Source organism: Crassostrea angulata, chromosome 3 (genome assembly GCF_025612915.1).
Source record: "Crassostrea angulata isolate pt1a10 chromosome 3, ASM2561291v2, whole genome shotgun sequence".
Lineage (NCBI taxonomy): Eukaryota > Metazoa > Mollusca > Bivalvia > Ostreida > Ostreidae > Magallana > Magallana angulata.
This window is the reverse complement of record NC_069113.1, coordinates 13,465,613-13,600,870: the sequence shown is the minus strand read 5'-3', so window position 1 is coordinate 13,600,870 and position 135,258 is coordinate 13,465,613. Positions and strand designations below refer to the sequence as shown.

Below are 135,258 nucleotides of genomic sequence, written 5' to 3'. Positions count from 1 at the left end.
GTATTAAGAACCGTACAAAAACAGTAAGTCTCCAAATTTCATTCGGGAGACTTAATAATAAAGATTAAATAGAGATAGGATCATCAAACATCAATAATTTAAAGATAATTGACAATTTCTGATTCTAAGGGGGTCAGGATGACCCCTTAGGGTCATGACTTACATGCCATAATGATCTGATTCACCTGCATGACCTAAGGAGGAATAATATCTTTGGATTAAGGTGGGGATCTCAATGGTTTTTATGATATTTGATAATTTCAGGAAGAGCACTTGGGATCATGACCTACATACCATCTTAAATGCCTTGAACAAAGAAACAATAATATAATATGTACATGATATATGATTCAATTTGAGAACCCAGATATAGATCAATCATCTGTTTTGTAATACTTCCTATGTATATATACATGTACATGTATTAGTTTGTGTTATGTTCTATACTATTCATGTTCATGACTGTAGTATGGCTTAGTCTTATTTTAAATTACATTAAAAAATTGTCAAATATATGACTTGGAACCCCCACTCCCAAACAAACTCAAATATAAACTGTTCTCTCTCCCCCCCCCCCCCCTTCCTTGTCGAATAATCTATTAAAATCAAAATATAATTTGGGTGTCTAAAAACTTTTATAAACTGGTAAAAAATGTTATTCTTATTAAAAAAAAAATACATTACACCTTGCATAATTGACAAATGATCTATTGAGATACGATCAGAGGTCATATTTCTACCTTGGGATCAATAAGTAGTATTCATTGACAAGTTAAAATTAATTAATAACAATAAATGATTCAAATTATAAATGTTTATACTCCACATTCATTCCCCCCCCCCCAAATCTAACCTGCTTATAAAGATTCAGTCTTCTTAATACATTCTTACATGTGTACAGTAGCAAATTTTAAATCATTTCTTGATTGCTTTTTCTCTCGTGATTCACATTAACATTTTGGAAATTGCTTAATTCAATTTTTAAGATTTATAAACAAAATGTTATATGCATCACTGCCATGTGTATTCACCTATTTGGGGCAATTGTAAAGTCTCCTAAACAAAGCAGTGACATCATTAGGCTAGGAATTACCCACATGGATCAAACACTACTGTATAACATATGAATAAGATAAAATACATTATTATTTCTAGTTCTAAAATGTCAGGGTGTCTCCAAGGGGGCATAATCTTACAATACAATTTTACGCGCAATGACACAAAGAGCAAAAATAAATTAAACGGTTTAGGGATGAGGATCTCAGATCTCAGAAGTTAACAAAATATACAGTGTATCATATCATTTCCTATTTCATAAAGGCGGGGGGGGGGGGGGGGGGGGGGGGGGGGGGGGGGATGGGTTTAAAGACAACACCTGGGGGTCATTAATGTACTTTACACCAGTTGATGCATCATAATGACTTTAGAAGATATTTTGTATTTTCCTGTTTCGTGGGGTCAGAACAGTCCCATAAAGGTCATGACCTACATTGTATTTGATGCATTATAATATATTAAGAAAGAAATACTCCTTCCTTCCTATTATTACTCATATAAAAAATATAAGTGTCTACACTTACTTACATATGTAATACACAAATTTAATAAGAAATTGTTTATACAGGGTCAATATGGGGTCAACTCAACAGTGCATGCAGTCTGACAAATGAAAAAAAATAACTTTTGCAACTAAAATGACAGAAACTTTACAAATGCGATAGGATAGGTAACGATGATAAGCTTATTTAAATATTAAAAGATGATGATACAGTATGCTGTCAAAGGGAGATTACATTTAGAAAGTGAAAGTAGAACTTATATACATGTGTATGTATGCTGGCAGGAATCCCATGCTGGCATCTTATTATATTGTGCTACTGCTACTACATGTATTATGCTTACCTAAATTGGTCAACATCATAATGATAATCCAATTAAAACACAATAATGAATTCCTTTAGCTGATCTTAACTACCGTAATCCTTTTCTGCATACGGAAAACACAGACATGTACATGTATGTATGGGTGTTGCTAAAACGCGGAACGGAAAACGGAACGGAATGGAAAATATCATCACGTTTATCGCTTAAAAAGGGTATAGACTGGCCAGAAACGATTTACTTTGTATCTTTTATTTATATCTAATGAATGATTATCAACATGTTGCTATTTTATTAATATTCATATGAATGTCTATCAATTATAGCATTGTATTCATTCGGCTTTAGTTGAGTACGAAACGGAAAAATCAAATGTATACGAATTGTGAAACATTAACATGATTAAACGAGCAAATTAGCTATAACTTTTTACTTATTTCTCTTATATGGTATTGCTGGCATATTAGCGTAACGTACTCAGTTAGTGAAAGCGTTTTATGCGTGTTTTGAGTATTTTTATATTATTTTCAAATATGATGTACATGTATATACTTACATCAAAATTGAATTTTCGGTGTTCTAGACGATCTTTTCTCATACAGACGCTACAGTATCATTGAGATGGAAGAAAAAAACTGTAGGACTGACGACATTTAAAAAATTAAAATAGTAAAAATACAGTAAACATTAAAATACCCGGTAATTTGTGAAACTAGTAATTTGTGAAACTAGTATTTTTAGCAATGCAATTTTGTTTACGTTTGCATTACAAAGCATGCAGTTGTTTATTCCAGCAGCTATATACATATGATCCGAATAGAGAGCTCTAGACGTGGCCTGGTTTGATTTTCCGATTATATATTGGGACTATAGTCTGTCGATCCCAAAATATTCATGCAGCACATTTGGACGATTTATAATGGAAAATGTTGACATCTTTTCTCCATTTGGAAGTCACTCAGAAGACCTTGCACAATTTTTCAACACTATCATCCGGGTCTGTTAAAATGCAAAACCCCGTAGACTTCTTTATTTTTAGCCGTGTATTTATACCAGCTGATAAGCTAGAGAGGACGTTTTAAAGAAAGAATTGTGAGAATGTTTAATGCTTCTAAAAGAGAATCTCTTGAACCCTGAGGTATATATAAATATACAGCAAAAAGTGAATCGAGGATATTTTGGGACAGAATATAGTGGTCAATGCATGTACTGTTAATTTTGAGGAAATAAATATTCTTGAATAAATAATCTAATATTGCTAATCTTTCAAAAAAAATTAAAAAGGTACATAAAGTATATCGTTTTAGCATACTTAACAAATCTATGAGGTAAATAACATTAAATAAGATTTTCCGTTTTTCTTCCGTTCCGTTTTCCGTTCCGCGTTTGAGCAACACCCATGTATGTATACACGTGAACCCATCTAATCGAGGAGCTGGGTAAAACTAGTACCCGCTAATGAGACATGCAGACCTGTGTTGTGTACGTAACTTCAGACAAAGATCAGTCATTTGTAACATGCATGTATTTTTATGACCTATTCTTCAAATCCACTTGCACTATTTTATTAGGTAAATAACAGCTTTAAGGTGGTGCAGGACACCTGCATATTGTGATGTACATGTATACTTACTATTGAGATTGTTACCTAACATTGAAGTGCAATTGGTTAGAGCGTTTACATGTCTGTAAGAGCATTGGGGTCCAAGGTGTATTTTTGGTAATTTACGAATTTTCATGGGGAGGGGGGGGGGGGTCTGGACCCCTCACTCCCACCCCTTCTCTAAATCTGTGCACACGATGATGTTCATGTAGGCACACAGAAGCAAATCTAAAACCGGCAACCGCCACGGGGAGGGGGCATAATTTAATTTTTAATTTTGTTTGTAATAATTATATAGACCATTATACTTCCTATAACATAAAATGTTAAGATTATTGATTAACTGAAAATTCACTGCAAACAGTTCTACCCCAAATTGCACATAAAGTGCTGCTCATGTCACGATGTGTATTATCATATGGGCAGGGATCTCATCCTTCAGTTATGAAAATTATAATTTTTAAATGTATTACCGGAGTTTGCATGTAGCCTTCATTTTTAATTAAACTGGTACAAAACAGTGTTATTTAGGGGCAAACACATGGTGCGGGTATTACTGTCTAATGACAGCATCTAGTTTTATTCTGTAATCTAAAGAAAGTTGGCAATGTTAATAAACTGTACTATTCTATATTCGAGATTGATAACAACTCATGTACTATTTTCCCTGTCGAAATGTTTTACGATTTATTCCCTGTACAAGTCTCTGAAATTTACCTATATGAATTAAAAAGAAATATGAATGATTTTGATACGTTAGAATATCTTAATTTAGGATGTTCCGAAGTTACCATCGAGCTATATCTTAAGATGTGTTCTCAGCTGATCTTAGGATGCATTAAGCTTTTTTCTTAAGTTTTATCCTAGGAACACACTTAAGTCATATCGAAGGAAAGTTTCATGAACTTTCCTGCTGGTGCTTATTGTTGCTGTATAATATATGATTTTTGGAGGTTTTTTTACCAGCCCAATTGTACTGGTTTGACGCATTGATTATATACAAAATTTACAAAACAGAATTACGCTCCGTATTTAATGTGTCTGCACAAGTAAGTGTTATAGACAATGAGACAAGAAATAAAAGTAAAGCTAATAAGTTTTCAATTTTTTTTAATTGAATTTTTCACTTTCAAAAATAAATTATGTACATACATGACATATCTTGAGCATATGTTTATATAATCATCTTGAAAAGCTTCTAAGTATATGATCATTCTATATTATACAGTTCTTATGTAGTGAAAGAAAATTTTGGGAGAGAGAGAGAGAGAGAGAGAAAGAGAGAGAGAGAGAAAATAAAGGGGAGAGGGCGAGGGAAAGGATTGGGGCAATGTTCACATATGGACATAAAATGTAAACCATAATCATATGATTGATCCCTGTTCTACAGGGATACCTGAGTGAGGAAAAAAGGGACATCACAGTTCAAAACAAGATTGAGATGAGACACAATAGAGAGACTATATATAATGCAGTGCTACAGCTTATCACATATTTTTTGCCAATGGCTTTCATACTCCTTATATCTACAATTTTTCATTAGCATATATTTTTCAGTGAAAAGCCTTTTTATTATAACATTTTTTAATCCATGTATATTTGGATTTGTATTACTTTTGTATTTACAAGAAAAAATATATTGCTTCACAATAAGAACTAGCAAGTTAAAAAAATCTATAAATATATCTATTTTTATATTTTCCAAAGAGAACTGATTGTTTATCAAATGTTGTTAACAAATCAAACTGTCGCAAGATACAGTCTTCAACAGCATACCAAAATTCTTTTACAGTAGTACATTCATAGAATAAATGCCCAATATTCTCTTCATCTTTTTTACAGAAAGTACACACAGGAGACTCTGTTGTTTTTTTTGAAAAGATATTTATTTGTCGGAACAATCCTATGAAGAATTTGAAACTGTAACCAATGTAGTGTTGACTCTTTTGTAGATTTAAATGGGAGTTCAAAAATTTTGTGCCAGGTTTCTTGTGCATAGTTGTCACCCTTTTCTCTCAATTTTGGTATAGATGTACATGTTTCACGTTTGTAATTTTTAATGGGCGTTTTAACTTTTATCGTAAGTTGTTAAAACTTGACAGCTGGTTTTTATAATGTGTTAACGATCTATATTTGTTTTTGTAATTCGCGCACTATCTTGAAATCTTGCCGAACTTTAAGATTAAATTTTGGAAGTACAAAATACTAAGTATAAAAAGATAGATGTGGTTAATTAAATTGTTCCTCCAAGCTTATGTATCATTCTATCTCGTGCAGGCAGATAGGTAACCACGCACAGCAAAAGTCACACTGTTTCAATTTTTATTGTGGTAGAAACGTCGTGCAAAATTTTGATAAAAACTAGAACAAATATAGAAAACAATTCACGGAAACGGAAAATATGGAACCATTATTTCAAACCTTAGAACAAAATGTAAATTAGTTTAAAGACCATAATGGCGTGAAATACTAATAAAAATGGATTATCTAAACAATAACATTTCATCTCCTAAGTATACTTAAAAAATACGACTATGGTATGGCAAAATAAGTAGTTATTGGTATAAAAGGACACATATGATGGTTTGAGGCACTAATAAAACAAGGAGGCAAGTTTGTCGTCAAATGTATCACCGTACTATCAGCAAGGCATACGGGGAGGGATTACTTTACCAGAATGAAATACGTTACTTGAACCAAAGCTATTTATATTGAAGTGAAAATAGTTACATTGTAGCTTGTAGATAGAATACTTGTCATAAATTTTAACATTGAACTATAGACAACACATATCACAGGAAACTTTGAAGAAAAATATATTAATTTTATAACCTAATCATGACCATGCATTCATATTGTATCACCAGTAGCTGGATTCGTGTTCAATTCACGACAAAGGTTTGCTATTGCTAGCAAGCAGGCGATATCTTTCTGATACAAAAACAAAGAAATTTTACAAATTAAGAAAATGAAATTCTTCCATTTCGCAACTCATTTTTGCCTGTGAAACTAAAACAACCAGAATATGTGAATATATCATTAATTATCATATAAACAAATGGCGTAATCTATATTCAAACATATAGACATTACAATTACTTTATCAAAATATAATACCTGTATATAACCATAATTCAAATGTCAAACTTAAACACATTGACTTTAGTTTCAGCAATTCATCCCAGCCAAAAACTAAACTTAAACACTTTCACCTGGTAAGATTTTAAAACATATTATTTTAACCGCTCAATATGATATGTTTAATTTCCTCATTTTATAGAAACGAATTATATTGTCTATTACTCAAAAATGTTTACTTCGTAAAAATACAAGCATAAAATACAAAACGACAATCAAGTTAACATATAATTAACAAATCATTTCCCAAGCACTAAATGCCTGGCAAACAGCACATTTATATGCAGCTATTCTTGATCAGGTTTAAAATATGTATTCAATTAGAAACCAAGCTAAAACATGATATTATTTTAAAAGAGTTATTTTGAATAAGCTTAATATCTAATGTTGAATACATGTACACCATTCCCACAGTCACAAACCAATAACATTACAAACACACGATATTGAGATTTGTAAACATGAAAATAGTGTATTCAATCACAAATCATGGCAAATTATGTTTGGTTTTCAATGTTATGGAATTAATTATTATATATTTAACACAGAAAGATATAAGGCTTTAGTACATGTTTCTTAAACACGTTACGAAAATGGATTTGTTCATATAAAGAATATTAGCTAAACAAACATTTCTCGAAATTTTATTTGCATAGTATCCATTCATTAATTTTCAATTAAAGGCTTTTGTCAATTTTCTTTTCATAATACTCTTATCACGAAGGAAATCAATTAAATGAAAATTTATGTGATGTCTCAGATTTAAAAAAAAAAATATTCCGATTTTCGTCAGGAAACTACATAGAAGACGTCACTATAATAGGAGCCGGTATAGGCGGTTCATATACAGGATGGAGACTCCGGGACAAAGGGTGGAAGATTGGGATATACGAATACTCAGACCGAGTAGGAGGGAAGATGTATTCAAAATCCTTCCCTGATGCACCGGATCTTCCTGTGGATTTTGGAGCAATGAGACTAAGACCTGAAGACCATGTTAGGATGATCAAGGCAGGGCGAGAGCTTGGGCTAACCTTTGTTCCTTTTCCTGAAGGTGGAGGTAGAATTCCTGAGCGAACGCTTCTATACCTGCGTAATACCCGTCTAAGAACATACGAGTTAGGAGGACCCCGAACTCCGTACAGACTAAGACCAGAGGAGCTCATGAACCCTCGAGATTTGTCAAGGTTTTTGCTCAAAATCATCATTCGAATGAGTAACATGGCTGTTTGTTAAATTATTTCATCTTATCAAATAATTTCTTCACTAATTGAGGTAAATTGTTTATTCAAACTTCAAAACCGAATGATATTTCATTCATTTTGTTTCAGATTACTTTCTGAAACTTACACTAACTATAATGGTACGAACCCAAGGGCTGAACATTTTAACGCTACCACTATCGATGGAGTTCCTGTATATCTTCAGAGGTTGTCTATCTATTGGTCAAATGTATCGATATTGTTTGTAATTATTCATACTTTGATATAATCTTCCATTAAATATTTGTATTTATATAAATCCCCTTTATTGAGAATGGTGTTGTAACTAAACAAAGCAATTAAACCGCATGTCAATTAGCATAAAAAACAAAGTTAATGACAAATGTTAGCTCGTCTTACAATCCTGTTTTGTGTTTAAAAAATCCAAACACCAGACAGTTACTTTTCGTCGATTTATCACAGGGTTTTTTTTACCAAACAATATATTGTATTTTTCATCAACAGCTATGAAAACGTTATACAAAAAACAGGTATCAGTTTGGAAGCTCGAACATATATCAGAGACAGCAGTGCTTTTCACGCTGGATTGGGCCCTACACAGAGCAATTCACGTTTTTTAAAAACTCGACAAGGATTCGAGGAGGAAAACACTAGACCTTCAGACCTTCCTTCGTATGTGACAGTTCCGACGGGGATGAATTCCTTCCCTGTGGAATTCATGAGGACGTTTCTTGTATCTAATCCAAAGAGGTAATAATTTTAACTGATTTAATTTTGTAACAATTATGACTACGACTTCTATAATAGTATTTTCATAATGTAATTAAAAACCAAATTGGCTTATCATCTATAGTAATTTCGTTGCATCTCAGTTAGCAACTTTCCATCGATATTTTATGCTTTGCACTTATTTCAGCCACGCCCTCCATATGAATAGCCAGCTTGTGAAAATATTAAGAAAGAAGAAAGGAATATATCAATTGAAGTTCAGAAGAACAGTTTCAATCAATGGAAGTATTATGCCTACTAAAAATAACTTTTTTGTTTATTCTCGAAATGTTATACTTGCAATACCAAAAGTTCCTATCCTAGAAATACAGATGCCACAGTTTAGTAATCCTCAATTCCTGTCTGCACTGAATTCAGTGGTAGACGTGCAATCCTCAAAGATATTCCTGATTTACAACTATCCATGGTGGCTAGGAGGATCACATAATTTCACCTATACCCAATCCGATCTTCCGTACAGACAGTCATATAACTGGGGTATATCACGGACTGGGAAGGCAGTTCTCCTCATATCATATGCAGATACTGATGCTGTACCATTTTGGAGCCGACTTCAGAACATGGGAAACATAATCAGTAAGAGATATGACGATACAAGAGTCACGGACGAAGTAGTAAAACAGGCTCACTTACAGTTATCCAGAGTATACAACAGACATGTCAATAGTATTCCTGCTCCAATCGATGGGATGATGTTTATCTGGAACAAATATCCTTATAATGGCGGGTGGGTCGTGTGGAAGCCTGGATCAAGGTGGTACGATATCAAAAGATATCTCACTCGGCCGTTTCCTCGAGAAAATATTTACATAAATCACGGTTACTGGGGAGCTGATCTTAACGGATGGGGAGAGGGTTCCTTGGAGGGTGCAGATGACGTTTTGTCTTATTTCGATGTACCATCCTATTTAAAAACTACTTAACGTCAAAAAGTTTATATCTAAAGTTAATTAATATTTTCTGCATTACATGTTTAAAAAAGAAGTTAGCTACTGGTAGCAACCTTTTTAAATGTGGCACATAGATCAAAAGATATCGAAGAGACAAAACTATTTTTGAAAATCACTATTCAAAGAATGGATTTACTACGATATTGTCTTTGAAAGTCCTGCAGATATTAAAAGTAAAAATATTTTCGTAAAACGTCTTAAAATTCTCATGAATTTGAATTATTTATTAAATGATTATGGCTGTATTGTAAGTTAACACTTGATAAATTAACCTTTGTCTGGGATTAAGATGATTCAATATAAAGAGAACTTTCGCACCTTGTCAATTGGTTTTCTAAGACCATTGTCACAAATCAATTGAGTTTCATTTGTTTAGTATTGCGGGATGCAATCGACTTGGAAAATAAATTTGTCTGATACAAAGTGGTTATACTTTTATAAACAAAAAAACACCAATTTCAAGTACAGTGGAGTCTCATCTATCCGCTTTTGTATCCAAATTCAAACGGCCTGACAAGTAAATCGTATTAATACCTGGCAATTGTGTATTGTCGTCATATATAGATAAAATATTTATCTATAATTAGTGTCAATAATGTTTTCTATGTCTTTCATACTTCATAGCAACAATAAAGAGTTGTCAGATGATATTAACCTTCTATTGATTTAATTTTTGTTAAAAAGGAACGATGCATTATGTTGCTATTTTGTCAGGACATATTAACCGGATTATAACTATAATTGAATGTAGCTTCATTTATTGTGTCCAATTGGTATATTTGATTTTTTTACGGTTATGTATTTTTAAAATTATTTCTAGACACTTCTTTTTTTTTTACAGTAATTGATGATTTATTTTAAAAAGTTTAATTTTTATTCTTAAAAAATATTTGGTTTTAAGGCATTCATGAGATCTATTGTTGTACATAACAGTTATATCAACAAAATTTTAGTTTTCTTTAATTCATTTAACACACTCTTCCTTTGAAATAAAAGAATGTTGTAAAATGACATGGTACTTGACAGATTCTCAAGACACGTGCAGTGAAGCGTGACATATGCTCTCTGGACAAAACTGTTCGTAATTTAAAAGTGATTTGGGAACTCGGAGTATACAGTGCGTTTTGTGACAAGTTGATCTCGTAATAAATTGACGACGTCAGCGTTTAAGGCGACGCAGCGGTTACTGATGAAATTTTGCAAAGACATTGAAATATCCTATGCGGCTTATGAAGTAAATAAAACTAACAAAATTGCTTAGAATTGCATTTTTGAATTAGTTGTCTAACAACATTGAAAATATTCGGACGATTATTATCACAAAAAAAGAAACCCGACCGATAGAAATGGACGCCAAACGATCGGACGGCTGAACGACACAGTAAAACGAACGTTAGACAACACGTAATACAGGGCAAGATTAGAGTCAACAGATCGTTGTACAGAGAAAATTAAAAAAAACCCAAAACAAAACCAGAAATTAATATTAAATGTTAACTCATAGTAGATGTTCAAAGATTTTTTCCCAAGACAATTTCTGAAATAAAATATGTAAAAGCAATCGTAAACGATGTGGAGGGATTAGCAACAACGTTAAGACAAAACATTGTGCTACTTATCATTTTTATTTTTTTGTGTTTCGTTTTCCAATGGGTCATTGAACAAAATATAGAAGTCTAATAAAATTGCAGTGTACAGATTTTATATTATGTGTTCTGTCTACGATATTTTGGGACAACCCTCGTAAAAGCTACCCATAGGGGTCTAGCACGAGAAAAAGGTCTGAAACTCTATTGACGGGTATCTTTCTATTGTATTAAGAAGGGTATCATTAAATTTTACCCTCCGCTTGAATGAATCGGTTTTGCGGTAAAAGCAGACCGTCTGGTATTCTGGATAAATGAAACAAAATGATTTATTAAAAAAACAATCATGTTCCCAAATAAAATCGTCCGAATATTTGGCGCCTGGATATCTGAAACCGATTTCAAATGCATAAATTGACGTTCATAAGGTAACAGCCAAAAGCAATAACATTTTGACGTGTATTGATTAATTTATGTAATATGATGCCAACATACTTTTATATGTATTTGTAACATCGATTACTGTAATTCTGTCTTAGAGTTGGTATCCAAAACGATACCACCCTTTTGCCACATTGGACCTAATGCGCATATTTATCCATGGGCGCTGCCATTTAAACAATAAATGCATTCTTAAGTGATTATTGTCAATATTCAGGTAGTTAGCATAGCAATAAGTGAACATAGCCGATGTTAGTTTAAATTATATTTCTTAAAATAACATACATCGCTGTTGCGCTGTTGCATCATAACTATGAAATTTCTTCTGTTGGTTCACTGGATAATCAAATTTAAAGCAATTGTAATTTTGGATGATCTTATTTGAAACAAACCAGCTTCATATTAAAACACTCACAATTTCCAAGTGATATTATATCACCAAATCAAGCACATTGCTTTATGAAGCGTAAAACATATATCAGAATGATACATTAGTAGATAATGTATGGGTAAACGGCCTTCACTACGGGTGATATGCTCTTCTCGTTAAAACCTTTTAGACTATTTATTGTTTTAAACAAAAATATTACATAATCACTGGGTAAAATTTGACGGTTTTGTTAAGTTTTTGTCACATAAAACACCATGAAAGTTCGGTTAAAAAAAACACCAGAAATTGAGCTTGTTTTATTCTGATTTGAAAAGTATAATTCTGTGTAACTGAATAACATCATGGGACTAAAAATCATTCTTGTTTCCGAATTGAATACTTCAATTCAACAGCACATAAAAATCTTAAATTCAACATCACCTTGTGAATGCTATCTTTAATATACAACAAACTGATCAAGATCATATTGAGGTCCTATTTCAATGCCTCATCTATAACCATTATATTTAATCACATGGTTTAAAAAGCGTTTTGAATTTAATGTTATATTTGTATACGTTTTGTCAGATGTATTTTATAAAGCTGTATCTTTTATTATAATGTATTTTTTTAATTAAAGACTGTAAGCTTCACGTTTACTTATATACATATACCGCATTGTTTTTGTAACTTATCTTTAATAAGATTCCTGACGTAAAGAAATTATCTTTGTGGTCCGAGGCAGTGTCTTGACATTTTTATCTAAGCGACAAGGAATATTCATTTATTTAAGTTTTTTTTAAACGATTGTGAAAGTAAATGTACCTTTCACAAAAACTGAAAAGAATGCATTGCAAAATTTTTAAGAAAAACCTGTGATGAGTATGTATACGGAACACTTCTAGAACCATTCTGTTGTCTACACAATGGCCGACTTCAAACACATGGTCTCGATCGTCATATTGAAATTTGAATAATTTATTGTTTTAGGGGTGTAATAAATACTTGTTTTAAATACTTTTGTATTAAAGTATAAGATATAATTTCTTTGTTAAGAAAATTTATATTTATATATTAGGGACGTATTCTTTTGATATAATAGTACTGGAAACACATTCTATGAACTCAAATCACCCTATCAACTTTCCGCGGAGTTTCGTCTTTTGAGGAAACCAACTAATTTTACGAGTTTTCAAGTAGGGTACAGGGTAAATCGTGATTTTTGCATTGTTGTCGAAACCTATATAGTTTGACCTTATTTCATTGAATTTTAATGCTACTACTAAATACTACATCATTTTATAGCTGCATTTACTATTACATAACATCAAACGGCAATCGTAACACGGGTAGGTCTTTAATTCAAGGTGAAACATGCATTTTATGTGATGTAGCTCCATTAACGACTTGACGCTAGCGGATATGCACCCTTTTGCGTTTTAAATTGAGAATTTGAATTCTTCTGCTTGATGCAAAAATGTCAAGATGTTACTGCAAACATATTATATTTTGTTTGTACGATATTTGGCGGAAATTCGTTTATGAACAAGTTGGCGTGGATTTGAATTTGCGTATTCCTGAATGTGACTTTTCTTAAACATATATGCATGGCATATAGCGATGTACCTGATTTCGTGGAAGCGACATTCCACCAAAAGAGCTAAATTGAATATACAGCGAAATGTAGTTCGTTTATAGTATTTATATTAAAGCTGATTTGAGTGCATAAATACGCATTTTTTTCCTTTTTACTCTGACTACTACTACATATATATTAGTTGTAAATTTCCAACGTTCTTCTCATCTTTACTTAACCCCTAATATATAAGACCGGTAGCATTGTTCATGGTCACCGCATTCAGGTATTTCATTTACCCGAACACCTTATTATACATGTAGGGCGAAAAGACTTGTACGACGCGTTTTGAACAAATAATATGACAACCACTGCACTGGTAAGGAATATCCAATAAAAGACCTAGCAAGACAGACTGAAATTCAAGCACACACATATATAAACAATCGTCAATAGTTGAAGAACGGTTTCCTATGTATGTTGTCATATTGTGTCATATTGCACATGCGCAAACCACACACTTTAACAGATCCAGCAATATCAATGACCGCATGGATTTAAGAAACTGGGTGTTTTTGTACAAGCCGATGGAAACGATGTTACGTTATTACTTTCTTGGGGTTACCATCTTGTATCTATTGTGTTGGATGTAGTGCCGCCGGGTCTTCAAAAAGTTTCAGACGTTATATATGCACTCTGTTTGAATAACACGCATGTTCGATGTGCATGCAAACTAATGCAGCACTAACTGTGCAAAATAATACGAATAAATTGGAAATTCTTTCAAAGAATAAATATATTTCGTGTTTTATTTATTGCAGTTTCCTTAATCTTCTTTTACAAACAATTTACTACAGTGTGTAGTTCATGCATTTAGAAGTCCGTGCAACCTGAGTACCTCGATCGGAAAGCAACCGACCATAACATTTTCGGCCGGTATATATACCCAAGTGGCAGTTGAGGAGCGATCGAAACTAATCTGGCGACCAAATGCTTTTATGAATTCATGTTAGTTTTAACTGTTTATTTTCAAACGCATATGAAATAATTTACTAGTAAGAAAACAAATGCCATCATTTTCATATTTGTTACGATACACAACCGTATTTCGAAATCATAGTAACATGTTTTGTAGCATATTATTTGCATTTTAAGTTTTGTTTCATTTTAATTCCACTGAAATAATCTTTTGCCTCTCCTAGTTTCAGATTAAGCATTTCATTAACATAGCTGCTACAGGTTTCTCGGAATATCCCTCTAACTATTTTTAGAATAGGTAGGGTAACAAATAAGTGTGTAATAAAAAAAAGTTCCCTTAACCTGCATATATATATGCATTTATTGTGCCATTTAATATCGCAATGCTTAACGTATGTCAGAACAGAGGATTCGCGCTGTTTTAAAAGCAAGCGTCAATCATCATTTCAAAGAAAGAATTCACATTCCCTATAAAAACTAGGGCCGAAGCTATAATTACTTATTGTTAACATTACCACCTCTGAAAAATCTAGCCTAATGCTGGACTATATCCATCTTATGGCACTTATATAAATAACGCAGTTGGTATCATACAATTAACAAGACAAACAAACAAAAGGTAGGGCTGGTTTGGTCCAGCATTCAAACTTTTTGTATAGAAATATCAAATAATACTGCACAAATAGATGTAGAACGTAAAGAGAAGAATATGGGTACTGACGTCATATAATCTATCTTATATTATATCGTCTTAATTTTGGGGAGAGAGATGTATTAGATGGTTAGATAACTTTTCTTTCAATTTAAAAAGTTGTTTCTTTAAACAGGGAATGAAATTACTGATTTTCAAATTTAAAAACACATCAAAGTATGAAATCACATGGATGATCATTTCAACTAATTTATATAACAAAAGTTGTTTAAAGCAAATATAAATGTTTTCACCTACCAGCGGAATAGTTTGCAAGTACTGTCTATTTTATCTCAGAAGTAATAATTAGATTCATTTCCGGAGCATAATTGTAAAGTCATTGATAAATTTTAAATATGTATTTTGGTATGATGTAAAAAAGTGATTTGTCTAGATTCCATGATTCCTTGTAATGATTCCTTGAGGGGTTTTTTTCATACGTTTAAAAGGCAGTACTCATCTTGATAATAGAATCTAACACTTGTAAAAAATCGTATATCAAAGACAAAATATATGATACAGAAAGTTATAAGTGACATAAAAATAAAGGAAAAACTAGATTTTAAAGGTTCACACATTTATTAGCGATAATGGCCACAATGCTTGCTACTATGCCAAGCACAGATAACAGGATGAACCCGTGGAACAGATTAAGTCTAAACACATCCATAAATAAGGTAGAAGTCCAGGTGAACACTACTGGTTAGCTGCAATATCCGCTGGTAAGCTCAACACATTTTTCTTTTCAAAGATCAGGCACTCGTGACGGATATGGTTTACTTTTATGGTGTCCACTTGATCCTGAAAAATAGTAATCACAGAGCCAGAAACACAAAAACAGTCAATTATAAAAAGCAAATTATAATGAACCGCTTTAAAACTTGCGCCAAAGAAAACAAATTACACAAAGCCACCTTAAGTTATAAGGGAAGACTGGTGGATGAAATTCCATTTGGCGACAGCTGACATTTTTGCAGGGAATCCATGACGTCATAATTTGAGCTTAAATACTCCAAAATGTATGTTAGTTAAATTCAGCTGATTTTGAAACATTAAAACACAAAATGTTTGTCAAATTATCCAAGCACATGCCATGTCAAATGTGATTAAGTCGATTATTTGTCAGGGGGCGAAAAACAAGTTCTTATGTCTTATTTAATTACGTACGTGCAGATACATATTTAAAGTTAATAACGGTTTTCTCCCTCAATTTTAATCATTATTATTGAAATGAATACCATAAAATGTCTTTGTTCTAGACTATGGGATGAAAAATCATCGAAAGTGTTTATAATAAAAAAATCGTTAATGATTTCCTAGTTTGAAGGGGAAAAAGTTGTTTTAATTTAACCAAATTATTCAAGTCCGGTTTTCATAAGAATATTTCCTGTTATTATTACGCACAACGCACATAAAATAATTTTCATTTGACATTTAAGTGAATAGTGAACAGGATTTCTCGCCCAAAAACATGTCTAAATGCAAGGCAAATATGCATGTTGTGTTTTTAACAGAATTGATTGTCTTTATGTGTGAGGGTAAGATGTAGGATAAAAATGGCAGCAGTTAAGCAGTAGAGGTCGACAATGTGAACTACTATTGCATAAATTGCCACGTTTTATTATTATTTTTATCGTTAAGCGCTGCTGTATCATAATCTGTTGCTTCATAGCGATTCTCTAAAACAGTTATTGCATTTTCATTTTTTGGTTTTAAAGGATCACAATCAGTAAATCTGCCTCCATGGATAACATCAGTGTTTGAGCAAGAGTATTACGTTCCAGCAAAACATCCTACCCCTTTTAATCTCCAGTGCAAGGCAAAGAATGGGATTATAAGGCGAGGAACGCATTTCTCTGTTCAATTATTACATTACTATGATTTTCGGTATTATCAAAAAAAAAAAAATAATAACATTTGTTATATATTTTGTATGATTATACACTTTACAGCTATCAGTGGTTTAAGAATAACGTCAAATTTCAAAGTAATGATCGAGTGGTTGTCAATGAGCAGAGTGGGGATATTACCTTTCATAACCTAACAAAAGAAGATTTCGGAATATATTATTGTGTAGCCGAAAATAAGCATGGTTCTTCAGTATCCTCGTTCGTTAAAATTCTTGAGGCAGGTAAAAATTAATTTTGAAATAGATCATAGCTCTTTGCAAAGCAATGAATATGTTTTAGTTTTATGTTAAATAACGCTTGATGTGTTTTGTATACTAAATATATCAAATTTTCTTTAAAGCTCTAAATGTCTTTAGTGGGAACGCACATGGAAATATTACATGTAAGATATTTCATCACTGCAAGATTCCCTGTTCCAACCAGCCAAATTGTCAACCAATCAATGAGTGTACATTTTTATGGAAAAGTGGGAAAGGAACAGGAAATACCATTAAAACAAATGAAAACGTAATAATTGATAGTAAGGGTAAGAATAACATTTCTTTTTTTTTTATACCTGCACTTTCTAAAGAAAGTTCGGGTATATTGTTGTTACCCTGTTCCGTCTGTCACGTTTTACTTTCTCAAACTGCTCTTACTTCTTATAAACCAGCAAACTGAACTCTTGGAGTTTGATTTGGGGTGTCATGTTGTTTTGTAAAAAGGTTTCAAAAATTCTCTGGTAGTCCTGGGGGTCGAATAATTTGTAAAAAAAAAATGACGTTTTTTCACAAAAAACCTTCTATTTGGAATTCCTTCTACATTTTCAACAGTAGACAAATCATCTCTTGTTATATGTTTAAGGGTATCCTAAAGATGCGCAATAAGGTTTCGGAATTTTCAATTTTGTCCTGGGGGTCAGTTAATGGCTGAAAAATGACGCATTTTACAAAAAAAACTGGTTTCAAAAACGTCATTTTTTTGCAGTAGCCAAATGATCCTCTAGAATATGATTGGGGGTGTCATATTGAAGTGTGATCAGGTTCCAGAGTTTTTATTTTATTTAGGGAATCAGTGGGTAACAAAAAATGACGTTTTTTTGCAAAAAAGTATGGTTCCCAGAACACCTCTTACAACTTTTGGAGAAGCTACGTCATCTCTTGGGATATGATTGGGGCTGTCCTATAGATGTGCAATAAGGTTTTACAAATTTAAATTTCATCCAGGGAGTCAAATAGTAGCAGAAAATTGACGTTTATCACTAAAAAAAATAGATCCTAGAACTCCTCTTATGATTTAATGGATAGACACATCATATCTTGGGATATAATAGGAACTGTTCTATAGATGTGCATTACGGTTTTGAAAAATTAAATTTAACCCTGAGGCCTTTTACCTACATGCCGTTTAATGCCCTTTAAGGATCTAGAATATATATGGTTAAGGGGTGGGGATCTCAACCTTTTTCGAAATATTAATGCACTTCCTGTTCGAGGGGGGTCAGGACCGTACCCGGGGTCCATGACCTATATACGGTTTGATGCCCCTTGACACAAGGAACAAGAATATATATGGTTTAAGGGTGGGGTTCTCAACTGTTTTGAAGATATTAAGGGACTTGCTGTTCGAAGGGGGTCAGGACCACACACAGGGCCCATAACCTACATAACATTTGATGTCCCTTATCATAAGGAACAATTGCAAGAATATATATGGTTTAAGGATGGGGATCTCAACTGTTTTGAAAAAAATAAGGGACTTGCTGTCTGAAGGGCGTCAGGACCACCCACAGGGCCCATAACCTACATTGCATTTGATGCCCCTTGATATAAGGAACAAGAATATATATGGAGTCATGATTATAACAGTTTCTGAGATATATGGTAATTTCCAATTCCTTGGGGGTGGGGATGACCCCAGGGGTCAGATCTAATAAACCCTATATATTGCCAGTAACAGTCAATATACGATTATGAAAACTCTATATTATTATCTTTGTCCGTTTTCAAGTTACCATTTACAATAGAGTCTACGATTCTTCCCATATGGTTCAATGTTAGACCCCACACCCTTTTGACCCCCCCCCCCAACCCCAAATGAGAAAAATCAAACTAGGATGCACAACTAAATATGTAGGCCTATTGTATCCTAGAGTTTGTACAATTCTGTTTAGCCATCTCTGAGAAAGAAGTTCAGAGAAGAAAAAAGAAGAATAACTAGAGCAAAGCTCGTTGCAAAGCAACGAGTGGGTCTTCCGTTAATGTCGGAAGTAAAGCTTGAAGTTCCTGTAAGAAGCAGAGCTCTTAAACCAATAACAAGAGTAACTTAAATAAAAAGATGAAAAAATCGAATTATTCCTGGTACGACTTAACAAAATCCGAATGATTTTAAGTACGAATTAACAAAAACCTTTCAGATTTCCAGAACGACTTAACAAAAAAATCCGAATGTGTTCAAGTACGACTTAACAATTATTTTCTGGTACGTGTTAATTTTACTTTGAACATTACGCTATTTTTTAAACCAAGGACGCGGAATCAAAATTTCCGGAAAAATCAATTTTTAAACCCCGATATCTCTGTAATGCATCGTCCGATTTTCCAAGGGATTTCAGATTTGAATTTACCATGGCATGTTCTTTAAGACTGTAGTATTGTATTATTTTGTTCAAAAAAATGAAAATTTCCAAAAATTGGAACTGCTTCCGGTTTTGAGCAAATTTGATGAACAAAATTTTAAACCCCCCAGTACATTATAAAATTGATACATCTATCATCAGTAAAAATTTCAAAGCCATATCTTTAAAGTTTACGGAGATTTCTTTCGGACAAAATCACTTTTTTTAAATCTAAAAATGGCCGCCAAATTTGAACGGAAGTGACGTAAATGCTGAAACTTAAACATCATTTAGGCACGGTCACTATACAAAAGCTCTGAAATAAAAAATAAAAAATGAAATAATAATAAAAAGAAACCGAAGAAAAACAAGAGGGTCTTCCGTTGGAAACGGAAGACCCTAATTAATACATGTAATAAGACCCGTAGAAAAACAAAAAGTCTCCAAATTTCATTTGGGAGACTTACTAATAAAGATTGAATAGAGACAGGATCATTAAACATCAATAATTTAAAGATAATTGACAATTTCTGATTTTAAGAGGGTCAGGATGACCCCTTGGGGTCATGACTTACATACCATAATAATCTGATGCACCATGACCAAAGGAGGAATAATATCTTTGGATTCAGGTGGGAATCTCAATGGTTTATTTGATATTTGATAATTTCAGGAAGAGCACTTGGGATCATGGCCTACATACCATCTGAAATGCCTTGAACAATGAAACAATAATAAATGTACATGATATATTATTCAATTTAAGAACCCAGATATAGATTTATCATCAATGTTTTGTAATACTTCCTATGTACTCGTATATATATATATATATATATATATATATATATATATATATATATATATATATATATATATATATATATATATATATATATATATATTCACTAATTTAAACCAACATATTTTTTTAGCTGTTCAAAGATTTATAAGAGATTGTGGCAGATTCGTGTAACTTCAATTTTACTGCCTAAACCAAATTCAACAGATTTTTTTATACATGTACGTTTGTTCAATAACTTAACTATATTAGTAATATCCATTTCTATGTACTTTCCATTGTAAACTACTATACAGTTGTAAATTGTTATACTTGGTAAGAACCTCGTAAGTTGTAAGAACTTGTGTTCGAACCATTTGTATATGTTTATACAATAAAATATGTTCAAACCATTCACTATATATCATCTTCATGACTGTAGTATGACTTAGTCTTATTTTAAATTACATCAACAAATTGTCAAATATATGACTTGGAACCCCCTCTCCTCTACCAAAACAAACTCAAATATAAATTTTCTGGATCCAAGCATGTATTCCTCCTCAAATTATAGATAAAATGAAATAAAAAAACCTTGGATTTATTTATGCTTACAATGAAAATAACCTTACATTTACACTTTTCTTCATTGTCGAATGGTCTATTAAAATCAAAATAAAATTTTGGGTCTCAAAGTTTTATAAACTGGTAAAAAATGTTCTTCTTAAACAAAAATCACATTACACCTTGCATAATTGACACATGATCTATTGAAATATGATCAGAAGTGATATTTCTACCTTGGGGTCAATAACTAATAGTCATCGACAAGTTAAAATTAATAACAATAAATGATTCAAATTATAAATGTTTATAATCCACATCCACCCCCCCCCGTCAATCCTGGTTCTAAAGATTCAGTCTTCTTACATTCTTACACGTGTTCAGTAGCAAATTTTAAATCATTTCTTGATTGCTTTCCCAATGCACATTAACATTTTTAAAATTGCTTAATTTAATTTTTGAGACTTTAAACAAAATGTTATATGTGTGTGTATTCACCTATTTGGGGCAACTGTAAAATCTCCTAAACAAAGCAGTGTCATCATTAGGCTAGGAATTACCCACATGTATCAAACACTACAGATGAATATAATGATAAAATACTTTATTATTTCTAGTTCTAAAACGCCAGGGTGTCTCCAAGGTGGCATAACCTATATACAATTTGATGCGCAATGACACAAAGAGCAAGAATAAATTATATAGTTTAGGGATGAGAATCACAGATTTTTTTCCCTATAAAACATGCACATGTTTCATACACCGGTATATTAAAGGAATAAGGAATCATTCTTTGAGTATTATGAGGTGGTAATTTAGGTCGGGGCGTGATCAAATCCAATAAAGCCCGACGGGTATATATTATATGATATCTTATTACTTATATTCATATAATTTTCAGATATTGTACGATTAATTACATTGTATTTGAATATAAATAATCAAACCTCACTTGCGCCCCAATTATACGTCATTTGAATTTATTGGACTGTACAGTACAAAATCGATACGTAGTGTTATCACAGGCAAAGACACTGAAAAATGTACGTATTCATTTTTTTAGCGCGCAGAATTAGTGAATCAGTAGATAAAGTGTCTTTCGTGATTTTGTCTAAAATTTTAGACTTCATCTTTATCAAACCACTTAGAAACCTTTTGTTTATAGGCTACATCACTTGTTCCAAGAAACGAGAGAGAGAGAGAGAGAGAGGGAGAGAGAGAGAGAGAGGGGAGAGGGAGAGAGAGAGAAAAGAGAGAATGTGTGATAGACTATACTTTACGTACATTTAATTTTAAATTACTAATATAAGCTATTTATTTAATCTAGATGTCATATATTAAATCCTTTAATCGATAAAATAATGCACAATAGCATATTATGAAGAAATTCAACCAAGCAGTTTCAGAGTCCACGTGCTATATATATACTCAGCCCGTTAGCTGCATCCTTCCGCGAGTCGACAACAAAAACGTGTCGTTCCTTTGTTTTTCAAGTCCGAATATAATAGAAGTATGATCAGCAATAACTTAGTCTTACATTGTTTGTTATGTTTGATATGATTCTTACACTGCGAGTGTGAAGTTTAATTTGTATATATTATATACGCTGAACAGAAATAAACTCTCTCTCTCTCTCTCTCTCTCTCTCTCTCTCTCTCTCTCTCTCTCTCTCTGTGAATATATGTTTGTGCATACTAACAGTGACTGAACTACTAAAGTCTTATTTGAATAAATTTTATTTATTCTAGACTCACGGTTTAAACAACGATCTCCACACATTGATTAAAAGTTTGTAGACGATTTATGACCAGGTTTATAAGTTTTATCTATACAAAGCACACGTAATTATATTGAAAAGAAAGTGCATTGACCTGTGTTCGTTCTTAATACTTGCTATACTCTGTCCCGATTTTTTGCTTCCACCACTTTTTGCTTGATATTTCATTAATAGTAAATACCTTTGTGCTCAAACTACGTTCATCCACTAATATGAAAAATGTCCAGATTATCTGTTTTGAAACGCCCCCTCTACCGCTTCAGGTTTCAATACACATCCAAAAATTGAAAGTCTACGGAGATTTTGCATTGCATCAGCCATTAAATAGCCCGGATGATAATGTTAAAAAATTGCGCGATGTATTCCGAGTGTATTCCGAAGAGAATGGAGAAAAGATGTAAACATTTCCCATTACAAATCTCCGTTAGAAATTGTTTTCGTTCCTGTGAAATTTTATGAGTGAAAAGGGATAATTGTGCAATGAAGATATCTTGGATATATTCCCTTTCATCGATTTCAATTGTATTTCTTTCACATGTATGTGTATTGTTATTAAAAATCATCAAAAATTGATGGAAACAATAACTTGGGACAGACTATAGAAGTAAAAATATATCATTCATCTGTTTAATTAATCAGTTTTCTTGTATATTATTGTACCGGTTGGTAAATGATTTCCTTTGTGAAATTCCCGCATTTATAAAGTTGCTTAATTGTTCTATCCACGCGCGTCGATTGTCTTAAATTACATGTATAGTTGTTTGTGTATTAAAAAAAATCAAGAAACTAACCAAGTATAAGTAAGATATTAAACAATAAAATGCTTTCTATGGTGATTCATGCAGTAAATGAAGGTGGCGACATTGCAGAAAAAATTACATTATCCGCGTTCTTTTTCTCTGCATTGACCGCTAATTTATTGTTTATATTTAAATCTTTCTATCAACAAATTAATAAATTGGTTGAAAAAAGTCAGAAAAATTAACAAAATTATTGTTACGTACATCAGTACGTTAGGTATAAGAAACAGCCAAATCGTCTCCTATTGGAATTTGATTCTGACATCACCATGATTATTTCGTGTAGTCCGGGATTTTGTATATATTCTGATTCTTCAAAACCCCTTGCACTATTTTATTAGGTAAATAACAGCTTTAAGGTGGTGCAGAACACCTGCATATTGTGATGTTTACTTCCTATTGAAATAAACAATAAAGTATAAATATAATATTTTCCCCCAAAATGATGTTACCTTACATTGAAGCGCAATGGGTTAGAGCAATTACACGTCTGTAAGGGCATTGGAATCCGAGGTGTAATTTTGGTAATTTTACTATTGATATAAATGTTCAGGGGGGGGGGGGAGGGTCTGGACCCCTCACTCCCACTCCCACCCAGTGCATACGATTATGTACATATAGGTACACAGAAGCAAATCTAAAGGCGGCAACCACCGCGGAGATGGGGGCATAATTTAATTTTGTTTGTAATAATCATATAGACCATTATACTTTCTATGACATGAAATGTTAAGATTATTGATTAACTTAAAATTCACATGCAAACAGTTCAACCCCAAATTGCACAAAAAGTGCTGCTCATGTGTATTATCATGTGTTTTACTTGTAACTTGTTTTGCATTTGAATTTTGCATATCCAATTGATTTTTCTTATTTCTTTTAAACTTTCAAATGTGCTGGGTTTTTGTATTATTATTATTAATTATGTATATTTTCAGCAATTCCTTTTAAAGCGTTTTTACACTGTAGGTGATCTTCATTTTCTGAGTATCAACAGATCCTACAACAGAATTAATTTAAGCTGTGGAGTATGGAATAGAATCCTATGGAGATTTGTGAAGGGTACAGCATATACAGTTAGAATTGATGGTAACTAAATAAGTTTTACTGAAATAGATATGTGAGCTTGAACTTATTCAAACGATATAAGATGTACGTAATAGGACCATTGTCAACGATTAAATGTATTAAATACACTTAAAACATTAACGAATAATAATGCCCTCAAATATAAATGAAACAACTTTTTGAGCTGAAGTGTGAGTGCCTTATACAGACCATTTTAGATTATAAAATTACTCTAGATTGGCAATTAATCACGATAGTTTTAATGTTCATGATTTATTTTTCTGAGAAGTTAAAACATTCGTGAATACTATTATAATTTCAAAAAAAATATTTCAATGCTTCTACATAAATCGTTGCGACATTTCGTGCAGCGTGAAATTAAAACCATTGCAATTGCTACATGTTTAGATATCGTGAAATTTTAAGAGCATGTCTACAAGAAAACCATGCAAAAGGTGGTGGGAGCAAGGTTCTCTGATCAACTTCATATTTTGTGTGTAACAGTGTGCATCAATGTGAATAATATGCCACAAAATTGTTTTTGATGTGGTCAGTCTAAACTTGGTTCTGCAGCGCTGTTACTAAAAATAGCATTTTGACCCTTTTAAGAATAAAATTTTGCATAATTCAACAAATTATTGTTAAGAATTCTGAGTTTAGTTTAAATATAAATTCAAAAAGTCATTTAGAGCCAAGCCAACACTAACAAGATACACTTGTGTAAATCATTTTGTGAGAATTCCCAAATATTCTTTCTGTTAAATGCAGATAGGTCACGAATTTGGCATTTTTCCAACTTTTTGTAAAATTATAAAAATATACATTTTTTAAATGCTTAAAAGTCAGAAAATGGCACTTTAAATTCACTAAATCTGTTTCTAGTTATAAAAGGACATTTATTTTTACAATATATTAAAAATCTGTCTTTAGACTCTCAATTATATTGTCTTAAAGTTGGACATTTTTCTACTTTTAAAACTCTCCAGAATCTGTAGTTTAGCGTTAGTTTTACATTGTCACAAGTATATTATGGGAAAAACCCGATATAGTATCGAGCCAAAGAATATTTTATTGAACAGAAGGGTTGCTTCAACACATTTCAGGGTTTTTTTCCAAATCAATTCCATTAATTAAAACATGAGAAATTATGGGAAAATGGGAATTTGAATATACATGTTAGCTGAAGTGAACTTAACTATATTTTTAAAAAATCTTATATATCTCACTATTAATGAAAGAAAAAGTAAGCAAGCTTACATACTCCCCACACCCCATTATTTGCAAGTGCTACACATTAAGACAGACAGAGTACCAATTAGATACAGGAATGAATAATTACAGGAGCAAAACTACAAAACTCAAAGTACTGAAGTACTTAAAGCCGGGCTCTTTTGGTGTGTAATTTTACATATTGTTTAATACAGATTGGCAATCTCTCTCTTTTTTCTCTCTCTCTCTCTCTCTCTCTCTCTCTCTCTAATTCGATAAACATAGTGATACATGTATTGATCTTTTCATTTTTTCATACTTGAACTAGTGATCTTTTAATTTAGGAAGTAGGACCAAATTTCAAAGCCCACCCCCCCCCAACAAAAAAAAACAAAGCAAAAAAAATCCCAAAACAAGCAAACAAACAAAAACAAAAACCAAAATGATCACCTCAATGGAAAAAAATGATTAAACATATATTTGTTGAAATTAATAGACGATTTTTTTAAAATGTGGAAGTGGTGTGGAACCCATTGCCAATGAATGTCTAGCACATTAAATAATTATAGAATAAGGTAGATTTGGTAATTATGTTGGTCCGACAGTATAAAGGATTGAACTTATTGTTTGAGGGGTGGAGGGACCCAATATCAAACCTGAAAGATCGTTAATAAAAATATAATACATCATAAATTATGCTTAAAATTTGTAAATATCAGCATAATATAATATAGAGACACATTTTATTAGCATTCCATTTTTTCAATTTTTTTAATCACAAGACAATCAGTGTGTGTAAAAATTTTGACTTTTTTCTAAGAATGCTTCATAATTCTGGGACCAGGTCCTCTTATAAAATACGATTTCGAGTATCTGTTGAACTGAGACTTCAAATATTTTTCTGTTAATTAGTTATATTCTTTTAAATTATAGGGGCAACTTGTTGCGAAGGGGATATATTATTGCTGCTGTGCGCGTGTGTGTATGTATGTATGTATGTATGTATGTATGTATGTATGTATGTATGTATGTGTGTGTGTATGTATGTATGTATGCATGTGTGTGTGTGTGTGTGTGTGTGTGTGTGCGTGCGTGCGTGCGTGCGTGCGTGCGTGTCCATGTTCTAGCTCTAGCAAACTCAGAATTCATAAAAGCATTTGGTCGCCATATTAGTTTCGATCGCTCCTCTACTGCCACTGGGGTATATATACCGGTTGAGAAAGTTACGGTCGGTTGCTTTCCGATCGAGGCATTCGCGGTGCACGGACTTCTAAATGCATGAACTACATATTGTAGTAATAAAGAATAAAGAAAACAACAATCAATGAAATACAAAATATATTTATTCTTTGAAAGGATGTCCAAGGTATCCGTATTATTTTGCACAGACAGTGCTGCCTTACTTCGCATGCACATCAAACACGTGTGTCGTCCATACAGAGTGCATAACGTCTGCATCTTTTTGAAAACCCTGGCGACACTACATCCAACACAGTAGCTAAATGATAGTAAATCCAAGAAACTAACAACGTTTCCATCCGTTCCTACAAAACGCCCCATTTCTAAAATCCATGCGATAATTGACAATGCTCGATCTGCCACAGTGTGTGGTTCGCGCATGTGCGATGTTATAACATACACAGGAAAACGGTCTACAATTATCGAGGAATTTTCGAAGTATCTGCGCCTGGATTTCAGTCTGGCTTGTTTCGTCGTTTATTGGATATATCTTGCCAGTGCAGTGATTGTCATATTATTTTTGTTCAAAACGCGTTTTTACAAGTCTTTTCGTCCAAGATAACGTGTTCGGGTGTATGAAATTCCTGAATGCGGTGAAGCTTGAATAGTGCTCTCGGCCTTATAAAGGGGGTGTGTAGGGATGAGCAGAACAATAGAAATCAAAAACTAATATGGCGGTAGTCGGAGATAAAAGGGAAATAATGCGTATTTCTGAATTCATGTCAGCTTTAATCAAAACAAGATGCCATCTGAGCCGAATTTCGGGCAATATCTAACGAATTACTTTAAAAGGAACAGGTTCATAATTCAGAAGAGACTTTGACAAATGCCGTCATCCGGGAATCCATTTCTTATAATCGCTAAAGATATGTTACTTTTAAAAAATGTTAGGGTTAAAAATACGACATGTTGACTCGAACTTTCTCATACAGCAGACTATAAATCGGCAGATCGCAGCTACGTTTCATTTTTGATATGAAACTTATTTGCATACACAAATTGTCCAAATGTGTAATGTATGTCACTGGATAGAGAGAATTTATTAGACTATCTTACTAAATTTCGACACGTTTGTGGTGTGTTTTCGCTAGTAATGGGAGGGATTGTACAACTACGTAAATGCACCCATCTCCCATGAATACACCCCATAGCGTGCATGGGGATAGGATCAAACGAAATCTTTCGAAATTCAAAGTGGTTTTTAACATGTTAAACATTTGGTCTCTTCAATTACATGTTAATCCTATATGATGCATTTTCCACAAAATATTTTCATTTCGCGAGGGGATGCTCCGCTTTGCGGTGCCCTTGTTGTGTCTCCGATTAAGTATAATAGCTTATGAAGTTAAATACATTCACTCTCCATTATTGTATTTTGGTTTCTTTATAATAATAATATTATTAAAATTGTGAAGCTTCTCCTTTCATTAGCAGGGCTACATGACTTTTTGATTAACCGAGAGATAAAGTTATAGAATTATATTAAGATTTTTTTTGTTCTATAGCAGCTTGTAGGATTATTTTGTCACATTACACAGGTAAATAAAAGGAACTCGATATATTGTAATAAAAGGACTGCTGGGATCTCCACTGCATCAATTTAAGGAAGCATGCTTGTATAAAAATACTTCATAGTCTCAAAAAGGCATTTTACTTTCGTTTTTCTTTTTGTAGAGAATAATGATACAGTTACTTCCAAAGCTATTTGGAAAAACAACCCGAAGGCTAGAATTGGAGAAAATGCAACGTTGCAATGCATTTTTTCTGGAAGGTGAGAAGAGCTCAATTTTAATGAAATAACGAGCATAACGATCACATTTACAACTTTTGACTTAAAATGTTTCATACTTAACTTTTTGCAAATTTGTTGTTCTTGTAACAATTTTATTTTAAAAAAAATTCATAGTCCTGTTCCGAACATTGACTGGTTACTAAAAAATGGATCTGTTGTAAAACCTAATTCAAAATACCAAAGTAAAAACAACGGAAGACATCTCTTTATACGGAATGTAACATTTGATGATAATGGTGTCTATACATGTGTTGCCGACAAAAGCAACTTGACCATGAATTCATATCTAAACGTTACAAGTAAGTAAATGGATTACACGTATTCGCAGTGAAAATAATTACAAACTTAATCTTATTTTATGGCATGCCCACGTTTTAACAAAAACAAAATCTGACCCAGTTCTACTTTTACGTTTAATAACTTCATAGGGGGCCATTGGGGAGTCCCTGCTATAACAACAACATTTAATTTCGTCTTATTGATATTTTTAGCTCCGCCAATTTTTGTTGATGTTGGTAATCGTTTCATGATGAAGTTAATACAGCTCTCACACATGGAAGATACAGAAATTCGATGCAATGCAATTTCGGCGCCAAATGAATCTGAACCTGTCGTTATTCTATGGATGAGGAATGGAAGAAACATAAACAAAGGCAATCACAAAATACTAGTTTATGTTTATACTTATTATCGTTGTAAAAATATTAATATAATGTTTCAGGATTTCATAATTAACTTATCTGAATTGAAATTTAAATATACTTAACACAATATTTTAAGTTTGTTATTAAAACGTTGATATTTTTTTCTGCACCCTATTGGTTTCAAAATATTGTCATTTTATAAAAAGTAACTTAACAAATTAAATAATTGTAATATACTTTTACTTAAATAATAAATTTAAAATTTTTCATTGACCTTTTATTAATAAACTTTGAGGATTTTGTAATTAAATTAAAGCTTTTGTATTGAACTTGCAGATCCGTTATATAGGTTTTCAGAAGAAAAGAAGAATATACATATAGGAACCAATGTTCCAATTTCAGAGAATGGAGACTGTTTCACATGTATTACAGAAAACAGCGAAGGAATTGGAGTTGCAAATTTTATCTTAACTTTTAAAGACAGAGGTATTTCGGGTTTATATTTATCGTTTACAATATTGTGAGTCTTTAGGAAAAGAAATATAAAATATTATGAATTAATGAAGTGAAATGAGTCATTATCGTGAAACTTTACTTTTAAAATGGTACAGGGAGTTTTAGGTACTTTTTGGTATAAATTGCACTAGTATATTCAAGAATATTAATGATAAAGAAGAAGGTACAGTTTCTATCAATATTGGCCGTAAAACTCAAATGTTGTTTAACGAGGCCGAGTACAGATCAAGTACGCACGCTTTCGCGCAGCGTTTCATTTGTATTGTGACGTCATCTTTTTGCTTGGTTGACGCCTTGTCATGACGGATATGGTTTACTGTTTTGGTGTCCTGTCGATCCTGAAAGGATAGTAATCACAGAGCCAGAAACACAAAAACAGTCAATTTTAAAAAAGCAAAATATAGTGAACCGCCTTAAAACCTGCGCCAAAGAAAACAAATTACACAAAGCCACCTTAAGTTATAGGGAAGACTGGTGGATCAAATTCCATGTGGCGACAGCTGAGAATGTTTACAGGGAATCCAAGACGTCATAATTTGAGCTTAAATACTCCAAAATGTATGTAAGTTTAATTCAACTTATCTTAAAACATTCAGGTAGTCCATCCATAACTTTCATATTTCATATCTTATAGATTTTAAGTTTGATCACTAAAATCTTAGTGAGAGTTTAAGGGGTTTATTAAATAATAAGGATTCACCTTTGAAATTTAAAAAAAATAAAATTGACAAATTTATCGTATGTTGAAGTTAACATTGAAGTCTATGGGAAAAATGCATTTTAAAATATATTTCTTTAGTACTAGTAATTTTCTTTCATATCTCTTTGTAAATAATGACTACCATAAAATGTCTTTGTTCTAGACTATGGGATGAAAAATCATCGAAAGTGTTTATAATAAAAACAATCGTTAATGATTTCCTAGTTTAAAGGGGAAAAAGTTGTTTTAATTTAACCAAATTATTCAAGTCCGGTTTTCATAAGAATATTTCCTGTTTTTATTACGCACAACGCACACAAAATAGTTTTCATTTGACATTTAAGTGAATAGTGAACAGGATTTCTCGCCCAAAAACATGTCTAAATGCAAGGTAAATATGCATGTTGTGTTTTTAACAGAATTGAATGTCTTTATATTTGAGGGTAAGATGTAGGATAAATATGGCATCAGTTAAGCAGTAGAGGTCGACAATGTGAACTACTTTTGCATAAATTGCCACGTTTTATTATTATTTTTATCATTAAACACTGATGTATCATAATTCGTTGCTTCATAGCGATTCTCTAAATCACTTATTGCATTTTCATTTTTTGGTTTTAAAGGATCACAATCAGTAAATCTGCCTCCATGGATAACATCAGTGTTTGAGCATGAGTATTACGACCACTTTTAATCTCCAGTGCAAGGCAAAGAATGGGATTATAAAGCGAGGAACGCATTTCTCTGTTCAGTCATTATATTACAATGATTTGTAGTATTATAAAAAAAATCATTAATATTTGTTACTTTGTATGATTATTCGCTTTACAGCTATCACTGGTTTAAGAATAACGTCAAATTTCAAACTAATGATCAAGTGGTTGTCAATGAGCAGAGTGGGGATATTACCTTTCATAACCTAACAAAAGAAGATTTTGGAGTGTATTATTGTGTAGCCGAAAATAAACATGGTTCTTCAGTATCCTCGTTCGTTAAAATTCTTGAGGCAGGTAAAAATTAATTTTGAAATAGATCATAGCTCCTTGCAAAGCAATGAATATGTGTTAGCCTCACGTCAATTAACGCTTGATGTGTATTGTTTTCTACATATATCAAATTTTCTTTAAAGCTCTTAATGACTTTAGTAGGAACAAACACGGAAAAATTACATGTAAGATATTTCATCACTGCAAGATTCCCTGTTCCAACCAACCAAATTGTCAACCAATCAATGAGTGTATATTTGACTGAAAAATTGGGGAAGGAACAGAAAATACCATTAAAACAAATGAAAACGTAATAATTGATAGTAAGGGTAAGAATAACATTTCTTTTTCTTTTTAATTTTGTCTATACAGTTTTTTTTAAATTTTAAATTACTTGTTTTATATTTGAATTTTGTATATTTGTATATGCAATTGATTTTTCTTCTTTCTTTTAAACTTTCAAATGTGTTGGGTTTTTCCACTAAGAAAGTATTAAGTATGTACATTTTCAGCAATTCCTTTTAAAGCGTTTTAACATTGAAGGTGATCTACATTTTCTGAGTATCAACAGATCCTACGACAGCTAAAATTTAACCTGTGGCATCTGGAATGTAATCGTAAGGAGGTGGTAGTTTTTTGCTAGTAATTGGAGGCATTGTACAACTACGTAAATGCACCCATCCAAATGAATACACCCCATATCGTGCATGGGGATAGGATCAAACGAAATATTTTAAAGTTCAAAGTGGTTTTTAAGATGTTAAACATTTGGTCTCTTCAATTACATGTTGTCACGACAGCCGTCGTGACTGTTCAGTCAAACACAACAGAATTCGTTTTATATTTACAATTTTTATATAAAATAAAACCAAACAAATATACATATTATAAACAATAAGATATTTAAGTTTTCTGATGTCCATAGTCTTCGTCACAGGCATGTAGAAGAGTAGTGGGTAGATATCGCATGGCGTGAGACAGTGGCGGACAGGTATTACCACGGCGATGGACTGCCAGAAACTGGATAGGGACCTTATTAAATTAAACAAATAAACATATTTTGTGTTACATGATTAATATACCTTACATAAACATAGGCTAAGTCGCACGGACTTAAATATAACATTATGGCAACAACAGCACGCCATACAATAGCACGAAACCACAGCGAATACGATCACTGCATAACGTTAAGAGTATCACACTACTTAACACAGAAAAACCACGTCAAAACGATATACAAATACTCCGTACTACACGGACAATATACAAGTACACCGAACTACACGGCAAAATACAAGTACATCATGCATTTATATCCCAATATAAAGCACACACACTCGACACGTGACCACACAGGAACACGCACGAGCAAGCACTTATGTTTAACAGTTCTACCTCGTAAAACCAGTATATCAAAAGTAACAAAAAATACTTAATATAAACTCCACAGTAATATAAAAAGACTGAGCCGTAGTTAAATTACAAAAGTATAAAATAGTTTAACTTACCCCTAATAGGAGAAAGGGTTACTCAAAACCTTAGCTGCTCATACCTGTCATGGGGAAATCGTGGCCACTGTCTGCCAGGTCTGCAATGCGGCAGTTTAAATAAAGTAAACAAACAATAGAAAAGAACTGACCAATACGTACTATAGCTGACACCGTGTCCAGAGAGGTACACTACGGGTAAAAAAACTAGTTACACAGGAACGTTAAAGAGGGTCCCTACAGGATACTAATATGTAAAGAAAACAAATACAATACCAGTAGATACTGATTTGTGACAACATCTCCCCAAACAAAAAAAAGTTCGAAGAACTTTTAAAACAAAAATAAAATTCAAAAATACTTATGCAAAAATCTACAAAAATATATTTACAAACGACTTAGACAGTCGGCTCCAACATTATCTGAGCCCTTAATAGATATAATTCGAAATCTATAAGGTTGTAATAATAATGCCCATCGCATCAATCGAGCATTGGATACTTTAGCTTGTGTCAAGTATACTAACGGTTGATGATCTGTTTCTAAAAGAAACTCCCTTCCGTATAGATATTGCAGGAACTTTTGCACTGACCATACTATCGCCAAGCACTCTTTCTCTATCGTGGAGTAGTTGACTTGCCCTTTAGTAAGTTTCTTGCTGGCATACGCGACCGGCTTCTTTACACCATCCTCGTACTGAAGTAACACTGCGCCAACTCCCAAATCAGAAGCGTCTGTCTGTAAAATAAACGTTTCATTCAAATTTGGCAATTTCAAAACAGGCGTTACCATAAGCGCCGATTTGAGGGCTGTAAAGGCATTCTCCTGTGCTTCACCCCACACCACCTTGTTTGATAGGCCCTTCTTGGTAAGATCTGTCAGTGGTGCTGCCACAGCAGAAAAGTTTGGTATGAACTTGCGATAGAATACTACCAGACCGAGAAAAGAACGTACTTGCTTCTTTGTAGAAGGTCTTGCGAAATTCGAAATCGCTGACACTTTGTCCGGAAGTGGTCGAAGTTCCTCGTTTCCTGCAATATGCCCAAGACACTCAAGACTTTTATATCCTATGAAACATTTGCTAGGTTTAACAGTAAGGTTCGCAGCACGAAGTCTCTGTAAAAAGTCTTTCATAACACAAACATGCTCTCGAAACGTACGAGTAAAAACAATGACATCGTCAATAAAGTTATCAACACATTGCATCCCTTCAAGAAGTTTTCTCATAAGGCGACTAAAACTAGCAGACGCATTGACTAACCCGAACGGCATCACTGAAAATTGGTACAAACCCATCGGAGTCTGGAACGCTGTGATCTCCTTCGAAGATTGCCCCAATGGTAACTGCCAGTAGCCCTTAGAAAGATCGAATTTAGATACATATCTACAACCTGACAATTGAACAAAAATGTCATCAGCGTTAGGGATTGTTTCAGCATCAAAAACAGTGATTTTATTGATTGCACGAAAGTCAATACAGAATCTATTAGTCCCGTCCTTCTTCTTCACAATAACTATGGGTGAACAATATGGACTTGACGACGGTTCAATTACGCCTGCTTCTATCATCTTCCGCACTTCTTCACACACGGTATCCCGGGAAACGAAAGGAAGAGGATATGGCTTCGTACGAACTGGTTCATTTGTCGTCAACTTGATGTCGTGGACTCCCAAAGTCGTCACACCAGGAACATCTGATAAAACATCTTCAAAATCGTCAAGTAATGTTCGTATTTCAGTCTTTTTTTTTCTTCAGAGAGTTCATCACTTACTGTAACTTCCCTAGCACCTTCTGTTCTTTCCTGTCCCGGAGAATCACACAGCTCATCTTCACCATCGTCTTCGTCGTCAGCAAGATCTACGACTGCAACTCCTGCAATTCCTAAACACCTGCATCATTCTCATTGTCTCTGTCAATGTATAATTTCAACATGTTTGCATGAAATGTTTTAGTTTTACCGTCCATGTTAATTCTGTAATCTACATTACCAACCTTTTCAAGTATTTCATACGGACCTCTCCATTGCAATAAAAGTTTATTGTTTGATGTCGGCAACAAGACTAGTACCTTTTCACCCACTTTCATATCTCTCTTCTTCGCACGTTTGTTGTAGTTGACGCGGTACCGTTGTGTTGCCTTTTCCAGGTTCTCCTTGGCCATCGTGCATGTTGACTCGAGCCGCTCTTTGAGATCTACAATGTATTGATAAGTAGTACGAACTTCAGGATCATTTACCTCTTTAGTCCAGAGTTCACGCAAAATTCTCATCGGTCCTCTCACTGTTCGTCCATACACCAGTTCAAAAGGCGAGAAACCTAAACTTTCTTGAGTAGCGTCACGGTATGCAAATAAAGCTGCTGATAAATACTTGTCCCAATCCTTCGGTCGTTCTGCACATAAACGCCGTAGAATCTGTTTCAGCGTCCCATTGAAGCGTTCAACAAGACCATTGCACATCGGGTGGTAAGGTGTAGTCGTAAGCTGCCTAAAAGAAAGAAGGCGACTCGTCTCTGCCATCAGCTCTGACGTAAATTGCGTACCCTGGTCCGTAAGCATTTCTTTCGGAACTCCAATTCTACAAAATATATCAATCAAAGCTTCAGCAACTTTCTCTGTCTCTATACCTTTAAGTGCTACAGCTTCCGGATAACGAGTAGCAAAGTCCACCAGCGTCAAAATGTAGCGATTGCCCCGGTCCGTAGCTGGTTGTATCGGTCCTATCAAGTCCACTGCTACACGTTGAAAAGGGACGTCGATAATCGGCATTTCACCTAGAGGAACCTTTGTTGTCCTTCCTTTGGGAGTCGTTCTCTGACAAATGTCACACGATCTGCAATAACGACGCACATCTGCCTGCACCCCAGGCCAATAGAATTCAGACATAACTTTATAAGCTGTCCTACTTGAACCTAAATGTCCAGTCATTAATGAATCGTGTGCAAGAGACATTACTTTGTTTCTCAAAGGTTTTGGCACAATAAGTTGAGAAATTTTCTTATTATTTTCAACTGTAGGTGATTGAAAAGATCGATAAAGAATACCGTTTTTCCGGAAGAATCGGACTTTGCTGCTTTCGTCTGCAGGTTGTTCAGCTAGCTGCCTTATCTTGTGCAACGATTCATCTTCACCTTGAGCTCTGATGACGTCATCTGGACTAAACGCAAGTTCTGGACCAATTATGTCAGGTACATGAAGAGGTTTGTCCTTCTTACCTTCCCGCTTCGCCTGCTGACGCGTCATCACCGCATTCACCTGACTCGACTTCCAGTTTCGATCTGGATCAGATGGGTCTCTGGCTTTTGGGATGTTTCCTATTATAAGCTCAAATAGAGGATTTTTCAAACACCAAGCATCAACTTCACCCACAAAATATGGCGTATCAATACTCACACGAGCTATAGGTGCCTCAATCTGCGATCCATCTGCAAGGATGCAAAGCCGCTTGTTCCCTGTCAGTTGCTCCTCTGGAACTAACGCTTGACGAACAACAACCCCATTACACCCCGTGTCCCTCAACACTTTCACAAAATGTTCATTAAGTATACCATCACTTGTAGGCAAGCTACCTACTGATGCACTAGCGTTACAAGAAGTGTTCAGTATACTAAAATTGTTTGCTGCGGATACGGATGAGGTAGTAGTTACTGTAGTAAATGCAGCGCACTTGCCTGGATTACTGTAATCCGAAGATCCTTTCCCGTCGACTGCCATCCCAACAGAATTCCGTCCCTTTGAACACTGATATGAGAAGTGGCCTGGTTTTTTACACTTGTAGCACGTAATATCCATCCTTGCTTTGGGTGGTTGATCTTTGGGGTTCCCTGCAGTTTCCTTCTGATCCCGCTGAAGCTGAGGTCTGGATTGGCTAGAATTCTGAGAATCAACTGATGTGTCCTTTCTGCTAGAATTGACTAAGGTTTGAATGTTAGCACATCTTGCCTCCTTATATTGATCAGCCAAAGCACACATATCTTGTATATTATTGGGAATGTGTTCTTTAAGAAACAAAATCAAGTCTTTGTTACATACTGATAGAAATTGATCACGAAGAACTAAGTCATATAGTCCTTGAAAAGTCTTGTTCACTTTCCCAATTTCTATCCATCTGTCGAGATAGCTCGCTAATCTAACAGAAAACTGGGTAAACGTCTCACCTCTCTCTGGGCGACATCTGCGAAAATGCTGTCTAAACCCATCCTCGGTTTTCTCGAAACGTTTCAACAGAGCTGCCTTCAGGGTTGCATAGTCTAGGGCCCTCTCTTGTGGCAGAAGAGAGTATACGTCCAACGCTCTTCCCCGTAGCAACGCACTAAGGTTTACCGCCCACGTTTCGCCGCTCCACTTCTGTGCTGTAGCATAACGCTCAAAACGACGTAAATATGAATCAATATCATCTTTTGTTTCTTCAAAGAAAGGCATTTTAGGCACTTTAGCAGAAGCATTACTAGAAATATCAGCTTTAGTTTCTTGTAACTGTTGTTCAAGCTTAAGTAACGTCTCTTTGTACTTACTTTCAGCTTCAGCAATACCTTTAGCTTCCGCTAACTTCATCCTCTCCAAATCCAGTTCTTCTCTCTTCAGCTGATACTCTCTCTCCTCTTTCTCCTTAGATCTCTCTGCTGCTCTCAACTCCCGATAATGAGTCTGCTGATCTATGATGAATTTCTGAAGGTCTGTCCCCTTCAACTCCATCTTTCTCCCGTGTTCTGTTAGCTCCTGTAGTGTTGGCGACTCCATCTTAACTACGCTAATTAACACAACGATCAACAAAATAATCTTACAAAAGAAAAAGCTTAAATAAAAACAATGCTTCTAGTATCAATATACCTGACCTCTCAACACTCGAGAGTTATTTCATATACACAACCTGAGCAACCTTTCTCCGTTCGGGGCCCTTCCATATATCAACGCCACAAAAAAAAAATCTGCCATTCCACTGAAAAATATAACAAAAGTATAAGTTCTTAAGAACAATATTCAAAATAAACTACAAAAAAAAAATGTGTTGACTGAACAGCTATCCCACTTCTGACACCATTTGTCACGACAGCCGTCGTGACTGTTCAGTCAAACACAACAGAATTCGTTTTATATTTACAATTTTTATATAAAATAAAACCAAACAAATATACATATTATAAACAATAAGATATTTAAGTTTTCTGATGTCCATAGTCTTCGTCACAGGCATGTAGAAGAGTAGTGGGTAGATATCGCATGGCGTGAGACAGTGGCGGACAGGTATTACCACGGCGATGGACTGCCAGAAACTGGATAGGGACCTTATTAAATTAAACAAATAAACATATTTTGTGTTACATGATTAATATACCTTACATAAACATAGGCTAAGTCGCACGGACTTAAATATAACATTATGGCAACAACAGCACGCCATACAATAGCACGAAACCACAGCGAATACGATCACTGCATAACGTTAAGAGTATCACACTACTTAACACAGAAAAACCACGTCAAAACGATATACAAATACTCCGTACTACACGGACAATATACAAGTACACCGAACTACACGGCAAAATACAAGTACATCATGCATTTATATCCCAATATAAAGCACACACACTCGACACGTGACCACACAGGAACACGCACGAGCAAGCACTTATGTTTAACAGTTCTACCTCGTAAAACCAGTATATCAAAAGTAACAAAAAATACTTAATATAAACTCCACAGTAATATAAAAAGACTGAGCCGTAGTTAAATTACAAAAGTATAAAATAGTTTAACTTACCCCTAATAGGAGAAAGGGTTACTCAAAACCTTAGCTGCTCATACCTGTCATGGGGAAATCGTGGCCACTGTCTGCCAGGTCTGCAATGCGGCAGTTTAAATAAAGTAAACAAACAATAGAAAAGAACTGACCAATACGTACTATAGCTGACACCGTGTCCAGAGAGGTACACTACGGGTAAAAAAACTAGTTACACAGGAACGTTAAAGAGGGTCCCTACAGGATACTAATATGTAAAGAAAACAAATACAATACCAGTAGATACTGATTTGTGACACATGTTAATCCTAAATGATGCATTTTCCACAAAATATTTTCATTTCCCGAGGGAATGCTTCGCTTTGCGGTGCCCTTGTTGTATCTCCGATTAAGTATCCTAGCTTATAAAGTTAAATACATTCACTCTCCACTATTGTATTTTGGTTGCTATATAATAATATTATTAAACTAGAGACGAGCTCGTTGCAAGCAACGATTAGGTCTTCCGTCGTAGCTGCGTCATACTTGTGACGTATTACAAAAAATTGATAGCTGACCATAGTACAATATTAGATGTATAAACACTGAAAAACAGAGTATTAATTTAATACTACTGTGACCGCGTAGATTTTACGGTGCTAGAGAATTCGTCTGGATGTGTATCGGTCGTGTTCAGTACGAACCGGGTGAGGGAATGTTGGCGTAAAGTGTATAAGGTATAAGGTTGTGGCGCGCTGTGGGCCGTAAGCTAAAACGAAGGTTAGGTTTGCCGTATTCCCGAAGGTCCACCAGTATACAGTTCCAGAGAAATAAACAGGCAATTGATGCAGGATTCCACATTTATTGGACGAGACTCAATAATGGCAACATTATTACAATTTAACAGACAGACATGTTACAAACAAGTCGGATTTGGCCAGTAGTGGCCTCTGGACGCAAGACTCTGGGTGCATGAGTCGGACGTGGCCGGGGCTGGCCGCCGTATTCCATACTGCGCATTGACAATTGTACATAACTATATATAAGAATCTTAACAATGAGTATAAATTGACAGGTAATGATATAAGTAAGCTGAGTGAAAGGTTAACAGATATAAAATAATTAAATAAACTCAATGAGTCTTTGATGTCCAAGAAATGAAAATCTGATAATTCCACAATGTTGTTTTAAGAGATTAACAGTCCTTGAGACATGACACTCTGTCTCTTTGAAATCACATATAGAGTTTGAAAAGTGTCAATCACTTAATAAAAAAGTGTCTTTGTAAGAAATAAACTGTGAGAAAATATTACGAAACAGATGTTGAATTTTACAAGTAAAGTAAAAAAAAAAATTATAATTAAACAGTGAATTTTGCATGGTGATACTACATGTTTATAAGCAAATACGGATCTTAACACGTTGTCTCTAGTTTGATTCGCCGCATTTCATTCACAGAGTGGGACTGTGGTTATGCCCGGTACGAAGGTAAAACGACCATTGGCAAACGTTTTACACGCATTTTTATCGAACGCAAGCGCCAATGAATCTTTTAGTACATGTATATATGCGGAGATCCTGGAAATTTTACAGGGGGTTTTGAAGAATAATTTTGTATTTCGAGGAGGGGGAACATGCGCAGATCGGAAAATTTTTTCGGGGTGGGGGTTGAAAAGTTTGACGGTTATTTGAGTTTGCCAAGGGATGTCCGAGACATATTTGGTAAGTTAATAATGTACATGTAATTGAAAGAAATTTCGAGGGGGGGTGGGGGTCTGGAACCCTTCCCCTTCTACATCCGCGCATGGAGAAGACCGATGCCGGTAATTTTACTGTAATTTTAAACAATTTTTTTAAATTATTCATATTCATAATTATCAGAAAACCAATATTATCTTTTAAAGCAGTTAAAACTTAAGATACGAACTATTTAGTCTCAGTGAGTATTGCGTCCGCGTACGACAGAAATGGCAATTTTCAAGAAATTCGGATGGACGATCTGGGTCATAGGTCGTCAATCCGATTCTTTTTCAGACTAAAAGCTACAGACCTGCAGTTAGAGATTGCCAAACTCTTACTGATTATATCAATTTGTTTGTCTCAAAGAATCATTTTTTAAATCAATAAAGTTTCACCTTAAAAAAAGAAAGAAATCGGGCACAATTTTCAATGTTAGCATTTTAAAATTTTATGGTCTAATAAAATTTCAAGAAACAACTCTTCATTGCTTTATCCGAAATATTGCATGAAAAAAGTCTTTACATCGCATTTTTTAAATTACAAAAGGATATTCAAAATGAACTTGGACTAACCGCTAACAAACAGGCATAAAGAGAGACTGAGAACCAATTTCTTCTCTTTCTTTTTTTTACATCAAAAGAAATTCAAAAATAAATCAAAATATATTTTTTCATTGTATGCGTGAATGAAAATGTAGATCAGCAAGGGGTTCTTTGTCGTTCAAGCACCTACTTAACAGATTGTTACACGGGTCTACAACGATGACAAATATCGAAAAAGCAATATTGTGGGTGAAGGATGAATGTGTAGTTTGTTTTTGAAGTTTATTTTTGATACACGTAATTATATTTATCTGGATCGGTTTTGTTTGTTGGTTTGTTTTGTTTATTAAAGAGGGGTTATAGAAATGAGTGATTTCCAGGCACGTAGCATCGTTTTTGAAAGTGGGGGGGGGGGGGAGGGGCAAACTCATCTAACAAATCTTGACAAGCAAAACTTTTGAATTTTACAAAATTTTCAAAATTTCACACCTAATTTCATGATTTTCATATCATTTTTTTTACTCGCTACCAAAATGGGGGGGGGGGGGGCAACTCCATGATAATTCAATTTTTTTTTGTAAATTTAAAAAAAAAAGTTGCTGCGAGAAAAAGTGGGGAGGGGAGATCTTTATGTCATATAACATGTGAAACTGATTTCATTCCACCCACAAGCTTGAAATATTGAAATAATTTTAATGAAAGCAATATAACTAGACGTCATAAATCTCATATCAAACGACATATTACCACTTGATTCTGCACGTCTTTTTAATGAATTTATAAACAGCGGCAAATTCTAAAATGTATTTTTGAAGGTAATGTTAGCTGCAAGTCTGTAGCCCTTGTATGAAAAATTTCGGATCGTAGTCAATTTTTCCGGGATACAGACCGAGCAGTACATATATGCAGCTAAGGTAACTAAGAATGCTTCCAATGAAATACTTTGTTGAGTAATGCGAGCTTTTAAGAAAGCAATACTTATATTTGTTTAAAATATAACACCCCAATACTTCGTCTTACATTCGCTATTTGTAGAACAAGCAGAACCAGTATCAGTCCGACCGGCCTCACCATATACATTGTTCGAATTTAATTACCCTAGCATTGCATTGCTCTGCATGTACACAATTTCTTTTAAAAATTAAACACTCAAAGTGTTCAATTATATGGCTACTAATCTATTTGTACACATAACGTTCACACGTGATTCAAAATAACCCAGACGGAAAACGGTAAAGAATTCAGTCATTGAGTCTACATTTTATAGAACTTGTAAAAAAAACACATTGCGGGTCTGAATGTTTGTTGATATGTCAATCGATCAATATACAGTTTGTTAATTATTTTCGATTGCTAAGGCTACAGCGTATTTGATGAACATTGAACAACTTTTTTTCCATGCCACTTTTTCCCATGGAAGATGGCGAGTACAAATATAAAGCATTTATAAAATTTATTTAATTACCTCTTTGGAATTGTGTATGGAATAAATAATTTATAAGTTGCTGCTGAAGGTTGTTTGGTATTTTTGTTTGTAGATGTTTTGCAAGTAAAAAACGTGAAACGCGGGGCAAGTCATAGTTAATATCCCTAATAACTGTAACTTAAAACTAGCGGCTTTGGATTCAAATATTATCGTATACGAATATTAAGTTCACTTTTTAAAATCATCTCCATGGTAATAATATTATATCCATCGCAAATCAGTATTTTGTAATGTTCTATCGGGAGCAATCCCGCATTCGTTTAAATTGCCAGGGTACATTTGTCATGTCATTAATACACATTGTGCTTTATAAGACGGTGTAATGAAGAATAATGACCCCCGTAGAATAATGACCGGGGGTCATTTTTCTACGTAGAATAATGACCCCCCTAGCTGAAGAATTATTGGATTTTTCTGAAGAAAAAAGACCCAGGGGTTATTTTTCTTCATGTTAAACATGAAGAAAAATGACCCCCATAAAAAATGACCCCCTCCCCGTAAACATGAATAGAAATTGGTTACCCCGTATCCAAGATATGACTTTGAAATTACTTAATTTTTCACTCTGTTTAACTGATTTTGAAGTTATAAACACCGAACTTGTAAATAAATCGCTGTATATAGTTTTTCATATCCGTAGCAAGTACGCACAAAACAATCTGACATTGCCACAAATTGATTGTTAACAGTTACGTTACTTCTCTCGTCGACATACGGCGGGAAATGACGCAAATAAAGAAAAATTCATACACAATGTGGATATTGTGTGATAATTAACAATAATCATGAAAGAATAATTGTTGTAATGATATAAGCAATATTCATTGGTGAATGAATTGTCAATCGAAGAATGATACATGTATATATCTTTATGGAAAAAGACTAAGGGGGCAGGTAACGTAGGAATATGAATATATACTTCTTATTTACATTTCTTGGGGAAAGTGATTTTTAAAAAAAATCATTCTGCGTTAGTTTTGTTTTCTTCTACCTAATACATGAACATCAATATTCTAAACATTTGTTGTAATGTTGTTTTGTGATCATGAATAGACTTAATTCTTTTAGAGCAAATTTGTGAAGAGTACCTGACCATAGTAAATCTTAATAGATAATAAACACTGATCGATTATAATAAGAAAATATTGTTTCTAAAAGCGGTTAGGGCCCATGTTAGGGATTTATATCCCGCTTGATTTTGATCACACGATCTTTATTGTATCCAAAGTTACCAATGCTCATAAAAACTATTGAAGCATTAATCATCTTGATATTAACTAAACTTACTAAAGTATGCCGAGGATAAAGTACAATATATTTTCTGTACGAGTACTCTCAGTACTTTGACGATTTTCCTTATTGACCATTAACCTCTACCGGCGTAATGGCTGCTGTCAGTGCCTACTAACTTCAGCTTGGTTATAATGCCTAATAGTGGAGTAAACTTTTCATAATTTTGGTTTCATCATTAATTCTGCTTAGTAAAAGGTAACTGACGACGAGCAAGAATTGGCACTTCCTTCCTGCTGAATCTCTGAACTAATATACCCAGCAGTTTGTATTGTGGAAATCCTCAATGCAAGTATAATTCATGAACAATATGAAGAATATAGAAGATGCGACGGCGAAGCGCGAAGATGCGAAGACGAAAGTGCTAAGTTGCGAAAGTGAAGAAGTGATACTACTATCACTTCTTCGCCTTAGCAATTTCGCACTCTCGCCTTCGAATCTTCACGCTTTCGCCTTTTTAGCTCACCGAGACGAAGTCAATGGGAGCATATGCTGTATCCCCGGTGTCGGCGTCCGGAGCTGGTTAAAGTTTTAGTTGCAGCTCCTGTATCTAAGCTATTAAATACTTGTCCTCTCTTCACCAAAATTACATGGATGATGCATCTGGACCTACTGAATCTGGTTCCTAACTTTCAGATGCTGGAGGAGGTTAAGATTTTTAGAGCAGGTTAAAGTTTTTGTTGCAGGTGCCCTCTAATGATTATATCTTAGTTACTACTGGTCCTAAATTCATTAAACTTGTATGGATGGTGCGTCTTATGATACTGATGCACTTGACAGGCTTGAATGCTGAATCAGAGCCATAGGTTTATGATTCTTGATGAGGTTTAGTTTTTTGGAACAGATCACATGTTTTATAGATGATAGCTTGCATAGTTGATTTAACTATATTATAAATGAAACGCAGAGGTTGCTTTAGATGCAGAGCCTGATCTCCATTATCAAGGATGCTAGAGAAATATCCTACCTCACTCAAACCTGCTTGAAAGATAGATGTGGTTGTTGTTAAATGACGTAACATGATTCCTATGATATAGTATTGTATGATTTGAAACACTATTGTTTAATAAGATACAATATAATACCATATGTTATATTGTAAAACGTTATATGATAATTAATTTTTTTGATATTTTATGATATGATGTTGTATCATGATATTGTTATGCATAGTATCGATTATTATGATACAATATTGTATAATATTAAATTGTATTATTTATTAATTATTTAATCACATGATACTATTACATATGATATTGCAATATATAATATTGCATCCTATATTATATTGTATATTCTATGATATTCTATCATACAGTATTGTATAATATGATATTGGTTTCTGTAATATAGATTTATATGACATGAAATTGTATATATGATATTGAAATATTATAAAATATCGTATTCTACGATATTGTATAATATGATATTGGTTTATATGATATATTATCATATCACATGAAATTGTATTTTATGATATTCAAATATATATTATTGTATGATAAAATATGTATAATATGATTGTATCATATAATATTTTACTTTATCCCATGATATTGTATCATTTATATGACACAATGTTGTATCAAATTATATTGTATTATATAATACAATTTCATATAATGTATCAAATATGAAACAGTATCATACAATACTATATTATACAATATAATATCATATGTTTCAATGTTATGATGTATTGTTGTAGTATGGTATTGTTTCAAATAAAACTATACTGTATTATGGTTTATGATATTCTATTATTTGATCAAATACAATTATAATGTATAACACATTACAAATGCCATATCATACATTACAATATCATATCACAATTTTTTACGGTATTCTATGGTAATATATAATATATATTGTAAGTTTGATAGGATGCAATTTTAATTTTATATTATTGTATTGATTAACATATGAACATATGTACGATATTGTTTCAAAACAGAATCCATGAATATCCAAGATCATAAAGGATGGTTTTCATATAATATGATAAAGGTGGTCTCATAAAGGTGATGCCTCATAAAAGTGATGCTTCGTCTCGGTGAGCTTTGTAATCTGTGATTACCTATGTTTTATAATTGCGGAGCTCTCCATCGTTTAAAGGGTTCCGAGGCATATTTTGGATTTTTTTTTATAGAATTAATTAAAATAAATTATCAAGGGGGATAGGGTCACAACTCCCTCTCCCGTTTTACTGCGTAAAATTAATAATATTGAATTTTCCGGGGGCTGGACCCCCTCTCTCCCTCTAGATCCATGCATGAGCAAGGGGTGTCGCATAATTAAATTAGAATGTTACTGTGTTGGTCCACGGCTGGTAAGTGACAGGAGTCTAGAAGTGCATATGTACACATTGTGGCGGACATTAAATTTTGTGTGGAGTAGATAATGATTAGGCATAGCCAGCGCTGGTAAACATATATGTTACATGTACACATTAAAATATTTATAAACATTCATAGTAAGCGCGATGGCCTAGCGCATGCGTACCATTAATAGCATGGATTAATCGAAAAACCTTGGCAAGTACGGTGCCTGTATTAAAATCTATGTAATCGACCGAGACTTGCTGAATGCAATCAAAAAAGGCGAAGGCGAAAGTGCGAAGATGCAAGGCCAGAGTGCAAGTTGGGAAGGAGCGATAGTAGTATCGCTCCTACGCCTTCGCACATTCGCACTTTAGGCATCACATCTTCGCGCTTCATCGTCGCATCTTCGCACTTTTGCTCCTTCGCCTTCGCACTATCGCCTTTGCAACTTAGGTCGAAGTGGCCCTATCGGAACACCATAGATATATGTAAATGTAATTGTTAAGATAACAACCATACCCCGATGCAATACGTCAATATCTTGTTATAACGGAAGGATTTTTATTTTCTAAGATATACCCCTTCTTTCACTTTAAGTTTATTTGAATATGAATTATAATTTCTGTTACTTTCTGTAAACTGCAGCAGTAAAAATAGTGTAAAAACTATTTCACAAATAATAAAAAAATATGAAAAACTTTAATCTATAAGGGGGTCATTATTCTACAGGGGTCACTTTTCTTCATGTGGAGTGTGCTCATTTTTATGAAAATGACACTTATTCTTCAGGCAAAGGGGTCATTTTTCTACGTAGAATAATGACCGGGGGGTCATTTTTCGGCGTAGAATAATGACCGGGGGGTCATTATTCTACGTAGAAAAATGACCCCCGGTCATTATTCTACAGGGGTCATTATTCTTCATTTCAACGGCCGTGTATACGTATTGTAGAAAAGTTGAGTTTAATTACCATGCATTGGAACCATTTTAATAACACATCTCCCAGTACTGAAACTATTCAAAATGTCTCTGTTACAGTAACACTGTGGGGCTTTAAACGTGTACGTCCAGCTCTACAAGCACATGCACTGTCGTCTAGGCGACGGCCTGAATCTCGTAATGCATCTAAATATAGACAGGGGCACAGTAATGAAACAAACAACAAAAATAAGGTCAAAAAAGTTCATCTTTATGAAATGAAAATGTACATATGAATAAAAACATTTGGGAATTTTATGTGGAATTATTTTTGCGCGCTGCATGTATCAGTTAGTGCATTACAAGAAGACCTTTCATAACCTCCTAAAAGTGCACACCCCCACAAAAATGGACCGAACTGACAAAAATTGTTTCTGCAAATACTGACTATAAATTACGAAAACATTAAATTGAATACTATGGAAGGATTCAAAATTAATTTCTTTACAACTTTGCCTCAATAATGCATTATAATTTTTATTCTTTTACAAGTTATTGACAAGAAACTTTTGACGCCTCTAACTCCCTAATTATAGGGGCCAGCCCCTTTTTCTGTATACCGAATGAAAGGTCTTGGTAAGACCAAGAACTTTTAAATACATGTTATAACAAATTTTTATCAGATAGAAAACTAACACGGAAAATACGCGAATTTTTTTGAATTGTTTTCTTACTTTTGTTTCAACATCTATACCACCCCTTTTATTTGCATTTAAATAATTAATAAAATATGTGTCGCACAAATTCAATGTATTAGCTTCCAAACAAGCCCATCTTTGAGACACTGCCAGTCATTGTTAAAGCTAAACCCCCCTGGACAAAAGAAGTCGTTCAATTTTACTAAAAGGGGAATAACTCAAAACCGGATAGGGATTTTCCTCAACTAAAATATGCAACGACAACATCTCGCGGCATGTTTTCAGTCCTAAAAATTTCAAAACAATCAGTGAACAAACGAGCGAGATATTAAGGATCAAAGTTGGCGTCTAAAAGAAAAAAATAATAATAAGAAATTTGAACTTTTTTCAGAATAATAGTAAGGTCTTCCGCTCCCAGCGGAAGACCTTAACTAGTGAAGCTTCTCCTTTCATTAGCAGGGCTACATAACTTTTTGATTAACCGAAAGATAAACTTATAGAATTATATTTAGAATTTTTTTGTTCTATAGCAGCTTGTAGGATTACTTTGTCACATTACATAGGTTAATAAAAGGAACTCGATATATTGTGAAAAAGGACTGCTGGGATCTCCACTTCATCAATTTTTGTAAGCATGCTTGTATAAAAATACTTCATAGTCTCAAAATGGAAAAACAATCCGAAGGCTAGAATTAGAGAAAATGCAATGTTGCAATGCGTTTTTTCTGGAAGGTGAGAAGCGTTCAATCACATTTTAAACTTTTGACTAAAAATGTTTCATTCTTAACTTTTTGCAATTTTTTTTGTTCTTGTAACAATTTTATTTTTAAAAAAAATTCATAGTCCTGTTCCGAACATAGACTGGTTACTAAAAAATGGATCTGTTGTAAAACCTAATTCAAAATTCCAAAGTGTAAAAACCGGAAGACATATATTTATATGGAATGTAACATTTGATGATGATGGTGTCTATACATGTGTTGCCGACAAAAGCAACTTGACCATGAATTCATATCTAAATGTTACAAGTAAGTAAATGGATTACACGTATTCGCAGTGAAAATAATTACAAACTTAAGCTTATTTTATGGCATGCCCACGTTTCAACAAAAACAAAATCTGACCCAGTTCTACTTTTACGTTTAATAACTTTATAGGGGGCCATTGGGGAGTCCCTGCTACAACAACAAAATATAATTTCGTCTTATTGATATTTTTAGCTCCGCCAATTTTTGTTGATGTTGGTAATCGTTTTATGATGAAGTTAATACTGCTCTCACACGCGGGTAGGTTAAGGCAACTCCGAGTTTAATGACCGTCAACATTATGATCAATTTAAAAACTGTTTATTTTTATGAAAACAGTGCTGAATATGAATACCAAGTGAATGTGTTCACCAAGATTTTATTTTTCTACTTCGGAATCGACTCGATCTTTGAAGCTGCCGTACCATGGTATCACGTGACAGTTAAAAAATAGATTTCTTTTTTACCTTAAAGTGTAACACTACCCCGAAGTTCATTTGTATGTTTGCTACAATAATTCAATCGGCAATTAGTTCATGTTTATAAGTATTATATATAATTACTGCTAGAATCCTATTGTTAATCGCATAAAATAAATATTGTAAATATTTATCGGAAACCCTCTCAACTTCTATAATTTCATTATAAATATTACGTATTTTTCATTTCAAACAACAAAGCACGGGATTCTAGCAGCACTTTTCAAGTAGTTTAGGTCATATACCGTTAATATATACCAAAGTCATCCTTCATAATATCCGGGGTAGTGTTACACTTTTGCCTTTTTTTGTACACACTGACAGAGGAAAGGCTGGTCAAGCCATATAAATGTCGATCTGCTTACCTTATAAAACTAGCTGATTAAACAAAATATCAATGCCTGTATTATCCTGATTATATCCTAACTGACACTCATCTAAATCTTAGGTATCTGTATTGAATAAGTCTTATTTCGGCATTGTTTACACTGCATTCCGATGATTTTTTTCTCCCGACATGATCTTCTCTATTAAACATGCTTGTGACGAAATCAATGATACTTATACGTAATAGAGAGAAATCGAAGATATATTCAGTTATAAGAGTTTCTAGTGATATTTATTGATATAAATAAAACAATAATATTTTTTCCTACACCCTATTGATTTCAAAATATTGTCATTTTATAAAAAGTAATTAAGCAAATTAAATAATTTTAATATACCTTTACTTAAATCATCAATTTAAATTTTTCATTGACCTTTTCATTAATAAACGTTGAGGAATTTGTAATTAAATTGAAGCTTTTATATTGAACTTGCAGATCCGTTATATAGGTTTTCAGAAGAAAAGAAGAATCTACATATTGGAACCAATGTTCCAATTTCAGAGAATGGAGACTGTTGCACATGTGTTATAGAAAACAGCAAAGGAATTGGAGTTGCAAATTTTATCGTAACTGTTAAAGACAGAGGTATTTCGGGTTTAAAATTTTTCGTATACAATATTGTGAGTCTTTAGGAAAAGAAATATAAAATATTATGAATTAATTAATGAAGTAAAATGAGTCAGTCATTATCTTGAAACTTTACTTTTAAAATGGTACAGGGAATTTTAGGTACTTTTTGGTATAAATTGCACTAGTATATTCAAGAATATTAATTATAAAGAAGGTACAGTTTCTATCAACATTTGCCGTAAAACTCAAAGGTTGTTAAACGAGGCCGAGTACAGATCGAGTACGCACGCTTTTGCGTAGCGTTTCATTTGTATTGTGACGTCATCTTTTTGCTTGGTTGGCACCTTGTCGTGACGGATATGGTTTACTGTTTTGGTGTCCTGTCGATCCTGAAAAGATAGTAATCACAGAGCCAGAAACACAAAAACAGTCAATTTTAAAAAAGCAAATTATAATGAATCGCCTTAAAACCTGCGCCAAAGAAAACAAATTACACAAAGCCACCTTAAGTTATAGGGAAGACTGGTGGATCAAATTCCATGTGGCGACAGCTGAGAATGTTTACAGGGAATCCAAGACGTCATAATTTGAGCTTAAATACTCCAAAATGTATGTAAGTTTAATTCAACTGATTGTAAAACATTTAGGTAGTCCATCCATAACTTTCATATTTCATATCTTAAAGAGTTTAAGTTTGATCTTTAAAATCTTAGTGAGAGTTTAAGGGGTTTATTAAATAACAAGGATTCACCTTTGAAATTTAAAAAAAATAAAATTGACAAATTTATCATATGTTGAAGTTAACATTGAAGTCTATGGGAAAAATGCTTTTTTAAATATATTTCTTTAGTATTAGTAATTTCCTTTCATATCTCTTAATAAGTTAATAACGGTTTTCTCCCTCAATTTTAATCATTATTATTGAAATGAATACCATAAAATGTCTTTGTTCTAGACTATGGGATGAAAAATCATCGAAAGTGTTTATAATAAAAAAAATCGTTAATGATTTCCTAGTTTAAAGGGGAAAAAGTTGTTTTAATTTATCCAAATTATTCATGTCCGGTTTTCTTAAGAATATTTCCTGTTTTTATTACGCACAACGCACATAAAATAGTTTTCATTTGACATTTAAGTGAATAGTGACCAGGATTTTAATTTCTCGCCCAAAAACATGTCTAAATGCAAGGGAAATTTGCATGTTGTGTTTTTAACAGAATTGATTGTCATTATTTGTGAGGGTAAGATGTAGGATAAAAAGGCAGAAGTTAAGCAGTAGAGGTCGATAATGTGAACTACATTGCATAAATTGCCACGTTTTATTATTATTTTTATCGTTAAGCACTGCTGTATCATAATTTGTTGCTTCATAGCGATTCTCTAAAACAGTTATTGCATTTTCATTTTGTGGTTTTAAAGGATCACAATCAGTAAATCTGCCTCCATGGATAATATCAGTGTTTGAGCATGAGTATTACGTTCCAGCAAAACATCCGACCCATTTAAATCTCCAGTGCAAGGCAAAGAATGGGATTATAAGGCGAGGAACGCATTTCTCTGTTCAGTCATTATATTACTATGATTTTTGATATTATCCAAAAAAAATTATCATTTATTATTTTGTATGATTATACGCTTTACAGCTATCACTGGTTTAAGAATAACGTCAAATTTCAAACTAATGATCAAGTGGTTGTCAATGAGCAGAGTGGGGATATTACCTTTCATAACCTAACAAAAGAAGATTTTGGAGTGTATTATTGTGTAGCCGAAAATAAGCATGGCTCCTCAGTATCCTCGTTTGTTAAAATTCTTGAGGCAGGTAAAAATTAATTTTGAAATAGATCATAGCTCCTTGCAAAGCAATGGATATTTTTTAGCCTCATGTTAATTAACGCTTGATGTGTTTTGTTTACTACATATATCAAATTTTCTTTAAAGCTCTTAGTGACTTTAGTGGAAACGCACATGGAAAAATTACATGTAAGATATTTCATCACTGCAAGATTCCCTGTTCCAACCAGCCGAATTGTCAACCAATTAATGCGTGTATATTTGAATGGAAAAGTGGGAAAGGAACAGAAAATACCATTAAAACAAATGAAAACGTAATAATTGATAGTAAGGGTAAGAATAACATTTCTTGTCTTTTTTTTATTTTGTCGATACAATTTTTTTTTTAAATTTTAAGTTACTTGTTTTGAATTTGAATTTTGCATATCCAATTGATTTTCTAGTTTCTTTTAAACTTTCAAATGTGCTGGGTTTTTCTTTTAAGAAAGTATTAAGTATGTACATTTTCAGCAATTCCTTTTAAAGCGTTTTAATATTGTAGGAGATCTACATTTTCTGAGTATCAACAGATCCTACGAGAACAATAATTTAAGCTGTGGCGTATGGAATGAAATCTTAAAGAGATTTGTGAAGGGTACAGCATATACAGTTAAAATAGATGGTAACTAAATAAGTTTTACTGAAATAGATATATGGGCTTGAACTTATTCAAACGATATAAGATGTACGTAATAGGACCATTGTCAACGATTAAGTGTATAAAACCGTAGACTTTAATACATCAACGAATAATAAAGCCCTCAAATATTAATGAAACATATTTTTGAGCTGAAGTGTATTCAGTGTAATACAGACCATTTTACATCATAAAATTACTGTAGATTGGCAATTAACCATGATTGTTTTAATATCACCATGTTCATGATCTATTTTTCTGAGAAGTTAAAACATTCCTGAATACTATCTTCATTTCAAAAATGTTTCAATGCTTCTACATAAATCGTTGCGACATTTCGTGCAGCGTGAAATTAAAACCATTGCGATTGCTACTTGTTTAGATATCGTGAAGTTTTAATACGACTTCGAGTATCTGTTGAACTCAGACTTCAAACATGTTTCTAATAATTAATTATATCCTTTTTAATTATAGTGGCAACTTGTTGCAAAGGGGATATAGTGTGTGTGTGTGTGTCCATGTCAGCCATTTTAGCAAGATTCAAAGAAAGCCCTCGCGTACATGTTTATAAAACTTCGTACACTTAATAAGCATGTTTAAAAGACAAACACTATTTTTTTTTCAAAGAATTCTGGTACATACTTTTTAAAATATCGTTAGAATTACAACACTTCGAAATTTAATGTACGACTTCCGGTTCTTGAAAGTTTTTTAAATCAACAACTTGATATTTTGTTGGATGTAGGCGCTGTAAAGGTAAGAAGCAAACGATTTTTAGAAATGGGGAGTCGGAAGGAAGTCCAAAGAGAAAAACTGAACTGAAGCAAGTAGGGATTAAGTTCACCCTAATTTAATCAAAACAAGATGGCATCTGAGCCGAATTTCTGGCTATATCTAACGAATTACTTAGAGAGGAACAGGTTCATAATTTAGAAGAGACTTTGACAAATATCGTCAACCGGGAATTCATTTCATGTAATCGCTAAAACATGTTACTTTTAAAAAAAACAACTTAGGGTTAAAATTACGACATGTTAACTCATGTTTTCTCATACAGCAAACTATAAATCGCCAGATCGTAGCTACGTTTTATTTTTAATATGAAACTTATTTGCATACACAAATTGTCCAAATGCGTAATGTATGTCACTGGATAGAAAGAATATATCAAACTATCTTACTAGAGTTCGACACGTTTGTGATGTGTTTTCGCTAGTTATGGGAGGCATTGTACAACTACGTAAAAGCACCCATCTTCCATGAATACACCCCATAGCGTGCATGGGGATAGGTTAAAACGAAATTTTAAAATTCAAAGTGGTTTTTAAAATGTTAAACATTTGGTCTCTTCAATTACATGTTTAGTCCAATATAATGCATTTTCCACAAAATATTTTCATTTCGTGAGGGGATGCTCCGCTTTGCGATGCCCTTGTTGTATCTCCGATTTAGTATACTAGCTTATGAAGTTAATCACATTCGCCCTCTACTATTGTTTTTTGGTTGCTATATAATAATAATATTATTAAAATAGATAAGTTTCTCCTTTCATTAGCAGGGCAACATAATTTTTGATTAACCGGAAGAAAAACGTATAGAATTATATTGAGAATAATTTGTTTGTTCTATAGCAGCTTGTGGGCAAAAATAGGATTACTTTGCCACATTAAATAGGTAATTAAAAGGAACTCGATATATTATAAAAAAGGACTGCTGGGAACTCCACTTCATCAATTTAAGTAAGCATGCTTGTATGAAAATACTTTATAGTCTCAAAAAGGCATTTTATTTCGTTTTTCTTTTTGTAGAGACTAATGATACAGAAACTTCCAAGGCTATTAGGAAAAACAATCCTAAGGTTAGAATTGGAGAAAAAGCAACGTTGCAATGCATTTTTTCTGGAAGGTAAGAAGCGCTCAATTTAATGAAATGACAAGCATTACAATCACATTAACAACTTTTGACTAAAAAATGTTCATTCCTAACTTTTTGCAAATTTGTTGTTCTTGTAACAATTTTATTTTCAAAAAAAATCATAGTCCTGTTCCGAACATAGAGTGGCTACTAAGAAATGGTTCTGTAGTAAAACCTAATTCAAAATTCCAAAGTGAAAAAAATGGAAGACATCTCTTTATACGGAATGTAACATTTGATGATGATGGTGTCTATACATGTGTTGCCAACAAAAGCAACTTGACCATGAATTCATATCTAAATGTTACAAGTAAGTAAATGGATTACACGTATTTGCAGTGAAAATAATTACAAACTTAAGCTTTTTTTATGCCATTTATGCCAACAACAACAAATAATTTCGTCTTATTGATATTTTTAGCTCCGCCAATTTTTGTCGATGTTGGTAATCGTTTTATGATGAAGTTAATACAGCTTTCACACATGGAAGATACAGAAATTCGATGCAACGCAATTTCGGCGCCAAATGAATCTGAACCTGTCGTCATTCTATGGATGAGGAATGGAAGAAACATAAACAAAGGCAATTACAAAATACTAGTTTATGTTTATACTTATCATTGTTGTAAAAATATTTATTTCAATGTTTCAGGATTTTATATTTAACTTATCTGTATTGAAATTTAAATATACTACACAAAATATTGTAAGTCAGTTTGTTAGAAAAACGTTAATATTTTTTTCTACATCCTATTAGTTTCAAAATATTGTCATTTTATAAAAAGTAATAATTTAAATATACCTTTACTAAAATCATAAATTTAAAATTTTAATTGACCTTTTATTTATAAGCTTTGAGAGATTTTTAATTAAATTGAAGCTTTTTTGTATTGATGTTGCAGATCCGTTATATAGGTTTTCAGAAGAAAAGAAGAATTTGCATATTGGAAACAATGTTCCAATTTCAGAAAATGGAGACTGTTTCACATGTGTTATAGAAAACAGCGAAGGAATTGGAGTTGCAAATTTTATCTTAACTTCTAAAGACAGAGGTATTTTGGGTTTAAATTTATCGCTTACAATAATGTGAGTTTTTTAGGAAAAGAAATATAAAATATTATGAATTAATTAATGAAGTGAAATGAGTCATTCATTATCTTGAAACTTTACTATTTAACGGTACAAGGAGTTTTAAGGACTTTTTGGTATAGATTTTACTAGTATATTCAAGAATATTTCTATCAATATAAAATAATGATAAAGAAGAAGGCACAGTTTCTATCAATATTTGCCCTAAAATTTAAAAATTTTTAAATCTGATGAAAAAACACATATACCATCTTGAACATATTTGTATATAAGTACCAATTTATAACTTTTATCCTGTTTTCAATCAAAGAATAAAATGAAGAATAACATATTGTCATTCTTCTAAGATTTAGTCATTATGATGAATAAAAAATATTTTCAGTTTTTTTTAAAGAGGAAAATGTGTCCGCAGCTGTCTCCCACAACGAAATTAACATATTTTATGTGATATCACATAATAAAGTTATAACGTCAGTTTCATCGTCGGCGATAGCTGCAGGTCTGTAGCTCCCGGTCTGAAAAAAGTCGAATAGACGACCTGGGAGCTACAGTGCCTCCCATAGTAAGAAACTGCAATTTACGGCACGCAAAAAATTGAGCTAGTTTTGGACTTATTAACCTTATTTGCGAACTTATTCTGTGAAAACTATCATAACCATTAAATTTTTCATCCAATTTACTCCTGATATCGGTACTTTACATGCCTCACTTTCTCTTAAACACGCTTACCGATCTCGGAAATTGAAGTATGTTAAATTCAAATCGAGCTCAAGAGTCGCCATTTTTAAATGTAGACAAACTGCACCACATCACTTTACAGGGCTGATGATGAAGTTTAAAAGAATATCAGAGGCAAGAAAAGTAATGATGTCTGTAGTAAAATGTCCTAGAAATTTTTTGGAATCAAATATTTGTGCAGAATATGTTCGGAAATTTAGGTTAATCAGTCCAAAACCAGCGCAAATTTTTGTGCGCTGTGAATTGCAGTTTTTTACTATGGGAGGCACTGTAGCTCCCAGGTCGTCCAACTGATTTTTTTTTCCGACCGGGAGCTACAGCCCTGCAGCTACGTCGGCGACGGCTGCGGACAAAGTCATGCATTAAAAAAAACACTGAAGAATTGGTGTCTTCTGCTCAGTTTTAAGAAAATGACGGGAAAATGCACTGTTTATGACTTCACAATTACACTTGTGAAAGTCTAATCTGGTAACTATTTATAGATGCTTGATTTATGGGTATTCTTGTGTAAATAAATTTTACATTTCAATTTTTTGTGATGTTTTCAATTACCTTTAAAACAGAGCAAAAACATGACTGAAACCATACCTAGTTCTTTGCAAACCAATAAAATGTTTTCAGAAAAATAAGTAAAAATATTGCAATTTTGTAAATATTTCTTTTTATATTGAAGCTGAATAATCGTTATTACGTACCGTTTGCCATATTTCTCTTTCTCCAGACCTCTCTGCAGACCTCTTAGTAGTTTAAAGTATTTCGCTTTAGAAAAATCTCACCTGTGTAGACTTATATCTTGTCTCAACTTGTTACTCTGGCGCGATGAAATTATTTAGTTTAAGGCAATATTTGCAAGCCAGGAGAATACTAACATTAAGTAAACTGGTCAAAATATAATTAACAGACACAATATGCACATAAAGTTAGAATAAGATCTCAAGACCACCTAAGGAATACTACACGTTGACCACAATATTCAGGTGTGCAATCAGGTGTAAGAAATTCGAAGGGTATAAATACCAGGTACCTGTCTTACGGTGCCTATTTATGAGCAATGAGCAGCTTGAAGTTAATAAAGGTACTTTTTATTATGATATAACCTTTCAGGTGAGAGCCAGAGAGTGAACTACGTAGTCATCACCGTTTGTTCTATAGCCATGGTCATTCTAGTCAATATAGGAATCATCATCGTGAAGAAAAAGTAAGGATCCGTATTAAATTACATAAAGTAAAATTCAACATAACCCGAGTAAGTAATTGTCTATCAGTTATAACCATTTAATCTATTCTATATTATTTTTAAATCTAAGAGGAGTTATGTGCAAAGCAAAGGTTAAAGATATCCCAGAGGAGGCTGCTGAGGCAGAAGAAGAACCTGTATATAGTGATCCTGTTATTGAGCTCTCAGAAAATCTGTACAATCCATACTGTGGTGAAGAGGTGTCTTATGATACTCCACAAATGTCAATTTATGATTATTCTGAAAATGATTACAACATTTTAAGAGAGTACAAGGTTGAACAAGCAGACAACAATTTTTACGACTGTACAGAAAACGTTTCTGGAACATATAACTTTAGTTTCCGGCGGAATCCTCAAACAATATTGGGATTATCTGATAATCTAGGAATCGAGGAAAAAAGTACAGATACCTGATTGTGCTTATTATGCATATTCACAAATTTTCTTTTACCTTGATATGGGGTCTTAAAGCAAATGTTGTAAATAAAAAGAGAAGTCAAATAACTTATAGTTATACGTAAAGCATCATTAATACTTTTCAATATCAATTCATTTATCAACTTGGTTTAGATGCCATGTGTTACGCAAATTTTAGCTATTTTTTTAAATAGTGATATGAGAGTCCTATTGGTTTATTTTCAGAAAGCGTAAATAACATTGTATATATGAAACAAATACAGAAATAGTGTGTATGTCATAAAAACTACTTTAAATAGAAGCATTTTATGTAAACGATAGCATTGTAATCAATAATCCTGTGTCATTCTATAGACAAATGATGTATGTCTAAATTTTTTGTATCAAATGCAATAAGGAAAATATATTGTATTGATCAGCTGTGCACTTTAACAGTACTTGGCAATTAAAACTGTGTGAAAATTGCTGTATTTGATGTACATTATAAATAGAATATTGGATTATTTTGCGCTAGTATGCAACAGTCATACAGCAAATGTTTGGTGGTAAAACACACGGATGTTATCTTGCTTAATCATGTTATCTTTATAAATATATTTTGTTTAATTTCTACAACTGATTATTGCCTTTTGCTCCAATGCCGGGGACAAAACTAACTAAAATATCCTCTCCGACAACACCAAATCAGCCTCCGGCAGATGCTATTAAAATTACTGCTCGTACATTTACATTGGAAGGTGTTTGGTTTTTAATAAATTTATTACGTATATGGTTGACAGGATGCACACGGGGAAGTGGACTTACATAGGCACTACATGATGTCCAATCCCGCACAATATAATATTGGTTAAAGTGAAATATACTACAAATATTTACATCCCCTCTGACATATAACCTTCATATTCGTCTCATTTTGTAAAGTCTTCCTTGACTTCTATATCAAACCTAAAATGTTTTTATAACACATCCACTTCAGTTGACTGTGTTGTGTTAAAAAAAGAATACCTATTTCATCCTATGATTTATCAGGTTTATGCTTCCATAAAAATGTAGAAATATAATTGCTTATATCTTTTGAACAAGAAACAAGGATTGACATCATATTACTCCAAAATAAAATTTCAATTTTGCTTTACATTTAGCTCGAATGCTAGATCCTCTAAAGCGTATCGATGAACTGTTTAACAAGACATAGTCTTATTTTAATTGGATTGACGTTAAGATTTATTATTAAACAAGACATTATGTTATGAATGTCTACTAACATAGTGTATGCATATTTGAAAGCGCATTCATATCATATGGTTTTAAGGTAGTTTTATATCCATTGCCCCCTTCCCAGACCTTCTGGTCTTCGGTGGGGGGGGGGGTTATTTAATTTTTCTTCTCCTGATTTATAAGGTGTTATCGACATCAAGTCCAGTTCTTTTTCATCATCCAGTTCTTTTTCATCAGAGGGGATACTGTACTAAATAAAAAGTCTAAAAGGTAATTTTACTTGAATTCATTTAAGTTGATTAACGTAATTTAACATTCCATATGTTGAATAACATAGTGATAACAGGTGTTGGACCTTCTTATACAATGAGAAATATAATTTTATTTGTGTTAACCTTGATAAGTAATAAAATAATTCGAAAAGCTTTAACTATAAAAAAAGAGAATAATTAGAACAAATGTAGAATCAGAATGAAAAGTTTAAAATAAACCAAATTATTAGATTTTTTCTTCTTAGTATTGTATCTTCCTATTCATGGGTTTATGTAGCTGGTCGTTAAATGCGTATCACTAGGTAGTCTGAGTTACTTAGATCGACTATTAGCGCGAAAACAATACCAATATGCGGCATTTTACAGTTAACAAACACTACTTGAAAAAATATATCTTTAAGATGAAATGTGATTGATGCATATATTAATACACCAGAACTATCACTAAGCCTCAAAGTACAATGTCATTTTTTTCATCATAAAAATGTTATTTAACCTACAAACTTTATAAATAAAATAAAATGAAAAGAAATTTGTTGATTGTATTCATGCATTTTACTAGTTCATACAAGTTTACTAGCATGTTATAGCAATTTTGGCCACGATGGATAAAATTGAATGAATAACGTATACTTGAAAGCAGAGGTAAATAAGAAGAAAAGGTTACAGCGTAACATCGGTGATAAGAACCTCTTCACCTCTAGGTACAATGTAGTAGGCATCCGTGGAGCCTCAAGCAGGTCGTTGTAAGGCCTACAGTACCGATCAGACCCAATCTAACACCAGAGTAAACCCCAACTAAACCCCAAGTTTACTTTCTGGGTTTACTTTGAGTTTACTTTTTGAAAATTTGGGTTCACTCGGGGTTTACTTTGGGTTTACTCGGGGTTTACTTTGCTTTTGGAGTCCAGTATACGCACTGAAGTGTGAAGCAGACCTGTATTTTATCTTATCATCCTACTGCCTGTGATTCCTGCCCCTTGTATATTCCGAATACACATGTAGCGTCTGCTTTCAGGTTATACTTCTGATCGGAGTTTACTCTGTGTGTCCACTCTGGGTTTACTTGGGGTTTACTCTGGGTTTACTCTGGGTCCACTCTAGTAAACCCAGAGTAAACCCAGAAAGTTAACCCAGGGTTTAGTTGGGGTTTACTTTCTGTAAGATTGGGTCTGATTGGTACTGTAGTAATATATTAACTCTTCAAGACTTAATAAATGTTCTTATAAAACAGGCAGATTTATGGTACGAATAAAAAATGCCGGGTATTTTAGAGCTACACTGAAGATCGGGTATCGTTAAAAATTCGGTGTTTATTGAATAACGTCAACACATCCAGACAATTTGACAAAAAAACTTAAAAAAATTAAACGTGTTAAGTTTGAGTTCTATTGTTAGCTGAATCGTACATTTTTTACCTACTTGATTACAGTACCGATCAGACCCAACCTAACACCAGACCACACCCCGACTAAACTCTGAGTTTACTTTTTTGTGTTTACTTTGCCTTTACTCTAGGTTTACTTTTTGAAAATTTGGGTCCACTCGGGGTTTACTTTGGGTTTTCTCGGGATTCACTTTGGGGTTGCTTTCGAGGTCAACTGTACACACTGAAGTGTGAAGCAGGCCCGTCTTTTATCTTACCATCCATTCCGAATAAACAGTTAGCGTCTGCTTTCAAGGGTATACTTCTGACCGGGTTTACTCACTGTGTCCACTCTGGATTTACTTTATGTTTACTCTAGGTCAACTCTAGTAAACCCAGAAAGTAAAACCAAGGTTTAGTTGGGATTTACTTTCTGTTAGGTTGGGTCTGATCGGTATGTTATGTTTGATATTTCCAGACTTTTTAATGTTTGACGATTCTAAGTCTAAACTTTTCTTCCAGCCTTGTCAATAAGGTGTTGCACACCAATACACCAATACACTCACACAGTAATCTGCAAACCCATTCATAAATACACAATAAGTAATGTTTCAATTCCTCTAGAAACAGGTTGCGCTAAAGTTTATTTACACAAAAGTTAACAAATACTCGCCACGATAACAAAAGTTTTTATTGAAAATGATTAATTGATCTTGTCATTGATACAGGGCAGATGGAAAGTAGCAATACAATGTTTACTTCCTAAGATATTTAAAAATGCTATTTCTATAATATATAAAGAAGGCTCATTGAAACGACTTAGATGTCATTTCATAAAAGGCAAAATAATAATTTTTTTAAAAACTCGTAAACGACCTAGAAAATTATGGATATTTAGAGATGCATCGTCGCATTATCTCTTATATAAACAATTTTATGTTCTTCCCAAATTCACTTCTCGACACTATTTAAAAAACGGTGTTGATTCTAACCTAGCTATGACCAAAAAGGAGTTCTAAAATGCAGCTAAATATCTCTTAGGACAATTAAGCACATGTTGCTGTCATCAGAACACCAGATGGGTTGAGATGCACGCATTATTTATTGGAACGCTTGTGAAAGAGGTTATTTTTGCCAGGCTTACAAAAACACAGGTATTTATTTGATACTTAGTCTCTAGACTCTCTGTAGAATCTCTTTATAACTGGACCCTTCTCTGTCAAAACAGACGGGCATTGAAATAATAGGAGTGCATTTATTTTAAGAAATTGGTCAGAAACCATTGGAAGTTAAGGTAAAATCAAAACTGTCAGACACGTATTAGAAAGTTTTATTGTCGGGGGTAGGCTTACTCAAAATCTTGCAAGTTAAAAAAATTGAGATAAGATAGTACCTAAATTTTTAGAATAATGTTATGGTAGTGTGATAGCGCGACAATGCAATGAGAGTGGTGCGATGGTACGATGAAGTGATAGTGCGATGACTCAATGGTAAGAAAGCGATAACACGATGTTGCGATAGCAATATTGCAATAGCAACGACGCGATGCTCTATGGTGTCATTGTTAGTTTTATATCACGCTATCGTTATCGTGTGATCGCGCCATCGCTTTATCGACTTCATTCAAAAAAGGATTTCATTCCCAGCAGTCATTGCATATCTTCGTGTTCGATGACGATAAAATAATGGAGAATTTCTGGGATGGTACAAATATGACTTAATGTTTAAGAGTAAGATAATTTAACTTAAAAAAACTCAACATATCTAAGTAACAGGAACGTAGTACTAGGGGGGGGAGGTTGAGAAAGACTTTGTTTTTGGTATTACAAATAACGTCCATTGAGGGTTTGTACAGCGTGTTTATAGCTGCTGTACATGATTTTAGTATACATGCATATAATCCATGCAAATACATCACAAGATAACAAATGTCATGTTATAATATTGTACGTGATTTCCATCTACTTTTAAATTAAAGTATGATATTAATATTTTAGCAATATAATTATTTTTGTTTTTCCTCGGACTGAAACGTCACACTTTTATTGGTTTAAACATGTCACGTAAATGCTGGATATATCTCTATTTCTTCTGGTGAGAATCAATACTCGGCAATATGGCCGATGAATCGCCTACTTATCCCGGCATTTCATAATATTTAATACAGAAACAGCGTTTCATAAGTATTTTAAATATTTGGAGAAGATGCCCTTTGGTATAATGTTTAAATCAGAGTTGTTTCCTGTTGAACTGAGGTCACATTGTGATGTCTGGAGCAGAATAAAATTGCAGAGTCGAGATTTCCTCAAATCACTGTAGAGGAAAGGGGGAAACGTTTAAAATTAAATATCAACAAAACAATGGTGCAGCAAATATTTTCAAAGAGTATTTAAAAGGTGAGAAATCAATGATAATTTTAGGGGTTTGATTGTGTAAAATTGGACGAGATGTAAATGGATTTGTGTAGAACTTCACTTTTTTGTGAAAAACTTTCTGACTTGATTGTAGTCCAGAAAACAAAACGCTTATTAGGTTTGTTAATGACTGACTACAAAAATATATATATATATGATTGGTCAATCAAATAGACGTCGAGACGAAAAGGAAAAATATTATGTACAGTATAGTTAACCTGTGCATTCACAGGTTGATGGAGTTAGATGGACGATGAATGGGGAATTTTAAAAAGGAGATAGTTAGAATTTTGCCATAACCATTCCCTTTTTACATGTATCACCTTTTCACTCCAGAGGATTTACTTTCCATTAGGCTTTATCGGTAAAGATGATGGAACACTTGGAGCACCCATCCCCTGGGTCGGATAGTTTTACATCCGGTCTGGTTCTTTTTTTTTTTTTAAATGGTTTAAAATAGTAAGTAATGTTTAAAATAGAAAGTGTTGTACCTATGTGGAATATATTGTATTATTGCTTTCGTTTGCGTTTCATCACACTTCAAGATACAACTAAAATATAATCAAACCACTGATGGCAATAGTATAGTTTATAAGAAAAAGTATGTCATGGGCATAGGTGAACTTTATGTTCTGAATTTTTCTATGAATATTTGTATCAAATTATTTTTTGTTAAATAGCATGACTAGTAAACCCATCCCCAACAACACCCGCGAATCCAAAGTTTATGCGTGCATGCAATTTGATAAATTTGTTATTGCGCTGCCCAAGATTTAGGAGGGTGTCTTGTACGTAATGTGTCTTGTACGATATCTTGAATAGTATAACCCATCAAAGTATTATTCTCTGGGATATGAAAAATATAATTTTTGTATCCGTTTCTGAAACGCGTTACGGTACGCTGATTTTCTGAAGAAAATTACTAGCTAAAACCTGTAAAATTCTCTACATACTGGTTTTTATGAGATTTTGACCCTTTCATATTTTGCTAATTTTTCATGATTTTTCAGCTTTTTAGACCTCCCCAGCTAATTCCCTGTAGAGGGTTGACCTTCTGTACCGCGTTCATGTTGCACTATAACATGTCAGAAACTTACCGGTGTATAGTTTACAATGTCCCATCCACCTACTTTTCGTGATATTTTGCCTCCCGTCTGTAACTTTCAATTTCACTGTGTATAGTCAACACAACAGTCATAGCCGCAGGTTTCGCATTTTACTTCTGATTCTCATGTACCTAGCATATGGGGCCTACATATTGCATATCAATTTCAACAAGAGACACCCCTCTAACTAATGATAATCATTAAAAATCATTTCATGAGTTTTAGCAACAGTCATAAGCCTTCAGTACAGCAACTCTCAATTTTACAAAAATATTGACGGGTACTTTATCCGAAACTGTCCCTTTGTATAAAATTTTGGTGATACTGATTTGGTCAACGGAATTTGCACGGCACTACCATCATATGAGCAGAATATGCACTAAAGAACCTTCTTTGTGCTAGTGGTTTTTTTGGCACCCACAGGTCTTTTACCGTGTTTAGTTAGTCATAGTTTGATTCAAATTTTCTTACTTGTTCAAAATTGTGAACCCATGTTTTTTCACCAGTAACAATATTTGCAAATTGTCAAATAAGATTTGGGAAATTCGCAATCACCTTTTTTATTGGTGGGGGGGGGGGGGGGGTCATGTCATCTATAGGTGGTTTTGCATCAATTTGTTCATTTAAAGGGAGACAAATTTGCAAACATAGATAATGTGAAAAAAGTATGAAAATATGAAAATTTGAATAAAACCTTTCAATATAATATAATGCCATTATATAATTAGTTGATGAGAACAAAGTAGTAGTACTCGACTTAACATTTCGTTACACACACTGGTTCAAGATAAAATATGTATACTCTCAGGGAGTACAAACCGTTTTTTTAAATTTATCTATTTATTTATTTATTTATTTTTCCATTTATATATTTTTGGTTTAATTTAGTTTTTGATCAATGTTGATAAATAGAACAGATGATTCTGCCTTGTGCATTATTGCGATCCAAAGCAAAAAATTATGATGTATTTATTTTGTTTCAAATAGACCATCCAACCATAAGTTATAAACCTGCTAAGGGAAACTGTCGCTTACTTTTATAACTAAATCACAAACATTTGCCTTCTTGAACATAGTAATCGTGAAACGACAATTTGTTTTGTAAGCAGTTTAAATTTATATCAGTACACTAAGTTTCTCTTATTTGGAAAAACTTTTCGTGTGCAAAATTAAGACATTTAAGTCTTAATTGTTGTTAAGTATGTAATAAATCCAGAGGTGCTCGAAGGAAATTCACGAGATTCGCCGAGATTTGTTCAGTTCCTGTGAAATTTCGAGCTGAGGTGTAAGTGTTTGGATGACATTCTCAAAATACGCAAGTACTGGTCGTTTTTCATATCCTACTTTGATTAGCCTAAAACATGAAAGTCTATTATGATGTATATCTTATTTCATCATCTAGCGGTTATCTAAACTAAACAATGATATTCAGAACAGAGTTATTGTTCGTGTTTAGCCACTGTACACGTGATAAAAAATATAAACATCGGGTTGCTTGATAAAATTATAATATGTTTGATGTTTTTGGAGTGCAATACCATGGTTTATTTTTGTTTTTGTTTTAAAATGGGTGTCTGTTTTGTATTTTAAAAAAGCTTAAGTTTTCATTTTCAAGAAACATTCTGCATTAAATTTGATATAGTCTGTTTAACTATGGATTAATACTAGGTCAGGCGCGGATCGAAAATTAATCCTTAGGGGGAGATTGCTACTAAGCATGTGTATTGTTGCAACAACAGGAAAACTCTATATTTTCCATTGTCACTTTTCTTTGAAGAACTATTTACAATCACTAATTAATGAAGATACAGTTTAAAATCAATAAACGTCTAGATTTTATTATAGACTACAAGTATCTTCATTCTCTGTAATAGACAATAAACACGAGGCGCCATTTTAACTGCGAATCTGAAAGGGTCAAATAAAACCACGTGGTTTAAATCTAAATGACAATAACATTAACAGGGGTGAATAATAAACTGTGCATTTTAGTTAATTCAATCAAGATAATTTGTAATTTCCTGATAACGTTTCTCCAGGGTGTTACATATGTCTAAATTTCTATAATAGATGTAGTATTCAATTTGTGTTTAGGAAATCCTAAATTTCTATTATTTATTTCTAACGGGAAAAGCATACAATCTCTAATGAAAGTCATGAAACTAATTAATCATTCTGTTATTTGGCCGTTTTCTTCTTGGTCACTCGTCCTGGTGATGTATTATCATTCGGAACTTTTTTGTTGTCTATCTAAAATTATAATTCCGATATACTGAACACATATTGAATGAACTTGAATGTGTCACTGATACGTACTGTTCTTTTCTCAATATGTTATGGTTTACTTTCTTGATATGTTAAGGATTGATTAAACTCTTTTCTCAATATGTAAGGTTTATTTGTGATCCAAATGTCAGTATATTAGAACTGCATGTGTCCTAATTTCAAACCATCATATGCCCTCTTAAGATTTGCCCTTTAGTTTAAATATAATAAAAACTCATATTTTAAAGTAAATATGTATGAAATATTTCAGAGAAATTTCTTTGAGGTTTTCTTAGATATCTTTCAATTATTTTAAAGTCCCTAGTTTTCAAACTCCACAAAATTCTAGAGCCTTTTTTGCGGACGTCAGAATGGCTAACAAAAATTCTAATGTCAATTTCTGTTGCGGAACATGTAGAAAATTAAATGATTTATTGTTATTTATAAAATAAGGCAATGATAAATCATAAAAGACGTCATATTCTCTCATAGCTTTCGATAATCTTTGCATCTGCAAAATACCACAAATATCCAAATCATCAATTTTTTACATTGATTTATGCTAAGTGCACTTTGGTGTATAAAGGTTCATATCATTTCTCTTTGTGTATTTTGTTGCTTTTGTTTGGTTGGTAAGGTGCTTCTTTTTAATTTCCTTCCTTCTTGTATCAAATTTAAATTTTTGAGCTGGGTTAGCATTCTTATCAAATGATTTCCTAAAACATATAAATTTAATTCTTTTGTTTTAAAAAGGTGGTTTAAATAATCTGCATTTTGTTAATACATTCTCTCATTTGTTTAAAAAATACCCTTAAATATTTCGTTCTACAGATACAACATAAAGGTGAATATATTTCAAAGTTTAAAAACAAAACAAGGCAGAGATTTCGTTCAGTGGTGGCACAATGATGATGGTGTCCGAGAAATTACTCTGTTTGGTGTGGCTTGTTTTCGGAAAATGTAAATGTAAGATCGTTTTTGCTTTTTATTTTTGGAAAAAAAAATTCAAAATTCTTAACGTAGAAGGTAAAATTTTTACACAACACTATACACAGTACTGACTGTTTCCAAAAAATGATTTTTTGATTAAAAAAATTAAATTAAACACTATATAACAAAGAAGAAAGGGAAGTAAGGGCCAATTTTGGTCTCATCTCAAAAAATGATAAAATTTTACAAAGGTATCTACAGTAGGCACAAACGTGAAGTTATCTTAATTGGTCGAAGGGGTTTAAGAAAGCGGAGTATGAGAAGTAAGGGAGGAATCGTGCAACAACTTTGTAAAGTAAAACATTGACGTTGAAGAAAAATAAGACGGCATTATAACATCCAGACATGTCTTAAACTTATTAGAACCCGACACTCTTAACAAAGCATTATTTTGATTAATTGCTAATATGTCATAAATAATAAATGGTATTTCGGCGATATTAAGAGCACGTCATTTAAAATTTTTAATAAGGCTCGCCTCGTCCGGAGTTTGCCTTATACAAAAATGAATTAATCAATGTGAACTTCATTTGATTTTAATTTGAAGTTAAGGATAAGAATACCTATATGTTCGTATTTACTGTATGTCACCATAGGAGGTGTTGTAAATAGTTTTTTGCGTCATTCGTCATCTTGTATGTTGTCCCATTATTTCATGTGTCCTTTCCTTAGCCTTTTTATACATGGGTTAAATTTGGTCTCCAAAACATTAGGTACAGTCTTTTAATTGTTGTTTTTTTCATTTGTTGTTCATTTGGTTTTTAGGGGTTGGGGATTGGATTTTTCTTGTTAGAAGATCCATTCTTTTTGCAGAAAGAGTTACTTGCATAAAAGGTTCAATTTCTAATTGCTTGTAATACAGCTTAATCACTAGTAATTTGCAGATATCTGGTACATTCTCCTTTGATTAGGCCTTTCAATTTTTTTTATCTCTATATATTATAGTATTTTGATTGTGCAATATGTAAGATTTGCCCACATTTGCTATTTGCTTACATCTAAGAATAGCCGGAATATCAGTCAAACATAGCTCGAGGTTACTTTTTGACGGGCCCATATTGGCCATCGTAGAATTTCATTGACTTGTGCTATAAAGAAATTTTGCTGAATCACTTATTACATCTTTACAATAAGATTAGATAAGATACTCTTTATTTCCTCCACATTATTGGTGAATATTATGATATTTTACATTAAAATAAATAACAAAAAACAATTACAAAATGGTCCCACAATAAAAAAAAAAAAAAACGAATTTCGTTACACAAATCATAATTTTTTCCACTTTTCAAAAGTAATTTGGGCAAAACTGGCATTTGCATTGCATCCTAATCGAGCCAAATATTGTATTTGGGTATTTTGCAAATCAAAAGAAACATATTCATGTACATCAAAATATCTAATAAATCCTCCAAAGGCTTGTCTTTCTCATTCATTAATCATGAACAACTGAGCATAATGTTAAAGCACTGATGAAATGTCGGTATTTAGAAATATTCATTGTAAATTATATTCAATTCATATATGGGAAATTGTTAAAGAAAACCCTGGCCTGAGAAAATATTTTAATCGTCTTATTGCATTATTGTCTATGAAAATGGTTTTAAAAAATTGTTTTCCATTCTTTTACAGTGAGTACACAACTTTAAAATCATTTTCTTAACAACTTCCCATATACGAATTGAATTTAATTTACAATGAATATTTCTAAATACTGACATTTCATCAGTGCTTTACAACAATTGTTTCCATTTTGCTCCCTCTTTAATAAAAACATTCTTGACTACTTGTTTTGAAAATATAGCTTTGTTGTACATTTAAGCACGATCTGTATATTATCAAAACCGATTTGGTTTGACTTTTCCGATAGCGTCGCCATCAGTTTTGACAGCTACGTCAAACATAAACAATACACGCCGCCGGTGTTAAAACTGTCTGATTGGTCAACTCGTTTTCTTAGGCGGAGTTACTTTTAAATGCTTAGTAAACGTAATGCCAGAGCACGATATCTCGCAAACACACTTTAATAATTCGGGAGTTAAAGAAACGAGGAAATACCGTATGATACACATGAATTAGTCAAATGTATTGTAAAGCTGCATTATGTGCATTCGGAAGAGGTTCTCATGATGAAGTACAAAAGTCGCAAATGCAATAATATTCGTATTTTTTTATTAACCCTCGTAGTGTATTATAGCTTATCAAATTGACGCGTTTTGTTTGTTGTTTTTTTTTTGGGGGGGGGGTGTCGTTTTTTAACTATTTATTTCCATGTAGTCATGAGGCAACTCTAAAGTTTATAAAAAAAAATGTTAAAAAGTAGGTACTTGTATTGTGTATCTCTTGCGGGGGGGGGGGGGGGGGTATACATGCAATACTGCTATTTTTCCTCCCAAGGTACCCACTTTTTAACGAAGCTTCTTCTTTTCTACAGCACGTATTATTTTTTTTTTTACATTTGAAAAAGAGAGATTAAAAGACAAATGCAAGACCGTATTGGTTTTTATTTAATTAATAGTTGATATACTCCGTATTTTTTAAATACGACAAAGTGTCAGCTGATGTTATCTCCTTAAAGGCCTCGTAAACTGCATGCAAAAGTGTGATGTATTTATCCCCTTTCAAAATGTTCTTTATTTTACGAAACACTGCTTCGACGGGATTGAGATCAAGAGAATATGTTGGTAGAAAGAAATATTCGACACCCACTGTTGGCAAAAAGTTGCGAAGCTCCCTTTCTGCTCTGTTATGGTGAATTGCTGCGTTGTCAGATATCAAGACATCCCCTGGGTGGAAAACAGGTTCACCCTCGTCTGTAAAGCTTTGTGTGGCTTCTGCAATGAACTGAACATATTCAGTGCCATTTGAAGGTCCATCAAATATCTTTACGTATTTAACCCCACTCATTCTAACTATTGCGTTTACAGTGACATTCGCATGAGGATTGTATCGAGTTATTTCTATACATGGAAGGCCCTTAACTGAATGACCGTAATTATTTTGTCCATCTGCAAGTTTAATTCCCATTTCATCTATAAATTTTAAAGTGAATGGATCTTTCTGATTGATATGATTGATATAATGCTGCGTATAATTCATATTCTGTGGGGTGAATCGGATTTTATTTATTTTTGATATTCGTTTATATGTCATGTTCAAGTCCTCTTTCAGTGTTCTAGAAATGGTACTTAACCCCAAGGTTTCTATTGAATTTGAATTCTTCAACAGTTCGTCTCTAACAGTTGTCAAGGGCATTGATGGTCTAACATGCTTCAAAAAACGGACGTACTCTACATCTTCTTCCAACAATTTCTTTTTTCTTCCTCGATTAGTTTGAACAGGTACTTTTACGCACCCTTCATTACAATACTGAGTCCAAAATTTAGTAATTGTGGCAGGACATACTTTGAACTTTTGAGATGCAGTTTTTCGCAAACCTCGGGGTAGAGAGTATTCTCCAAGCCGCGCCCCATTGCTTTCCATATAGTCTATTATTCTTCTCCGATAGTCAATTCCCGTTGGAATTCCCTTCTCATACGCCCTTCCTGCAATATTTCTTCTGTTGACTGATAGCATGCCTTAAAAATCAAATGTTATAAATAAATAGGAATATACAGTTGATGAAAGGGGAATTCGTAAGGAAATGTAATCGTCAACATCTGCATGTATACAAAACATGTAGTTGAATTATATCCATCTATAATGCCGTGCTTTAAAATACATAATGTTTTATACTCATATCAGTGTGGCACGTCCTCTCTCCGGCATTCCACCCACCCCCGTCCCCACGGGTCCCCCAAATTCGTGTATGCAATTTTGCATATATAGTGAACATTCAGTAAATGCTTTGGTATTTCTACATTTTGTGTGTGAGTTTTTTAAAGTTCTTTTGAAAGGGTGTGTTATATGGAAATTGGGGTAAACATCCCTTTGAAAATTTCCAGATCCTCGTCTGCCAAATTGTTTTATATTTATATAAAACTGACAGAAAACATCTTTTCTCGGATGATGCTAAAAATATAAACAATTCATAATTTATATATATTTTTTTAAATAGGAACTGCTGAAATATACACAACTGTAGAGACTGTCCCCTCGCTTCAGTTTTTCTTACAGCAGACTTTTTTTTTATATTTAAACCCCCCCCCCTCCTTTCACTATCTTGGGAGCATGTAAAAATGTAAGTCAGTGAAATTGAAGTTATAGGTCTTGTTCAACCCCCTCCCCAGCGGATTAGGCTTTTTTTGGCTTGTCAAGAGTATTTAGATGAGTCTGCCCCCCCCCCCTCTTTTAAAAAACGATACTACGTGCCTGTAATATAGGATTTATCATTGCCATCGTGACATCATGTAATAAAAGGCTGTCAAGATGCATCCAAAAACCGCCTTTTTTAAATAATAATAAACTTAATGACAAGCAAAAAGATGCCGGGAATCTTACAGATGATCATGTGCCATGGGTTTAATTATCGTCGTTATCAAATATAAATATCTAAGGTGTGCTAATGAAAAATTTCTCACCTCTCCCTCTTTCTCTTGCAAGTTGCAATAAAGGTTAAAGGTCAACTTTTGTTGATGGAATTTCTACAACATAGCGGGAACTTTCTTGTAATTTGGTTGGTCAATCAGATTGCGCACAAGATTTTAGCAATCATTCGGCCACTATTTGTAAAAAATATGGCGCTCTCGAAAGCTGTGCCGAATGCAGGTGATGAGATCGATTTGAAGATTCATTATTTGTATTATAATGAAAATCGCGTCTCGCCCATTTCTATAGAATTTGCTGAGCTGATGTCCCTTGGATACATCGGACTTGAAGCTGTCATACAGTCTCAGATTAAATACATCAGCCGGATGCCGACTCTGCGAATGTCATACAAGGACAAAGAAGGGGATTATGTCGACCTTTATCAAGCCAATTTCTCGAAATTTCTCAGGACCGTTCGCACATCAAGTTCAGATGAAGTTCCCGTTGTTAATATAAAAGTATCCGAAGGAACTTCCCCGGGACATTTCCAGTCGCCTATTATTTGTATTCTGCGATCCGGAGAAACGCCAGCTCGCAAGGAGTTGGATTTTCAGTCGCAGACACCTACAGTTACTAATCCGGGAAGTTGTACATGTGGGGATGAAGTTCTCGATCTATTTACTTATCGATCACCAATCGAACAATCGATAAACGAGTTGCATGACGACATGAAAGAACTTCAGACAGAAGTTGAGAGTGCGAGGGAGTATGTGCTGAGCATGCAGGAAAAATATTGTAGGGCCCCCGCTCGAAATATTGGCAATGGAAAACAATGTGGAAATTGTCCCTTGCGTCTTGACCATACCGCGCGACAGTGCCATATTGAAAAATGCGTGACAAGCCAGCAGTGTGGGGATGTAAGTAAGCATCCGGAAAAGAAGTCTATCCTAGAAGGTGCGAATGATCATCTAAAACGACTAGAGAAAAGTTTGAGAGAGAAAACGTTGGATTTAGAGATGAAGCAGAAAGCAGTCGATTCGGTCAAAAATTCTTTTAGCCAGAAGATAAGAGGACATTTGATAAATAGTGATAAAGAAAAATATCTACTGAAGACATCGAATGGAAACTATGTACCAAGATCGGGCCTTGTTAACATCGACACGGCGAAAATTGAAAAATATTTTCAAGGCAAAGTTCCGGAAAATATCGAATTGGTTGCCAAAACTTTTCCAATGATCATACGAAATTTCGACAGCGGACGCCCCATCGCTAGGTTAGGAAACCCTGCTCGGCCTATCTTGGAGGCAAATTCTGTTAGATTTCCAACAGCCGCACTAGGGAGGCCTCCAAGTCCCAGAGGATCATGTTTCTGGGGTGAGTAAATCTTCAAAAATTTATATTTTAAACAAAGTAATTTAAGAAAACTTTCATTGTTTACAAGATGTGCCGTACGACAATTGCTGATAGAATTAGAAAGAAGTACTTTCATACACTAGCGTAAAATACCAAAATCTGACAATTCTTGGTCTCTTTTTTTTATTTCAGAAGAATCTGTACCGCCAAAGAAGAGGCGTTGACGTTTCATGTTTAAAACAGCGATGCACGATTAAATATACATTTACAGTTGCTGTGTTTTGTTTCTTTGCCTGGTAAATTTGCTCTTTCCGTGCATAATTAAGTATCCTCAAGCAGCCAATCAGCGATAAGCTGAATCGACCAATAAGAAAGTTTGTGGTTAAGGGGCGGGTCTTGTTTATACTACATGTAGCTGTCAAAACTGATGGTGACGCTATCGGAGTCAAACCAAATCGGTTTTGATAATATACATAAAGAGACAAATCATACTCAATTGCTGTCCTTTGAATAGTCTTAGAAACAATATATCTATCTGAAACATCCTTGGAAGAAAAAAACATAAAAACTTTATTATGAACAGCGGTTTTGTCCGCTCTGATTATTTAGTTTTAGTTTGGAATGGTCCTTTTTTGTAAGATCAGTCACAGAAATATGTGACTGTTTGTTGAAAACATTAGAAACACTTTTATTTGAATTGTAATGTAATCTCCATTTGTAAGCATATAATTCCACAATTATAATGATTCTTGAATAGATTGAGACGAGTTGCTCATTAGCGCAGTATCATCGGCAAGCAGAACCCCTAGAACTTGAGAATTGACTCCAGCAAAAGATACAAAACGTTTGCTATCATAGTACCAATCTTTAAAAAAAAATTCCATTAGTTATTGTCAATTTTAAGTTCATATAACTTATACAAGAGATCATTGTGCCATATTCTATCAAAAACCGTTTCTTTATCAAGAAATGTACAGAAAACTGGTGAACCTCTACTATTATAATAACCATTGATTTCTTTTATTTATTTATTTATTTATTTATTTATTTATTTATTTATTTATTTATTTATTTATAACATAACAAGCAGGGACACCACCATGATCAGTTCTAAAACAAAATTCTAATGAGAAAAAGAAATACACGATTTCTGTATTTATGTCCAAAATTGAGGCCAATATTGGCATTTTCTGCCCTTTTTACTTTTGTTTATGACATGCACAAAAGAAATGATATCGAAAAACCTGTCATTCTTCCTTAAAGTAATATGAGCTGCAATATATTTTGCTAGTCATTTAAAGAGACAATCAAAAATTTATCGAAAACTAACATTCCCTTTTTGAAATAAAGCTGTTGATTATGTACAGAAATCCAAAATACGAACTCAAATTGAATTTGTAAACAATCAGCCATGCAGTTTTTACCATTTGTTGTACTGTTTATATTTTGATTTTGTGTATCAGTTATTATATTTATATAAAAATTATCACCACATTTGTCAGGTCTAGGCAACCTCCGTTTTTGGAGGATAGCTCAATTTCAAGATGGCTGCTGATTTTTACCATATATGGAAAGTCACTTTGCATTGTGGGTGAAATTATCCTCCATTTTTGGAGGATAGCATAGGTATATTTCAAAGGCTTCGTGCATATCTTTAATGAGAAAATGCAAGCACCAGACCATATGGGAATTAAAGTTAAGGGAATAAACTAATGATTGTATGCGGCGATTTGAAATTCTATGTATAGTATTTTCACAATATGCTTTGAAAGCGTGTACTTCCTGTGTTCAGTTTTACAAATGACATAGACTATTTACATGTTTCATTTAATAAAAATCACAAAATAGTGATGTTTATTACTCATTAAAACATTAATGAGTTCATTCACGTTTAGAGACACACAATAGATATCTTGATCTGCTATATTGTACATGTACAAAGTAAATGTTTGCATATACCCTAGGAACTTTGTAGCTCTTATTCTAATTAATTCACAGGTTATTAAGTATCATTTAAATTTAATCCCTTAACACAAAAAGACATTGTTAAATTTTATTAATCAAAATGATACCATTTATAGATATCAATTATCCAGAATATTGAAAAAAAATGTGAGAGTCTTCACATAAGATATTTTTCTTTAAAATCAGCCCTGCAATTATTTAAACTTAAATATTTATTAAATATTATCAATAATTATAATTATTAATAGCTAAATAAGGTGATATTTTTATAGTATAATAATTATATTTTATTCATAGTCAACTCCCTTTGTAAAAACAGAGTTAATTGCCCTTCATCTGAAAAGATCCACCAGGGGGCGCATACGTCTATCCTCCAAAAACGGAGGATAAAATCTATCCTCCAAAAACGGAGGTTGCCTAGACCTGTTTGTGTCTATGCTAAGTAACGACTAGTATGCAATTTCAATGGCAACCATGATAAAAAACTTCAAGCATACATCATTTTTTTCACATTAATTTTCCACCGACTTTCGTCTTTATATAATATTGTCACTTTGTATCTCAACTCTAGACCAACTTTTTAAAAAATATTCATTAGTTGTTTATATTCATCTTTATACAATCTTACACATCTGTTTAATCCGTGAAGAACTGTAGTCGTTGATAAAACCAAAGGTTACAAATAGGTTGAATGGGCCTGGTGCTTATTGTTGCTGTACAACTTATTATGGGGGTTTACGGCACAATTATACTAATATACTTGCTGATATATATGCCTCTTCTAAATGTACAATCTATTATAGCATTGAATCATGATGTTTTGAAGTATACAGTCTCATAACTGCAGCGCTTTGTGCATACAAATTGAGGAACCACGTAAGCGCGTTATGAAAATTTGTATGCACACACCGCTGCAGTTATGAGACTGTATACTTCTAAAAAATCTTGATTTAATGCTTATATTTACATTTTTTTTATAACTTCATGCCTTGTCTGTAAATGTGATTCATACCTTACAATTCCTATCTTATTATAAGGGTAAGTTCATATTAATGGAAGAGCCACAGTAACAACCGCAAGCGTGAACGTTGATTTTCGCTTGTGACGTTGCAGTAAACAACGTTCAACGTGACGTCATAATAAAACTCGTCATTTTAACCTTTGTATACCCTGTGTCCATTACAGTATAACTGCCGTAGCTTTCAACACACTTTACAAGCAAAAAATATGTGGAATGTAAATATAAATATCTAATTTATCATTGTAGTTTGCAGCCATATCTGACAAAAATAATTAATTTACAATATAAGAGACTTATATGTAATTAAGATTAGCATCTCCTTGCCTCACCGTTGTAACTAGTAGATACAACAATATTCCATTAGAAAGACGTTTATATCCTTTTTGTACTTCATAGATTGAAGATGAATGTCATTTCATATTGAAAAGTCCTTTTTATTGTAATGTAAGAGAAAAATTCCTAATGAAGTATATTTCTATATTAAACCCTCTGTCTTCTAACTAATTTAACTATTGTCAACACAAAATGTAAAAGAGCTGTGCAATTTAGGTAAATATATTGAGAATGCTATTGTTATTAGAAAACACCATCTATAAACTTGCCTATTTTGCAAGTGTGCCGTCCATATGCAAACTAACACGTGTACATTAATTGTCATGTATATTTTTAAGTCTATGACCTGTACAGCTGTTGACCAATAAATAATATGAAGCACTGATTCTATTTGCAATTTATTATGCCCTAACTTACATGCCGTATTCAATTTGTTTGCACAACCAAGTGTTAATGACCGAGGATATCAAGAAATAAGTGTTTCAATGCTTAATTACAATGTAAAAGGAAATTAAAAAGAAAGAATAAAATATAATGATTTAAAAAACATTTGATTAAAACTTTACAGAGAAGAGCAATTCTGATTAACTATTTATTTGAAATGCCTTTATCATGTAAATTTTCCGCAATCAGGAAATTCTTAACAGCTCGTTAACCGAATGTATAGTCACCATTCAAAAAACATATGATGGGATGTCAGATACATTACTGAAAAAAGTGCTCTGCTCGAAACATTAAATGAGACTAACAATAAAAGCATTGCTAACAAGTTTTCAAATTTTGGTAAAGGCGTTTATTAAACACTGTAACTACTTACTTCACATTTTAAATGTGATAACGAGATTATATTATATATATTTCAGAATGTAACAATAGATATGTATTTAAACTATAATTTTTTTTGTAATTAACGCGCTATTTTGAAATCCGGACGAATCTAAAAACTGTAAGCAGGATACACTTAGTATAAAAAGATGAAGTAGTTAAATGTTATTCCATGCATATATGTCACTTAAATCTATTAAGAAACATATTCAAAATTTTAGAAAAACTCAATAAACAAATACAAGTATATATTTTTGTATCACACCAGAAGCTAGATTCTTGTTTTACTCATGACGAACGTTTGCAAATACAAACAAATTAGTTTTATAAACAATTGTCTTACTATAATACTCTTATTATTAAGGGTATTAATCAATGAAGTTTTAGATGATATATTTTTTCAAATTTTCCGATTTTCATCAGGAAACTATATTGAAGACGTCACTATAATAGGAGTCGGTATCGGCGATTCATTTAAAGGATGGAGACTCCGGGACAAGGGGTGGAAGATTGGGATCTACAAATACTCAGATCGAGTTGGAGGGAGGATGTTTTCAAAATACTTCCCTGATGCACCGGATATTCCAGTGGAGTTAGGAGCAATGAGACTAAGGCCTGAAGACCATGTTAGGATAATCAAGGCAGGACGGGAGCTCGGGCTTACCTTTGTTCCTTTTCCTGAAGGTGGTGGTAGAATTCCTGAGCGAACTATTTTATATATGCGTAATACACGTCTTCGAACATACGAGTAAGGAGGACCTCGCACTCCGTACAGACTAAGGCCAAAGGAGCTCATGGACCCTCGCGATTTGTCAAGGTTTGTCTGCTCAGAAGCATCATTCAAATGAATAGCACCGTTGTTTGTTAATTTTTAACCATATCAAATAATTTACTACTGTAGTAGACCTGAATTGTTTATATTAGCTTTAAAATTGTATTGATCTTTAATTCATTTTTTTCAGATTACTTTCTGAAACGTACACTAACTATAACGGTACAAACCCAAGGACCGAACGTTTTACTGCTACCACTATAGATGGAGAGTTCCTGTATATCTTCAAAGGTTGTCTTTCTTTCTTTTTGTGTTTGGTTTCTAATGTTGTATGTTTGTTCAAAAAGTGTTACTGTTTGAACTCAAATCTATTGGGATTGTGTTTATTTGTTTGCGTCTTAGTATAACCCCCTTAGATTTGAATTTGTATAATTAGCGAACGATTTCTATCAGTAAAATAAATCTGAAGATGGATACAGCTAGTCTTAAAAATAAAAAAAATGTTCTTTCAAAGTAATCATTTTAAGACTTGCTTGTAAGTGGATATTTTTATTAGCTTTTATGCATTTCTATTGAAAAAGATTCATTTTTCTTTTAAAATTTTTAAACCTCATCAGCTATGTGTGGCAGTTCTAGGTTATTTTTTTCTTCTCGTCTTGGAACAATTTTTCTTTTTCGAAAATGATTAAATTGATTCGAAAATGTTAGTATTTACAAGTCTTCCCTTTGTACATTTAACTAAGTTAAAAATTGTGCTATTAATTTACATCTAAATTTTTTTTTTCAATGGTGGTTTTGCAAAAGTAAGTGCTAATATTTCTCTTTGATTTTCAACAAAAGATTAAAATAACTTCAAATAGAGCTTATTAGTCGACTTGGTTTAATCCATTTTCTTCTAACTTTTTTTTGAAACTGGTGGTGGTGGTCGTAGTTATACAAGTGTAAAGCGATTAAACCACATGCCCGTTTGCATCACAGAGTTTATTGACCAAAATTATATTGTATCCTTTCTTCGATAGCTATGAAGACGTCATACTGAAAACAGGAATCAGTGCAGAGGCTCAAAAATATATCAAAGACAGCAGTGCTTTTCACTTTGGCTTGGGTCTTGCACAGAGCAATGCACATTTTCTAAAAAATCGACAAGAATTTGCCGAAAACTCTAGACCTACAGACCTTCCTTCATATGTGACCGTTCAAACCGGGATGAATTCTTTCCCTGTAGAATTTATGAGGCAGTTTCTTACATCTAATTCAAAAAGGTAATTATTTAATCTGAGTGAATAGAATACGGTAACAAATGACTATGATTTTTATTTTGGTATTTTAAAAATGCTGTTCAAAGCCAAATGAACTTCTTATCATTTGTTTTTCGTATCTCAGTCAACAATTTTTTTGGATTGCTTATGCTTTTCATTTAATTTCAGTCATGCTCTTAATTTGAATTGCCAGCTTATGAAAGTATTAAGAAAGAATAAAGGGATTTATCAACTGAAGTTCAGAAAAACAGTTTCAATCAATGGAAAGATTATGCCTATTAAAAATTACTTTTTTGTTTATTCTCGAAATGTTATACTTGCAATACCAAAAGTTCCCATTCTAAATATACAGATGCCACAGTTTAGTAATCCTCATATTTTGTCTGCATTGAATTCAGTGGTAGACGTCCCATTATCGAAGATTTTTCTGATTTACGACTACCCATGGTGGCTCGGAGGATCTCATAATATCACATATACCCAATCCGATCTTCCTTACAGACAGTCATTAAACTAGGGTATTTCAGGGACAGGGAAGGCAGTTCTCCTCATATCATACGCAGACACTAATGCTGTACCATTTTGGAGCCGACTTCGAAACATGGGAAAAATAATCAGTAAGAGATATGACGACACTAGAGTTGCAGATAAAGTTGTAAATCGGGCTCACTTACAGTTATCCAGTGTACAACATAAATGTCAACAGTATTCCAAATCCAATTGATGGTATGATGTTTGCCTGGAACAAATATCTTTATAATGATGGATTGGTGGAGTGGAAACCTGGATCAAGGTGGTACGATGTCAAAAAATATCCTACTCGGCCGTTTTCTTGAGAAAATATTTACATAAATCATGGTTACTGGGGAGCTGATCTTAACGGATGGGGAGAGGGTTCCTTGGACGCTGCAGATGACGTTCGTCTTATTTCAATGTACCATCCTATTTGAAAACTAAATAATGTGAATTTAATATAAACAGTTTAAAATCTGGATAGTTAAGTTGATATATCTTTGATGTAATACTTGTTTATTAAAGATGAGAGACATTGTTGTAGGAAAAGAATTTATACATTTGGATTCGTGTGAAGAACCTGCTTGATTTATCTATTAAGGTCTTTCTGGTAAATTTACATCTTCAAAAATGACATATGATGACTACTGTGTGTCTTCTAAGGGATATCCAAGTTATTGAACATATGAACATAAGATGACCATTGTTCCCCTTAATGGCATCCAACTTACAGTGACCACTAGTCTCACTACAGTTGCTGACTTAAGTTAAATCTCGTTCTCCCCTTGGATAAGCAAACATGTTACATTGCTTTAGATTATAAGGTGACCTCTGTTCTCCTTATGAATATTTCACTTAAGGTGACTCCTAGTCGCCTACAGTGGCTGATTTCTGGTCTACTTCCATCTTCAAAAATAACCTAAGATTACCCAATTGCCAAGATTACCTATAGATTAATGAAATTACATCTACAGTGGTTGAGGATATTAGGAGACTTTTGGTCTCCTTATTGATATTCTACTTAAGATGACACCTAGTCTCCGTTCAGTGGATGGAGTATGGTGAATTTCCATTTTCAAAATTGCATTAAGGTTATCTTTTCCTAAAAATGCCTTAACAAAAAGTGTTTAAACTTCTGCGATGATGAGTTGCTGAGAAAAATGCGACAGAATTTCTGCTACGGACGGACAGAAAGACAGACAGATATGCACACAAGTGATATGGTCACCAGCGGTCAGTTGAGAATAGAAATTGCTGTGTGTTTTTTTTTTCAGATGAAAGTAAATTCGTGATTGGGAATGAGAAGAGAGTTTGGATTTTTAGGAGAAAAGACGAAGGACGGAGACCTCACCTCTTTGAGATGAATTCACAAAGGTTCGTGTTGCTCTGCTTTAAGTTTGTATATCGCTTTATGGATTTTGAGATGGTTGACAGTTTGTAATCGTCATTTTTTTTTTTTTGAAACATTTTATTGAAACTCTTTTACATTTTTACATACATGGTACAAAAAAAATTAATATATAGCGTATTATTATGCAAAAGAGTTATATTTGATAGAGAAAGTAAAGAGAGAGAGAGAAAAAAAAGACAGACAGGCAATATCATCATGTACATCAAACATAAATCAGCTATTGTATATTTTACTTCTAGTACTAACTATAGTAGATTTTGGGTTTATAATTCATAAGTTCTATGTAATAGCTAATATATATGCTACCTACAGCAAATCACAAATTGCTTTCCATTCTCTTTCATATTCTAAATATTTGCAGTTTTTTAATAACATAAATTTCTGAATAAGGAATCTGTCGGCAATTATGATACTTAAACCAAAGAAGTCAAGTTTTTGGATAGGTTTTAACTTACAAAAAAAAATGTATTGTTTTACAATAAGTATCAATAAGTTCTGAACTCTGTATAATTTATTATTGTTGTATTTACCAATCTTTATGCTTTTTTATCAAAAACAAAAGAGACATTATATTTTGTTAAGAACAGCTCTTCAATTCTATACCATATATCCTTAACTTTAGGGCATTCTGCAAATAAATGTTCTATTGTTTCAATGAACTACAAAGAGGAGAGTCCTTAAGCTTAATTTTATAGAGATAATTATTCGTAGGAACAATTCTATGTAATATTTGAAATTGCATCCATTGGAGTTTAGATTCAAGAGTAGCTTTAAATGGAAGTTCAAAAATATTTCCCCAGTCAAATTCATTCATATCATATCCTTTCTCTCTCCAATTTATTACCGAGGTAACTTGCTTTTTCTTTTCTCTAGTAAGTAAATTGTACATATCTTTACATCCTTTTTTGCTTTTGTAAAACACTTTTAGGGGCATTGGTATATATGGCTGAATCTTTTGTTTTACTTGTGTCATATTACATGTCCCTATATATTCAAAAGTTGCGTTCCTCAGTCCTACATATTCTACATAATTTGTTTTTACCTTTGAGTTAATAATTGTTTCATAAGTTATGAAATTACCATTTAGATCAAAAAGGTCAATAATACAAACCATACCATTATTAAAATATTGTTTTAGAAATACAGATGCCTTGTTTATTTTAATTCTTGGATTATACCATATATGTTCAAATGGAATTAATTCTTTTATAGTTATCTGGCAATCAGTTATTTTGGTCCAGCTCAGGAGAACTTCTTTCCAGAAACAATTATGTATTAATTTACATATTTTTAGAGTATATTCAGTACCTCTTGACCATAAGTTGCTAACACTAGTATTCATTTCAGCTTCTAAAATATGTATAGTGGGGCCTCAGATATCCGGACGCCAGATAACCGGACGCTTCAGTTTACGGACGATTTAATTTGGGAACAGATTTTTTTATACGTTATTTTCTCTCATTTATCCGGATCCGGACGGTCTGTTTTTACCACAAAACATCGATTTACTACTAATCTTGCTTCATTTAACCGGACAGTAAAATTTGATGATACCATACTCAGTACAAAAGATTTCCCCTGTCAATTAAGTTTCACACTTTTTTACGTGCTAGACCCTCATGAGTAGCTTGTATAAACACACTGACTTCCCAAATCACTTTCAAAAATTGGAAAATTGCGAACAACAGTGTATCACACACATATCACACTGAGACACAAAGAATTTAGCTAGATATGGTTATCATTATTCTCCGGTTAATATTTCATGACAAAATAATAAAATAAAGAATAAAGAGTTCTTTATATCTAAAAACGTTGATATCAACAGACAACTCTAGCATGTGTTGCTATATGGTATGAAAGTCAAAAAACCTAGTATCAACACTAGGAGAGATTGTATACAAATACATTATCATTCATGACAACAATAGACACATTTCAGATATCCGGACGCTTCACCTATCCGGACGATTGGACTTGGGAACGAAAGCGTCCGGATAACTGAGGCTCCACTGTATCCATTTTGGCGATGAATGAAGAAGTCTTCTTATCCAGGTTGATTTAAGTGCTAACATAAATTCCTTGTAATCGATCATCTTAAGCCCTCCCTGATTGTAGTCTTGAATGATTGTATTTTTCTTAATTTTGTGTATATCTGACCCCCAGAAAAAATTAAATAAAGCTTTATCCAACTTTTGTATTAATTCATGGTCGGGGTTTGGTAAGGTTAAAATCAAATGATTCATTTTGGGTACAATTAAAGTTTTTATAACAACTATTCTTCCAATTGGAGTTAATTTTCTTGATTTCCATTGTTTAATTGTTTGTTCGATTTCCAAAAATTTACTTTTATAATTAAGTTCTGGCATTTCCTGTAAGTTAACTGAAAATTTAATTCCTAGCAGATCAAAAGTTGTATTATTCCAGGTCAGTTTCCATCTAGAGTGATGAAAAACATCTTTTGAAAATTTTTTATTGCCTATCCAGACCATTTTTGTTTTCGTAAAGTTAATTCTTAGACCTGAAATACTCGCAAACATATCTAATTCTATAAGAATCCCATTTAAAGATTCTGGTGATCCATTTGTAACAAGAGATGTATCATCTGCGTATTGAGAGATTTTATATTCTTCTCCAGCTATTGTCATTCCTTTAATATCTTTGTTATTTCTTATAAAAATTCCTAATATTTCAGCACATAATAAAAATAAATAGGGTGACATTGGGTCACCCTGCCTACAGCCTCTTTGGGGTTTAAAATATTTTGAAGAGAATCCATTTTGTAAGACACATGAATTTATATCATTATAAAATGTTTTAACCCAATCTTTGATAGGTTGACCAAATTTGAATATGTCAAGTGTCTGATAAATAAAATCCAAAAGCTTTTTCAAAATCTATCAACATTAGCAGACCAGGTATGGAATTTCGTTCTGTATAGTTCATAACATCATATATAATCCTAATGTTTTCACCTATAAATCTCCCTTTTATAAAACCTGTTTGATCTTTACTTATTAATTTGTCTAGAAATTTTTTAATGCGTTCTGCAATACAACCTGAAGCTATTTTATATATGACATTAAGAAGACTAATAGGGCGCCAGTTTTTCAAAAATTGTTTAGGTTTTCCGTATTATGGTATGCAGGTTATAATCGCTAATTTATTTGGTTCTGAAAATTGCATTAATTCTTTAGAATTATTGATTGCTCTTGCAATAAAAGAGCTTATATCCGTCCAGAAAAACTTGAAAAATTCACATGTAAATCCATCAGGACCAGGAGTTTTGTCATTTTTCATTTTTTTAAAAAACTTAGAATTTCAGACTTGGTTAATGGGCCTTCAATACTTTTAGACTCTGTATCGCTCAACTTTGGAAATTCAATTTTCTTTAATTTTGTAATAAAAACCTCTGACTCAATAATTTTCTTTTTTTGTATAAGTTTTCATAAAATAATTTTGTTTCATCTAAAATTTTAAACTGGTCAGATACAACTTGTCCATCATCCTTAACCACTTGAGATATTTGCTTGCTTATGTAATTTCTTGATTCTAGTGAAGTGAAATATTTAGAGGGTTTCTCTCCATCTTCTATCCATTTAATCTTTGCAGAATATTTTTTTGCGAACTAATTTCAAAATCGGGTAGACAAGTGCAGAAAAAAATCCGGAAAAAGATAGCGCACTTTTTGTACAAAGTTGGTGATAAAAAGAAAGTATAAAGGGGGGTAAAACCCCAAAAACAAAAGACAAAATCAAAAGAAAAAGGTCAATGTGCATCATTTTGATCAATAATCCATAATGAATATTATATATTTAACCACATGGAACCATATTGATATTATGATAGTATATTGTAAAAGGTATGAGACATACGTTATAAATATTGAGTAGAAAAAGAACGACGTCTACAGATTGTATATAGTCATGTACGTAATGTTCCACGGAAGTGATTAAACATCGGTGTTGATAGAGTTTAATCTTTTAAAGATAAATTTTGTAATGCACTTGCGCCGGTGTCTTTGATATGAGTGAACCTTCTCGCGCCTATTTTGGATCCAAACCATCGCGACACCACGACTAAAGCATTTTGTGTCCCATTATCACACATGGTGCGTAGCAGTGCTCTTCCGGCCCCGTGTTCGCCGTCGTCGTCAGATCCTTCGTGTTGTATCCCATCTTTGCTTACAAAGCGATATGCAATCACGTTATGGCTAGCGCTGGATATAGTAGGGATTTGCATTATTTCTACGAGTGATTCTCTGACTTTCTTGAATGAGTCTACGGTCGTTGCGTGTGAGGCGAACCGGTTCCCATTGTCTTCCATGTGGTTACCTGCGCTGACGGAGAGCTTCACTGTGTCACCTGAGATGACCTTGTCTGCCGTAGGTCGCGTACCCATTTTATCCCTGTAGACGTTACCGCTTTTGGTAAAAATGAGTTTGTCCCCCTTCAGCCGGGTTTCAATATTCTTATCGTCATATGATTTTTGCACTTCCAAAAGCTTTCTCCTTTGCTCACGGAGTTCCTCTGGTTGATGACTCGAGATTCTGATAGGTGACCGTTTATCTTTTAACACCTTGATCCTGCTCATGATCAGGTCTTTGTCGTTCTTACTATTGAACTGTACACACACAGGCCTTGGGTGTTTTCTGTTTGGATAAATCCCTCCCATTCTGAATGCACTTGTGATCTGAAGTTTGGCAACAGTTTCGTTTTGGAGATCTAAATCATGAATAAACAAATTTCTAACAATTTTCGCTAGACCTATTTCGTCAGATTTTTCCGTGCATTTTTCATCTATACCACTGATAATGATATTGTTTTCTAATGAACGAGTCTTCAGATCTAGAATTTGTTTCTCTTGTGTGTTGATTTTGAACTCTAGTTTTGAGATGTAGTCTTTCAAACAATCTATTTCTCTAGTCATTTTGTCTTGGGAGTCTTTTAAATCAGTTATTGAATAGATAGTATCGTTTGCTTGCTCTTGGACCTGTTCTAGACGTTTTGGACCCCGTGTTTTCCCCGTAGTTCTTTTGTTATTTCGTCCATATGCCGCCCTTGACTATCTTAACGAAACATGAAGCTCGCTAGGGTACTCTGAATACTTGAAATGCCCTGCATAATTTCTCGCAACTGGAAGCCTTCCACCCCGGAGTTTTTATCTATCTCATTATCTTGAGTGTCTTCCATTTCGTTCAGGGGTCTTTTTTTGGGTTTATATCAACCATTTGTTTACAAAAAGACAGTGTGTTTACCAGGGAGAATGTTAACAACAGTTGAGTATCGCTCACCTTCACCTAGTGTCCGGCCTTTGTTTCCAATATTTTTCGATTTCCAGAGCAAGTTGCACACCACAATTCACAGTTATCACTCCAATTTCGAATATCGAATATTAACATATTAAATAAAAGTTTTCAACTGTCTCACAAACTTTTTACAAAAGGTTTTTTTTGGAAAAATTCATCCCACCGAAAAAAACCTCCCCCCCTTACATCTCGAGCATGCGCATATGATCTCGTCATTTTTCATTCACAGGCGAAGTTTGATATAGGGTGCATTTGTTGTTAAAGTGTGGGGACTATATAACATAAATGTAGCGAAATATCAATACATTTCAGAGGAATACTTGTAGCCGTTAGACATTTCCCTAAAAATGAATATTTTTTTCAAAACGACAACACTCCATTTCATCAAGCCAGATCAACTCTGGAATACGTGGCAAGAAATTGTATTAAATTTTCAAGCTGGCCTGTTCAGTCAAGGACTTAAATATAATTGAAAATGTGTAGTAGCTCGTAAAAAAGGAACATCATATCACGCACTTGCGCAATTAAATCAAAGAACAATTTTGTCGAGGAAATTCGGTAAATTTAGACTCATATCTCGTATGCTAGCACTATAAGTTTGTATGGTTCTGCTTTCAATAGCATCTTAAGGGTGTTTCTACTAATGTGCGTTAGCTGTTAGTCTACTTATATACATAAACCGTATTGCTTTTTTAAACCTATCTTTTCAAAACAAATCTGACATAGAGAGATTATCTTCATAGTACGAGGCATTTCTTGACGTTTTTATATCTCAGTGTAATGTTCTTTTAGGATTTCGTGGTGGTGATATCGAAAACGACAAACAGTGAAATAAAACAAAATGAATTTATTTATCAAAATATTAAGATAAAAGAATTAAAAAGCACTAAAACAACAATAACCAATTCTTAAACCTATTACCATACTAACTACTACAACCACTACTATAACACAAGACCACATCCCCATCAATATAACATTAAACCGACAATATATATATATATATATATATATATATATATATATATATATATATATATATATATATATATATATATATATATATATATATATATATATATATATCTTATATCGGAAGGTTAAGTATTTCTGGCTACCAGACTACCAGACTAAGTTCTGGAATTCGATATAAAATTCAACAACGTTGCCGCACTCTGGAGAAGCAGCTATAAAAATTATTTTTCTGTTTTTAGTGTTTGCAATGCTTTAGAAAGGCTTTTGTAATGGTCAACCAAAATTTGAGTGTAAGTTGTAGTGATATAAACGAGATACATATCTTACAAATCTTTCTCATGTAAACAAAGCATTGTTTACGTTTTGAATGCAAAAGTTAAAATTTCAGTTTTACACCCAAACGTATTGTGAAAAACGCTAGGTATTATTAATTTATGCTTAAATTGAATTGGAGAAGAAAGAAATCAGCTTGAAAAAATGTTTACAGATATTGAACCAATGTAAACAAAAAACAGGGCACGAGCTTTGTTTACATGACAAAGAATTGTAAGCCCTGTATCTTCCTTATATAAATCTACGACTGACTCTTTAATTTTATTTGATCATTAGAAATGCATTCCTAATGCATTGTACATCTTGATAATTAAAACAGAAAAAAAGAATTGACCAAAATCGTTACCATGCCTCTATAACAATAAGTGTTTTAGCTTTGGTCCTAGATTTTATGGTTAATGTCAATTCTTTCTAATGATGATTGACACTTGCTTTTAAAACAGCACAAATTTTCTTTTCTGACAACGTTAAGCATTGCAATATTAAATGGCACAATAAATTCATTTTCACAATCAAAGGGAACTATTTTGATTTTACACTACTTTGTTACTTGTTACCCTCCCTTTTCCAAAAAGCAGTTAGAGCGATATACCTAAAAACCTGTCGTCACTATGTTAATGAGGAGGTTTTTCTGGAGCCAGTAGAGTCCAAAGAGTATTTCAATGGAATTTAAATGAAACAAAACGCAAATTATGTGTTACAAAACATGTGACTATGATTTTGAAATATGGTTGTGTATCTTAACACTTCTGAAAATGTTGGCACTGATCCGGGAAGTATTTTGAAAAATGTGAAGTTAGTAGTTACAGTGTTTTATAAACATCCTTACCAAAATTTGAAAACTTGAAGTCTCATTTAATGTTTAGAACAAAGCACTTTTATCAGGAAATGTATCTGACATCCCATCATTAGTTTTTTAATGGTGATTAAAAATTTGGTTAACGAGCTGTCAAGAATTTCCTGATTGCGGAAAAACTAGATGATAAATGACGCTTATGGTAAAGTGTGAAAAGTTAAAAATACATTTATGCATTTCAATTAAGTAACGAATCAGAATTGTTCTTTTTTGTAAAATTTTAATCTAATATATTTCAAATCGTTATATTTTATCCATTAATTTTAGTTTAATGAATTGCATTTAGGATCACTGATTCTTATCATTGTATAATTTATTGGTTAACAGCTGTACAGCTCAAAGACACTTACATGACAATTAATATACAATTAATATACAAATATTGAAATACATATGGATGGGACACTAGAAAAGAAGGCAAGTTTATAAATGAAGTTTTCTGATAACAAAAGTATTCTAAATATTTTTATCTAAATTGCAAAGATCTTTTACATTTTGTGTTGACAATAATTAAATTAATTTGAAGACAGAGGGTTTAATATAGTAATATACTTCATAATGAAATTTTCTCAAAAATTACAATAAAAAAGACTTTTCAATATGAAATGATATTCATCTATCTTTGAAGTACACGAAGGATATAAATGTATTTCTAATAGTGTTGTATCTACTAGTTACAACAGTAAGGCAAGGATATGATAATCTTAATTACATATAAGTTTCTTATATTATGAAGGAATTCTTTTTGTCAGATATAACAGCAAACTACAATGATAAATTAAATATTTATATTTACATTCCACATATTTTTTGCTTGGAAAGTGTGTTGAAAGCTACACTGTAAAGCACACAGGGTACTTAAAGGTTAAAATGTCGAGTTTTATTACGACGTCACAAACGTTGAACGCTGTTAACTGCAACGTCACAAGCGAAAATCAAGGTTCACGCTTGCGGCTGTTACTGTGGCTCTTCCAATAATATGAACTTACCCTTTGGATAAGATAGGAATTTTAAGGTATAAATCACATTTGCAAACAAGGCATGAATTTAAATAGAAGCATTAAATCATGATTTTTTAAAGTTTACAGTCTTATTACTGCAGCGATGTGTGCATACAAATTGAGTAACGCGCGTGAAACTGCTGCAGTTATGAGACTGTATACTTATAAAATCATGATTCAATGCTATGATAGATCGTACAATTTGAAGAGGCATATATAGCAGCTAGTATATTAGTGCAATTGCGCCATAACCCCCCCTAAAAAGTTGTACAGCAACAATAAGCACCAGGACCATTCAATCTATTTGTAACCTTTGGTTTTATACACGATTACAGTTCTTCGCGGATTAAACAAATGTGTAAGATTGTATAAAGATGAATTTAAACAACTAATTAATATTTAAAAAATGTTGGTCTAAAGTTGAGATACATTGTTAAAATATTCTGTAAAAATGAAAGTCAGTGAAAAATTAATGTAAAAAAAGATGTATGATTGAAGTTTTTTTTGCATGGTTGCAAATGAAATTGCATACTTGTCATTACTTAGCACAGACACAAATGTGAAGATAATTTTTATAAAAGATATAATAACCGATACATAAAAACAAAATATAAACAGCACAGCAAATGGTAAAAACTGCATGGCTAATTGTTTACAAATTCAATCTAAGTTCGTATTTTTGATTTGTACATAATCAACCGCTTTATTTCACAAAGGGATTATAATTTTCAATATCACTTTTTAAATGACTAACCAAATAAATAGCAGCCCATATAACTAAAAGGAAGACAGGTTTTCCGTTAAATTTCTTTTTTCTGCATAAAAAAGCGTCAAAAGAATTAAAGAAAGACCCCCCCCCCAAAAAAAAAAAAAACACCCAAAAAAAAACCTCCCAAACAAACAGATGCTAAAGAAGAAAAACAATTAAAAGACTTTACGAAATGTTTTGCTGACCACTTTAACCTATGCATAAAAGGGTTAAGGAAACGACATATAAAATACTGGGATAACATACAAGATGACCGAGTACGCAAAAAATTATTTACAACACCTCCTATGGTGACATAAAGAAAAAACGAAAAGTTTTGAATTTGATCAATGAATCAAAATAAGAAATTTTCAAAGTTATGTGGCTGTTTCAGATCTCATTTCTAACAATGCAACAGCGATAAATGAAACATGTATTTTAAGAAATAAAATTATGCACAATTCAATGTGGCAATTGGCTGGTATCGTTTTGGATACCAGTTCTGAGGTGGAATTACAGCAATCAATGCGTGTATTATAAATGCATATCGAAGTATGATGGTATCATATCATTTTTATTTATCAATACACTGCAAAATATTTTTGTATTTTGCTATAACATTATGAACGTCAATATTTGAATTTTATATAATATGTTTTACGGTGCTACCGTTCTGGCGAGCGCAGCAAGAATTACACATACCTTGCATCATTGTCAACTTATAGTTTTATTTAGGTATCAATTTTTGAGAGAGTATTGCTCTACAATAAGTATGCCAAAGAGAGAGAGAGAGAGAGAGAGAGAGAGAGAGAGAGAGAGAGAGAGAGAGAGAGAGAGAGAGACCGGTACCTGTTTGTAGGTGTGTAGTTTCCCACTTTTAAATTTAATGGTCTGACTATATGCAATATCTACATAATTTTTTAAACTGTTTATTTTTCATTTTATTCCTTTTTATTTATTTCAAAATGTCCTATTGTTTATTTCCTCCATACTCTTGCATGCACAATTAGCTTAAAAATGGATCGATATGACAGTAAAGTATGGCTCTTGCTAATATATATATACATAAAATCTCTATATTGAAAAAGATTTTTAAAAATCATACGTCAATGAGGCAGGTATCGCAATCTATACTGAAATAGCTAGTACACGCATTACAGATGTTTGATCCACCTCTAAATTTATCGCGGGAAATATAGCGCGAGTGCACTGTGACGTCATCCATGGCTTTGTTCGTCTTTGTTTACGTTTCTCGACTCAATACGGAGGTATGGAAGCATGTAACAAATCTTTTGAGTCTTTCCAAAGCATATGCGGTACTCAAAACAGGTCTTCAAACTTTAAGTCACTGTAAATTACGAGTTAAAAGTCGGCCATTTTTGGCATAGCACCACGGGTGAAAACATTAGAGAGCATTATGGGACGTAGACAAAAATTTTTGTTTGATGAACTGTAGGTTTAGCTCGTTCTTTTTCCCGCGCACACTGGTTCTTAGAGCTCGCTTCGCTCGCCGGCGCTGCGCGCCGGCGAGCTGCGCTCGCTATAATGGACTTCAGATATCTGAAAGCCAGATATCCCGACGCTATAGTTTAATGACGATTTTTTTAAATTTGGGAAAACATTTTTATGCATTATTTTGTTTGGTCTCATTTATACAGAATACTATACGGTCTGTTTTTACCACAAAACTGCTTCAACCGGAAGATAAAAATAAGTGATACCCCTCTGAGCACAATTGGAAAATGCCTGTCAATAGAGTTAACATCTTTATCACGTGCAGGACCCTTATGCGTATCTTAAATAAACCGTCTTACTTCCCAAATCATTTTCAAATTACAGACAGTTTTGACCAGAAAGGATAAGTCACCCTTCACCTCACGAACTTGGTTTTCTTTACATGTGCACCTGTCAAAATCCATAACATTTTACAACATCCCTTTATTTTAAAAGAATAATCAGCTAAATGAATCTAAGAAAACTGAAATATTGTTTATATAACTTCGTGGTTTTTCAAATATATTTTTCTTAATTCAAAACAAATTTTTAAAATAAATCATCAATTATGTTGAAAATTGACGTGTCTAGAAATAGTTTTAAAAATACATATCCGAAAACCACTTATACCACTTAGACACAAAAAATTTTGCCTCATTTGTTTATAGCAAAAATCCGATTAATATTTCCTGACAAAAAACGCATAAAGCGTTGTTCCTTTCATACCAAAAAAAACTGAAGGTGAATTTCAACGATCCACTCTTATTTGTTGCGTATAAGTATGAAATGAAAAGAAAACAGTATTGTCACTCATTATAGAAAAATATATTATCTATTTATGACGACAATACATACATGTCAAATATCAGTACGCTACACTCATCAGGTCGTTTGGACTTGAGAGCACGAGCGTCCGGATGACAGAGATTCCACTGTAATTGATGTTGATTTCTTTTGTTCACAAAAGTATAACCACTTTGTATCAGACATATTTTGTTCCAAGTCGATTGCATTCCGTGATACTAAACAATTAAAACTTAATTGTTTTGTGATAATGGACTTTGTAAACCAATTGACAAGATGCCAGTACTCCTTATGTTGAATCATTTTGATCCTGAACAAATTTAATTTAGCAGGCCTTTTTTTAAGATAAAGAATAATAAACAATACAGCCTTAATTATGGTTTCTGTTAATGATTCAACTTATTTTTTATAACTTTGATATTTGCAGGACTTTCAAAGACAATATCGTGGTAAATCCCTTTTTAGAACAGCGATTTAAAAAAAAAAGAAAGTAGTAAAACTATTCGATATCTTTAAATCTATGTGCCACATCTAAAAAGGTTCCTACCACGCCAATGGCTACCTTCCTTACTGAACACGTAATGGAGAAAAAATTAATCAACTTAACTGTGCGTCTATGAGAGAGTCAGGCAGGGGGTAATACATGGAGTAAACCACATTTCAATGAAATTTTCACAGAAGACATTTAAAGTTAAGCAAATTGTTACTATAAAACACTTTTTTGAAAATTTTAATTTTTTAGCCCTATTGAAGGGGGTTGCCATATTGATTACAATTTCACTATAATGAAGCATTGATTTTTATGAAAAACTGACATTTTCATTTGACATTTTGATACCCTAAGCATAAAAATAAAACAACAACTGTTAAAATAATTGAAAATATAAATATTTAATTTTATTTTGACACATTAAATTTTTTTCAACAATAACCCCACATAATTTTTTGATCAAGGGAAATAACTCTTGTGTATAAAAAACCAAAATTATTGAAAAATTGCTAAAATTTAAGTAAATTTAAAATTGGGTTTGGACGCTTTAAAACTAAAATGTTATGGGTCAAAATAAAAACAAGTAACTTCTTAATCTTTTCACATAAGGTAATAATCGGGTTCTGAATATTTCTCACACTGCGTGAATTTCTATAACTTGCATTTTTTGCAACTTTTAAAAGTGAGTTATCTCCCTTAGTAACATGTTTTTCTAAACAATTTTAATGCAATCACCTATAACTAATGATTTTCATCAATTTTTTTAAATACATGAAACTTAGCATTTCCTAAAATGTAAACAGTTTCATTACATTACAATGAATGGTCAAATATATATAGTGCATGTACATGTAATGTTACCAGCTGATTTGCATTTTAAATATAAAATCCATTCTGTGTACTAGGACAGTGTTTAACTTAGAATTCCAAGTCATACATATGATTCTCAAACATCAAAAACTGCATAAATTTACATAAATTTCTATTCATGGTTTTTTTACATGAAAAAAAATATTTCATACAGTAGTTACTATATTCTACTTGAAAGTTTACTTTTGACAATCTTGATGCACCTACACATCGATTAAATGCATTTTTTCTAGCATACTCGGTATGTGAAAATCAAGATGAAATGCCTACCAAGTAAATTATGCTCACATAGAAATCATAGCTGACATATATCAGTAACAGAATTAACTGTGTTGAATGCCTCCATGGCATTCAGATCACTAATAACCTCATTTAAATCTTCATCCTCCTCAGATTTAAGAGTGAGTTCTAACTTTGGTCTCTTCTCTCTGTCTGTGCTCTCTTTAGTCAGTTTTATCTGAAACTGGGCAAAGAGACTGCGAACTTGCTGAGAGGAAATCCAGTCATTTGGACTGAATATGTGGTTGCCATATTCATCCCGTTCATTACGAATTTGTAATGAAACAGACACAGGGTTTGCCTTTTTTCCAGTTTTTTCACCATCATCAAAAATGTCTTTCACGAACTTTTTTACACCCAATGAAAATCTAACAAATTTTCTGTCCAACTTCAGAGCCCATCCTGTTTTCAAATTTGATACACAGGTATGTACCTGATTGTCTTTACTTGAAATCAATGAAGATTGGATGAGGTGAGACTGGTTATAAAACACAGAATCCGAACACTTTTCTGCCCACAACTCCATGGCAACATCGGCACTTCCATTTAAACTGTGGTATAAATGATTTCCAACAGCAAGGTGCTTTTCTAAAGTAGATGGTTTCCTGAAGGTTTGAATACAGCCTGGTTCAGTGCAGCTCAGGTCTCCACTGTCTTCAGCATCTGAAGATCCAAACGGTAGCCTCAACTGTGCTGCTTGTAAATGTGTCGCTGGCATGGTTGTAGAATCTTCTATGACCTTAAAAAAAAAATAATTATAAATTATACATGTATATAATAAAGAAATTAACTCAATGTCTACCCAAGTTATGAGAGTATAACCTGAGTTGGGGCAGTTTACGCTTTATAATCCACGATCCGCAAAGCCGATAACAAGGTATCTGTGGGTCAACGCTCACTAGTGATACCCCGGCTCTGATGTGAATATGCATAATAAGCAGTCGACATTTAACAAAAAATTGGCATCCGAATGGTACAAAAATATATCCCACAATATGTCATGCACAAACAAAAAGTGTGTTAAAATTTCAAGCATCTGCGATAAATAGGTATAAAAAGCGTAAATTGCTCCATGCCAGTTTATACGAGTATAACTTGGGTGGACACTGAGTTCATTCCTTGTAATTCAATTTTCTGTGATTTGATGTACAAATTGAGTACATTTTACTTTTAAAAATGATATTAATTTGTTCAAAGTCAAACGTTACGTCAAGCAGATTAGTACATTTTTGAAATTGGGGTATCGTGAAAAGTCTTGTGACGTGCAAGCCAGGTTATACAAATGTAACTAATTTTTTCTATCCAATCAAATGTCACATTACAACCAGAATTAAATTACTCAGTATTCTCATTTAGGCAAATTTAATGCTCATGATCACTGAACTTTCATCAAATTAACATGCACCAAAAGAAGTTATAATACACAGTCTAAAACTACATGTATATACCTCAATTCTGGTCTCATCAAAGGCAAAGTTACTTGATATCTTTTCAAGAGTGCTCTTGGGGATCAAGTGTCCATGACCAACACCATAAGCTTTAAACACTCTGATGCCTTCTTCTTCAAACACAAAATTGTTCATCTGACTAATCTTGAAGTTTTTAATGTTTCCTGACAATACAGGAGGATTTTCTGTATTGATATCAACCAGTGAAATGAATGTGTTCTTAACTCCCCCATAACTCTCCAAGGCTTTTTTCAGTTGATGTGCATTTTCCACATTGTTACCTTCATTTGCATACTTTAAAATATGCATGCGACATGTACCAGTTCTTGAATCACACAGATCTTTGCCACTCTGAACTTCACTGAAATTATACTCTTTTACTTTGAGCTGTAGCAAGTCATAATTCTTCCAAATGTAGGACATAAGTGGCATGCTGTGATAGCATCCTGCATTGTCGGATTTTAAATAAACTTCGGAAAGATGCTGATTAAGGCATTTCAGTTTTTCTAGAACATCTTGAAGAATCATAGCTACTGAGATCCAACCTTGACTTCCTCCTTGTAATACGTGTACAAATGACACGAGGTGAAATTTGTTCTCCTGATTCTCTACATTGGCACTATGATCTAGAAAAACTGCACATGCAACATGCCAACTCAAACCCTGTTTCCCAAACCAGTTTTGCTGCGATTCCCGAAAACTTTGAGGCAGGAATTTCATTGCCCAATCCATTATCAGCAGTGCTTGGTTACTCTTTAAGTTTTCAATGATGTTGCTTTTACTCATATCCTGGTTCACAGCTCGTACAATATGGGCCTTCCATTCATGTATGTTTTTTCTTGACTGTTCAAAATCATGTGCCAATTCCTTCTGCAGATCAGTTGCTAGATTAGCCGCTGATAAACAACTTGCCATTTCATCCATAACTTTTGGAATACTTCTACAGTTTATGCAGTTCTGATTGTGGAGATGATCACAATATGATGTAAATTCTGCTGTCTTTTCATCAGACAATGCATATGTTAGGCAGTGGTCGATACAAGTACTGGACTGTGCGAGATGCATTTTCAAATCAAATTTCAGGTGCTGGTTTATATCCAGAAGCTTTTCTGATAACTCTTTCGTTTTGTCTCTTGAAAGTCCGTTTTCTTGCAGTCTGTGTAGTATCTTCTGGAGCAAATCCATTGCTTCCATTCCATCTGTTGTATAACTGTCAAGACCTTTCAAAGATTTCCTCTGTGAGGCCGAGCATACTTTTATGATCTTGTACAACGTTGCCCTAGATGGCATTTTTATCTCATTGTCTGTGCAGAGCACTTCATAGGCATTGATAATTCTTGAGGCAATCATTGTTCGAATCATTTTTGGAATTTTTATTTGTAATCCAGATGATAAATGAAGAGTCTTGGAACCATATCCAACCACTTGACAAATTGATGGACTGTACAAAAATTCAATAAAATGCTGTATTTGACATCTCGAAAGTCTAACACGGGTAACCTTTGGAGGATCAATAATCTGACCTGGTCCATTCAAGGAAGCGTATTTTCTTGCACAGTCAATTTTATACTTTGTTAGGCCATGCACCATTTTACAAAGTTCAGTCTTTGAAAAATTGTTTACAAACAGGGAGAGTATTTGGATTTGGCATTGATGTCCATTAGCATCATTGTAGGCTTTGATAAGAGCTTCTGTTAAAGCATCAGGTATAATATCAATACCATCCAACTCCGCCTTGAAGTATTTTCTACACACCAGTTGCATTAATTCTTCCTCCTGCTGTGGTGCAATGCATTCTAAAGCATAGTGAATTACTTCTTTGGCTTTTCGAGTCACATAATCCTTTGTAGACTGTTGAACATCTTCCAATGGTGTGTTTAAGGTAAATCGCATTGGAGTAAATTTGCCTTCAGAGAGAATTTCCATGCTTCTGTTCAACTTATCCCGATCGTATGTTGGTGGTAGCCAGTTATCAGTTCCATGAGAGGACTGAGTGGACGAAAATTCTGAGAGCTGACTAGATTGTTCTGTAAGAATTAAATAAAAATGATCAGTAAATACTTGTAAGTAATATTGTTACCGTTATGAATGGTCATTATGAAGATGCATGTCTACACATATACATTTAGAACAGAAAAGTATATTTATATATATAAACCAATTTGCCAACATCAGAAACAATAGTTCACGAGAGAGAGAGAGAGAGAGAGAGATATTCATTCATCTACAAGTTTGTAATTTTTTAATCCATCTTACAGTTTACCATTTATAATGTCATGTCACACTTGTAACCAAAGTTATGCTATACATCATACACTTTTAAACAAGAGATCTTTATAAAACATTTATGCCCCCTCCCCTCATTTCCATGGACATGGGCATGACTCTGTCAAAAATTGTCTGATTGTAAATCAGTATACAGTAAAACATGCTTATAACAAATTCTCAGGGACGGCCAATTTAACTTCGTTAAAAGCGTAATTCGTTATATCCGTCAAGTTTACAACATGAAATAGAGACTTGGGGAATGAAATTCACTTCGCTGTAAGCGTCAATTCATTATAAGCGTGTTCTTTATAACCGTGTTTTACTGTACCAAACTTTGCAGAGATAATGACCAGAAACTAAAAATTGAAAAATCTGTATATCAAATTTCATTTCAATACATGTATTTGCAACCTTTGCAGAGATAATAACTGCAAAGTGAAAAGACAGACAGACCGATGGACCAACAGCAGCAAAGAATACTGTATAGAGAGAACTATTCGCCCCCGTTTTATTTTCGCCCCTTCTGCTCTTGTTGTCAGTTAGCAAAATTCAAAACTGTGTGAATTGAAACAATTCAGATATATTTCTTTTAGACAACTGAGTTTGGGCAAATTCTTTTACAAGTATAAAAGGGCGAAATAAAATGGGTGGAAAATAACCCTGCATACAGTATGCCTTCCATTCTTCAAGGGGCATAAAATATGTTAAAATTCATTCCGACAATGCATAATGCTGTAAACGTAGCTAATGCGAAACAAAATATTACCTGATATATCATGCAAAGAACTATTGTCTTCTTGAGCATGTTGTGCTTGATCCAGTATTTCATTACCTGTACCTACAAAATAAACAAGATGTAATTATATGTGGTGTGATTATAAAGTTTCCTAATTCAGCAATGCAATAAAAAAGATAGGACTAACTTCATAAGAGAGGATATATAAGCACTTTTTAATTCAAGGGGGGTGCCTACCATGGAACCACCTCATACATTTTGAACAATGACTCTAGACCATGTTCCATCATATTTTGTATTTAGACAATTCTGCTGATTCTACTTTATTAAGAGCTGTTTATGGCAAAAGAATTTACCTCCAACAGTAACTTCATCTGCTTCTGATATACATGTATCTGGCAAACTGTTTAAAATTTCATCATCACTAGCTTGTAAATGTGCAGCAAGCTTCAAAAAATCTCCTAAAATGAATCAAATCAGTATCAATGCTAATGATGAATCAATGATCAGTATTAGTGCTAATACATTGTATATAAGGTGCACATATGCACAAATTAATGTTATATAAGGAGATAAAACCTGCTATCCAATTTTTTATCATGGAAAGTTTACAAAAAATGAACTCACCCACATCACTTTCAATGTTTACTTTTGTGGTATAGGTTGTCTTGTGTCTTTCTGAACATCTTCTGCATATACCTGAAAATTTTAATCAGTTATTAAATTTCATTCAAAAAAAAATTTTAATACATGTACAAATTGCAATGTGTGGCATGATCAGCAGAACAAGTCAAGTGCTCGCAAGCACTCGTCTAAATTCTCATACCTGCAAAAGTGCAATGCAAAATTTGGCGAGTGCACATGAAGGCTCAGTCTACTGTACAGACCTCATAATACAACAGGACCTGCATACCATACTTAATGCATCATCAATTATTTACAAAGCTCAAGTTTTTTAAGAATAAGTATGCCGATCCCGATGTATTTATCATTGAATTTAATTCTAAGCACTGTGTGTACAAATTATTAATGAACATATTCTATTGAGAAATTCAAAAGGTCCATATATATAATACATGTACTATGGTAGAGGAGATGACACTGAGATTAAAAAAAAAAGAATATTTAGCCAGTGTACAAGGGAAACTGTGTGTACAAATTATTAATGAACATATTCTATTGAGAAATTCAAAAGGTCCATATATATAATACATGTACTATGGTAGAGGAGATGACACTGAGATTAAAAAAAAAGAATATTTAGCCAGTGTACAAGGGAAACAAGGGAATGTTTAGTTCTGTACAAGGTATTACTTCATTAATAGATTAATAAAAATATCTTATAATCATGTAATTCAAACTGTAAATACATTTAATTAAACTATTAAATCCTGTCATTTGTCTTAATGTACATAATAATTTCTTTTTTTTCTTAAAGTTATACAAATTTTTTTCCTAAAGTTATACAGGTCTGGTACAATCACTAGATTTAGCTATGTAGCTAGATTTACGTACATAATTTTATTAACCTACCTGAAGTAGGTTTATTTAGCTACCTTTATGCAATTTAGCTTTTTATATAAATATAAAACAGACGAAAAGTCCCGAGGAACTGTCAACCTATTTCTTTACTTTGTAGTTATATAAATGCAACTCTGAGCAAAAATAGTTAAAACATCACTGCTTTAAAGATACCTCACTACACCTAGACTTGTACTTTTTAAGACACTACGTCACAAGATGGCTAATTAAATGTTTTGTTAAACTGTTTATATCGTTCAGTTGGGTTGTATAGCATGGTAGTTCAACTCAGAGGTTAAAGTTATGGGCTTCTGAACCGCAGATCATGAGTTCAAATCCGCCTGGAGCTTTTGCTCATGTTTACTAAATTAAATTTTTGAAAATGTAATTTTTCATCAAAAATTGCACATTTTTTGCCTATTTGAATTAAATATCTTCTTATCCATTATGATATTTATTATAATTAAGTAATTTTCTGCTGATTTGAGAAAATATTTCACGGTGTAGTGAGCCACCTTATGCAGTTTTAAGGAAAACATGCATTTCTAGTGTTTGAGGCGTGGGTAAGATTATGTTGAATTAATACCAATCAATTATCTTGATTACCATACCTTCTTTATATATACACACAAGAAGTAACTGTCATGAATCAGTTGCCCCAAAACTTTCAGACCTTTGAATGCAAAGTCTCTAAAAGAGACACATATTGATGGGTTATCTTTACATACATTGTTTACAGAACAGTTCAAAGTTGAAAACTATCACTGCAATAAAGTGCGATTTTGTTAACATGCTGAAAAAAATCCTTATTTATGAAAACTGTTTGACAAAATAGCTAAATCAAGCTATACGGAATAGCTTTATTAAGCTATATAGCTTTTTCAAGCTATATAGCTTAATCAGGAGATTGTGCTGGACCTGTTGTTATTCCATTTAAAAACTAACTGTTTGGTAACACATAAAGAGTTGTACATACATGTATATAGCCCAAAAACTTTGAGAACTTGACTGCATTTGTGCAAAAAGAGCAACATTTTAAAGAGTGTTTTTTTATGAATTGTTTCAGATACTTTTAGTACAAATGCCCATTTAATTATGACAAGTATGATTAAGTAGCTACACTCACGTGCCAAAAGTATGTCAACTTTTCTTTTTTCCCTATATATTTCATTTGAAAACAAGGCTTATGTTTAAAAGGTTTTTTATATTAATTTTAATCAAATTTTGATGAAATTTTTATTGATTAAAGTAGATTCAATTTGCACTTTTTTGACATAAAATGAAATAGTTTTTTGAGAACTCATATGCAAAATTTCATATTTCAAACACAACACGAAGATATTTTTCAAGTGCTCTACTATATATCCTTTGCAATATTAGAGCCGTAAAATCTTACTTTGGATTGTAAACATCAAATCTCAAGAACTGAAGGTGGGAAAAATAATTAAATATGATGCCAAAAAGTCAAAGAAGATTTAAATTTATCAATCCAAGTCTTTTTAAAATCGGTCAAGGAGTTATTTTTAAATGAGTCTTTGAAAAAAGTTGGTTTTCAATGAAATATATAGTGAAAAGAAAAAAATTGACATACTTTTGGCACCTAAGTGTAAACAATATCCTACTTCAGGAAAGTAATAAAGCTATGTAGCTAAATCAAGCTATGTAGCTAAATCTAGTGATTGTACTTGACCTGTTATAGGCCTGTAACCAGCTGGCAACTGTATGTCACACATTTAATTAATATTCAATGACATGTCGCCCCTCTCCCATTCACATCATTTTGTTTATGAATTTAGAATAAAAGATAAGATACTTTATTAACTTTACCGTAAGACTTACCAGCTCCAACAGGCACAACAACTCTCTCGTGCAGCCATATTTCTTTAGCCATCGTGCATGTTAATCCTCTGTCTGGCTTCTCCCTATGATTTGGTGGATGTAGAGGGTGCATACAGCACCGAGAGTCTTTGTACCAGTGAGTACAAAGACTATTCCTGTGACTTCTGCATACATTTAATTGAAGAACATCCTTTGAAACAACAAATATGCCACTGCGAAACAGTAGCAGAAGTCCTTCTGGGATTCTTGTCTGATGTCGTGTTGATGCTTGACATCGTTTTAAGTGTTGAAATATATCATCAGTCAAGGAAGAAATACTCTCTGTCAAACCTTCACATGGTCTATGTCTGTATGACCTAGCAAAGTCACAGATAGTAGAAGGGCTGCCTGAGCTCCTGCCAGGAGAAGCCATTATTTCCCTCCACTGGTACAAATTTTCTACCTCCTTTGGGGAGAGCAATAAAAGGGGAGATAACCAGAGGTGAAGCAAAGGGAAATTAATCTAAACTCTGTTTTCCACCATATGATACGAAATTTAGAAGACATTGAGCAACGTATTTGTTTATTTTAATTTTTCTAACCATTTATGCATTATAATATCTCAGAAAACTAATTTTAACTTAAATTTTTGGATTTTTTGTATTAAATTATCTAAATTTATCTAGTCACCTCCACTAAAATTAGAAGTATTTCATAATCCCTTAAAACCCAAACATAAAATTTTAATTCTACATTTTTTAACAATCATTTTTTTCTAAATATTTATTGAAAATTTGAAATGGGGCGTCCAAACCCTTTTTTATATTGAGATTATTTTCGCAATGGTAGACATTAATTCTGGCCAGTTACCAGTTACATTTATTGGGTTGTCATGACAACAGATTACATCGGAATTTTGATATTTTGCAATCAATTAGGCCCCTAATTACAGTGTAATCAATAAATGTACATGTTATCTATGAAATGTTTTGAATTATGGCAAAATTCTTAGGCACATATATGGAACCCATTTAAGTTGTATTAGATTTCACGCCGCCTTACATCAAGAAATTATGGTACCATGGCCTTAGAATACAAACCAAATAAACAAACTTTAATATCAATTTTCTTCATTGTTGGCAACCCCTCTTAGATTTTTGAGACAAATGATATCAATTATTAAAACTCCAGAAATTGACATTTTTGGAATCTGCCTGACTCTCTCGTAGACGCACTGTTAAGATATAATCTTTTTGAATTTGTTGTTAATCAGCTTGTTTGCAAATAGGAAGGTATATTGAAATAGGACAAAACGTCACCTCCAAAGAACGCTCTCCCCATCCGTTATGTTCAGCACCCCAGTAACCATGATTTATGTGTATATTTTCTTGTGAAAAGGGTCGAGTGAGATATCTCTTGATATGGTACCACCTTGATCCAGGATTCCAATCAACCCATCCGCCATTATAAGGATATTTGTTCCAGATAAACATCATCCCATCGATTGGATCTGGAATACTATTAACATGTATTGTACACTCTGGATAACTGTAAGTGAGCCTGTTTTACTACTTCGTCCGTGACTCTTATTTCATTACATTTCTTACTGATTCTTTTTCCCATGTTTTGAAGTCGGCTCCAAAATGGTACAGCATTAGTGTCTGCATATGATATGAGAAGAACTGCCTTCCCAGTTCATGATATACCCCAGTTATATGACTGTCTGTACGGAAGATCGAATTAGGTATAGGTGAAATTATGTGATCCTCCTAGCCATCATGGATAGTTGTAAATCAGGAATATCTTTGAGGATTGCACGTCTACCACTGAATTCAGTGCAGACAGGAATCGAGGATTACTAAACTGTGGCATCTGTATTTTTAGGATAGGAACTTTTGGTATTGCAAGTATAATATTTCGAGAATAAACAAAAAAAGTAATGTTTAGTAGACATAATATTGCCATTGATGGAAACAGTTTTTCTGAACTTCAATTGATATATCCCTTTCTTCTTTCTTAATTAATTTCTCACAAGCTAGCTATTCAGATGAATGGCTTGGCTGAAATTAAATGCAAAGCATAAGAAATCGAAGAAAATTTGTTCACTGAGATGCAACAAAATGTTTTTAAAATAAGCCCTTTTGGTTTTCAATAACAGTACAAAAAATTCATGATAGGAGTCGGAGTCAAAATTGCTGCGATATTCTATTTAGTCAGAGAAAAAAATTACCACTTTGGATTAAATACAAGAAACGTCCTCATGAATTCTATAGGGAAGGAATTCATCCCCGTCGGAACTGTCAAATACGAAGGAAGGTCTGAAGGTCTAGTGATTTCCTCCGCAAATCCTTGTTGAGTTTTTGAAAAACGTGAATTGCTCCGTGCAAGACCCAAGCCAAAGTGAAAAGCACTGCTGTCTCTGATATATTTTCGAGCTTCCAAACTGATACTTGTTTTCTGTATTACATCTTCATAGCTGTTGATGAAAAATACAATATGTTGTTTGGTAAAAAAACCCTGTGATAAATGGACGAAAAGTAACTGTCTGTTGTTTGGATTTTTTTCAGCACAAAACTGGATTATAAGACGTGCTAACATTATTCATTAACTTTGTTGTTAATGCCAATTGGCACGCGGTTTAATTCAAATCATTATTACATTCACTGAATTTTTAAATAAAGTAATTTTTGAAAAGAAAAAAATAATTGTTCATAACGAGGAGACGAAGTGGGTTAACAAACAACACTAATGTTAAGTTTATCCAACCAAATAAACTGGTACTGCTACACACAGCTGATGAGGTTCGAAGAAAAAAAAAATCAATTTAACAGAATTAAATCTCTTTTAAAAGGAAATATTCATACATATAAGCTAATGAAAAAATTCAACTTTATAGCAATTCATAAATAATTACTTCAAGAGAACGTTTTCCTATTGTAAGACTATTTGTAACCTGGTGTAGATTATTTTACTTTTATTTTTAAGACACTGATCTTCACAAATGCATTTATAACCATTTGCCAGCCATTTATACAAAAACAAATATTTAAGGGAAGATTATATCAAAGTATAAACATTTACAAACAATACCGATACATTTGTCTAATAGAAAGAAAGACAACCTCTGAAGATATACAGGAACTCCATCGATAGTATAGTGGAAGCGTTAAAATGTTCGGCCCTTGGGTTCGTACAATTATAGTTAGTGTAAGTTTCAGAAAGTAATCTGAAAAAAAAATGAATAAAAAACTATACGGTTTTAATGTTTGAATAAACAATTCACCTCAATAAGTGTAATGAATCATTTGATTATATGAAATAATTTGATAAACAACCATGTTACTAATTTAAATGATGATTATGTGTAGAAACCTTGACAAATCTCGAAGGCCCATGAGCTCCTCTGGTCTTAGTCTGTACGGAGTTCGTGGTCCTCCTAACTCAAATGTTCGAAGACGGGTATTACGCAGGTATAGAAGCATTCGCTCAGGAATTCTACCACCACCTTCAGGAAAAGGAACAAAGGTTAGCCCAAGCTCCCGTCCTGCTTTGATCATCCTAACATGGTCTTCGGGTCTTAGTCTCATTGCTCCTAACTCCACTGGAATATCCGGTGCATCAGGGAAGTATTTTGAAAACATTCTCCCTCCAACTCGGTCTGAGTATTCGTAGATCCCAATCTTCCACCCCTTGTCCCGGAGTCTCCATCCTGTGTATGAACCGCCTATACCGGCTCCTATTGTAGTGACGTATTCAATGTGATATCCTTACAAAATCGGTAAATTAAAAAAAATCTAAGACCTCCAAAAATTTTTATTTTATTGATTTTCTTCGCAATTAGAGTGTAATTGGAAGAAAATTGGCAAAACATTTAATTAAAAATATAAAAATTAAGGAATAATATCAAATGAAAAAACAATTTCGAGAAATGTTTGTTTTGATAATATTCTTTATATGAAAAAATCCATTATTGTAACGTGTATAAGAAAATGTACCAAATGCCTTATATCTTTTAGTGATAAATATATAATGTTAAACTCCATAACATTGAAAACCTCCCAAACAAACAGATGCTAAAGAAGAAAAACAATTAAAAGACTTTACGAAATGTTTTGCTGACCACTTTAACCTATGCATAAAAGGGTTAAGGAAACGACATATAAAATACTGGGATAACATACAAGATGACCGAGTACGCAAAAAATTATTTACAACACCTCCTATGGTGACATAAAGAAAAAACGAAAAGTTTTGAATTTGATCAATGAATCAAAATAAGAAATTTTCAAAGTTATGTGGCTGTTTCAGATCTCATTTCTAACAATGCAACAGCGATAAATGAAACATGTATTTTAAGAAATAAAATTATGCACAATTCAATGTGGCAATTGGCTGGTATCGTTTTGGATACCAGTTCTGAGGTGGAATTACAGCAATCAATGCGTGTATTATAAATGCATATCGAAGTATGATGGTATCATATCATTTTTATTTATCAATACACTGCAAAATATTTTTGTATTTTGCTATAACATTATGAACGTCAATATTTGAATTTTATATAATATGTTTTACGGTGCTACCGTTCTGGCGAGCGCAGCAAGAATTACACATACCTTGCATCATTGTCAACTTATAGTTTTATTTAGGTATCAATTTTTGAGAGAGTATTGCTCTACAATAAGTATGCCAAAGAGAGAGAGAGAGAGAGAGAGAGAGAGAGAGAGAGAGAGAGAGAGAGAGAGAGAGAGAGAGAGAGAGACCGGTACCTGTTTGTAGGTGTGTAGTTTCCCACTTTTAAATTTAATGGTCTGACTATATGCAATATCTACATAATTTTTTAAACTGTTTATTTTTCATTTTATTCCTTTTTATTTATTTCAAAATGTCCTATTGTTTATTTCCTCCATACTCTTGCATGCACAATTAGCTTAAAAATGGATCGATATGACAGTAAAGTATGGCTCTTGCTAATATATATATACATAAAATCTCTATATTGAAAAAGATTTTTAAAAATCATACGTCAATGAGGCAGGTATCGCAATCTATACTGAAATAGCTAGTACACGCATTACAGATGTTTGATCCACCTCTAAATTTATCGCGGGAAATATAGCGCGAGTGCACTGTGACGTCATCCATGGCTTTGTTCGTCTTTGTTTACGTTTCTCGACTCAATACGGAGGTATGGAAGCATGTAACAAATCTTTTGAGTCTTTCCAAAGCATATGCGGTACTCAAAACAGGTCTTCAAACTTTAAGTCACTGTAAATTACGAGTTAAAAGTCGGCCATTTTTGGCATAGCACCACGGGTGAAAACATTAGAGAGCATTATGGGACGTAGACAAAAATTTTTGTTTGATGAACTGTAGGTTTAGCTCGTTCTTTTTCCCGCGCACACTGGTTCTTAGAGCTCGCTTCGCTCGCCGGCGCTGCCCAATCTTCCCAATCTTCCACCCCTTGTCCCGGAGTCTCCATCCTGTGTATGAACCGCCTATACCGGCTCCTATTGTAGTGACGTATTCAATGTGATATCCTTACAAAATCGGTAAATTAAACTAGATTCGATCTCGTTGCGAGCAACGAGTGGGTCTTCCGTGAGATTTTTGAGTAGAGAAGACGACTTTTAACACGAAATCGGTAATCTATCCAAAAAAATAGGAATTTTTTTTTTCGGCACTCGGGGCTTGAACCCGGGTCGCCTTGGCCATGTCCACGACTATATCAACTGAGCTACACGGGCTCTCGCTTCAGGACTTTGACGCTTAATTTCTCGAGAACGCCTTGATCGATTTTAAAACAAATTACATATTCTGAATCAGTAAGAGGGTCACTATCAACTGTTAAAATATAAAAAAGAAATATTAAAAAATTAAAAAGTCGAAAAATTAAATTTTTTAATTTTTTTTCCTATGACAAAAAGAAGTGACGGCGGACATTTTTTTGAGTGTGTTGCGCCAGAAAAACAGTAGGTCTTTCATCTCTGAAAATTTCAGTCTTATATCTTTACTTATTTTTGAGAAACCTGTCAGACAAAATTGACTTTTTAAAATCGTAAAATGACGATAACTTCCGAACGGAAGTGAATTTCTAAAAAATATTCCAGCGGTACAAACTTCAGACGGCGGGGCATCTTTACTGAAAATTTAAAAGAAATCGAACGAGTGATCGCCGAGAAATCTTCTGCACAAAATGTGTAAGGAAAAAAAGAATAATAATAATAACTAGATTAGATCTCGTTGCGAGCAACGAGTGGGTCTTCCGTTCGATTTTTGAATAGATTAGATCAAACCTATCAATTCAAAGATAAAAACGTACATCTAAGCGAAAAATAGTAAAAAAAAAATTGCGGCACTCGAGGCTTGAACCCGGGTCGTCTGGATCATGTCCACGACTCTATCGACTGAGCTACTCGGACTCTCGCTTCAGAACTTTGACGCTTAATTTCTCGAAAACGCCTTGATCGATTTTAAAACAAATTACATATTCTGAATTAGTAAGAGGGTCACTATAAGGTGTAAAAATTTCCAAAAAAAATATTAAAAAATAAAAAAGTCGAAAAATTCAATTTTTCAAATTTCCTTCCGGTGACGACCGGAAGTGACGGCGAACGTTTTTTAGACAATAGTGCACCAGAAAAACGTCACATCTATCATCTCTGAAAATTTCAGCTCTATATCTTCAGTCGTTTTTTAGAAACGTCGCAGACAAATTTCACTTTAAAAAAATCGTTTAATGACGATAACTTCCGAACGGAAGTGAATTTTAAAAACTTGTTCCGGCGGTACAAACTTCAGATGACAAGGCATCTTCCCTGAAAATTTGACTGAAATCAGGCAAGCCATCTCCAAGAAATCGCCTGCACAAAATCGGTAAGAAGAAAAAAAAAGAATAAGAATAATAAGAAAAGTGAAAAAGAAACAATAGAATAATAGAAGGGTCTTCCGCTGAAGACGGAAGACCCTAATAATAATAATAGAATTGAAAAAGAAACCGAAGAATAATAGAAGGGTCTTCCGCTGAAGACGGAAGACCCTAAAAAAATCTAAGACCTCCAAAAATTTTTATTTTATTGATTTTCTTCGCAATTAGAGTGTAATTGGAAGAAAATTGGCAAAACATTTAATTAAAAATATAAAAATTAAGGAATAATATCAAATGAAAAAACAATTTCGAGAAATGTTTGTTTTGATAATATTCTTTATATGAAAAAATCCATTATTGTAACGTGTATAAGAAAATGTACCAAATGCCTTATATCTTTTAGTGATAAATATATAATGTTAAACTCCATAACATTGAAAAACAAACACAATTTGTCATTATTTGTGATTGAACACACTTTTTTAAATGTTTACAAATCTCACTATGATGTGTTACAATGGTTATTGGATAGTAATTGTGGGACTGTTGTACATGTATTCAACATTAAATATTTGGTTTATTCAAAATAAGATTTTATAAAACAAATATCATGTCAAGGGTCGCCCACCCTAGGAAAAGTTATGCATTCAAGCTCGTTGTATGGGGATCAAAATTTTACCGCTATTCGTGAAAATAAAAGTCCCTGCGATATTCGAACTCATGACCTGCTATAAGATAGGTCGAAGCTATACACCCATTGCGCCACAGGAATAGACCCCATATTTTGGAGACTTTAATTGTTTCACAATGCGCTAAAATCGCCATGTTGTGACGTACCGACATAAAAAAGAAGTCACGGGGTGTCATTAAAGCTGTGTATCTCATTCATTACATATTTTGAACCTTATCAAGAATAGCTGCATTTGAAAGTATTGTTTAGAGACATTTAAAGCTTGGAAAACCTTTTTTTAAATCATATGTTAACTTGGTTGATCAGAACTTCATGCTTGTATTTTTACGAAGTAAACATTTTTGAGTTATTGAGTAATAGATGTATTTCGTTTTTATAAAATGAGGAAATCAGACATATCATATTGAGCGGTTAATAATATGTTTTAAATTTTCACCAGGTGAAAGTGTTAAAGTTTAGTTTTTGGCTGGAATGAATTGCTGAAAATATAGTCAATGTGTTTAAGTTCGACATTTAAATTATGGTTATATATATCGGCATTATATTTTGATAAAGTCATTTTAATGTTTATATGGTTTGGTATTTATGATTACGCCATTTGTTTATATGATAAAACATGATATATTCACATATCCTGGTTGTTTAAATTTCACATGCAAAAATGTGCTGCGAAATGCAAGAATTTCATTTTTCTAATTTGTAAAATATATTGTTTTTATATCATAAAGATGTTGCGTGCTGGCTAGCAGTAGCTTACGTTTGTCGCGAATGAAACATAAACCCAGCTACTGATGTGTTAAAATACGAATACATGGTCATGACTAAGTTCTCAAATTTGAATACATTTTTTTCAAAGTTTCTGGTGAAATGTGTTGTGTATAGTTCAATGTTAAAATTGATGACAAGTATTCTTTGTACAAACTAACTATTTTTCAGTTCAATATAAATAGCTTTGGTTCAAGTTACGTATTTCATTCCGGTAAAGTAATCCCTTCCCGTCGACCTTACTGATCAGTACGGTCATACATTTGACAACCAACTTGCATCCTTTATTATTAGTGCCCCAATCCGTTATATGAGTCTTTTTATACCATTAACTGTTTTTTTGTCAGAACAAAATCGTATTTTTGAATTATAAATAGGATGTTATTCTAAAGATAATTCCATTCTTATAAGTATGTCACGCCATTATGGTATTTAAAGTAATTTGCATTTTCTTCCAAGGTTTGAAATAATAGTTTTATATTTTCCATTTTTGTAAATTGATTTCTATATTTGTTGTAGTGTTTACCAAACTTTAGCACGACGGCAACGTTTATCACACAATAAGAATAAAAACAGTATTAGTTTTGCAGTTCGTGGTTACCTATCTGCCTGCACGAGACAGAATGATATATAAGCTTGGCGTAACAATTAACCACATCTACCTTTACATACAAAGTGCAAATCAGTATGTTCAGCAGGATTTCAAGACAGTGCGTAAATTACATAAACAAATAAAGATTGTATACATATGATGAAAATTAGCTGTCAAATTTTAACGATTCCCGACAAAAGTTAAAAACGTCCCTTCAAAAATCTAAAAACTTATTAGCATTACTTTAATTTATTGTCTCATTTGAATAGAGCACATTGTATTTGGGGAAATATGACATTCCATCACGAGCTTTTGAGTGGTAAATGAAAATTTGATTAACTTTGCGTCAAGGGTTTCCTGACTGATAAAAATACCAGGATAACGATTAAACATGAACAGTTGATGAATCAATTTATGCATTTCAAATAAAAAATAATTCAGGTTTTTTTTTTTACTAAAACATTAAACAAATGTATTTTAAATAATTATATTGTATCATTTCTTTTTTAAGTTTTTTTAACATTGTGTTCAAGCATTAAACGGTTGGCCATATAACACTTACTTGTGCAGACACATTAAATACGGCGCGTTTCTGCTGTTATATAAATTTTGTTTACAATCAATGCGTCAAACTAGTACAATTGTGCCGTAAATAACTCCAAAAACTCCAAAAACCATACAGTTGTACAGCAACAATAAGCATCATGAAACTTTTCTTCGATATGACCTAAGTGGGTTTCTAAGATATAACTTAAGAAAAAAGTTAGAAACATCCTATGATCAGCTAAGGACACATCTTAAGATGTAGCTCGACGGTAACTTAGGAACATTCTAAGTTAGGATATTATTAATGTACCTACTAAAATCATTCATAATGTCATATTAATTTATATGGATGGAATTTCAGAAACTTTCACAAGGATAAATTATTAAACATTTTGACAGGAAAAATAAAACACGACTTGTAATCTATGTCGAAAATATGATACTACAGTTTATTAACATTACGAATTTTCTTACGATTATTTTTCAGAATGGGGTGATTAAAAAATGAGAATGATAATACAACAAACAGATGTAGATTTATCTTAAGCCAAGTACATTTGAATAATTTTGGCCTCTGATAAACACAATACATGTAACTTATGCAGTTCAGTTACATGTATTAAAGATAAGTGAATACATTTCGTCCTTAGCCAAACAGAGACGAGGTAGTATTTGTAAGGAAAATAAATTTGAAAAAAAAAATCGATTTATCATTTATTATATTTTATTTTAAGGAGGGGATACTTGTTTCCGGTATAACTTTTGATCGTCCCTTTTAATGACTGACAGAATATATGACAGCTCATTGCTTTAAAAAGGAAGACTGGTTTTTCAATATTACCCGTTTTTCTGTCTTACGAAAGTTTAATTTGTGGTGCAATCAACGTTTGTTAATTTAGAAAGTCGTTTTATGGAACCAGTCAAGTCGGTGTATAGTGTTGTGTAACAAACTTTACTTTCGACTTTCAGTATGTTGTATTTTTATTTTTTTTTCCAAAATAACGATCTTAACTTTGCTTTTTCCAAAAACAAGCCATGCCAAACAGAATAATTTTGTTATTAAGACAATCATCACTGTACCACCACTAACTCAAATCTCTTCCTTCTTTTGTTTTCAAACTTAGAAATGGGTTAGCATTAATGTTGGTTTCGGAGGAAAAATATTTTTAGGGTATTCAAGATATTTTTGAAATAAATAAAAACATGTATTTTGAAAATGCAGAGTGTTTTAAGTGTCACTGAGACACTGCAAATGGATTTAAAAAAAATTCAGTGTTTTAGAAATGCATTACAGTTGTAGTCAAACCACACATTTTTGAATTCTATCCAAATCATACATTTTTAAATTTAATACACGAAGGAAAAAATAATAATCGACATTTACCTTCCAAAAAAACCCACAATACACAAAGAGAAAAATATGACCATTTATATACAACAGTGCACGCTAGCATAAAAACTTCCATGCATGCTTACCTAAACACTATCAGGAGGAATAAATTAAGAACAAAAGGTTAATGAATTTCATGATTGATGTTATTTAGAGGAACAAAATTGTATCCAAAAATAATGTCACTCAATATATAGCGTGTTTCGGGCAGAATAATATATTTTAACTTTGGGTAATATATACTCCATTTTAAACCATAAGATTTTCTTTGAATACTTGAACTGATATGAGTTTTTCTAAGAAAAGGTTTTACATATGTGAAATCGCCGCGAAATAAATCATTTTATTAGGAAGAAATTCTTCACACTGATAAATACCACAAATTAAAAGCACTAGGGACTTTCATAAGAATATAGTAAATGACAGGAGAGAGAGAGAGAGAGAGAGAGAGAGAGAGAGAGAATCGAAATGAATATTGAAAGTAAAAGATAAACTCTCAAAAGGCTTGACAAGGTTTAAAATTTGGGCACATAGAGTTCTTATATACTGACATTTGCAAATGAAATGTAAAGCTGAGCATATTGAGAAAAGAAAATACATATAAACCATAACATATTGAGAAAGTGAGAAAACATGTCTGTTATGCATTCAAGTTCACCAAATCTAGGATCATTATTGACATTATACTTTTTAATAAACAACTATAGAGATAAAATATCACAAGGATGAGTGAGACAAATGTCAGAATGTTTGATTAGCTTGATGACTTTCAAAGGTGATAATGTTTTTTTCTCATCGGAAATAAGGAAAAATACAAATAAATTTCTAAATAGAAATTTTATACTACATTCATCATAACAAGAGGTAGTTTCGATCAGGTTAAGACACAGTTTTAGACACACGAAATGCCAAGGAGAATCGATATCAGGAAATAACAACCTTTCTTAATTGGTTTATTTGAATACATGTACAGATATAAGTTTAAAGTATAACTATAGCAAATTGTCGTTTTACAATTGTTAGGTTCAAACAACCAAACGTATGAAACTTAATTATGAAAATCAGCGACTACATGTATTTCCTTTAGCAGGTTTATGACTTATGACCGGATGGTCCTTATGAAATATATATATATATATGTTCTTCACAGTAGGTCTGATCACATAAAGATTTTGTTTTTAATAACAATACTGTCCATGACAATTTGGCTTTGTAGAGAATCAAATGTACTATTTATTCTCATAAACTAAAAACTAAAGAAGCAGCTTTTGAGAGTACATATAAAACATCTTGAATCAGTGTGTGTAACAAAACACAAAGTAATATATTATTTTGTTTTTATCAAGTGCAAAACCATCTCACGACAATACATCATATTGATAGATCATGTTTGAATTTTATCATCTCAAACTTTTTCCAAGAATTTAAGTATATACGTTTTACCCTTACCTTAAAATTATTGCAAAAAATTTGATGCAAGGCCACCTTAAATGCGTAATTAACCGCCTAAAGCATATAAAATGGGTTTTAACACAAGACACTGTTGGATTAAAATCTAGTACATTTTAGCATAGATAATTAATTTTAGATAAAAAAAAATTACAAAACACATTCATTTGTATCAAAAAATCACAGATCATATGTGGTTCTCTTTATCCAACAAAACATATATCTACTTGGGTGGATTTTGTTTTTATGTGTTTTGTTTTTGTAATGTACCAGTTTTTTGTTGTTTTTTTTTTTTTGGGGGGGGGGGGGGGTTAATAGTGTTAAATCATAAAAATTCATGGTGGCTTAGTTTTCATTATATTCATGGATAGCCTTTTCCACGAATTTTAGTCATCGACAAAATTTTTGAGATAAGTATCTTTCTTACCGAAACTGAAAAACGACGATCGAAGAAATGACATCCCCAGCAAAACCCAAAAAAATCACAAAAATTGTCTGCATCTGTGATGAATTCAAAAGATACTCTGGTGATATTTACTCTGTGAATATAAAAAAAATTTCCTAAGGGATTTAGAGACTGTGTAACAAACATATACCTGTGTTTTTGCATGCCTGGTACAAAATCCACAAGTATTCAAGTAACATATGCTTGCATCAAATATCAGCTGGTGTTCTGATGTTTGATAGCAACGTGTATTTTAAGTTATAACTGTTTTCATCAGATATTCAGCTGAATTTATTAACACCTTTTTGTCCTAGCTAAGTCTGATTCAAAAACGTTTTTTTGCCGGGCTCTATTGGAAAGCAAATTGTCAATGGTACAGTAACTATAAGTAGCACTTCAAAAGTCAACTAAAAAGCAGTCAGCGTCATCGAAAAAGCTTCTGCTTTACCAAATAGTAACATGAAGAATCATGTTTTGTCAAATGCATTGGGTGTTTTTGGTTTAATGAGGTGTGTTTGTTGTTGCTGTTATTTTGTTATTAAAGATAAATAAGTTTTGAAAACAAAACTATGCATTCTGGACACATATACAATGCGCTTGAATTTCCATGAACTACTTTATAAACCATTGGTATTCGGCAAATCGCCAGTCTTTATTTCTCAATATACATAATGAAGGATCAAAAGAGCTTGGCTTTCAGTTTTTTAATACTTTAATTTTAAATAGTGTCGAATAATGAATTTGGCAGGAACTTTAAGATAAAAAGTTAATAAAAGAATATTATTACAATTCATCTTTAAAGTCCTTAATTTTCTAGATCTATTACAGATGTTTAAAAATCGTTTGGCCATAAAATGGAATGACGTATAAATTGTTTCACTCATATAATGAGCCTCCTTCATATCTAATAGAAATCAATATCATTTTCATATATGAAAGGAAGTAAACATTACATTGATTACTTGCCATTTGACCTACACCAATTCCAGAGTCAATAGAATTTAGAGTTAAGTTAAAGTTTATTGTCAAATTATCTTGATCAATTAATTGTCTTGATGTGTTGATGTTTTTGAAGGAAACACCGAACTGAGCAGCAGACCTGTAAAATATGTATGTATTCCATCAAATGACGAGATAACTTTGTATTACTTCGTAATGCACAAATTTTAACCTCTAAGGATAGGAAGCTGCGTTTGGTTATAGTTCTGTTGTATTAATATAGGCATCAATCCATCACTGTTTGTTGATCGGTATTTTTCAGGCTTATAGTTCATTCGAGGGTTTAGACGACCTAAATGCATTCATTGAACGACTAGCTACATAAACCAATGAATGGGAAAATACAATACAAAATGCCCCAATAACAAAGTTTTATCCACGATCAAGTATATTCTGAAGTCTTTGTTTATATAATAAATACAGGGAGGCAAATTTGAGAAATGACGCTCAAAATAATTGCACATCATGTGCAGATGCACATATAACAGAAACCACAATATTCTATCTAGCGACCTCTTATATCGATGGAAGAAAAATTGTTTCCACATAAAATAAACCGGGTTCCGTAGATATTTACTCATTAGATATCCTTCTGCTATCAGAATAAAACTCTATTATTTAGATTTGGTATGTACAATTCTATGTTAATATATAATTAATCAAGATATAAAAAAGTAAAAAAAAGTTAACTCAAAAAAGAATTTCATGATTTTGTTCCGTTTTGAATTCTCAAAAACTCTCTGTACATTTGCTTTTATTATTCTTTGGCAGCTAAAGTATCTCGATTTATCTCATTTTTTATCAAGAGCGCTGGATGGTCCTGGTCAATTTTAGACTATATTGTTGGTTTAAAAACAAGAGGAGCTCTGTATAAACATATAGTGAAAGGTTCAGATTTTAAAGCTCAAATAAATGAAATAATTTTTTGTTAAATAAAAGTTTATAGCTTAAAAATTATTTATAATAAAATAAGGTAGATCTAATGGCTAATTTGCTAGCCACCAAGCTTCCCTTTGGTAAATAAAAATTAACACCGCATACATTTTAATTGCGTAATTAACTAAATACACCAATACCTGTTATTTCTATGGTATTTAAAGTATAGATTGTAAGGTGCTAAAATGAACTTAAAAATTTCAAGGAAGAATGACCTTAAAGACTTTTGATTTATTTTCATGTATCTATCCTCTCATGAAAAAGAACAGGACTTGATGTCAATACACCTTATTAATCATGTGAAAATAAAATGTTATACAATGAGAAGGTCTGAAAAAAGGGCAATAGATATTCAAACGTCTTTTAAACCATATGATATGAATGCGCTTAAAAACTTTTTGTACACAATTAATGTCGTGTTTGATCATTAAGCTTAACGTCAATGCAATTAAAACTAAACAACATTGAGATGGTGACCATCTCAAAGGGCCCCGCTTAAATAATGGACATTAGGATGAAAAGCATTTCAGATAGTTTTTCTTTGACCTTGACCTATAACTATAACTAAGGCATTTTTTTTTCAACCAGAGCAAAATTAAGCAAATGGGAAAAATCTTCGGTCTTAAACTGATTTCAAAAAGACCAACTATGACCTTAACTTTGTTCAAATTATGAAGTAACTGCGTAACTTGAAACCAAAAGCTCTGTTAATGTGAAGTAAGAGCCGAATGGGGCTAAGTAGAGAGTATACATATGCTCTGAAAAAAAGAATTTTGTTTGATCCAATACGACCTTGACGCTTGACCTACAAACATCATTCAAGATCACTCATACATGTTATCTCTACCAATTTACGCGGAAGTCTGACGCATTTTAGCTTTGTCTCTTGTCTACCGCTTTTATTTAAAAAAAAACAACCGATTTTCTTCAAAATATATTCCTTGTCTTGATAGATAGTCATTTTTGAAGCCATAGTGTTTTAAAAATCTAGGCTGGTTTGAAATTTGCGCATGCCTTTGAATCTGGGGGACACAAACGCTTTTCTAAGTCGGGTCAATGACAAGTTTTCAAGCATGTGTTTTACATTGAACGATGAGAGAAGCCACTTCCCGTGATTACATAAGTTACAAGACATGTCAATATTATCATTGCAAAGGAAAAAGAAACTTTACAATTCCACACGTGGCTTTAATGATGACTGAATAAAACTTTCAACTTGGCCATAACAGTTGACTTGACTTGCAGTTAATTGCAATGCTGCATGATTTGTGCTAAGCATGTAAACATCGTTTTGATATTGAAAAAGAATATACGATTCCCACTAGTTCTCACTGGATCATCACTACCCACCCTTTCATTGTAGGCACTCTTTACGTGAAGTATCAGCCAGATTGGTCTAATAGGAGAAAAGATATCCTCCGGACAAGGATTTTTCATATATTCTGCTATGACCTTCCCAATTTTACCTTGAAACTTGGTTCAAAAAGTTCAAGGTCACTGCACACCCTTTACACAGAGACACTCTGTGGTGAAGTATGAGTCATACTGGGCCAAAAGGAGAGAACATACGCTCCGGACAAGAGATCTCGGATGGACAGAGGGAAGTAAGGACAGATGGAAGGAAGGAAGGACGGACAGACTGATCACTATAGGGCTCCCGCGGAGCTGGGCCTTATTTATACTTTTGTAGTATACAAGTAGTACAGAGTAGTACACGGCCAACCATACATTATGATATATTTATCAAGGCACAATGCCTTCACTGAAGTATATGCCTAAAACGTTAAAGCGCGAGCATAAGTCTTACGGACTTACGGGCCACAGAAAATATCAATTAATATACAAATGTTAAACTATATATAGACGGGATACTTTGAAAAAAAAATGCAAGTTTATACATGAAGTTTTCTGATAACAAAAGTATTATTAATATATTTACTTACATTGCACAAATCTTTTACATTTTCCGTTGATAATAGTTAAATTAATTTGAAGACAGAGGGTTTAATATAGTAATATAATTCATCAGGAAATTTTATCTTAAATTACAATAATAATCAGAGGTTTTTTTTTTTACACAAAACAGACACCCATTCTTCTAAAATGGTATTGCACACCAAAAGCATCAAACATGTCATAATCTTATCAAGCAACCCGGTGTTTATATTTTCAATCACGAGTAGTGTGGCTGAACACGAACAATAACTCTGTTCTGAATATCATCGTTTAGTTTAAATAACCGCTAGATGATGAAATAAGACATACATCATAATATATTTTCATGTTTTAGGATAAATCAAAGTAGGATATGAGAAACGACCAGTCATCCGAACCCTACACCTAAGCTCAAAATTTCACAGGAACTGATCAAATCTGGGAATCTCGTAAATGTCCTTCAAGCAAATCTGGATTTATTACATAATTAACAACGATGAAGAAAACATTCCGCACACATTCGCAGGGGTGTTATTGTTTTACATAAAACAAATACATATCTATTATATGAAATGTTTTAATTTTGCACACGAAGAGTATCTCCAAATAAGATGAGCTTAGTGTACTGATATAAATTTAAACTGCTAACAAAACAAATTGTCGTTACACAGTTACTAGGTCCAAGAGTCAAATATTTGTGAATTAGTTATAAAAGTAAGCGACAGTTTCCCTTCGCAGGTTTTTAACTTATAGTTTGATGGTCTATTTGAAACAAAATAAATACATAATAATTTTTTTGCTTTGAATTGCAATAATACACAATGCAGAAGCATTTGTTTTATCTATTAACAAATATCAAAAACTAAATTAAACCGAAAATATATAAATGAAAAAAATATATAAAAAAATAAATTTAAAAAAATGGTTGAGAGTATACATATTTCATCTTGAACTATTGTGTGTAACGAAATGCTAAGTCGAGTACTACTATTTTGTTCTCATCAGGTGCGTGGATAACTATTTATAAATAGGCAATATAATATATTGAAAGGTTATGTTCAAATTTTCATATTCTCATACTTTTTTCACATTATCTATTTATGCAATGTGTCTCCCTTTAAATGAGCAAATTGATGCAAAGCCAATCTAGGTGCCTTATAGATGATATGATCCCCCCCCCCCCCCCCAAATAAAAAAGCTGGTTGTAGATTTCCCAAATTTAATCCGACAATTTGCAAATATTGTTACTGGTGACAAAACATGGGTTCACAATTTCGAACCAGTAAGAAAATTTGAATCAAGGTATGGCTACCTAAACACGGTAACAGACCCGTGTGTCATGTTTTTAAAAAAGAATTAATTTGAAACAAATATTCAAAGAAAAAATTCAGAACATAAAGTTTATCTATACCCATGCCATTCTTTTTCTTATATACTATACTATTGCCATCAGTGTTTGGATTATATTTAGTTGTGTCTTGAATTGTGATGAAACGAAATCGAAAGCGATAATACAGTTTCTTCCACATACATATAGAACTTTCTATCTACTATTTTAAACAATATTAAAAAAAGGAATATCAGACCGGGCGTAAAAACCATCCAACCCAAGGGAGGCGTGCTCTCAGTGTTCCATCATCTTTGCCTATAAAGTCTAATGGGGAAAAATCTTCTGGAGTGAAAAGGTGGTACATGTAGAAAGTGCATGTTTATGGCAAAATTTTAATTATCTCCTTTTTAAAATTTCCCATTCCTTGTCCATCTAACTCGATCAACCTGTGCATGCACAGGTTAACTATACTGTACATAATATCATTACTTTTCGCCTCGCCGTTTATTCCATTGATCAATCCTATATATGTATTTCTGTAGTCAGTCAGTATCAAACCTAATAAGCGTTTTGTTTTCTGGACTACAATCAAGTGAGAAAGTTATTCACATAATGCGATGGTCTACCCAAATCCATGTAAGAGCAGCCTTACATCTCGTCCATTTTTACACAGTCAAAGTCCTTAAAATTATCATTGATTTCTCACCTTTTAAATACTCTTTGAAAATATTTGCTGCACCATTCTTTACTTACAATGTTTTATTGATATTCAATTTTAGGGGGATGTCTACACCAAATAAGTGTAGGAAATTTTTGTTGCATGCATTTGTTACTAATAATAGGCAAAGTATTCAACAATAATATACCTCAAAGTACAATACTCTATTTTTTAAGAGAATTTCAAAAATATCAGTCTGCTGCCAGATAACCCCTTATATGTCAAATTTTTAAACATTTCTGTTTTAAAACTCTAATGAAAGTGAATTGTTATAAAGTTTAAAAATGAAAAACAAAATAATCATGAATGAAGTTTATGTATGATTTTTATTGGAATCCACATAAATATGAAACTAAAATATTTAAAAATTCTTTTAAGGCAAACTGCTAGATGTTTCCCACAAAAATCTGAAAATAGAAACAATATTCGTTGGTTAATGAGATGAAAAAAAGAAATTGAATGAAATTGAAAAATTAAAAGGAATACTGAATTATTTCAAAAATCTTGGTTTGAAAGATCCTGTTTAAGAGTTGTCTTTCTTGATTTAACTTGGTCTCAAATATCTTGGGAGCAATTTTATAAGTTGAAAAAAAATCACGAAGAAAAATTTTATAAAAAGGTAAAGGTATATGCTAAAATGTATGAATAAGGTTAGTAGTGCTTATGATAATGTTTGAATCTGAAAAATCATTTTTTTGATGAATGCGTTATATTTATATTTAACTCTTTAAAACAAATTGTTAGTAGTTATATTGCCTTTTACTTTTTTATATACAATACAAATTATAAACAACCATACATAAGATGTCCATAGTGATACACATGTGTGTGTGTGGTAATTAAAAACACGCTCTTTTTCAAGATTCTATCGTTCCCTCATTTGGCTTGCAAATCCGGCTTCCACTGCTATTGCTAGCCTACCTAGCTATATCTATTTAAATTAAAATACATTAGTTAAGTTTCAAACTTTCAATGCAAGTCTTATACTGCAAATGTTTTAAATTTGGGAAGTTGGAATCAATTAATACAAGAGATGGTACTACGGAACTTTAGTTTTATATTGATCATACATATAGGGTTCAAGTGAAAATTATCTGCTCACCTTTATCGATAATCCGTCACATATTTATGACCGTCTGTTGCAGATGACATGACAAATATGTATTGCCATTAGCAGGGAAACAGTATATTATTTCGATTTCACGTTTTCTCTACATATAAGCTGATAATCAATGTTAGTTGAAAGCTTTAATCACGAAGGGAATTGACATATTTTCTAAGCATTTTGGTGATTTCATTCTTATCTCATCTCCCTCGTTAGAAGAGTACAATTGAACGGTGTACATGTATAGCTATTTTAAACCACGACATAATGCTATCAATCCGGAAGAAAATTGCGTTTCAAACGTATGTCAGACATATTGTGACAATGTAGCCTTCCACCTTAAACGTTTTCCCCCTTTAATTCCTCTACGGATGTTTGAGCAAATCTCGACGCTGCAATTTTATTCTGCTCCAGACATCACAACGTGACCTCAATTCAAAGGGTAACAACTCTGATTTAAACATTATACCAAAGGGCATTTACACCAAATATTTTAAATACTAATGGAACACCGTTTCGGTATTAAATATTATGAAATGCAGGGAGGAGTGAGCTAATCATCGGCCATATTACCGAGTATTAATTATCACCAGAAGAAAAATAGATATATCCAGCATTTACGTGACATGTTTAAACCAATAAAAGTGTGACATTTCAGTCCGAGGGACAACAAAAATAATTATATTGCTAAAATATTAATATCATACTTTAATTTTAATGTAGATGGAAATTACTTACAATATTATTGCATGAATTTTGTTTTCTTGTGATATATTTGCATGGATTATATGCAAGTATACTAAAAACATGTACAGCACCTATAAATACGCTGTACAAACCCTAAATGGACGTTATTCGTTCCTGTTACTTAGATCGGATTATTAAAAAAAAGTGAAATTATCTAATTCTATAAAATTTAGTACCCATTACAGAAATTCTCCATTATCTTCTCGTCATCGAACGCACAGATGTGCAATGACTGATGGTAATTAAATCCTTTTTGAATGAAGTCAATAAAGCGATGGCGCGATCACACGATGACGATAGTACGCTATAAAACTAACAATGACACGATAAAGCATCGCGTCGTTGCTATAGCAACATTGCTATCGCAACATCGTGTTATCGCTTTCTTACCATTGAGTCATCGCACAAACACTTCATCGTACCATTGCACCACTCTCATCGCATTGTCGCGCTATCATACTACCATAACATTATACTAAAAATTTAGGTACTATCTTCTCTCAATTTTTTTACTTGCAAGATTTTGATTAAGCCTACCCCTGACAATAAAACTTTCTAATACGGGTCTAACAGTTTTGATTTACCTTAACTTCCAATGGTTTCTGACCAATTTCTTAAAACAAATGCGTTCTTTTTTTTTCAATGTACGTTTGTTTTGACAGATAAAGATCCAGTTAAAAAGAGATTCTACAGAAATTCTAGAGACAAAGTATCAAATAAATACCTGTGCTTTTGTAAACCTGGCACAAATAACCTCTTTTACAAGCGTTCAAATAAATAAACCGTGAATCTAAATCCATCTGGTGTCCTTATGTTTGACAGCAACATGTGCTTAATTGTCCTAAGAGTTTTCATCAGATATTTAGCTGTATTTTAGAACTCCTTTTTGGTCATAGCTAGGTCAGAATCAACACCGTTTTTTAAATAGTGTCGGGAAGTGAATTTGGGAGGAGCATAAAAAAGTTAATATTAAAGATAATGTGACAATGCATTTCTAAAATCCATAATTTTCTAGGTCGTTAACAAGTTTTTTTTTAATTTTTTATTTTACCTTTTATGGAATCACATCTAAGTCGTTTCAATTGTCCTTCTTCATATAGTATAGAAATCAATATCATTTTATATATAATAGGAGATAAACATTGTATTGCTACTTGCCATCTGCCCTGAACCAATGACAAGATCAATTGATAGTTTTCAATAAAAACTTTTGTTATCGTTGCGAGTATTTTTTAACTTTCGTGTAAATAAACTTTAGCGCAACATGTTTCTAGAGGAATTGAAACATTACTTATTGTGTATATGAGAATGGGTTTGCAGATTAGTGTGTGGGTGTGTTGGTTTGCAACACCTTGTCGACAAGGTTGGAAGATAAGTGTAGACTTAGAATCGTCGAACATTTAATACTAAATAAAAAGAGTAGTAAGCAAATGGTATACCCCAACCCTCTTCCTTGCGATTCAAATTGGTGAAAAAAGTCTGGAGATATCAAACATACAGTACCAATCAGACCCAACCTAACAGAAAGTAAACCCAAACTAAACCCTGGTTTTACTCTCTGGGTTTACTAGAGTGAACCTAGAGTAAACTCGAAGTAAATCCAGAGTGGACACAGAGAGTAAACCCGGTCAGAAGTATACCCTTGAAATCAGACGCTAACTATGTATTCGGAATGGATGGTAAGATAAAAGACGGGTCTGCTTCACACTTCCTTCAGTACAGTTGACCTCGAAAGCATCCCTAAAGTGAATCCCGAGTAAACCCAAAGTAGACCCCGAGTGGACCCAAATTTTCAAAAAATAAACCCAGAGTAAAGCCAAAGTAAACACCAAAAGAAAACTCGGAGTTTAGTTGGATGTGCTCTGGTGTTGAGTTGGGTCTGATTGGTACCTTAATCAGTAGGTACATGTACAAATTGTACGATTCAGCTAACAATAGAAATCAAACTTAACACGTTTAATTTTTTAAGTTTTTTTTGTCAAATTGTCTGGATGTGTTGACGTTATTCAATAAACACCGAGTTTTTAACGATCCCCGATCTTCAGTGATGTTCGATAGCTCTAAAAATACCCGGCATTTTTTATTTGTACCATAAATCTGTCTTTTTATATAAGAACATCTATTTAGTGTTGAAGAGTTAATATGTTACAAAGCCTTTCAACGACCTGGTTAGGAAAATAAAACCATGTGAAAAAAATTCAATAACCCCCCCCCCCCCCCCAGAAGACCAGAAGGTCTGGCAAGGGGGCAATGGATATTGAATCTACCTTTAAACCATATGATATGAATGCGCTTTCCAATATGCATGCACTATGTCAGTAGTCTGCATAATGCCTTGTTTAATAATTATGCTTAACATCAACCCAATTAATATTAGACTGTGTCTTGTTAAATTACTCATCGATACGCTTTAGAAGATAAAACAACATTCCAGCTAAATGTAAAAAAAATTGAAATTTTATTTTGGAGGAATATGATGTCAATCCTTGATTCTTGTTTTTTGATAGGTTCAAAAGATATAAGCAATTATATTTCTACATTCTTATGGGAGCATAATATCTTCAAACCTGATAAATCATAGGATGAAATAGATATTCTTTTTTTAACACAGCGCAGTCAACTGAAGTGGACGTGTTATAAAAGACATTATTGGTTTGATATAGAAGTCAAGGAAGACATTACAAAACGAGACTGATATGAAAGTTATTTGGCAGAGGGAATGTACATTTTTGTAGTATATTTCACTTTAACCAATATAATATTGTGCGGGATTGGACATCCTGTAGTGCCTATGTAAGTCCTCTTCCCCGTGTGCATCCTGTCAGACATATACGTAATACATGTATATTTATCAAAAACCAAACACCTTCCACTGTCAATGTACGAGCAGTAATTTTAATAGCATCTGCCCGAGGCTGATATTCATACAAGATTTATACAAGGTAACATATAAAAAGATATTTCTAACATTATAGTAACATATCTTGTGAAAAAATATTTCTAACATTATAGTAACATACCTTGTTTAAATATATTTGGAACATAACTTGTGAAAGTACATAAATAACAACTATTTGGGAAAAAAATTCGCCATTATAATAACTTATCATTTAAAAAAAAAGGTAACTTGTAATTTGACTATCTTTAAAAAGATAAACCGTATCCAACAAACAAACTATTTCAAAGATAATGTGAACGAAAACTCAATTTGTTACATATATCAAATGGTTACACTTTCAATATTACATTTAAACTTTAATAAACTTTTAAAATTTTAACTACCTATAGAATTTTGCAAATACATGCATCACACATATTATTTCATAGCCCTATATTTTGTGTGTAATCCCCGGCATTGGAACAAGAGGCAATAATCAGTTGTAGAAATTAAACAAAATATTTTTATAAAGATAATATGATTAAGCAAGATAACATCTGTGTCTTTTACCGTCAAACGTTTGCTGTATGACTGTTGCATACTAGCGCAAAATAATCCAATATTCTATTTATAATGTACATCAAATACAGCAAATTTCACAGTTTTAATTGCAAAGTACTCTTTAAGTGCACAGCTGATCACTACATAATATTTTCCGTATTGTATTTGATAAAAAAAAAATTTAGACACACATCATTTGTCTAAAGAATGACACAGAATTATTGATTAAAATGTTTTCATTTATATAAAATGCTTCTATTTAAAGTAGTTTTTATGACATACCCACTATTTCTGTCTTTGTTTTATAGATACAATGTTATTTACGCTTTCTGAAAATAAACCAATAGGACTCTCATATCACTTTTTTAAAAAATAGCTAAAATTTGCGTAACATATGGCATCTAAACCAAGTTAATAAATGAATTGATATTGAAAATTAATGATGCTTTTCGTATAACTATAAGTTATTTGTCTTCACTTTTTATTTACAACATTTGCTTTAAGACCCCATATCAAGGTTAATGAAAATGAGTAAATTGTCATTACTATAAGCACAATCAGGTATCTGTACTACTTTCCTCCGATCCTAGATTATCATATAATCCCAATATAGTCTGAGGATTCCTCCGGAAACTTAAGTTATATGTTCCAGAAACATTTTCCGTACAGTCGTAAAAATTGTTGTCTGCTTGTTCAACCTTGTACTCTCTTAAAACGTTGTAATCATTTTCAGGATAATCATGAATTGACATTTGTGGAGTATCATAAGACACCTCTTCACCACAGTATGAATTGTACAGATTTTCTGAGAGCTCAATATTAGGATCACTATAAACAGGTTCTTCTTCTGCCTCAGCAGCCTCCTCTGGGATATCTTTAACCTTTGCTTTGCACATAACTCTTCTTAGATTTAAAAATAATATAGAATAGATTAAATGGTTATAACTGATAGACAATTACTCGGGTTATGTTGAATTTTACTTTATGTATTTCAATACGGATCCTTACTTTGTCTTCACGATAATGACTCCTATGTTGACTAGAATGACAATGGCTATAGAACAAACGGTGATGACTACGTAGTTCACTCTCTGTCTCTGACCTGCAAAGTTATAACATCATAATAACAAGTACCTCTATTAACTTAAAGCTAATCATTGCTCATAAATAGGCAATGTCAGACAGGTACCTGGTATATACTGTGGAATCATTAGATTCCGTGGTGGCTCAATTTTCGTGGAATTCGTGGGTACCTTTCATCAAGGAATTAACATCATCCACGAATTATATATTAGGGTTATAAAGTCATATTTCGTTCTGTTGGTATTAGAAAATACACAAAAATACGTCCCCACGAACCTATAAAACTTCAGCAATCGACGAAAATTGGCCCCCATCAAATTTAATAATTCCACAGTATACCCATTGATTTTCTTACACCCGATTGCACACCTGAAACTTGTGGCCAACGTGTAGTATTCCTTAGGTGGTCTTGGGATCTTATGCAATTAATGTTAGTATTCTCATGGCTTGAAAAAAATGCCTAAAACTAAATAATTTCATCGCGCCAGAGTAACAAGGTGAGACAAGATATACGTCTACACAGGTGAAATTTTTCTTCAGCTAAATACTTTAAACTGTTAAGAGGTCTGCAGAAAGGTCTGCAGAAAGAGAAATATGGCAAACGGTACGTAATTACGATATATTCAGCTTTAATCTAAAAAGAAATATTCACAAAAATGCAATATTTTTGCTTATTTTACTGAAAACATATTGGTTTGCAAAGAACTAGGTACGGTACAGTCATGTTTTTGCTCTGTTTTAAAGTCATTTTTCAAACATCACAAAAAATTAGAATGTAAAATCTATTTACACAAGAATACCCATAAATCAAGAATAAATAGTTACCCGATTAGACTTTCACAAGTGAAATTGTGGCGTCATAAACAGTGCATTTTCCCGTAATTTTCTTAAAACTGAGCAGAAGACACCAATTCTTCATTGGTTTTTTTTAATACATAACTTTGTCCACAGCCGTCGCCGACGACGAAACTGACGTTATAACTTTATTATGTGATTTCACATAAAATATATTAATTTCGTTGTGGGAGACAACTGCGGACACATTTTACTCTTTAAAAAAAACAAAAAACTCAGAATATTTTTTTTTTTCATCATAATGACTAAATCTTAGAAGAATGACAATACATGTATGTTATTCTTCATATTATTCCTTGATTGAAAACAGGATAAAAGTGTATAAATTGGTACCTACAAATGTATATACAGATTTGTTTAAGATGGTATATGTGTATTTTCATGATATTTAAACAACTTTTGAATTTTAGGGCAAATATTGATAGAAACTGTACCTTCTTCTTTATCATTATTTTATATTGATAGAAATATTCTTGAATATACTAGTACAATTTATACCAAAAAGTCCTTAAAACTCCCTGTACCATTTTATAAGTAAAGTTTCAAGATAATGAATGACTCATTTCTCTTCATTAATTAATTCATTATATTTTATATTTCTTTTTCTAAAAAACTCATATTATTGTAAATGGTAAATTTAAACCCGAAATACCTCTGTCTTTAGAAGTTAAGATAAAATTTGCAACTCCAATTCCTTCGCTGTTTTCTATAACACATGTGAAACAGTCTCCATTCTCTGAAATTGGAACATTGGTTCCAATATGTAAATTTTTCTTTTCTTCTGAAAACCTATATAACGGATCTGCAAGTTCAATACAAAAGCTTCCACTTAATTTCAAATCCCTCAAAGTTTACAAATAAAAGGTCAATAAAAATTTTAAATTTATGATTTAAGTAAAGGTATATTTAAATAATTTAATTTGTTTAGTTACTTTTTATAAAATGACAATATTTTGAAACCAATAGGATGCAGAAAAAAATATTAACTTTTTTTTATAAAAAACTGACTTACAATTATTTTGTGTAGTATATTCAAATATCAATTCAGATAAGTTAAATATGAAATCCTGAAACATTATAATAAATTTCTTTACAACAATAATAAGTAAAAACATAAACTAGTATTTTGTGATTGCCTTTGTTTATGTTTCTTCCATTCCTCATCCATAGAATGACGACAGGTTCAGATTCATTTGGCGCCGAAATTGCATTGCATTGAATTTCTGTATCTTCCATGTGTGAAAGCTGTATTAACTTCATCATAAAACGATTACCAACATCAACAAAAATTGGCGGAGCTAAAAATATCAGTAAGACGAAATTATATGTTTTTGTAGCAGGGACTCCCCAATGGCCCCCTATAAAGTTATTAAACGTAAAAATAGAACTGGGTCAGATTTTTTTGTGTTGAAACGTGGTAATGGCATAAAATAAGCCTAGGTTTGTAATTGTTTTCACTGCGAATACGTGTAATTTATTTACTTACTTGTAACATTTAGATATGAAATCATGGTCAAGTTGCTTTTGTTGGCAACACATGTATAGACACCATCATCATCAAATGTTACATTCCGTATAAAGAGATGTCTTCCGTTTTTTTCACTTTTGAATTTTGAATTAGGTTTAACAACAGATCCATTTCTTAGTAGCCAGTCTATGTTCGGAACAGGACTATGATTTTTTTTAGAAATAAAATGTCACAAAAACAACAAATTTGCAAAAAGTTTAGAATGAACAATTTTAAGTGAAAAGTTGGTAAATGTGATCGTAATGCTGGTCATTTCATTAAAAATGAGCACTTCTCACCTTCCAGAAAAAGTGCATTGCAACGTTGCGTTCTCTCCAATTCTAGCCTTAGGATTGTTATTCCAAATAGCCTTGGAAGTTACTGTATCATTATTGTCTACAAAAAGGGAAAACAAAAGTAAAATGCCTTTTTGAGACTAAGAAGTATTTGTATACAAGCATGCTTACTTAAATTGATGAAGTGGAGATCACGATGGCTCTTTATTACATTATATCAAGTTGCTTTTATTTACCTAGTTAATTTGACATTACCCACATGATGTTACCAAAAACTCCTTCATATAATTCTATAAGTTTATCTCCCGGTTAATAAAAAAAAGTATGTAGCCCTGCTAATGAACGGAAAAGATTCACAATTTTAATAATAATATTATTATATAGCATACCAAAATACAATAGGGGATAAATGTATTTAACTTAATAATCTAGTATACTTAATTAGAGATACAACAAGGGCCCTGCAAAGCGAAGCATCTCCTCGCGAAATGAATATATTGTGCGGAAAATGGATTATTTAGGAATAAACATGTAATTGAAGAGACCAAATTTTTAACTTGTTAAATACCACTATGAATTACAATATTTCGTTTATTCCTTTTTCCATGCGGTGTACAATGAGATGTATCCTTGGGGTGAGCGCATTTCCGTGCTTGTACAATTCCTCCCATCACTAGCGAAAACTTACTTAACAGAAAAATATTAAATGTCTGAGTTCAACAGATACTCTAAGTCGTGTTAAAATTTCAGGATATCTAAACATGTAGCAATCGAAATTGTTTTTCGTGGAAGCATTGAAACATTTTTGAAATGATGATAGTATTTAATAATGGTTTAACTTCTCAGATGAAATAATCACGAACGTGGTGAAATTAAAACCATCGTGATTAATTGCCAATCTACAGTAATTCTATGATGTAAAATGATCTGTATAAGACAATCACACTTTAGCTGAAGATGTTGTTTCATTTATATTTGAGGGCATTATTAATCGTTAATATTTTTAATTTCACAGTTTTAAAACCATTATTTGTCGACAATGGTCCTATTTAGTATATCTTATATCGTTTGAATAAGTTCAAGCTCACATATCTATTTCAGTAAAACTTATATAGTTACCATCTATTTTAACTGTATATGGTGTACCCTTCACAAATCTCATTAAGATTGCATTCCATACGCCACAGCTTAAATTATGGCTTTCGTAGGATCTGTTAATGCTCAGAAAATGTAGATCACCTACAATGTTAAAACGCTTTAAAAGGAGTTGCTAAAAATGTACATACTTAATACTTTATTAATAGAAGAACCCAGCACAAGTTTGAAAGTTTAAAAGAAACATCAATTGGATATGCAAAAATACAAATAGAAAATACACAATAACAAACATTTTTTTAAAAATTGTATCGACAAAATAAAAAAAAAAGGAAATGTTATTCTTACCCTTACTATCAATTGTTACGTTTTCATTTGTTTTAACGGTATTTCCTATTCCTTCTCCACTTTTCCATTCAAATGTACATTCATTGATTGGTTGACAACTCGGCTGGTTGGAACAAGGAATCTTGCAGTGATGGAATATCTTACATGTAATATTTCCATGTGTGTTTCCACTAAACCCATGAAGGACTTTAAAGATAATTTGATATATTTCGTAAACAAAACACACCAAGCATTTATTGACATGAGGCTAAAACATATTTGTTGCTTTGCAAAGAGCTGTATATTATTTCAAAATAGGTTTCTACCTGCCTCAAGAATTTTAACGAAGGAGGATACAGAAGAACCATGCTTATTTTCGGCTACACAATAATATACTCCAAAATCTTCATTTGTTAGGTTATGAAAGGTAATATCCCCACTTTGCTCACTGACAACAACTCGATGATTTGTTTGAAATTTCACGTTGTTCTTAAACCACTGGTAGCTGTAAAGTGTATAATCATACAAAATAACAAATAATATAAAAAAGTTTGTTTAAATAATCCCAGAATCTAAAACTATAGTAATATTATGTCTGAACAGAGAAACACGTTCCTCACCTTATAATCCCATTCTTTGCCTTGCACTGAAGAACAAAAGGGGTTGGATGTTTTGCTGGAACGTAATACTCAGGCTCAAACACTGATGTTATCCATGGAGGTAGATTGGCTGATTGTGATCCTTTAAAACCACAAAATGAAAATGCAATAACTGTTTTAGAGAATCGCTATGAAGCAAGGGATCATGATACAGCACCGCTCAACAATAAAAGATAAAATATTTCAACTGAAAAATCGCTAGTAATTTATCCAATAGTAGTTCACATTGTCAACCATTAATGCTTTACTGCTGTGTTTTTGACCCTACAACTTACCCTTACAAATAAAGACAATCAATTCTGCAAAAAACACAACATGCAAATTTGCCTCGTATTTAGACATGTTTTTGGGCGAGAATCTTAAATTCTGTTCACTATTCACTTAAATGTCAAATGAAAACTTTTTTGTGCGCGTTTTGCGTAATAAAAACAGGAAATATTCTCATGAAAACCGGACATGAATAATTCGGATAAATGAAAACAAGCGTATCCCCTTTTAACTAGGAATTCATTTAAAGGTTAGCACTCTCTGGAACCTTTTATTACAAACACTTTCGATAGTTTTTCATCCTGTAGTCTGAAATAAAGAGATTTCATGGAAGTAAATTTTTTATATATTAATAATAATGATTTAAAATGAGGGAGAAAACCAATGTTAACTTTTTTTTTAATGAATTTATTAAACACAATACATTTGGATGCGAGATATTACCTCCGCAGAGGCTCTCTAGATATACATCACCTGGGGTGCCAGGGGCCCCCATGATCAGTAATGCTATTCAGTGGTATAAATGAATCATACATCTATATATAACATACAAAATATCTGTTTTCTTCATTATTTATAATTGTATTTTTTTAAAGCGTAAATAGACGTAGATATGAAATAACACAATGTAATATAAGTAATATTAAAGTAAAATAAGAGTACTATTCGGGGAGGTATCATTCAGTCAATTGATAAAATATTCGTATCAATATTGTATATATATTTGTAGAGCATTTATATATATATTGTACAAGGTATTTGTTTTCTTCAATGTTTATAATTGTATTTTTAAAGCGTAATTAGACGTAAATATGAAATAACACATTTTAATACAAGTAATAGTAAAGTAAAATAAGAGTACTATTCGGGGAGGTATCATTCAGTCAATTGATATAATATTCGTATCAATATTGTACATATATTTGTGGAACATACCTGTTCAATAAAATATTTTTAGCAATAAATATACAATCGGTACATAAAGCAAATATGCGGCAGGACTAACAACAACATCACAGTCCAAAATTGCCTACCGCATATATGTGAAGAGGGGCAGGTCCCCTCTTGTACATTACAATAATACATTAATGAAGTTTATAATCATTCTTTTTTCATATACTATTTGATAATTTTTCAAGAATGCTAAAGTTTAAATTTACACATTTCGATTTTTTTACAGTAAGATACAATTGCATTAGCGCATTTTTTTAAAAACAGCGCATATCTTCAGATAACACATGTTCGTTTAAGATTCTACGTTTCATTTTATATTTGTAAATTTTGCATGCAATGAATGACAAAGTGTTGTCAAAGATAAGAGTATAATTGTTGCTAGTGAAAATAAAGCCAATAACAATCAATTTCCATGTAACATCAATATTTAGTATCAGAGAAATTTTCCGCCAAAGTGGCATTATCAAGTCACATTCGTAGATTAAATGTTTTATATTTGCTGGCGTATTGCAATTACATGTATTACAGTTCCCATAAATGTTTTTATCCCATTTACTAACCGATAGATTCGTGGTCAACAAGTTGTGAAGTAATTTAAAATTAAACTCTGATACAGATTTATCAAATAATGATCGAATCTTGTTCTTGTAGATTACATTAAAGTAGTACTTGTCTATTTGGAATTCCTTACACCATATATTTTCCATAATAGGTTTTTAGGATTTCTTGTTATAAGAATATTGTAGAAAAATTTAGACTTTTTAATTAAGTATCTTCTAGCTTTCCTTCAAATAGAAATGTAACTTAGTGAGCGAATTCGTGAAATTTATGGTTTGTAAATCTATTCTTGACAGGTGCAACTTTATTGCATTTTTAACTATGAAGTACTCACATAAAAAATTGCTTGTTGATGACAAGCATTATTGTTTTGAAGCCATTCTCATTAAAAAGGTCTTTTATTAGTAATAAACCACCTTTAGTCCAACTTGAAAAAAATAAAGATTTACCCTTAAAACATATGTTTTTATTGAACCAGATATTTTGATTAGCAAAATTGGTTAATGAAATATCTTTGCATTCGTTAAAGGCCACGAGGACCTCTTTATAGAACACAGGGAGGGAGTTTAATTTAAATTCTTCGTATTTCGTATTGCTTGAATTGATCAAAATGGAATATCGATATTATGTTTAACTACACAAGTGTTTAAGAGTGAAGATAGACTACTTCTATTTTGAATAATTTTCGAAACCCATGAAGCTTTTATAGCTTTGAGTTTTGATTCAAAGTCTGTAATACCAATGCCGCCTTCATTTATGTTTCTAATTAAGGTGTTACGCTTGATGCGCTCTCGATTTCCCCAAATAAAGGAGAAAATTATTTTATTAATACTCTTTATAAAAAATTGTTC

General features: G+C 32.7%; 8 protein-coding genes and 4 pseudogenes across 8 annotated transcripts; 7 read left to right on the top strand and 5 right to left on the bottom strand.

The window, feature by feature from the left end:
* The first annotated feature begins 7,467 nt into the window (after positions 1-7,467).
* On the top strand, positions 7,468-9,988 carry LOC128175029 (aplysianin-A-like). Its single transcript, XM_052840404.1, has 4 exons — positions 7,468-7,809; positions 7,954-8,052; positions 8,350-8,595; positions 8,960-9,988. Exons 1-4 carry the CDS (start codon positions 7,541-7,543, stop codon positions 9,555-9,557), a joined length of 1,212 nt encoding a protein of 403 aa, XP_052696364.1. The 5' UTR covers positions 7,468-7,540; the 3' UTR covers positions 9,558-9,988.
* Positions 9,989-16,697: 6,709 nt separating this feature from the next.
* LOC128175709 (contactin-5-like) lies at positions 16,698-31,020 on the top strand. Its single transcript, XM_052841534.1, has 10 exons — positions 16,698-16,764; positions 16,945-17,065; positions 17,179-17,357; positions 17,477-17,662; positions 24,624-24,743; positions 28,845-28,941; positions 29,077-29,261; positions 29,454-29,615; positions 29,943-30,092; positions 30,986-31,020. Exons 1-10 carry the CDS (start codon positions 16,698-16,700, stop codon positions 31,018-31,020), a joined length of 1,302 nt encoding a protein of 433 aa, XP_052697494.1.
* A 178-nt stretch (positions 31,021-31,198) lies between these two features.
* Positions 31,199-51,475, top strand: LOC128175706 (neural cell adhesion molecule L1-like; annotated as a pseudogene).
* LOC128178545 (uncharacterized) lies at positions 35,077-39,331 on the bottom strand. Its single transcript, XM_052845776.1, has 2 exons — positions 35,367-39,331; positions 35,077-35,171 (listed from the first exon to the last, which is right to left on the bottom strand). Exons 1-2 carry the CDS (start codon positions 38,034-38,036, stop codon positions 35,157-35,159), a joined length of 2,685 nt encoding a protein of 894 aa, XP_052701736.1. The 5' UTR covers positions 38,037-39,331; the 3' UTR covers positions 35,077-35,156.
* Positions 51,476-51,639: 164 nt separating the features above from the next.
* On the top strand, positions 51,640-59,031 carry LOC128178546 (contactin-5-like). Its single transcript, XM_052845777.1, has 11 exons — positions 51,640-51,726; positions 51,905-52,025; positions 52,129-52,307; positions 52,427-52,612; positions 52,821-52,940; positions 54,764-54,860; positions 54,995-55,179; positions 55,291-55,452; positions 55,772-55,921; positions 57,801-57,894; positions 58,004-59,031. The coding sequence occupies exons 1-11, from the start codon at positions 51,660-51,662 to the stop codon at positions 58,347-58,349; spliced, it is 1,707 nt and encodes a 568-aa protein (XP_052701737.1). The 5' UTR covers positions 51,640-51,659; the 3' UTR covers positions 58,350-59,031.
* Positions 59,032-63,498: 4,467 nt separating this feature from the next.
* LOC128175253 (aplysianin-A-like) lies at positions 63,499-79,985 on the top strand (annotated as a pseudogene).
* On the top strand, positions 72,253-74,199 carry LOC128175252 (uncharacterized). Its single transcript, XM_052840744.1, has 2 exons — positions 72,253-73,824; positions 73,996-74,199. Exons 1-2 carry the CDS (start codon positions 72,558-72,560, stop codon positions 74,025-74,027), a joined length of 1,299 nt encoding a protein of 432 aa, XP_052696704.1. The 5' UTR covers positions 72,253-72,557; the 3' UTR covers positions 74,028-74,199.
* Positions 79,986-80,174: 189 nt separating the features above from the next.
* On the top strand, positions 80,175-80,939 carry LOC128175705 (L-amino-acid oxidase-like; annotated as a pseudogene).
* A 4,734-nt stretch (positions 80,940-85,673) lies between these two features.
* On the bottom strand, positions 85,674-87,292 carry LOC128178683 (uncharacterized). The gene has a single exon (XM_052845958.1). It carries the CDS (start codon positions 86,829-86,831, stop codon positions 85,878-85,880), a length of 954 nt encoding a protein of 317 aa, XP_052701918.1. The 5' UTR covers positions 86,832-87,292; the 3' UTR covers positions 85,674-85,877.
* A 7,000-nt stretch (positions 87,293-94,292) lies between these two features.
* LOC128175704 (uncharacterized) lies at positions 94,293-103,499 on the bottom strand. Its single transcript, XM_052841531.1, has 6 exons — positions 102,873-103,499; positions 100,140-100,211; positions 99,869-99,973; positions 99,543-99,614; positions 96,509-98,535; positions 94,293-95,799 (listed from the first exon to the last, which is right to left on the bottom strand). Exons 1-6 carry the CDS (start codon positions 103,282-103,284, stop codon positions 95,077-95,079), a joined length of 3,411 nt encoding a protein of 1,136 aa, XP_052697491.1. The 5' UTR covers positions 103,285-103,499; the 3' UTR covers positions 94,293-95,076.
* A 621-nt stretch (positions 103,500-104,120) lies between these two features.
* On the bottom strand, positions 104,121-106,408 carry LOC128179080 (achacin-like; annotated as a pseudogene).
* A 20,094-nt stretch (positions 106,409-126,502) lies between these two features.
* On the bottom strand, positions 126,503-132,997 carry LOC128175179 (contactin-2-like). The gene is made up of 11 exons (XM_052840623.1): positions 132,904-132,997; positions 132,590-132,710; positions 132,296-132,474; positions 131,991-132,176; positions 131,667-131,786; positions 130,551-130,647; positions 130,231-130,415; positions 129,881-130,042; positions 129,397-129,546; positions 127,815-127,908; positions 126,503-127,709 (listed from the first exon to the last, which is right to left on the bottom strand). The coding sequence occupies exons 1-11, from the start codon at positions 132,968-132,970 to the stop codon at positions 127,364-127,366; spliced, it is 1,707 nt and encodes a 568-aa protein (XP_052696583.1). The 5' UTR covers positions 132,971-132,997; the 3' UTR covers positions 126,503-127,363.
* Positions 132,998-135,258: the final 2,261 nt, after the last annotated feature.

Excerpts from the sequence above, each read along its gene's own strand:
- LOC128175179 (XM_052840623.1), bottom strand. The coding sequence starts at position 132,970 with ATGTCTAAATACGAGGCAAATTTGCATGTTGTGTTTTTTGCAGAATTG. Across the intron at positions 130,043-130,230 it reads TTCATATCTAAATGTTACAA|CTCCGCCAATTTTTGTTGAT; the intron begins GTAAGTAAATAA and ends TGATATTTTTAG. Across the intron at positions 127,710-127,814 it reads GTCATTATCGTGAAGACAAA|AAGAGTTATGTGCAAAGCAA; the intron begins GTAAGGATCCGT and ends TTTAAATCTAAG.
- LOC128175252 (XM_052840744.1), top strand. The coding sequence starts at position 72,558 with ATGGAATTTCTACAACATAGCGGGAACTTTCTTGTAATTTGGTTGGTC. Across the intron at positions 73,825-73,995 it reads CAGAGGATCATGTTTCTGGG|AAGAATCTGTACCGCCAAAG; the intron begins GTGAGTAAATCT and ends TTTTTATTTCAG.
- LOC128175029 (XM_052840404.1), top strand. The coding sequence starts at position 7,541 with ATGTATTCAAAATCCTTCCCTGATGCACCGGATCTTCCTGTGGATTTT. Across the intron at positions 8,053-8,349 it reads GTTCCTGTATATCTTCAGAG|CTATGAAAACGTTATACAAA; the intron begins GTTGTCTATCTA and ends TTTCATCAACAG. Across the intron at positions 8,596-8,959 it reads CTTGTATCTAATCCAAAGAG|TAATCCTCAATTCCTGTCTG; the intron begins GTAATAATTTTA and ends GCCACAGTTTAG.
- LOC128175704 (XM_052841531.1), bottom strand. The coding sequence starts at position 103,284 with ATGGCTTCTCCTGGCAGGAGCTCAGGCAGCCCTTCTACTATCTGTGAC. Across the intron at positions 99,974-100,139 it reads AAACATTGAAAGTGATGTGG|GAGATTTTTTGAAGCTTGCT; the intron begins GTGAGTTCATTT and ends GATTCATTTTAG. Across the intron at positions 95,800-96,508 it reads TTGATGAGACCAGAATTGAG|GTCATAGAAGATTCTACAAC; the intron begins GTATATACATGT and ends TTTTTTTTTAAG.
- LOC128175709 (XM_052841534.1), top strand. The coding sequence starts at position 16,698 with ATGTCTAAATGCAAGGCAAATATGCATGTTGTGTTTTTAACAGAATTG. Across the intron at positions 17,663-24,623 it reads CGTAATAATTGATAGTAAGG|GTGATCTTCATTTTCTGAGT; the intron begins GTAAGAATAACA and ends TTTACACTGTAG. Across the intron at positions 24,744-28,844 it reads ATATACAGTTAGAATTGATG|AGAATAATGATACAGTTACT; the intron begins GTAACTAAATAA and ends TTCTTTTTGTAG.
- LOC128178683 (XM_052845958.1), bottom strand. The coding sequence starts at position 86,831 with ATGACTAGAGAAATAGATTGTTTGAAAGACTACATCTCAAAACTAGAG.
- LOC128178545 (XM_052845776.1), bottom strand. The coding sequence starts at position 38,036 with ATGGAGTCGCCAACACTACAGGAGCTAACAGAACACGGGAGAAAGATG.
- LOC128178546 (XM_052845777.1), top strand. The coding sequence starts at position 51,660 with ATGTCTAAATGCAAGGGAAATTTGCATGTTGTGTTTTTAACAGAATTG. Across the intron at positions 51,727-51,904 it reads GATTGTCATTATTTGTGAGG|GATCACAATCAGTAAATCTG; the intron begins GTAAGATGTAGG and ends GTGGTTTTAAAG. Across the intron at positions 52,941-54,763 it reads ATATACAGTTAAAATAGATG|AGACTAATGATACAGAAACT; the intron begins GTAACTAAATAA and ends TTCTTTTTGTAG.